The 144,179-nt window shown below is 38.6% G+C and overlaps 2 protein-coding genes across 3 annotated transcripts; both read right to left on the bottom strand.

Moving 5' to 3' along the window:
- Positions 1–45,340: 45,340 nt before the first annotated feature.
- On the bottom strand, positions 45,341–70,160 carry FHL5 (four and a half LIM domains 5). 2 transcript variants are annotated; one of them, XM_034060846.1, is made up of 7 exons: positions 69,952–70,160; positions 69,231–69,351; positions 54,117–54,298; positions 51,704–51,878; positions 49,205–49,374; positions 46,875–47,061; positions 45,341–45,674 (listed from the first exon to the last, which is right to left on the bottom strand). In XM_034060846.1, exons 2-7 carry the CDS (start codon positions 69,247–69,249, stop codon positions 45,523–45,525), a joined length of 885 nt encoding a protein of 294 aa, XP_033916737.1. In that variant the 5' UTR covers positions 69,250–69,351; positions 69,952–70,160; the 3' UTR covers positions 45,341–45,522. The 2 variants fall into 2 exon arrangements, with proteins under 2 accessions (XP_033916737.1, XP_030901311.2); XM_031045451.2 differs by lacking the exon at positions 69,231–69,351.
- A 3,125-nt stretch (positions 70,161–73,285) lies between these two features.
- On the bottom strand, positions 73,286–94,712 carry UFL1 (UFM1 specific ligase 1). The gene is made up of 19 exons (XM_005145100.3): positions 94,599–94,712; positions 93,740–93,885; positions 92,646–92,674; positions 91,817–91,914; positions 90,434–90,548; positions 89,135–89,265; positions 88,438–88,496; positions 85,644–85,790; positions 84,234–84,409; positions 83,384–83,563; positions 82,882–83,002; positions 81,371–81,493; positions 79,420–79,540; positions 78,381–78,544; positions 77,302–77,432; positions 77,089–77,169; positions 76,276–76,361; positions 75,666–75,846; positions 73,286–74,970 (listed from the first exon to the last, which is right to left on the bottom strand). The coding sequence occupies exons 1-19, from the start codon at positions 94,673–94,675 to the stop codon at positions 74,761–74,763; spliced, it is 2,376 nt and encodes a 791-aa protein (XP_005145157.2). The 5' UTR covers positions 94,676–94,712; the 3' UTR covers positions 73,286–74,760.
- Positions 94,713–144,179: the final 49,467 nt, after the last annotated feature.

The raw sequence follows: 144,179 nt of genomic DNA, 5'->3' as shown, positions 1-144,179 counted from the left end.
AAATTCTTTACTGTAAGGGTGGTGAGGTACTGGAATGGGTTGCCCAGGGAGGTTGTGAATGCTTCATCCATGGCAGTGTTCAGCGCCAGATTGGATGAAGCCTTGGGTGATATGGTTTAGTGTGAGGTGTCCCTGCCCATGGCAGGGGGGTTGGAACTAGATGATATTGAGGTCCTTTCCAACCGTAACTGTTCTATGATTCTATGATTAATCTGAAGAGCAGTTATGTGTTAGTTTTTTTCTGTGTTTCGCAGAGACCAGTATTAAAGGTATGAACCTCTCTTTTGTCCAGAATTAACTTTTTTTTAAATGAATTTACTTTTGGGAGAATTTATCTCTTTATCTATAGTATGTATTTATTTGGGAAGGATTTATCATGAATGTGTGTGTATTTAATCATCATCAGTGTCATCATTTGTGTATGCTTACAGACATATCCTCTCAAAGCTCCATGTAATGAATTGTGTAATTTGGAACTGGTCTTCAAAGATAGATATAACCACACCAGAAAAGGGAAATTGCTGCTGCCACACATTTCTTACTGCATTTTGAATATGTAAAAATAGCAACAATGGGATATCTGTAGCCCTTTCTACTGTCCTTCTTTCCTGTTGGAGTGGTAAATGACACAGCTGTCATTCGCAGTGCTGGAAAATGGGTATCTTGCCCAAACAAGGTGGTACCATTTTCAAATGACCTAGTTTGCAATACTCTAATTTTGGGGTGGAGGGTGAAAACTCTTAATCATTATATCATGTTAATAATTATCATAATCATATAATATGATACAGGCAGTGGTCTTTGAACACCTAGAGTCAGTCTTCTGATTGAGGGCTGACTTAGAGGGTGAAACACAAGCATGCTTACAATAGAAACTTGGGTAAGTATTTCAGACGTGGAAGGATATGGTTCTTGTGGAGCACCAAACCCTTGTATCTGCAATACATTGATAACCTATATGTAATTTTTCTTATCCAGAATTCATTATAATTTCTCAGTGAGCAAGTCTTGAGAATTTTGACATTTTTTCCCAACAAATTTATCCAAGCCAGCAGTATTTTATTTTAACTTACCTCCATCCAGGGATATTTAATCACAGTTTTCCATATGAGCTGTGCATCAAGTGATAAGGTGATACTGAGCTTGTAGTGTGATAGAAAACTTTGGTTCACTTGACTCAAAACAAGTGTGTTCATATGTATAGTAAAATCTGATTTTATAATGGCTTTCTGACCGTTTAATTCAGTACTAGTAACACAATCATTCACTGCAAATGCAGAGGAAGTGCAATTATGGCTTAGGCAGTAATGTGCTTAAACCTCTGAAAAAAGAATTTATTTTCTAAACATGCCTGTCAGAACATGCTGTTGTGCAGTTTCATACAATTTCTAATATTCCCCTGTGTCTGAGGGATTACTTTAAAAGTTTGCAAGAAACTGAGATTATTCTTTTTCAAGGGCATATTAAAAATAACAAATGAGTGGCTTTTCTGTACCTGGCTGATCTTTCCTAGGAGCCAGGACTAGTATAGCATAAGAACTGTGGCTGTCTCTTGCTGGCTATTGATTCACTCCTGTCCCACTAAAAGAGCTGCAAGGCTATGTGGACTGAAACCTCTTCCAGCTGGAATAGTCAGAGACATGTATTGCTATGAAGTATCCCCATGTGAAGGTAATATAGAGGATGCTTTATTTGGAGAATAATGGCCTCTTGCTTCCAGTTTCTATGTATTACACTCTGAGACATTTTAGAAAAATGGCATTGTGGCTCCAGTTAGGGATTAGGAGCTGGGAAGCATTCACCACTGTGTGATCCATGGGAGGTATGTCAAGTTCTACCCCACTGAAACATTCGTTTAACAAGGCAGTGAATTGAGCTTAGTTTTTTTGGTTGGGATTTTTATTTTGTTTCTTTTTTTTTTTTTTTTTTCTCCAGTCAATATAGGTGGGTGGGTTTTAAAGGGAACAGGCTGGATGTTTCTTAATGTTCTTCGTGTCAGTGTCATGGATCAGTGTGATTTTGTGTGGGTTTTTTAATGTCTTATAGTGAAATGCACATTGCTTTAACAGGTGTGTATTTGAAAGGTGATAATGGAACCCATTATGATTTCCTGAACATAACTACAGTTCAAGATCACTTTGTGTTTCCTTTCTGTAGCAGCAATGTGAGAAATAAAAGGAACAGTAAAATGGTGCTTTGTTACTGCGCTTACCTGCTTGGTACATGTCTTTTAATGGCATTTGCTTTGAATTCTGTCAAGAATAAGCTGTAACTATTTGTCAGCTTTCAAAAAGCAATGTAAGTCTAGCAGAGCAAGGCAAATTTATGCATCTTCTGTTGTTTTTTTCTGGATTCTGAGAAATCTAAGTTACTGTATTAGAGAGTCATTATACCTAACTTTCAGCACCAAAAAATTAGGCATCTAATCTAAACTACTCTCATGTGCTCTCTAGGTACCTTTAAGTGGTGAATCACCCCTTCTATCCAAGAAACTTATTTTAGGAGGATGAGTCATTCTCCAGAAGTGGACACCTGCTTGCAGTGACTCTCAAGGAGGGTAAATTTCAACTGGGGGGCCAGCTTTTGCATCTCTAAAGTGTGGTAAAAGCAAGCTCAGATTTTCCTTCCCTTTCTAGCTATTTATTACCATGGTCATGTTTGTTTTAAAAAGAGAAGCGCAGAATTACACCATGATTATTACATGGTACTTATTCTATAGTTTTACTGAATCAAATCCTATGTGGGCAGAAAAACGAGGTATCACTGTCATGGTTTGAGCATGTTTTGAGGGTGTTTTTTGTTCAAGGTTATTTCCAGTCAGGTGGAGGAGGGGAGTCCAGGAGGAAGGAGAGACAGGACACCTGACCCAGGCTAGTCAATGAGGTATTCCATACCATAGCACGTGATGCCCAGGATGCATACTGGGAAAGAGAAAGCTGGAGGGAGAGAGCTCTGGAGAAAAATGGAGGAGGGAGCACATGGTGCTCGGCCGGGCAGGGTGGAGTGAGTTATGGGTCGGTGGCTGGTGGGGTGTTGTATTCTCTTCACTTGCTGTTTGCTGTATCATTATTATTTGTAGTAGTAAATGGCAGTAGGGGTTTTGTGTTATGCCTTAGCAATTAAACCGTTCTTATCTCAATCCGTGGGGGCTACATTCTTTGGATTCTTCTTCCTAACTCTCCGGGAGTAGGGAGACTTGATTTAAACTACGACAATCACTTATGGCATTCCCACTGTGTTTTGAAGATGTGCAACAATCCTCACTTCTCAGAGGTATAAAGAGGCAGTAGATTGCTTTAGTTCAAATTTTGACTGGTCTGTGTTGTCTCATCTTGCTTCTTTCTTGCTTTTGGCTTACTGTGTGAGCAGCAGAAATAATGAACACCTTGTTCCTCTCCTGTGTGACATTACTTAAAGCTTGTGAATGACACCCAAGTTTTTAGGTGACAGTTAGACTCTCACCAGTGTGATTCTTATGACAGGCCTTGCAGGCATTCATCCTCACCCTTCCTTCAGGACTCATCACATTTTACTTTCTTCCAGTAACTCACTCCATTAATTTTGCCTGTATCTTGCGTACTCTATTTTTGCATCATTACCATGAGATTTTGACTTTCTGTCGTTAAAACAATAAGCCAAAACTTTTGTAAAGGCAGATATTCCAGCCTAATTATTATTATTAATGTTGCTATCATAAAATTCTGAACCTAGTACTTGTATTGTTAGTGGGATTTAGTTACTATCAGACTGCTTTATACCCCTGCCCATTATGGTGTGGGTATACGATATTGTTCTAGCTGTATTTTTTTTAAATGAATGATTTAAAATACATCACAGAGAAAAGTTTGTCTGAAGGGTTTTCTCTTGGCTCCCAGCTGGGTCCAGCAACATTTCTCTTTCCTCCATCCTCTCAGGACATTTTTAATACCTTCAGCAAATCAGTCTTTCAATTCCACCTACAGAGAATTGTCCTCAGTCTGGAACCTAAATATAGGTACAACAGAGCTTGTAATGTGCTATGGTACATGATTACTGTAATAGTTACTGTAATGTGCTATTGGACTGCAGTACACAATCCAGGTTGCTGTAACCCAGTGCTGTGTTAAATAGGCAGAAGAAATACCATCAAATGTTACAGCATATGGTGGTATTCCCAGCAAATCTGTGGGGTAGGTGAGATGAATTTCTAAGAGCTCTTTCCAAGCTTTAACAAGCTGCCATCAGCACTGGTGCTAATCAGTGTTTGCAGTCTCATCGGAAGGATTTTCTGCAAGGTCTGTCTGGGGCACTGAACTGGTTCTTTGTTGATTACAGGTTGAAATGGGGATTGCTAACAGGGCAGGAATTTCTTCCTTGCTGAGGATGCAAAAGGGCTAACATTTTTTAGCCCTTGCCAGAACTGGTAAATTTATTTGAAAACTGACGGAGCTACAAAAAGGCAATATTTCTGAAAACCCCTCGTGCACAAGGAGGCAGTTTCTGGTCTGTCAAGCTCTAGTGTCTGAGCAGAGGTAAAGATGATAATGGACAGAAATACAGACAACTATTACATTATCCTGTTAGATGCCAGAATCACAATAGGAAGGATTACTGAGTTTCTGTGGACACAATCGTAGTAATGAATGTCAGCCATGGGAACATGTAGATGAAATCGTTAGTTCTCAGCTGTTGTTGCGTAACTCCCACTAAGACTAACAAAGTCACAGCTAAATTTGTATCCCTGCTGCAAGAATTCAGTGAGGAAAGTTTTGCTGAACTCCAAAGGAAGCTGCTACACCTGAATAGAATCAACAGTGACCTCAGCTTTACTCTGGGCAGGTAGCTCACCCCAGAAACAGAAAAACAGCAAGCAAAGGAGAGAGAGTGCTCTCGGCTCTCTTTCAATGCATTCCATTTCTTCCTAAGGCCATCTTTCTCTTTTTTGTAAGGTAGTGCCAATGGTTTTTTGCAGACTCCATCAGCGGGTTTGTTATTCTCGCTAACTTAAATAACCAGTGTTGGAAACATAAGGATAAACGAGAGAGATTTTGCGTGATATTGTTTGATTCTAGATATGAGAAACCAAATCACTTTGTAAACCAATCCTGCTGCCATTTTAAACCTCCCTTATTACACTGGGTTGTGGCATACATTTCCACTAGTTATATTTTCATCAGTAAATGGTGGTTGTGTTTCTGCATGTTTGTAATGCTCAGGTTAAGAGAGCTAATAATTTTTAAATGAATTGCAGATCATATGTTTCATGTTTTCAACATAGATTTCTGAAGTTATCAAATAACAGGTAGTTCTTCAAAACTCAAAATCAATCCAGTATTTATAGTCATTTCATAAAGTGGTTTTATAGTCAAGTAGAGAATACAGCAGTGAACTCATTTACTACAAACACAATAGGTTTAGTTTTAACATTTAAAAATGTTACTGCCTTTGAAAAGTACAGAAGTGAGTCAAAACTCTGATTAAGATTATAGATTGGAACCCTTACTGATAATTTAGATTAGAGGTGTCAAATCCAATATTAGGGGGTCTGCAGCTACCACTAACATTTTCAGAAATTGATAGTAAAATCTTACTCTTATCAGAAAAATCCTCAAATGGAGTTTTCCTAGGGTTTTTCTCAAGACTTGATGTAGGTAACAGAATCAACTCATACTCTTACCACTTATTAACATACTTTTACTAAGTAGTATACTTATCTCAGGCTTTGCCTGGATATTGCCAATGACCACAGATTCTTCAGCCATACCATAAGGTCTCACAATGCTATTGCACTTGTGGTCTCCATTGAGCATGAGGTGCAGGCAGAGCTTTCTATATCCTGCCACTTAGACAGCACATCATCACTTGCCATCTTGTCTTTTGAAATGTAGTGGAATAGTATAAATGAAGGAGGGAAGAGTTTGGACCATTTTTTTTTGTCTTTTACTGTGTTGTAATATCATTCCTTGCCTTTAGTGAACGTCATCTGTTCCAACTGAGAGCAGAGCTGCATGTTACCTCACTGAGAACTCCAGGAAAACTTATCCTAATGCCAACACTTGTTGGCAGCTAGGTGAATCTATGTACTAGCTGCCAGTATGGAGGAATATAGGAAGATCACTCCAGATATTCTCAGAAGATGGGTGAACACAAGTTTTCTGATGCATTTCTTCCTGACAAAATCTATTCTGTAGTGTAAGTCTGATGTGGTGTTTCGTGTGCTCATGAAGCCAGTTGAGACACAAGCCAGGTGGATTGATTTGAAGATAAGAAGAAGGGCTTTTAGAAAATCTGTCAAGGTTTGCACTTCAGGGAATATGTTCAGTTGACTTGCCACAAGGACACTGGGAATACACAGGTTCCTTTACCCCTCTGTAGCTTTGCTGCATGTAGGGTGAAATGATATGTTTGAAGAAAAATCATTCAAAACTTCCTATAATATCACACAGATGTCATATTTTCTAACTCGGGAACCAGATACTGAAAGTTGGTAATTTTTTTCCTGCATACTCAGTAGACTGTGGCATTGTATAATACTTTATAAATCGTAATACCTTAAAGGTGCTTTTCCGGCAGTTAAAAAGTGGACAAACTACTTACAGTTATCTGCCAAAAAACAACTTAAACACTGTTGCAGAAAAGGAGCACTGTTTTTTTTCGGAAGTATTTGGTAAGGCTCTGTGGAGAGTTTTTCACCACAAGTATTAGGTAGGGCTCCAGGGAGATTTTCCAGTCTTTCTGAGAGCTGCCAAACAGGAAACAAATTTTATTCTATATTAAACCTGAAGTGAATACATTACTGTCAAAGTAGTTATTACTGGTTTACTTCTGTGTGCTTCTGAGCAGAAATTGGCACTACAGATTCTGTCTGGGTGGGTGCATGAACAGATGGATGCTTTTTGTCACATTTTATCTTAAGCATTGAATAAAATGGTAATGACGTATTTCACTACGGCAATTTCTGTAACTGGAAGTCTCAGGAACAAAAAATGTTAGATCAGTGCATATCTCTTCCTAACTTAGAAGCTATTCTGGTTTGTCTCCTGGTGACTTTTCTGCTTTACATGCAACTCTAAATTTACTTGTTATTAATATCACCTCCTAGGCTAGACTTGGAAAGGACTTCTTATTCCTCTGCTTGAAACCACAGGCAATGTTTGACATTATGCAAGGGTGATTTATCTCCCTCAGATTAAAACCACGTACTTTGGGTGAACATTGGGTTGTCAGCAGCTTCCCAATGAAGTAAGAAGCAGTCATGATGTCCTGAAAGTTGATGGGGTTTTGTAGTTTTCGTTTTTAATACCAAATGAGAGTGCAGTACTTCCCAATGCAGGAATGAGAAAGACAAATGCTGCTTTGATAGGGAAACACTAAGCAGAATTTGCATGAAGGCTGAGCAACTTTTAAAGTGAATGAATTTTTTCTCTGTTAAGAGAGTTAGCATAGAAGACTTTTTCCATGCCTCATTTGCATATTTTATTAGAGATGTCTTTTAATAAAAGAAATTAATGATAAAATAAAACTGTACAAATTCTCAGTCTGTTATAGTCTTTTCTTTAAAATTGAGTTCATTATTAAGTATGGCTGCCATCAATATTTAATGATGTCTATTAATGTAATCTTTTATGATAATGTTCATGAGATAGCCTTTAATGGGTGATTTCCTGGATTGCAGTCTCTGTATACACTGTGTGTCAAAGTGTCAGACAGATGATATAGATGATGCAAATTGTGTAAAAAAAGGGTGAAGCTACCAAATTAGCTAACCTCTGCTCTTGGTATTTTTATCTTCCATGTGTCACAGTTTTTAAAGAGGTTACTAATCTTGTTAGAATTGGCAATGTCTGAGGGTGATACTATCACTGAAATAGAGGCGGTGAAAAATATTGGCTTATTTTAGCTATCTGACTCTGTGTTTTTTCTCCTGAGGTCCATCTGCTATCACTGGCTCAGAAATCTGATTTAGATGCACCACAATGCCCTTCCATTCCAGAAGCTGCATAAAGGCAGTACTGAATCACAATCTTAAATCTAAGTGGGTGGAAAGTGCGTTTCATTACACTACAGCTCGAATTCTTCAATTTCCTTTCCCTTGTTTCTGGGAAGCTCAAGTGCTTTGCTATTTTAGCAGTGGGAATAGACATAAACCTTAAAAAGCCTTCTTTCATTGAAGGGTGCACTGCAGGTTGCCTGGCTTTCGTTCTGGTCTCCACTTGCTTTAGACACAGCCATTCATCTTTAGCTTGCTTCAGTTGAGTGCAAAACTTGGCAGAAGTATTTCATCTTGCTGTTTTACTGGCTTTTCATATCTCACCAGCGTTCATTTCTCTGCCTACACTTTTTCCCCTGCTTGTCTGCATCACCTCTTCAACACCTGCCTACTCTTGCTGGCAAAGGTTGCAAAATCATCTTTGATACATGGTTCAGGGTGCTGGTACCCAGCTACAAGGCAAAAAGGCTATGGCCGAACTTGTGGTATCCATTCAAATTTCCAGGAGCCTGCCCTCATTGCTGGGGCTAAGCATCTATCCCCTCAGGGTAAGGAAAAGAGTCGTTATCAAGTTTCTGTAGATGGTAAAGGCCACAGATACCAGTATAGACCAGTCTCCTCTGGTGGGTGAGTGCATTAATTATGCAAGCAGAAAGAGCTGCTAGGACAGGGCTGCCACAGGAGCTGGGGAACATCAGATCAGTGCTTTTGAGCACTAGCATCCCTTGAACAAACATGAGAGTCCCATCTTTACAGATTCAGTGCCAGACCAACATCATCTTCCTAGCACATCGGTAAAGGCAGGCTATCAGCTTGTGATGTGGCCAATGCCACATACCTCCTTGTCCTTTTTCCCTAGTTTCCTGTTGTAACAACTGTGACGCCACAGGCTCTCTACCTGGGTATCAGCTCCTCAGTGTGAAACATGCATTTGAATGCTTACCTGCCATTTCGTGGACTTTCCTTAATGTCCTGGTTGACCTGAACATTTACATGGGCTACCACAGGAATGAGTCCATGGACACAAGGCACTCTAAAAGGTCAATATCCCCTGAGGGTCTTTTTTTGTATGTATTGCCCAAGGGCTATATTAATCTCTTGTCCTTGCTCCCATAATCAATACTGGCTATTATCACAGCAGTGCCCCAAGGCAGAGCCAGCCTTTTCACCTTTTTGCTCCCTGCCTTCCACATATGCCCAGAGAAATGTCCTTTCAGGACCTGCAGTCTGGGCTACAGCAGAAGTCTGTGTAGGAGGCAAGGTGAAACAAGTACCTAAATACCTCCTTGCTGGAGCCCTTTTATGAATTTCAGGTCTGGTTGGGAAAGGGAGCTTCGCTGGTGTCCAGAAGGGTGGCAGTGACCAAAATTTGGCTCTCTAGCAAGAGATATAAAGCCATCTTGTAGCTGAGAGAAGTAGATTCTTTGTCATAGACTATTTGTAGGGATTTCAGTGGGAGGGTAGATACAGTGTGGAACCTCAGAATGGGAAATATAAACCTAGCCCCTGAGATAGGAGGTATGGATATTTTACAATTTAAATCTCCTTTGTTGCTCTGTTCTGATGTGTCCTACCTGGAATTGTCCCAGATGTGACCTCATGCTGCTTTCTGGATCCTTTCTGGGCAGAAAAAACTGTATTCTTTGTGGGTTCCTCATTGGCATCTGGTGAAGAACTGGAAAATAAATGAGCATCACTGTGGCTCTCCTCAAATAGCAGAGAGCTGGGACCAAGAACACGTAAACCATGAAGCTAACTGAATCCAGCTCAAGCCATTTGAGTGCTGAAGCCTTCCCTTTGTTTGAAGTGTTGGGTATAAATGCCAGCCAGAATATACCCCGGTTAGGCTAGAGCTGTGCATGAGCTGGGTGGGCAGGTGGCTAAAACCAGCCCTTAAAACATACCACATCTAAACTCTCCTGGCCCTCTTTTCAATGGTGTCTTTTTTTCTGGGTTTCTCTCTAGCATGTCTCAATGCTTTGCTGTATTTTGAAGTTTAATTTAAATGCTTCTTCCTAAAACCCCTTCATATAGTGAATATAACCTGACAGATTGTGTAACATATTTTCCAAAGTAAAACGCTGATGCTGAATAAAGCCAGCCTAATCCTCCCCAGTGCAAATATTATTAACAATGTTTACCCCACACAAGTGATGCTTGCACAGTTCCTCTTTCAATTCGGGTAGCTATCTGGTTTCTTTAGAAACTGAAAGATCACAATAACAAAAGATCAACAACTTAAAGGCTGTATCCTTCAACAAACATTCAAACACACTAAAGCAATGTTTCTGTGACTGGAAAGGAAAGTAAACATGCCTTCTTCATGGAGGAAGTTCACTAAATAAGTGACCTCTCTGAAGGATTAGTCAATTAAAGTTTGAAATAAATTGGGAAAATATTTTAAATATATACATTAGTTCGTCCAGCCTCTTGGTCAAGTGGAAGACAGTTACTGTGGCAAAAGGCCACCAAACTAGTTATCTGTGTTTCCCCTGGCCTCTCCTGAAGTTGGAGGCATGTGCCTGTAGTCTTCTTCACTTTACTTCCAACCCAGTCTTCTGTACTGTTTCCTGCTTCTCATCTTCCTGCAGAATAAGAGCAGGTAAAATTACAGATGCTGTACAGTAAGTCCAAAGATAAATTGTGAATCACCTTTGGCTATAAGTCTAATTCTGGCTGCTTCATCCCCATCCAATCAACAAATGATTGCCTATTTTTCTTTTTAAAGTCTTTTCCATCAGAAATTGGCAGGTAGGGCAGAGCTGGAGCCAAGGTACATTTTTCTGGGAAAGTTTCGGCATAATTGAACAATGTCTATTTTGCAGACAAGAGCCTCTCAGAAAATCTTGGTGCTTCATTTTTTGAAATACCTTGTGATATTTTCTATAAAAATCTTATCCCTGAACCAGCTTGCCCTAGAAATGTCAATATATCGGAGAGCCTTGCTAGTGCAGATTTTAGCAGTCCAGAGTGTCTCAGCAGGCTTTATCAACATCGCCAAGAGACCTGTGGGGAAAATGAATCTCTAGCAGAACCAAGTTACTTCAGAAAATAAACCAAGGTCTTAGATTATTTGCCATCATGAGGCATCTTCAGCAATTATAAATAACCTGCCTTGCTCCCTCTCTCATGCCTTTCTGGCTGTGCACTTGACTCAGAATTATTTCCTATGTCTAGAAAGACATGCCACCATCATGTCTCTTGTATGGTGGCAGGAGGTAGGACCATGAAGATTTCTGGTTAAGACAGGACAGCTTTCACTACAGAAAGGTTACAGAATTGGGCAGGCAGTTTTTATCTTGCTACATTAAAACTGAAAAGAGGAAATCTAGGTTCCATTTGTCATTGCGGAGCTTGGGAAGAAAGGCTGATCAAGTCAGTAGTAAATAAATAGGGTATGTGGCAAGACAACAGGTGGTTGTATCAGCAAGAATGTACATGACCTTCTGATGTCCCTCCAGACTTCTGTTTCACAGAAAGCTCTAATTATTTTGGTTAAATAGGCTTATAAGCTACAGATTGACAAAAAGGCATAAGAAGGAAATTATTCATCAGGCAGAGAAAGCAAGCCTGCTCTCTTCGGCTTTTTTCCATCTGTTGGTCTCCATTGAGAAACTGAAAAGGCAGCTGCTGGGAGTCCTGATCTGCTGGCAATCCAAACTGATGATTTGCCTTTGCACAGTTGCAGTGCTTAATCTCTGTGTTCCAGCAGGTTTATTATCTCAAGGCTTTTTTAGCCATTGGGTTTCTCCTAAGGCTTTAGTTTTCAAAATGTCCTGTAATCTAACATAGTGCAAATCTAAAAATTATCCAAATTTAGATAACTTTAGGCTTCAGTGGGGGCGGAGAATGATACAGCACTTTTCAGTTTGTACTAGTCTTTTGTAGCTTTGAGTTACAGAAATAATAACAGTGTTTAAAGGAGTCAGCAAGAGGATGTATTAGGAACAACACCTTTCAAGGCTATGAGCATGCTGTCCATGCTGTGTTATGTGTGATTCATTCAAATCTACCACGTGAAGCATTTTTTTTCTTGTTATATTTGTCACAGTCTGCAACTGTTTTTTGTGTCAGAGAAATCCACGTTTGCTTCTCCTGAAGCCCTCATTTCTGTGGACCTCTAATACTGAGTTGAAGCAGACCAGGCTGATCTGACTGGTGTTAATTTGAAATTTCTCTGCTCATTTCTTACACTGTAATAGTTACAGCACAACCCCATCACATATGCCAAGCAAAGACCTATTAAAGAGAGTTCCTTAGAAGGAAAATATATCGCCTTCCTTTATGAAGGACATCTTATCTTCTGGATTCACATTCTTAAAAATCAAAATCACAACAGAAGAAAATATTTGCTTTATTTTCACTTATAATACATACAAGTCCCCAGAATTCATACTAGAGGTCACTGATGTCTTGGGAGACCTCGCAGTTGAGCTGACACAGAGCTCTCAAGCCTCATTCTCTTCTGAAGACTTCTCTAGATATATGTGAGTGCTACCTCACCTACATGATCCTGCCTCTGCCTCTCCTTCCAATACCTGGATTCAAAGTCAATATCCATATCGTCCCAGCACGTGGGATCAGCTGTATCACTTTGAACAGATCTTCATGACATTAAGTCAATGACTGACTAAGACAATGCAGGGTAAAAGGCAATGACTGTAATGCTGGACTATTGTTCATATGGATCTTTTGAAGATGAGCAAAGATGAGAATAGAAACTTGAGAAATGGGAGAAAAAATCTAAGGAAATTATCATTGCAAACACATGCAGTAGATTTACAGGCCAGCAGATCATTCCTCTTAGAATCTAGAGACTGCCAAGTAAGCTGTAAAAAAAAGAACAGAGGAGTTGCCCTGACACATGTTTAGCAATTGCAACAGCATGTATAGTAAAAACATTTGAATAGCACAAAATACAGTAGGGATATCAGTTATGGACCAAATATTCTTCTACTTATGTATTTTCCTCATGGTTGTGATACTAAAATGAGTAGGGAAGGAGACTGGTCTGACTGAAAAGAGAACTGTGGTTGGACCTCAGGAAAGAAAGACATTTTCTGACCTTTGGAAGAAGGTATGGGCAGCTCAGGAGGACTACAAGGATGTTGTGAAATTATGCAGGGGGAAAATTAACAGGGTGAAAGCTCAACCTGAAATTAATCTGGCTACTGCTATAAAATACAGTAAAAATGTTTCTATAAATACATTAGAGACAAAAGGAGGGCTAAGAGTCATCTTCATCCTTCATTGGATGTGGGGGGAACATAATGACAAAGCATAAGGTACTTGGGATGAGGTACTTATGCCTTCTTTGCCTCAGTCTTTAGTGGTAAAACTAGCTGTTCTCCAGGTACCCAGCTCTCTGAGCTGGAAGACAGGGATGGGGAGCAAAATTAAGCCCCCATAATCTAAGGGGAAATTGCCAGACACCTACTACTACAGCACATAGATACACACAAGTCTATGGGCCAGAGGGGAAGCTGGCAAAGGGTATAGAGAAGTCTTATGGGAAGCAAATGATGAAACTGGTGTTTAGTCTGGAGAAAAGGAGAGTCTTGGGAGAGCTTATAACTCTCTATAACTAACTAAAAGGAGGATGGAGCGAGGTTGGTGTTGGTCTCTCCTCCCAGATCATGAGCATTAAGACAAGAGGAAACTCTCTCAAGCTGCACCAACGAAGGCTTAGACTGGTTATTAGGAAAAATGCTTCACTGAAGGAATTGTCAAGCATTAGAACAGGCTGCCCAGGGAAGTGGTGGAGTCACCATCCCTGGAGGTATTTAGAGGTGTAGATGTGGCACTCAGGGATATGGTTTAGTGGTGGACTTGGCAGTGCTAGGTAAACAGTTGTACTCAATGTTTCCAACAAAAACAATGATTCTGTGAATCAGTGGTTAAGAAGCAAGGGGTCAGAAATGTTTTTTCATGTTTGACACAGAAAAAGGTTAAAAATTCTCCATCTGTATCTGAACTGTAAAGTTTTGCAATGTGTCCTGTCTTAAACCACAACAGAACATGTAGCAGTCATCTAAGAAATACAGAATGAAAATCCATTATAAATTTCAGAGTTATGAGGAATAAACTGAGAAAAATCTTAAATGTCTCTTCTATTAAGAGCTAGGATAAATGAAGTTAAGAAGAACAGAAAAGAGCTCCTGGAAGTCTGGGTTTTAACATCCTCTTGACTCATAATGACTGAAGTGGAGCCTTGTGTTTCATGGTGGGCTTTGTATATATTCACTCTTCACATATGTAGAGTCTTACTGGCTGGACTCAAGCTGTGCAGAGGAGCTAATCTGGGACTTGGAATATCACAGGCATATGTTTTGAGATGTTTCACTCAAAGTGGCCAAGATCTTCCCATGAAGGAAAGGCAATTCCAAGTTTTGCTGTCCCCTGTCCAAGGACAAAATAGCTTGTCACTTTCTGACTATGTGGCGGAGATTTTTGGTAAGAGAGGAGGTGCTTTTCTTAATGATGTCAGATATGCAGGCAGGTGATGTGGACAGAACCCTGGAGAACAGCCTGTGCCTAAAACCAGCCTAAATTAGAAGCTTAATCACACAGCCAATTTAATAGGTGTAGAAAGACAGACGCCTCCAGAGAACAGTATAAATCTTAGTGCAAGCACATCCTAAAAATAGTTGTGAGAAATCCACACCTGAGCCTGCTCTATGTGCAAGAGGTTTTCCAGAAATGGACAAAGGAAATCTAGTGAAGAACTTAAAAACACATGCCAAGAAATTACTGCATATGCTAGGACAAGGTAAAATCATATTCAGAGCCAGTCCTATCCCATGTTTTTCTGCATACACAGATGCATAATAATTAGGAAATTGAAAACAAATTGTGATTAATAACAACAACACAGAGTAATAAATTCATACAGAATAAGTGCAAGAAAAAATATACAGACCATAAAAGGAATAATAATTTATTTTATTTTGAATTTAAGAAGCAATGAGGCATGTTGGCATAACTAGAAAATGGGTTAACACCAGGAGAAAAACAAGGGTACATATACATCAGTGGTAAGATTGTATGACATAGTGTAGTGTGAGGTATCGCTGCCCATGGCAGGGGGGTTGGAACTAGATGATCTTAAGGTCCTTTCCAACCCTAACTATTCTATGATTCTATGATTCTATGTGTGTGTATGAGTTTGCAACCAGTTTCCCTACTCCCTCACAAGATAACAATGCAATGAGATCACTTTGGATAGGAAAATATACCTAGAGGAAGGGAGAATATTATTGCCCATGTGGCTGAAGAACCTTGTAATCTTATGGTTATATTTCAGATACCATTTGTATGAGAAGTTATTCTTTGCAGTCTTAGGATTTGACTTTCAAGATAAGGTTTGAATGTATTATTTTATATAAAGCACTCAGACTTCAGCACATTTTTCTCCTTTTAAATATATGTATTTTTATGTGCTGGTAGTGGTGGTTGCAGACATGCCAAGGCACATAAAAGAGAATGACAGGAAGATGCAAGGAGCCTCAGGAAATCAGTGGTTTCATGTACACATTTTTTGTGTTCTTGCAGCATTAACATCTCATTTCCACTGTTTCCAGCCTTGGATTTCTTTTGTGTTATGCCAATTAATAAGCTGCTGTCAATCTATTACTTCTGTGCAAACTTCAGAAGTAATGTCTTATATTAGGATAAGGAAGTAGGGAAGGTATAAATGGCAACTGATAGTGTAAATCTGGTGGTGTCAAAGTCCTGCTAGTACAGACTTTCAAGCAAGAGAAGTATATTCCTTCAATGGTTTTAAGTGAGGTTGCCAAGTCTGTGACTGACAATATAGGAAGTTTTGTAATGCTTATGTGGGCTTCATAGTATCCAGGGAGTTAGGAAAGAAGAACTAAGTATTACCATGGCATTAATGATGCATCTGACATTTGTTTATACATTCCTATGTCCAGTTTGCATGTGGCTTAGCTCAGTATTCATTTAATAGCTTTGTCTGATTGTCATTATTTAATTCAAGTGGCAATTTTAATTACATATACATATCTTATACATTTTATTTTATATAAAGAAATTTGGTAAATTTCTCTTACATGTTTTAGAAATATTTAAGATTGTAACACCTGAAGGAACCGAATAAAGCTGGCTGCAGCTGTCCTTGTGCTGTTTGTGTTTTGCTTCTGAACTGCAGTGGGGTTGCAGAAGATCCTTAAATCCCAGTATAACTGAGGAAACTTTATAGAATCAGAAAGAAGGATGCCAGCTTGCCTTTCCCCAGAATTAAGATATTGTAGCTTTCTTTTGTGATACTGGTCTTCAGAATGGAATCTGATGCTAACCAGGAGCTGATTTAGCTGCAGCTAGACTTTATTTCTAAATTGGGAAGATGGGTGAGGCAGATCAAATACCATTGCTCTGGAAAAGCAATTACAGGAGTTATAAAATGAACAGACCCTAAAGCCAGGCAGAGTTCTGGTGAGAGCACAGTGGAGGAAATCCAGCGGTACTAGGGGGATGTGATGAGCCTGACCACCCCTCTTTAACCCCTTGCCCACTGTTGCACAGCCTGGCACCTTCTTTTTGCTCAGTGTCCCTCCTGCAGAAAGTTCAGCCTGCTGTCACAGGCATCGTTGTTGTTACATGGTCCTTACAGGGAGAACTTGCTCAGCAGGTTCCTTGCCCAGGCATGTGTGACCCCAAAGACATGTGAAGCATTTCCTTCACCTCCAGCACAAGGAAGTCACAAGAAAAGGAAGGAACAAAAGTAGGGCCAAGCTTTGATGATCCTGAATGGCATTTCCATTTTCTATTGGCACTCTGTTGGGCTTGTGCCTGTCTTCAGATCCCTGCCTTAAACTTGATAATACTGCTCTTGAAAGCCTTGGAGCTTTCTTGTGCTCTCACATAGGAACCAGCTTTTCCAGTCCACTTGCCTGCCAGCCACTATGGTGGACCACCTCCTTCTCCCCAGACTGAGAAGTCTGCCAGTGGTAAATGAGTTCACTTCAAGAACAGAGATATTGTCTACAATATATGATTTTCTTCACCCATTTTTTTCCATGAAAAATCCATTCTATAGAGCTCTTTTGCTCCTAGGGCAGAAGAGGGGATGAAGAGGTGATGATCTAGGGGATGAAGGATGGAACAGCTGCCACCCTGCCATCAGTGTGAAGGCAAACGTGACACTCAGAAAGCAATCTCAGCTTCTAGAGAGAACATAAGGAGAGTATGGTGTGAGCATAATGACCTTTAGCCTGAAGTTGTTTCAGGCTTACCAGAATAAAAGTCAGTAACACAGGCCTGAAAACACCTCCTGAGGTGCTAAGTCTGGTCCTCTGCTGCCCTGTGTAACCATCTCACATAGTTTTCTTCAGAATGCAAGACTCTGTAGTTGACTTACCTTGAGAAGATAAACCAGAAAATCTTAGGGTTCATGTTCTTACAAAGAAATGACATGGCAAGGTGTGCTGTGCTAATCTGAAAATGAAAAACAACACGACTGCTAAAGTCAGAGAAGAGTTAGCTATGTTGTGTGGAAAATGTGAGAAAAAACAGAAGGTTTTGATGCATGTTATGCAACTCCATCCATTTCATTTATTGTATTAATTTAGCCATAGCTGCGCTGTATGCAGCAGGTGTGTACAGCCTGCAGAGGGATGTATTTTAAATACTTGTGGATGGAAGAATTTAATTTTCACTGAGCTGTCTCAATTAATCCCTTAGTCACATCTCTGAAGCTGTGTGCAGAGATGAAAATGCCACCCTGCAAACCTCCAAAGCCAGCATCAGCTAAAGTCATTACTTCAGGACACAGTGTTTTTTAAAGTAATGCCTTCTGGAGGGATTTCCTTCACTGAAGAGTTCAGGTTAGGAATTATCTGTTAAATTTGACTGACCTTGTGAGCACGAATCCTTTTTGAAGCTATGTAGGTAGCAAGGAGTAGATGAGAGCTCTCTAACCCCAAACTGACAGGATATTCATCATATCTGGATTAGCTCCTCTGTCTACAAAGTACAGAAAATGATATTAATGTTGAATTATATCCAGACTTGATCTTCCAAGCCTGTTTCCCATTTGTGGTAAAGACTATTCCATGTGCCTGATGCCACTGTGTTTGTCATTGCTGGCAGGAGCAATACCACAAATGAAAGACACCTTTTGTTGTTGAAATCTTGGAATACTTAACCTACTTAACCTCCGTTCTGTCAAATCAGCTGTTAAGGTTCTTTGTTTCTGCCCAGAACAGCCTGCTTTTCTCCTTAAGGCCCACACTTTCCAGCTGGGGAGCATTTCTTCACAATAAGTCTGGAGCAGAGATCATGCTTCCTCTTTATATTCTCCCATCTATTGGTACCAGCAATTGAAAGACCACCTGCATCGGAGGCTACATCTGAAATGTGGTCTTCAGTAGCACTAAATGAACCCAATTTAACTACATAATGTGAACAAGCAGGTGGACACCTGCTCCTCCACGGACCAAAATGGGCTGCAGGGGGACAGCCTGCCTCACCATGGTCTGCACCACATGTTGCAAGAGTACTTCTGTTCCAGCACCTGGAGCACCTCCTCCCCTCCTTCACTGACCCTAGTGTCTGCAGAACTGTTTCTCTCATAGTCTCACTCCTCCCTCTGGCTGCAATTGCTCCTGCACTGTAACTTTTCCCCCTTCTTAACTGTGTGATCCCAGAGGTGCTACCACCATCACTGATGGGCTCAGCCTTGGCCAGTAGTGGGTTTGTCTTGGAGCTGGCTGGCATTGACTCTATCAGGCACAGGGAAAGCTTCTACCAGCTTCTCACAGAACCACCCTTGTAGAGCATTTCTCCCACCTCTCCACCCTCTCAGCTTCCCTCAGCCTTGCCAAGAAAACCCAATACAAATGAGTAATCGTTTCTGGTTCACCCATTCTATCTTAAAGGACTGTCATTTATATCCTCTCTCAGTTCTGTCCTTTCAATCAAAGTGTCATGATTTAGTCGCTATTTCCTTGTCAGGAATTTATTCTAGAGCTCTTAGGCAACTATTTCCTATCTTCCATCATCTTTAACATCCTTTCCTGCACCCTTTCCTGTTATTTCAAGATGAATTGATCCCTGGATCTGAAAAAGCAGATGAAAAGAATTTTCAAGCTAACACCTTAAAAGTTAGGCATGAGAGAACACCGGACATTCATATGCCTGCAGTGTCTTTGCCCTTTGTGTAAAAAGCTCACAGAAATTTTACAGCGATATCATGAAGCATGCTATGACCATTTCCTTGATGCAAGCCCCTGGGAGGGATATTGAACTGTCATTATTGCAGGTGCATGAGTGAGCAGATACTAACTCTGCAGTTATCAGTCTGGGATATTAGAATGAGTTTTATAGCTATTTACATAGCAATAGATGCAGACAGGCATCTCCCTTGGTGCTTAGGAGTCAAGACACTTAACACTGTGACTTCAAAAAAAAAGGTATAGCCATCTCTGTAAAGCTCAGTAGGTGCCAGTTGCTACACCTTTGAACCTTTTAATTCTAGCCCTTAATGTGTGTTTTTCTTCCCTGCCTTTGCAATGGGGGTTATAAAACCTCCCCACCTCAGAAGAAGGCTGGCCTTTTCACTCTTTAAGCTGGATAAACAATGGAGCATGACATTGCAATACAGGATCAGCTGTTACGCGTGTCTGACTACAGTAGGACTTTCTCAAGGGCTGTTTCCTTTACTGAGATCTGTGAGCAATCACTGACATTTAGTTGCAACTGAGACTGGGGATTTTATGAAGTTTTTCACAATATAAAATAACATTTTCCTTTGTATTTTATGTAAATATATCCACATGCCTTCTGGCAGCTAAGCACCATTGCCCTTAGGAAAACATTTTTTAGCATGGAAACATGCTGTTTTAGCGTGCTGGTTTTATGCCCCAGAAACATGCACTATTCTTCTCACTAGATGGAGGTCCAGTGCCATGAAAACTGTAGCTTTCTTGATTCTTTCTGTTAGTGGTGAGGTTGAAATGGTTGCCACAGCAATCTAAGCAAAGCTTTACAGTGTCCCTGTGTTTTCTGTAGAGGACGCAGATAAAGGAATGCATATTTATGAATCTGTTAAAGCTTATAATACCCTCTGGTAATAAAACACTTAGAAAAAAGAATGTAAAAAAATGCCATAAAGTTGTAAAGATTTAGATGCAGATGTTCAGATGCAGATGTTTAGAAACAGCATCAATTTTATAAAATCCAGTTGTACTGAACGAATTTCTTTTGACAAAAGCAGAGCTATTTAATAGATCACATCTGCCTGGCTGATGCTGCATTGATCCTGACAGCAAATTGCTGTAACTAATCTGTTTTAATTAGGCACGATAAGGACTGCCATTTATTTTGCTTGTCAATTTTTTTAGTAATCATCTTTCAGTGCCAGTACATTTAACACTCATCAGTCCTGGTACCAGAAATAAAGCAGGTAAGGTGTTTCTTGAGCAGTACTTTCCAACTGCATGAGTGAGACCTGTTTAAGGCTCCTCCAGTCTTCTAGTGCCTTTGCCTCTCACTTCCCAGAAAGTCTGTAACCCCTTTGTCTTCTTTAAACATACTTCTTTAATGTCATGTTATGCTTCTCTGAGCACCACTTCTAGGACAGAAAAATATAAAAACAGAAGAAAGAATCAAGTAAGTAGGGACTTAGTTGAAATTGTTATGTTACTAGTTCGTAAGCTGATGTTCTCTGAGGGTGGTTGGGTCAGTGCTTTAGGTGATGGGAGAAAGAGGTCCAGTTTCTCCATCTCCTCCAGACTTTGTTTATGACAGATCAGATCATTTCAACTCAAGCATACTAAGGATGTTAAGGCCCAAAAAATAATTTAGGTCTGGTATTTAAGCAGCCATATTCAAGATCTAGATCCTGAAGATCAGATGTTTCTTAGCCTTGCAGTGACTGCAAAGTCTTACAAAACTCTTCACGTCTACAACTCTTAGTGTGGGCAGTATCTTCCTGGTGAATGCTGGGTGGAACACATCCCCTTCATGTCCAAACTCTAAAAGAATTCACAAATTTGGCGCCTTTTTAGTGTTTTGTCTAATGCTCTGGCCTATTCTGGACTTGGAGGTTTTTGGTTGGGACTTACATGCATAATACAACATAGGTGCCTAGTGCCATTGGAGATGTCCTTGGTTATCAAGTCATCAATGTAGAGAAGACAGATATGACACAGTACATTTGGAGATCTGTCTCTTCCTGAAGTGGCATCTGGAAGCAAGATGAGATACCCTGGGGCATGTAAACATGCGCTGTCTGCCTATGTTTGGGCACCTAATTTGCTCTTCTTTGCACAATAAAGGCAATTAAGAACCTAATGAAGAATCATGTATTCTGCTTAGGAGCCTGGCATGAAAATTTACTGCAACAGCGCTAAATGCTTTTTTAGTCATCTCCCTTGGTGGAGGTAAGTATAGGAGCTACCTTATGTGTAAACCAGGGCCTCAATACTTCACAGAGATGAAAATAAATAACTTGCAGGTTTTGAGGTGCTGAGCTACCAAGGAAATGCTGGCCAAGTAAATATTGTCATTAAAAAAACCCTAGGTAGGCAACTCCACATCGCTATCTAGGATGTTTCAGTGCCACTGGATTGCATGGGGCTTGCAGCAGACTCAGTGCTCACTGAATTTTGCTGAATGCAGGATGGGTAAAAAAACCCATTTAATAATAAAAAGAAGCATGAATGCTTCAACTTGTAATCCATTCAGACCTGAATTCCTAAAATTGTATAAAATTGTTCTATAATTTTTGCATTGATCCCTTTGCCAAGTCCCTTCCCCCTGTTATTTTTGATGCTAGTCCGAAAAAGGGTAGAATACTGAAAAATGTTTTCCTACTAGTCTAATGGAAATAAATATCAGGATAAAGAAGAAATTTATGACTCCTCTGAGGAAGGCACAGCTCAATCACTGTAATCTTCTTTCACAGCAACCTCCTGGCTAGTAAGTCATGCACATAACATGTTGGCCAATTCACATGGACCCAGCTCCAGATGACTCATAGTAACTGGTTTCTTCTTCCCAGTGGGTACATTATAAGCGCATGTGGACAAGTGGGAGTGAGAAGCAGAACGGTAATAGGAGATACAATATAGATTCATGTTTCTGGGCCTCTTCTATTTCTTTGCTCATGTACCATTTTATTTTGTTATAGATTCAGTAATTACTGTCATGTTTCCTCGTAAATTTTCTCTCACTGAATATACTGTATTTACTTATAAACAGTGAATATTTTTCCATGATTTAAAATATAAGCTTACTCTCAAAAACACAGGTCATGCAGGAGCTACTTGACTGTGAAGGCAGGCTGAGAGTTTCTCTGTGTAATAGCACTGTTATTCTTAGAGTTATATGAATTACCTTTGGTCGGATGTATACCACACATATTCCTATAAAAGAGAAAACTTCTGAAGCTTTTCAGAGATAGTCAAGGTATATTTTCTTTTATGACCCATTTCTAGTTGCTGAGATTATATTTTTCAAAATTGTCCTGAACCCATTATGTCTTTTTCCAGATTTATATTTTAGCCAATGAATATCATTTATAACATTGCCTTTATTAAATAAATTAGTCATACCTTGCCAGTCATTAATCATAAAAGAAACGGAATTTATTAAAATCAAAGTCTTTACTGTTATTTACTTGATTAGCAAATCACTTGAATGGCGGAAAAAACACTGGGATTTTAACATATAGAAATTGCTTTGCAGTGCAATCTCACCTGCCAGAGAAATGTTAAAGAGGGAAAACCAGAAAAATTCAGTGGTCAGGTCTCCCTCATAACTCTTGCAATGCTATAAGAGATACAGTAAAAATCTATGAAACACTTCATTAAAAAACCCATAAATTATACGTTTTACATTCAAGAATGTTTTCATTATTCTGCCATGCTGCTTCCTACTCTTCTTCAGTTCACTTTAGGCCAGAAAAGTTTAATTTTCTCTTTTGACATAGAAAGGAAGCTAATCTGTCAGTGAATGTGCACGATGAATCTCCAGGGAAGGGAATGCAATTATGTTGAGTAAGTTTATTTTTTTTTTGTTTTACTTTATTTGTAATAAATACAAAAGCTTACGGTGCCAAAGGACTGCAGTATAGTTGCGTAAAGATTGATTACGAACGATAAAAGAAATAGAAAATATCACTCTGATATGTACTGAGCCTCTGGTTTTTTCCTAGTTGCTATAGTAATGTTTGGCACCTTGGTTAGCTATTCCAGCAAGCTCTCTCATGCTACATCCCTGGGAGATTTGTCAGTTCAGGAAGACTGAGAACAATGAGTCTGCCTCGGATCTGGAGATAGACCTCATTAGTTTTGAGGATTAGACACAATACTTAGCACAGACACGGGTAATCAGCATACAGGCATGGAGAGGAATACTAGGATACTTTTAATGAGGCCACCCATCCTGGATACTAGATTGTCCTTCTGCACTGCGAAAACAGCTGGTTGTTAGGCTGGTGGGTAACCCTACTGAAACTGCCATCCTAATAGTAGCTGCTCATGTTTAAGCCTAGGCTAAACCAGCTCAGAGGCTTCTACAACTCAGGGGGAGTTGTACTGGTATTCAGAGGACCACAGAAAAAGGTAAGTAACAAAAGGTTGCTTTTTGATACTAAATCAAGTCTATGAACCATTTTTGATCTGAGAAGTGCAAGTTCTAGAGGACTTAAACAGGAGCAGCTCTTTGCAGGTGCTGGTCCTTTTGTTTTGTCTTTTCACTGTCAACTAAATTGTCAGTGTTTCTGCTGTTCTTGGAAGGATGAGAAGAAAGTGTCATGCGGCACTGCCACTATTCTCAGTTTTCCTGCCTGGCTTCTGGAGTAGATATTTTTTCTTAATAACCTAGTCTTTGGCCGATTCAGTGAGAATATCAGGTATTTTACAACAGATAAGGCATGTGCCAGTTTCTCTGTGCCGTAGAGAAGCATCCCCCCCGCTTGAATTAAACTGCTGAAGACTTTGAAAGCTGAATATTAACAAAAACTAAGGTAGTAACGAAAGATATCTTTTAGGTCTTGCTGTTGTTTTCTTGATGTTGTTTTTCATCTCATGACTGAGGTCTTACAGTTTTGGACTCTGCCATTGGCCATACCCTGTAAATTCATATTTTTTGAAGTTCCTTGGCAAGTTGACAGGAAGATCAGTGATGGAAAAGGGATTTTGGAGCTTCTGCTGTCAGAGTCAGCCACAGTTCACTCCTTCCTTAAAAATCTTTCCCTTGCTCTTAATATTTTTTGCATGTGTAGACAAACCTGCCTGGAGTCCTAGTACACCTCTTGAGAGTGCTGTATTTATAATAATTGCATTATAACTCTACATTAATTAACACCATGGATGTGAAAAGTTGAGAATCTGTGAATTTACAAATGACAATTTCCAAATAGGTCTTTTTTGTTCTTGAGAAGCATGTGCTCACTCAGTAGGAAAGTTACAGTTTGGCAAAACTGTTTGGGTTTCTTTATGAAAGGCCTAACCAAAGGTGTAGGGAGGGGTTGAACTGAAACCAGAGATTTCAGGTAGAGCTCACACTCCTTCCCGAGTGTCATTAATGATAACTCTGTGCACAGGGAACTGTTTTTTAGAATCCAAGTTCTAAGAATCTATTATAAACTTTGTCAGGAGTCATGACAACGCCCGTGGTTTCAGGAATGCAAAGCTGACTTTAACTTGGACCTGTCTACTTGGATCTCTCTATTTTGGATCTGGTTTATGTTGTGCTGGCCTTTTTCTCATGCACATTTGCTATAAGGGGTAGTCAGTCAAGGGATTAACACAAGAGCTTATAAAGTCTAATGTAAATTACATCTTTTTCTTGCAATGATTTCAGGTGGATGTGCTCCATGATATAGCTGTCCCATGACCAAAAGGGTGTTAGTATTGGTAGAAAGAAAAAAGGCAGGAAGGTGGGATTGGCCCAGCTGGTGGGGCAGCATAGACTGTTGTCCTGGTTTGAGCTGTAGCAGTCATTTTTTCTCCTTCTTGTAGCTGGTGCAATGCTGTGTTTTGACTTCTGGGCTGGGAATGGTTGCTGATAGCAAGTATGTTTTGAGTTACTGCTCAAATGTTTGGTTTGTCCAAGGCCTTTTTTCTGAGCTCATGCTCTGACAGGGAGGAGGGGAGGTCGGGAGGAAGGAGAGACAGGACACCTGACCCAGGCTAGCCAAAGAGGTATTCCATACCATAGCACGTCATGCCCAGGATGTAACTGGGAGAGACCCAGAAGGGCTGGAGCTCTGGGGGGATGGAGGAGGTATTGGTCGGTGCTTGGTCGGGCAGGGTGGGGTGAGTTATGGGTCGGTGGCTGGTGGGGTGTTGTATTCTCTTCACTTGTTGTTTGCTGTATCATTATTATTTGTAGTAGTAATGGCAGTGGTGATTTGTGTTATACCTTAGCAATTAAACCGTTCTTATCTCAATCCATGGGGGCTACATTCTTTGGATTCTCCTTCCTAACTCTCTGGGAGTCAGGGGAGCGAGGGGGGGGGGAGTGAGTGAACGAATTGTGCGGATTTGGTTTAAACCATGACAACTGTGAAGTCTAGTTTCACAGAACACTGCAAATAAAATGATCAATGAAGACTATTAGGAATTAAACCAAGTAAGAGGTTACATGGAAGAAGCTTTTTTCACTTGGTGAGGATGATAAAGACATTGTATGGGAAATCAGTTATATAAGAGGTTGTAAAATGAACATTATCTTACTAGCTGTGTCAGGGAGGAGAAGGAGTTAGGGCAATGTTTCATAAGATAAAGCACTGAGGAGTGGACTATAATTCTGACTGCTCCAGGTCTGCATTTCTTAACCTGGGAGCTGCTAGAAACAGCCAGTGAGGTACAAAACACCTCCTGTCATCCTAAGCAGTGCTTACAAATTGAGGTGGGAAAGGTTTCTTGGCAGACTGAAAGGAAGCAGTATCTCAGAAGTTGATCAAGTCCCAGTGAGTGCTTCAAAGTAGTGAAGATGCTGAGATGTCCTATCTGAACAGCTTTATTTTGTATGCTACTGGTTTAAGGCTCCCTCTTGCAAAACGAGTACCCATTTGTTTTGATAAGGGAGTACTCCTGCAGAAGGGGATGGTAAAGCAAGTCAACCAAAGTGTTTTGCTGAGGTGGAATGGGCTTACAGTGTTCTAGAAAACTGGGGAACTACCACCAATTTAGGGGGCCTCATCTGAAAATTTTAGGTTGAAAATCCTTGCCAGAGTAAACTTGTACTAGACTGGAAGAGGAAGAATTGTGCTTTTGCATATATTAGATGTCCAATAATTTCTCAAATATCAAATCAATTATGTTATATAGATGTCTAAATTACGGGGTGCTCAGGGCTCCTGCCAGGATCCTCTAACGTTCTTTCTGCTTTATATGGACTGAGAGCAGTTTCAGAGCGTAAAAAACACAGGATGAACAAAGGCAGAAATAAATATCCAATATCTAAAACTCAGAATCATTTGCAGGATTTTCAGATCATTATAAATATAGAAATTTTAAAGTATTTCCTACCTTCACCTCTTCCCTCTGCTCCTCATGCATTTTGTGTTTGTACCTGAATGAGTACCTGTGTTTAAAACTGGCACTGTTTACAGTCTTTAACTTCTTTTTATCTTTAATCTGGATGTAGTAGAAAGCTTTTCCTTTCAGTATTTGCTTTCTGAAGTTACGCAAGTTGAACAGATGTTGTCTTTTTAATTTATTTGAAAACAATTGCCAACTACCTGAGCATCTGCAGTCCATTCTGCCAATTACCAGAGCCTGCTCTCATGCTGGCAATCAATGAAGTGCAATGTAGCCCAAGGCAGAACACTTGCCTGAGAAGAAACCTAGTTTACTTTCGAGAAAGTGCACTAAATGCTAAGACTGTACCTAAGATGCACTTGGAATGCTGCTCAGAAATATTTCTGTTAATAGTTTACTGATTTCAGTAATGAAGATTTTCTGGTTAACTGCCTTCCTTGTGCTGGTGTTATGAAGGAGCGAGTCTGATCACCTGGCTGATCTGGATGGAAATCATATTCATTATTTGGTTTTAACCTCCAAATGGTGTAAAAAATGTCTTACTCTGTGCAGCTCTGTTAACTGTAGCTAGACCTCATAATCTGAAGGGGAAGGAAAAAGAAGAGTTTGGTATGCATTCAAGAAGTGGAAGACTTGCTACAGAAGAGCACTGTGGTAAGAGAGATCTAAAAAGGCATGTCAAGTCTTGACTAAGCAACAGCAGTGTGTCCTGTGTTTCAGGAAGAGACCTAACATGGTACGGGTCGAGTCCCACTGCCTGCACCCAACCTGAATGATGAGTGCGTGCTATCTGACTTGAGTATCTGGATTCCCTTCTGGTGGAGGTGAAAGTACAAGAAGAAAGGGTAAGGGTAAGATGGGAAGAACAATGATGCATATGTCTGGATGTTGCTCTGACATGGGGGTGGGTACAGACATGCTTAAGGGACTCACCCAAACTGAGAAGCTTAGGGTGCTGCTTGAATCTGCTTGTTTAGGTAGAACTGCTCAGGTCCACTGGGTGTTTTGGTGACTGGAGTAAACAGAGCCATCTCAACAGAAATTATTGCAAAAGAGGAGGGAGGGAAGTAGGAGAGGGATATCACCTGCCTAAATTTGGTGCCCAGCTTGTGCCTTCATTTCAGATGCCTAGTGGTGCAGCCCTACTAGGGCACATGCATAAGATCCCCAAGTTACTGGCAAAGAAGAGCTCTTAGAATTTCTCCAGAGGTCAGCTGGGGACCTACAAATAATACTGGTGATTGTAGCCTTAGATTACCAACAAGAACTTGCTGTAAATTGCTGTAAATTACAGTAAATTTTAGACCTGTCCTAATGTATGTGTTTTCCCAAGAACAAAAACAAAGCTGAAGTGTAGGGAGGTAGGACTCCATAATCAGACACATTTACTCAGCATCCAATCATTCACAGCAGTGAACTCTAAAGCCAATGCACCTTTTACAAACTATCTTCCAAAATTTAACTTCTGCTTGTTGCAAAGCCTGTTCAAAAAGTAACCCAGTTTGGTGACTGAATGCTTCACATGGGTTGAAATCAGCTAGCTCTAAAGTTTGTTAACACCAGTTTGGAAGCTGGCTTGGGAGAGTATTATAAGAAGCTACAGGAGAAATTAGAGATTGTCAGCTGTGTAAAGTTTCAGGAAGCTTAAGAACAGCTGGGAGCAATTAAGCTGAGGCTGGAGGAAGATGTAGGAGAAGGGACAGGGAACTATTGGAGGTAATCAGATCTGTCAAGGCTTTAGATTGAACATATTTAGTTGAAAGTATTTAGTGTAGTCTGCAGCATTTGGTATAAGTGAACTGGATTATTCTTCCTGTTGTCTGAACTTTTCAGGAACCCCATAATATGTGGTAGGGTGTGTGTTTGTCCAGCAGACCTGAATAAGGTAGAGAATAGGTTGGTTAACTGAAATGAGATTTTATGTTCTACATAAACTGCCTTTCCTTACAAGGGCAGTGACAGCAAAACCCTCATTTTGTTGCCCAGGCTAATACTGTTTGTGTAGGGTGGAAATGTACAGGAATTATATTATCCCACTCCAGAATTAGAATCCAGTCAAGAAACAGGGAAAACACTTGCTGGCAGGAACAAATGTTCTCATATACTAGAGAACGTGAAGAATTATTTCTCAGTTTAGTTCAAATGTATTTGAATACGTTTTTATTGCATTTTGTAACATCTTTAATTAGAAGCTTTATATTAGAACCCCTGTACTCTAGGAGAAATGTCACTGTGGGTGGAAAGGTTCAACTCTGAATAAGTGGCTTGAAATTGGTTTTGATTAATTTTAATGTGAAGTGAACAGCAATTGTTTCTGTAAGTCTTGCCTGAATCTTGATTATCCGTATCTTATAAGTTTTGTTTTTGAGTATATTAAACTTTCTTTTTTTAATTTTCAGACAATAGTCACCATTTTTCAATATTTGTTATTTTCCTTTTGGTACCATTGCCTTTTTTTTGTTTTATTTCGTGTTGTTTTCCTACATGCCAGAAAAGCTTCAATTACATCAGGCTTTGAGGAGGAAAAAGATGGATCTTGGACTTTAAGATAAATATACTACTTACTGCATTGCATCAGGTTTTTTTCTTCACTTAATCTTTTTTCTTTCCTTCTTGATGAGAATGCCAGATCTCTAGATGCCAAACTGTGAGTTGGTCCTATTCACTTTAAAAAAGGCCATTTCCACTGTGTTAACAATGAACTGACAGATTCCAGTTAGAGCATGTTCCATTGCCTGCTCTAGAGCTTTTCGGCTTTTCTTCCCAGACATCTGGGCTATTGGCTTAGTGAGAGAGACACTGGACTTACTGTCCTAGTAATCACAGGATTAACCACAGAACACTTGAAAAATTATTTTGCTGATGATGTAGCCCAGCTTTTCCTTCAGTGAATACTCATGGCCACTCAGAATCCATTCTTCTCATCCGTTTTTCCAACATATTGCTTTATTTTGGCAAAGTTTATGTAATTCTTACTGTTCCATTGTCCACAAGGCCTCAGATGTTTATTTCTCTGCAGTTTTACATGGGATACAGAGATGGGTCAAAAATGTGATTTAATCAGCATGATCCAATGAGACAATGGGAATTTTCTTTTGCTTTAGTAAATACATGGGTTTGTTTACTGAATACCACATAAACTGCATCCAAGCAAAACTTAATTAGATGCTCTGCCAGGAAAAAGCTATGAGAAGAGAGGAATGGATAACAGCTGGTTCTGTCAGCTGTTGCAGTTTTCAGACGTACAAAGGTAAGAGAAGTGTGACTGCTTTATTTCCACCAAAAGAATAAACAGGTGGACAAGTATGACTTCTTCACTTAGGTTAGCTTATCTAACATGACAGGAAGGAAGACAATCTTATTTGGTGGTAAGTCATGTTGAGGCTTTTGTGCTGGGTCTAAATCGTTTGCAATTTCCTTATATCAACAGATTTGTGACCACAGAATTTTTCCTATGTCAAGGACATTAAATAATAAAAAAAAAAACCAAAATCTTAACACAAATACATTTACTAAATAGGTTTCTATTGTTATTATTGTTTTTGTTGTTGTTCTTCATGCAGTCCTAAAATGCATTTTATTCTGAGGTGCCCAAGTCTTGATTTTTCTATTTTACGTATTTTTACTACACTAAATCTTGATGACTTTGTTTGAAAGAGCTGTTTATGTAGCAAACCTCCCCTTCCTTTCCTCCCCTAATGTTCACAATAGCAGCTGCTACTTTGACTTGCTTTTTCCATAGGTACACATTGTTGCTGCCATCCCCAGCAGGGAAAGCTGTCATTTGGTTCCCAGTATGTGGTAGCTGATGAGATTTGTGATGTTATGCAGCTTGGAATAAGTTGGAGTATCACCAGCTGAACACCAGCTGTGCTTTGTTGCAAAGGCAATTTGTCACCTGTAAAATACCGCAACTTACTGTTGCATTGCAATTTACCATTCTCTTGCACAGGAATGCTCTTTATTTGTCACCTAAAGGAAGACTTTGTATGCTGAGCTTGCTTCAGCCAGTTCTTCTAGCACTGGATGGAAGAATAGAAAGTAAATGCTAAACTGTTTTCTCCTTTATATATTCTATTAAATTGCTCTAGAATTAGCATTAATTTCAAGAGACCAGTAAGTGCCTTTCATCAATGAGAAAGCAAGTGGTTAAAACTGCACCAGCTCTGGTGCAGTAGTGTAAATACAGTATTGACATAACGGGCTGTTGTAGATCAGCCTCTGAGGCTGGCATAGCTGCAAATCAAACTTCTCATATTGACAGACTGGTTATCACTGAGATTACCCTGAGGATGACATCTGAGAACATCCAATGCAAACATGCTGTGGTGGTCAAAAATGGATTTACTTTTTAGCTTGGTCTATTCAGTCAATCCTATTGTACTTCAATCCTGGTTTGACTGTCACAAGCAGCCTCTCATCTGAAGTTTAATCCTTTGGTAATAAATTGTTTTCTCCCATGTGCTTGTGCAGCAGACTCACCCTACAGTGAGGTTTTATGTGGTTCTGCAATGTGACAAATATGTTAATGTATGCAGAGCAATGCTTCCAGTCCTGGCAGATATTTGCTGTGTCCATAACATCAATAATGACAAACTTCTTGCATGCTATAAAGTACTCTGATAAGACTATCTGCTACAGCTCACTGAAAAGTTGATTCTGCCTAATGATCAAAACCCAAAGAACAGCTCTTTCTGCCTCTCTGTAGCAGTAACTTAATAAAGTAAAATACCATTAAATTCAATGAGGTATGATTAACAAATACACAGAAGCGAGAAGTCCATAAATATGTGATCTTGCACTTTGTTGTTATGTCTCCTGGGTATTTAGGTGCTTTGGAGAAAATGATTAGGGAGGTGGAAACTGAACTTTTTTCAGCTTTTCTGCAAAAAAATCTCTAGCTGACATCCCATTTAGGGGCCAAGTACTACATTCACGTATAGCGGCAGCATAACAGTTGCTGAGATTTTTTTATTTATGGCCATATGCATTTTTAATGCCAAGCATCATTTATATCCTTGAATTTTGCATATTTAAGGGAAAATGAAGTTGACAAAGGTTATGAAATAAAACTCAATCAAATTGTGTTTCTATGTTGGTAGAATAGCTCTTGAGGAGACAGAATGTTCCCAGAAGATGCTAAAACAAACATGCAAACAGAACTCTAAATTAGGACCAAGGCAAGAGTTCAAGTGCTTTATTTTCTTTCTGAGACAGGCAGCTTAACTGTTTGCTTCAAAGATACAGATCAAATAAATCCAGAATGTTACATTGCCTTGCTGAATCACTGTCTGAAAGGTTATTTTAACTATGTTGGAATACAAGCTTGAGGTCTGTTCAGGGTAATTCACTGTGCAGATAAAAGACAAGGCTAACCCTTATATATCAGTGGAAATAAAAAATTTAAACATGGAAGAAAGAAATGTCTGTATTAATGTCACCAAATGTCATAACTTCAGCTTTATCAATGGTGTTAATGGCAATTTTTATTATCAGTGGGTTCAAGTATGGTTTTAGATGATGGTGGTTGACTTAGCTTTGCAGGAGCAGCTCTTGAAAACCCAGTACCTCTACACTGCACTTGTGTATATGTGTATGCATACAAGAGACTGTAGCACAGAATCAGTTTGCATGGTCTGGTTTAGACGTTAGAGGTAATTTAACCCCGTGAGTTTAAATGTATGTCTGAACTGAGTTGCACCTGACAAGCCTCACAAACCTGCATAGCAGAAAAACATGAAAAAAAAAATACAATATGGGAAAGTATTGCATCAGCTTGTGAGGTGTAATGCCATTTATAAAAGAGAGTCATGAGACAGCTGCTAGCATGTTCACACTTGCTGCATATGACCAAAGGCATATGTACAATGACGAATCTGGGTCAGAGTCAGGCTGTCTGGCAGAAAACTGATTGCAGCTGGGCTGACCACAGAGAAGCCATTTTCCAAAACCTGGGTTTCGTGCACAGCTTGTTCAGGGTCATGTGCTCCTGCCTTTCTCAATAGGTTCTCATGAGAGTCAGCCCCAAACCGACCTAATTAAATGTCTATAGTAGGAGGCTGCTGCCTCTGAGATGTGTCTGGAATGAGCTACTGGAGGAAGTGATTAATCATGTATGTGAGCGGAATGTTGTTTGACAATCATCACTGGTTTGTCAAAGCTTTCCTACAGTAATGTGAGTTTGGAGCACAGTTCTGGAAAGTTCTGGAGAATGCTGCTGTCTGCGTCTGGAATCAACCTGCATCAGTGTTGGTGCTTCTTCCAGCAAAACTACTTATGCTATCAGATCATGGCAGGGTCTCTTAGAACAAATCTCTCTACTCTGTTCGCCATGATTTCAGTTTAGCTGTGGTAACCACAAGCAGAAAGACAGACATTCAAATGGAAGGGTAATAAATGTTCAGCCCCAAAACCTCATCTGTCAATGCTCTCAAATAGAACTTTTGTGTGAGAAAGATTTGTTGTAGTCTGAGGCAAATTAAAAGCAAACTAAACATTTTCCCCCTCTTTTGAAATGAAAATAAACATTACCAGGATATGACAATTGATTAATCCTGGTTGATGTTTGGATGAACATTCTTTACAGGAAATAAACCTAGTTCTTGCACCGTGTTTTTAGGAAAATACACAGTAACCCTTGTTTATTTTTAAGTAAAGATTTACTAGGAAGTTCTGAAACTTCTCAAGGGTTAGATTAATCAGTGCTGTGGTGGCATGTTTGGCTTGGTCTGGCTGACCTAAAGAGGTAAATTAATTCTTCCATTCCCTTTCACCTATTATTCTGGTAAATCATAAATCAGCAAATAGGGGAGAAGAGCTTAACCAGATATCTAATATAACAGAATTTTTTCTGAATGTCAGTAGCTGTTAAGATTATACAAACTCTGGGATGAAGCAATCCAAGATTTGACCACTTTGATGTTCTTTGCAGTTGTGAGCATATAAAGTCCTTTGTACTTGAACTGTTTTACTACTTATGTGGCTATTGTCACTTCTGAGAGAAGAGAAAGAAAAAGCAAACTTGTCTGATAGGAGGAGAAGGAGGATGAAAAGAGCTACCATTTCACTGGTCTTGAAGTAGGTGCTGATGCAGGTATTCAGTACCACCCCCTGGACAAACTACCCTGGCCTCTCCTCAGAGGAGAAATGCTCCAACCCTTTGGCTTGCTGGCCCTCTGCCTGATGAATTTGGTCCAGCTTAGCAAGGTCTCTCTTGTACTGGGAAGCCCAAAATTGGACATAAGACTCTGAATGCAATATCACCAGTGCTGAAGAGAGGGCAAACATCACATACTTTCACCTGCTAGCAATAGTCTTCCTAATGCAGACCAAGATGTGCTTGGCTTCCTTCCCTGCAGGGGTGTATTTCTGACTCATGTTCAGCTTATTGTCCACCAGGACTCAGGTCTTTTTCTACAAAGGCACAGCCTGGAATCAAGCCTGTACTGGTGTATGGGGTTGTTCTGGCTTATTCTGTACTTCCCACTGTGAATTTAATGAGGTTCCTGTTGGCCCATTTTTCCAGCCCTTTCTTAATGGCAGCTCGGCTTTCTGGCATATGAACTACTCCCTACAATTTAGTATGCTCCCCAGCTTGCTGAGGGTACATTCTCTCTTGTTACCTGCGTTGTTAGCAAGGTTAAGCAACACTAGTTCTAGTAAGTGTTTCAAAATGTGTCTATATGGTTAAGAGAACTGTGCTTTTGTGTTTTGTCTTATTCCCGCTGTGCTTGCTGAGGTTTCTATGAAAGTGAGATTTCTGTTTCACTGCAGAGTAAAGAATGGAAGCTATGTGCCCGTTTCCCCCCTCTTCCCAACTGTCCATGACTATAAATAGCATCTATAAATCAATTTATTTAGCTGCTATTCTGTACCTTTAAAATGTGGTTAATGTTTCCAAGTCACTGTGAACTGCTGTACTGAAAACCTGCCAAATATCATTAAATAGAGATTTGTGCTTCTGGAATTTAAAAATAAAAGTCTAATGTCTCAGATATGAAAGGAAAATCCCAGTTAAACAACTGTGTTTATGAGCATAATTCCAATTCTAAATGTATCATTGTCAGAAGAGCCTCCATCTTTTCTCTTAGGATGGTCCTAAAAAAGCATCTCTCTCCCATCCCAGATATTGAGCCGATTCATGAGCTCTGGATGATCCTCAAAACCAAACCCAGGCCACTAGCCAGTACTGACACACCTAATGCACAAGTTCCCTTGACCTTGAATAGTCCTCATGACATGACCACAAGTCTGCATCTTTTGAGGACAGCCTCAAGCTGTACTGTTTCCATCCCAAGCAGAATGCACAAGCAGAGCCTAGGTGTGCTGATAGACTGTCAGTAAAAGCTCAGTCTCAAAGAGGAGATGTACTCCTGTTGAGTATCAGCAGGACCTTATCTCCATGCACATCAGAAGCATCAGGATGGTTTTATATTTGATTTTGGTATTACAGATAATGAATGTTACTTAGCAAGTAGTATTAGTATCTCTGATGATTTACTGGCTTGCATGACAATTGGTAAGGCAATGAGAAAACTGTTGTAGGTTCTCTCCGTCACACAATTTCACAGTGACATGCAGTAACTGTTCAGGTAACTGGCCATGTCCTGAGATTGTAGGTGGTCTTGGAGTGGTGGACTTTCTCTGACAGCTTTTCTGTCAAGTAATATGAAACAACACTAAGTAACTCTGTTTAAAGAGAGATGATTTCCAATCTCAGAAATGTAGAAATGGCAAAAAGGTCATGCTGAATATTTGTTGTTTCCAATATAGTGGCACATGTTTTGAGACAAATTTAATGATCAACTTAATGAGAGTTAGCTGCAGTTGTCTGCATGTAAATGACGGCCTCTATGAAGAGTCCTTTGTGAGAGGTACCATAGCTGGTATTACTGATACGTGGATGACAAATTCCTGTGTTGGGAAAGAAACTAGTGCGCTGTAGGTGATGTTTAACCAACCCTAATAGAACATCCTTTCAACAGCCTTCTTTAGTGAGTTTTGAGTTTGTAAAGGATAACGGCAAATTACCTTCATTTCTGCTTCTTCATGCTGAAAGGTGATTTTCTGGTCATTCCTGAGGGCTGATGTGAAGAGCGTGAAACCAATTTGCTCTGGTTTTCCATTAAACCTGTCAGAACGACCACCTCTCTTTCGTGATCTGACAAAACAGGTTTTTGAGTTCACTGGAGAATGCACTCTGGAAGGCTTGCTCAGCACCAGCTTGACTTGCAGGACAGTGGGGAGCTGCTGTATGAGCTTTGTATGACCAAGTCAAGATAGGTTTGCTTGTGTCTGAGCCTTCCCATGTGGCTGGCACACATTGTGTCACAGACTACACCTGTAGCTTCAGTGGTAGTTAATTTATCACAGACTCATTTGAACACAGTAGAGGATGGATCGCCACTTGGTGGTTTAAAAGTAGTCCTGCTTAGCTGTTCTGCTTTCACACTTCTCTGTGCAGTGTACAACTGCAGGGAAGCTGTGCAAGCTGCTTACATCCTGATGAGACCTGCTTACTTATAGTGAGGCAAGACAGGCTTGCTGCTCTCTGAGATCTTCTCTATGTGAACAAAGAAGCCAGTTCCTCTAAATTGCGTGGATGGAAAACCAGCTCTCCTGACTTTTTCCATGTCACTGAGGACTGAGTTTGTGACAGTGAGTGTGGCCATAATGTTGGGTGGCCAAAGTTCTTTTAACACATTGTTCTATTTCTGCTGGACATAGGACTAAAAAAAATTCAGAGCATCAGAGAATCATGGAATGGTTTGGGTTGGAAGAGACCTTAAGGTCATCCAGTTCCAACCCCCTGCCATGGGCAGAGACACCACTCACTTGACCAGGTTGCTCAAAGCCCAATCCAGTCGGCCCTTGAACACTTCCGGGGTGGGGCAGCCACAGCTTCTCATGGCAACCTGTGCTGAAAGCAGCTGAAGGGCTTGCTTTTTGTACATCCCTGGAATAAATAACATTCCATTCTTTTATTTATGAAGGCTATAGGGCAAGTGAGAAATAAATGTGCACACACACACGCACCTATCTTCCAGTTAACAAGATAAGGAAATCTGTGTGGTAACACAAAATATTTTCATCAAGTGAAAATAATCATAACTAGTCTGCATTATAATGATAGGCATCTACACCAACTCTACCACATGTGGCCTAAGTGAGGCAAATACTAAGTTTCCTGAAAATATATCAGTGATTTATAGGGAGAAATACATTTAAATTTGTTACAGCACTTTATTGCACTAACTCATCACAAAGGGATTGTTGTGGGAATATGATAGGCAACAAAAAGAGATATAGTGTAATTATAGAGGATAAAGGACTTTGTTTCTTAGATATTTATTTCCTTTTTTTCCTTAAGCAAAGGTTACTCCTTTTAATACCTGACTGATTCATATGGCAACTCTTCAGTTTTAACATCATCTTTCCATGACTCAACATCTACATCATTATAATATAAGGAAGTTTTGCTGTTAATACTGATAGATGCATTACTGTTGTTTTCCTGTATTTCATTTGCTCCCTTTCACTTTTTTTATGCTTGTCACTCTTAGAATGTGCTCTACATGTTTAATATCTGATATTCAGAGGAATTACATATATGCTTTTGGTTCAGTATCAGACAAGGATTGTGTGATAAATAAAGCTGGAGCTAGCTACAGTAGACCTATTCATTTTCTTTCTCATTCTGTTAGGTATTATTGTGTTTGGTTTTCTGTTAATACACCCTTCTTTTGTTACTTACACCATCTTCTTGTATTTGGGAAGTTTTCATCCAGCTGTTACTAGGTATATCAACCTTAGTACCCACCGGAGATATTGGTAAGGATTGTTTATTTCTCTTTTATCCAATGGTGCAACAGAGTAAAAATAATCTTTTATAACCCAGCAATGCCTCCCCAAGCACATCGATTGAGAGTTATTCTTGATTGTTTCCATTCTATGTAATTTTAAAGTTCTCACCTGGCCACATAGACCAAGAAGCAGAAAGTAGATATATCTGAAAAGTTTCCCAGTTGCCTGATAAAATATATGAATCACCACCTCCAGAGTGCCTATGGGAACATGGTGCAAAAGAAGCTGAACAGAAGGTAGTCCGTGAATGCCAGGTTGGATGAAGCCTTGGGTGATATGGTTTAGTCTGAGGTGTCCCTGCCTATGGCAGGGGAGTTGGAACTAGATGATCTTAAGGTCCTTTCCAACCTTAACTATTCTATGATTCTATGAACACAGGTAGACCATGACAAACTTCTGCCCCTATCAAGGGACCCACTGCCCCTTGGGTTCTCATTGTCCCAGCCTCTGGGTATCCAGCAGCATTGCTGCAAACCCAATTCTCTACTGCTCCCCAAGCGAAGATGGGTCCTGTCAGGCCCACTGTTTGAAATCATAATGTTATTGGTGATATCTTTTAATGAGCTAAGTTTCTTGTTTCTCTCGTTACTGCTCTGAGAAAATAAAGTGAATTGCCCAGAATATGACAGCCATATAACTGATTAATAATACTGACTGTGTAACACCATACTGAAACTGGTTCTGTGCTGGTTTTGGAGGTGACCTCTCAGTTCAATCCGTACCATGATATCCATAGTGCAGTCTTGAGAGGAGAGACACTAACAATGCCCTTGCCCTATTGTATGAATGTCCACAGAAGCAACCTTTTGTCTGGAAAAACTTCATCCCAACAAACTGTGTGCTGCAGCCAGCCCTTTGTTCCTTCCTTGGCATGAGCAGAGGGCAAAAAGTCCCGCTCAAGCCCTCTTCTGAAAAGCCTTGTGGGCTTTGGTGGGTTGCCAGAAATGTTAAACGAAAATAAAAGTGACTAATCCTGGCTAATTTGAGTTGGACTTTTCAGAGCTTTTCTCTGATCCTGGTGAGGAAACACTGGAATTAGAGCTGCCTCTGTGGCACCCTTACCTCTGCTGCATAGCACAGGCTTTAAGCAAAACAACCCCAAATGGCTATTTTCCTAGGGCACTCATTCCCCATCCTCCATGAAGAGTGGTTCACACTCTCACAGCGAGCACCATCCTGCTTCTGGGACTCAGCACTGCTCACTATGCAGCTCCATGTTGAAAGCTATTCTGAAGGCAGAACTAGGATCTTAACTCAGAGTCTGGCCTCATCAGATTGGTCACCAGTGGTCTGCTATGACAGTGCTTTACGTGGATCAGTTTTCACAATTATCTGACTTGATTCCTCCAAGATGGGGAGTTATCTCTATTTTATGGCTCAGGAACTGAAACATTTATTCAGCCTAAAATGCTTACAAGTGGTTGTCACCGAGCACATAGTACCTGGACCACAAATTTGCCCTGGGTGAAATATGTCTGCAATTCCTTAATGTGGAAGAGATGTAACTACAATAAGTGGATTTTCGTGGGGATGGTGGGAGACACCAGAAAGTTTTCATTTTTATTGTCAGGTAGGTTCCTGAGCCAAAATTAAGTGAAACACTTGAACTTCTCAAAGAAAAGCTTCAGAATTCTTTAGCATAGGGCAAAAGTTACATTTTTTTCCTTTGTTTGGTTTTGTGAAATTTAAGATGGCTTTGGATGGAATTTTCTGAGGATGAAAAGGAAAAAAGGGAAGTGGAAAGCAGGAATTGTCCTGAGAAAGTTTGGAACAGAGCTCAGCTCAAAGCATTTAGGTTTGACAGCGTTTTATAGGCAAGTCTTAATAAGGATTTTGTAGCAATTATAAAAGAATCAAGCTAAGAAGAAATAGGATTGCTATTGTGAGAAGGCCAGGAAATTCAAGAGTTAAAGGTTAAAGAAGTCCAAATGTTTGGAAACACTGGAATGTGATGTTAGGGTCACCCAACTTGTCATTTCTCCAAGGATTCATGAGAACAGGCTGGCCCTCAACAGGACACTGGTGTCCTGAGCTTTGTCTTCTGTCACGGGCTTACGAAGTACACACTAAGCTACCATTTCTGTTACAGATTTGTTATCATTTTGTTTGTTATTGGAGGTAAGTCCCATTCCTCATATTAGCAGCCTTTTATGGCCATCTGCTTTCAGAGCCAGAATTTTCTACTCAGATTGCTGTCTTTCCAATGAAAATGTTTAACTAAGGACTTGATTTTTTATTTTTTCATAAGAGCTTGTTCTCAAAAAATATTTGCTCCTTTTCGCTTTTTTTTGTTTTCATTTGGGAAACAAGATCAACAAAAATGTAATTCTGCAGAACGGAATAAAATGTTTACATTATTTTGCACTACTTAGCTATGCTGTTGTGGGTTTTTTTTCCTAAATCCAGGAAAGCTGTGCTTGTATTTATTTGGTAATTAGTCTAGCAAAAGCTAATCCAAAGCCTAGGGTGAAGACAGAGATGGTTAAATGAGGATCTTCATCCAGGAACAACGTGGGTATGGCTATCCAGTGTATGCCTTTGCTATAAAAGCTCTCTAAACTGAGCACTGGGGCTCAAATGTGAGTAACTATCTAAAGCTGTTTGAGGGGTTTTTTTACCTCCATCTGGGTGAATCTTCTATTTAGTAAGTCACCCAGGAGAGCCCTAAGGCAAGGCCACTGCACCAGACTGTGGTCCTTTTGCAGTGAACTGCTCTCCTGCTTGCAAGTGGAAATTACAGTAATGCACCTGAAGATGATTAGAACACGAGGTGTTGGGCTGGAGCTAACAAGTGACTTGAGAGCACTGAGGTACTGTGGTGAAGTATCTGACCAATCCCGATTTGCTTGGTTAATTTTGGTAGTCAGTTTTCTGCTTGACTCATTTCTTCAGGTGCCCAAGGCCATGCTCCTTTGTGTAGTCTGTAAGTGGTCTTATCTTAGTATTCTGGTGGTCACCTTCGTATCTGTGCCCAGGCTACAGGCAGGAGCCAAGTGTTTCTTTTTTGTCTTAACATGATTCACTCTCAAAGTCTCACACAGACTACGCATGAAAGGGACTGGTGGCTCCTGTTTTTCAGAGATGTGGTGGTAGTGCCGGTTCCTGCAGGCAGCAGTTTAATAATTCAGTCAGCCCTAAAAGAAGATCTGCAGTGAATCAGGTGAGTGCCTACAGTCTTGAGTATTTTACAGGAGAGGACACTGAAGAACATACAGTAGAGGCACATGTTGATGTTGAATTATATCCAAGACAGAGATAAGGTTTATTAGCTTGGATGTAATGCTGTACAGTGGTTATTCTTCTGACACTGAATTAGTTTTCACTGAGCAAATCCAGGTTCTTATGGGCAGTATTTGCTAACATTGTACATGTCTGTGTGACTGTGCTGTAGAGATGCTTTTGTTTGGCCTCATCTTCAAGGAGTCACAGTAAACACTTGGCTCCTTACATTTTTCACTTGAGTGAAAAACGCAAGATGAAAGTCTACAGAAATGTATAAATGGACACTATTGGGTTAATGTTCTCACTAACAAGCTAAAAAAGATTCATGATTCAGGGCAAAGCAAATATCTCTAGGTCCTCCAGTGCAGCTGTGCACTGCCAGCTGTATAAGATCCCTGTGTTACATCCCTGTCTGCAACCAAATGTATCTGTCCTCCAAAGGTCTTATCTGTCCTCTTTTTGTATCAAAATACTTGTGCTTCAGAATATGAGGAACTGAAACTTGCATTTGGAAACAGTAGTCTATAACCATGATAGGTGTTTTGCACTTTGGTTTAAGTTGCTGCATTTCCTGTGACTGTCTTTAAGTTTTTGCAGTTGGACAGTTAACCAGCATGCACACAAGCACGTTTTCTTTGAGCTATTATTAACAAGAATGTAGCTGATTTACTGCAGCATTCCTGCTAGATTGGTAAACAAGTTTGTCCAGGCTATAGTTTCAAATCCATTCAATATTTTTGCTCACAGAAATGATCCCCCAGCTTACACTTAGTCATTCATTTTATATTACTTTCCTTCAGCTATTGATATCTGTCATTGTATAAACGTCACTGCGTTTTTACTTCTCTTCCTAAAATGCAATGCACTGATCTACATCCATTCTATTAAATAAATGAAATTCATAAAAGCTTTGGCCAGGTGCTGAAATTGCTGGTCAACTGGGGTATAAACATGTACCTCCCTTCTCATGAAGGGCCCATAAAGTGTTTGAAACCCCAGGTCCAGAAGGCCTTGCAAAACCTTACTGTTCCTGTCCTAATGTTCCAGTCATTGCACTGAGCCACTCTTACCGTGAGGAAAGCCTGGGACAATATCCATTGGTAGAATGCAAGAACTAGTTGAACTTCATGTGCTGGGATACTGCAGAAAAGCTACACTGTGATTTGACACCCACTTCACTGATATTGCCAGACTATGCCCTACCTCTTCCCCTGCCTAGATGCACAGATTTTGTTTCCAGAAAACCAAGGACAAGGAGAATGCCTGGGTTTTATCCTAGACATAAGTCATGGAGCATGTGCCTCCACCTGTGAAATGCAGGGAAGTGATCCTAGCTTCCAGCATTATTGCTGCTCTGTGCTGCCTGCTACTACATCTGCTGAAAAAATGCCTGTATCTTACAAGTTGTAGTCCAAGAAAAGGCTGATATCTTGCTTACACTGTATGAACTTGTCTCAGAGTGAAAAATGTGACATACAGAAATACAGGTAGAGGAGTACCACTTGGTAACAATACTGCAGGGCTCATCTTTATATTTTAAGCATGTTATTTCTGGGCTAAAAACCTGAAGTTTAGCCTTAAGCACTGAGGGAGGTAATAGTGCACCTACTTCATTCCTCAGAAGTTAGTTCCAAATGGCAGCTTTCCTCCAGGTTCCCTGGGATTACTATGAGTACAGTAGAGATGTGATCAGGGCATTAGAGACATCATTGCAGCTGTGGATAATTGAGCTTGACCATAACAAAAGCAATGTGATTACCTTAGAGCTGGACAGATAATGCACAGGGAAGAACTAGATATATTTTAAAATAAAACCATACAGTGGCATCCAGGCAGGGTCAACCCAGCACAAGAATATTACTGTATTTGTGTTTTGGCATTGGTAGCTGGTGATACAGACTAAGAAACATTAAACCGATACTTAATATAACTTTTATTCAAACTATTTATAGCAATCACATATATAACTTCTCATTACTGTGAAGTAACAATTCTCAGTTCCAGATTTGAATCTGGTGTATTTACTGCAGGAGAAATAAATAATTCAGTTGGCATTTCTAAAAATATAATTGGTTGATGAGTCAGAGAAGAATTTCATTTCCCTAAATGTTAAGGTTGGAAGATTGGGAATATCATGGTCAGTGTGTCTGACCTGTGACTCCGTCATGTCTTAGGATACTGCCTGGTAATTGCGTCACTTTGTAATTAAGCTGGAAGGTTGTTCAGACAGGACTGAATAAAGGGCCTCAACCATGTTCTTGCAATTCGCTGAATGTTATTTCACACAGCACAAACAAAAGGCACACCCCACAGACAAGCCTGTGTCTGGTAATTCATCATTTTAATTTAAAATTTAAGACAATTAACATTTACTAATGGGTTCATTTCTGATAACTCGGTGCACATTTTTTGAACATCATACATATCTTTGAACCACTGTATATGTGTGTAAATAAGTGTTTAAGGTAATGAAACTTATTTCTATTTATGGGAATCCCAGTCTTACCAAGACCCTGTATCAGCCATGTGAAATCTGAAAATAGAAAATAAAGCAGCAGGGATAAAATGAAAAGGCATAAACTAAAGAAGCTCTAGACTGCAATAAAAGCTGCCATGAAAGAAGAAACTGAAACCCAAAAATGAACACCACGTAGAGCAAAAGATCAATATTTTATTGACTGGAAACCAGACTGCTATGTACTTGCTGGTCAGTCATTACCCACATTGATTTTATGCCACTGCCGTTCAGCTCGGGCTTAGCCAGGCACACACATTATTTTTTTCAGGTATTTTTTTTCACATTTCTACCTAAAGCAGTGTCTGCCTTCAGTATGAATAAAGCCCACTCAAGGCAGCCAAATAACTCTAGGTACTTAAGGTCAGAGTCTAAAGGAGAATGTACACTTTAGAGATGTGTGAGATGAGGATTAAACAAGTGCTGAGTGGTGCAAAATGTGCCATTCTTAATATCACTGCACAGTTCACATCAACCTGGTACGGACACTGTAACATGAATCAAGCCACTGTAATACACAGCATTGATGAAGGAAGAAGAGAAATGCTTGTAACTCAGCTCTGCATGACCTTTAATAACAGACAATTGAGTGCTGAAGCTCAGCAAACAGGTATAACCTTCTCAAAGCCAGCTACCTAGAAACTAATACCTTGTAAAGCAAGGACTGCCTAGCTTTCAATAGCAATGTTACCAGTTCTTGACATAATATTGGCAAATGGATGTGGTGCATGGCAAAATGAGTCAGTATCCATTTTGAAGAGATTATGGTCTAATATAGACAAGCACATATTTAAAAGAAAAGGGGTAGACTCTGCTTCAAAGACCTCACAGTGTGGAAATGGTAAGGCCATTAACTATAATCTGATTGCTGGCAAATGGATCTTGAGTGGAGAAGAAGTACATGGTTGAAGGGATAAGTATGGATTGTGTCTTGTGTCTACTAACAAAAATATACTTTTTGTGTGTGTGTATTTGAAGGTCTAGTGAAGACAATGGAGGCAGAGTCTTAAGGCATATTAGTTATTGGAAAGGATACATCAGCACTAGCCAATCTCAGACAACTTTCACCTCTTGCAGTAGCTCAAAATATGGGTTTATTTAGGTTCTAAAGCAGTTATGCCTGAAAAACTAAGTACAGTCAACCAGTTTTGGGAAAAGACCTGTCAGTCAAGTTCTTTGGATGACTAAAGACAATGTTTCTAAGGAACAATCTCACTAAGCGGAGGAAAATAGCCTTTTTTCTCTTTATCTGGCCCCGGCTCTTGGAAGTCCTCTTTGTAAGAGTACCCCTTCCTCCCAGTTTCTGCCTGCTTTGTTGGCAGCTTTTTTTCCTAAACTATACAGGAAGTTGATATTTACAAGTTTTTCTCATCAGTGTGATGATCCAAAGAAAAATGCACGTGCCCAGGTTTCTACACCAAGGCCTGCAGCTGTGAAGCAGTGCTAATGCCTCATTCTTACTCATATACCACACAGACTTTTCACAATCCTCCTTGGTTTATGTGAGATGAAATGTAAATTTTTGAGCTTCTAACAGCAGAGTGCAGTGTGTTACAAGAAGAAACATACTATAAAACATACTGCAGTTAGATTTTAAATGCACACAAACCTTTTCTGTGTAATTTTTTTAACCAGTACTGCGGCTATTTAATTTTTTGTTTATAAGCAGTTGAGAACTGTGATCGAATTAAAATGCTGTTGGAAAGCTACTTGAATGACTACTTTTGCTGCCCAGAAAGCCAACCGTATCCTGGGGCTGCATCAAAAGGAGTATGACCAGCAGGTCAAAGGAGGTGATCCTGCCCCTCTGCTCTCGTGAGACCTCACCTGGAGTATTGTGTGTAGTTCTGGTGTCCTCAACATAAAAAGCACATGGAACTGTTGGAACAAGTCCAGAGGAGGGCCACGAGGATGATCAGGGGACTGGAGCACCTCCCATATGAAGACAGGCTGAGAAAGCTGGGGCTGTTGAGCCTGGAGAAGAGAAGGCTGCGCGGAGACCTCATAGCAGCCTTCCAGTATCTGAAGGGATTCTACAAGGATGCTGGGGATGAACTATTCATTAGGGACTGTAGTGACAGGACAAGGGGTAATGGGTTGAAACTTAAACAGGGGAAGCTAAGATTGGATATAAAGAAGAAGCTCTTTCCTGTTAGGGTGGTGAGGCACTGGAATGCGTTGCCCAGGGAGGTAGTGAATGCTCCATCCCTGGCAGTGTTCAAGGCCATGTTGGACAGAGCCTTGGGTGATATGCTTTAGTGTGAGGTGTCCCTGCCCATGGCAGGGGCTTGGAACTAGATGATCTTAAGGTCCTTTCCAACCCTAACTATTCTATGATTCTATGACTAAATAACTGTTATACCTCTTATATGGTTTTCTTACTGCAGAGTACATTGTTACAAAATGAGAATAATGCAGCTGTACAGCTCTTCACAGAACTATGAAGCAGAGCCACATTCATGGCAAAGGACATCATCCTGCTGAGTGAGGAATCCCCGGCCCACCAGCGAGACAGAGCATTTCGCACAGTTGAAGCATTCCCCATGCCACTGGCGCTCTTCAAATGAGATAAATTTGGCACTTCCAAGAACTGAAAGAGATCATGAGAGAGAAGATGTGAATCTTCTGGGCATGGTTCAGAAACGCAGCAGAGTGATTTCTGGTGTGTCATCACATTGTCGTTCACATAGCGAGCAGACAAGTGAACAAAAATCAATAGTCTGAAGTATCCTTTGTTGGAATTTAAAAAAGAAAAATCTAAATTAAATACAATGAGTATATTTTAAGCGAAGCCACAAGTTACTTGTTTGTTTTCATATCCCATTATGAACTCTGAACAGAACACGTTTATCATAATGTCCATCCAGGTTTGCTGATCTTCCCAACAACTTCTCACTAAAATGATCTCCAATGTGTTATATATGTAGTTTCTATACAACACTGAATGAAATTTAATTGTTTCTACCTAAATTTCTTCAAGATGGAATCTTTCAGAAATTACAGATCATAGAGCTCCTAGCATGAGTATCTGAAAGAAAATGGGGGGGTGGGGGGGTGGTTGACATGATTTTACAAAAACACCCAAACCAAATCAAAACAAACAGTAGAACAAAAAAACCCTGCATTTGATTGGGGATTCACCATTTTCTTTGCCCACTTACATATGCAGCATGCGCCTGTAACAATTCGGCAGCACCCTTCAACACCTGAGGCCACACATAATAGAATTACAATGCAGAACACCAGCAAATGCTCTCAGAAAACTGCTGTCATATACTAATGACATATATGTCTAATTATAAATCATCTAAGTACACAAGCAGGCATGCAGTAGAGCTTTGTTGCCTTTGGCTAGCTTTCTAATTTGACAGGTGAGTCTTACAAGCAGTCAATTAATTTCTGTCCAGTTTCATGATATTTGCATTAAAAAACAAAGCTGAAGGAATTACAGACATGAGGGACTTATGTGTACTGCCCTGGGAAGAGCCAAAAAATGCCTTTTCTTGTATTCTTAAGGATGAATTTTAGTGCAAAAGGACTAAATCAAACAATGGAGGAACTTCTTTTGGCACATAAAAGAACTGCTGGGCATTTAGGGAACATGTGTGACCCACAAGTCTCAGCAAAATGCAGTATATGTGATGGAGAGTGAATTTCTCTAGTAGTTAACTTCTTCTGTCTTCCCTTATGATGGAACTATTTTTAATGCTGTTTTCTAAAGCAAAAGTCTGCTTTGAGAGGAGACTAATGATTTGCTAGTGTCTAGTTCCCTCTAAAAAATGAGACTCACCTGTAACAGGTTTCTTGCAAGCAGCACACTTCTTAGCATACAGTTTGCTGAAACAGTCTACACAGTATGGATACTCGTCTTTGGAAATAAACCTTTGTCCAGACAGTTGTGTTTTACACCCAGCACATACAAAGCATTCTTTATGCCAAGGCTGGTCATGGTAGGTCACTCCCCCAGAAGTTATTACCTAATGTATTGACAAATAAAGACAGAACAATGAAACAAAGGTGTTAATTGTGAAGTGTTATCCAGTCTTTCATAAATCCTTCCACTGTTTTCCCTCTTCTCATATGCACAAGAGGGAAATGCACATCAACTGCCTTTCATTTGGAACATCAATTTGACTAACTGCAGTTGATATGAACATGCCACTGGTTTGATATTCTCTGTTTCTATCACAGGATAACCTAATGGTTTGTAATAAATAGGCTATCTTCTTACAGAAATTTTGTTATGCATGTGGATAAAGGCATAACATCAGGCATGCTCTCAGAAGAGCAGTTCTTGGTGATGGACAGTGGATGAGAGAACCAGTGATGAGATTATGGCTGATCTCTAACTGGAACTGGCATTTACTGTCTCACAACAGATAGAGTATTTTAAGTAGGAAGAAAAAAAGGAAAGAAGCAGAAGTGAGACAGAAAGGAGATCTACACTGTCAGAAGGAAAAAAAAAAGGTGTTTATCAATGTCATCAAACTTCTCATTCCCTGCAACTCACTCACAGCTCTTCACTGGTTATTTCTGAAGAGGAAAATTTCCACTGCTCTGTGGGTTCTGTATGTGTGGTAAAATGCTACTTTCACATAAGTTGTGGGAGACCGTGTAGAAAAATTTAAGTAAAGATGAGCTGTAAGGGTGTTTCTACTGTAAAGTAACATGCATAGCAATGAATGAATGAATAAGTGAATGAATGAATGAATAAAAAAATGAAAATGAATGAATGAATACAGTTGGAACAAGAAGAGAAAAGTTGGAGAAACTTAAGTAAAAATAGTGGCACAATCAAATTTCCCTGGAGAATACAATTTCAGGGAAATAAAGAATAATACTGGGTGATGCCAGGCAATAAAAAAAGAAAAATCAAATAATTCCCAATTCCCTTAGCATTCCAGTATTGGGCTACTTCTAACTGTCATTTGCTTTTCCACTAAAATCTCAAAATCCCTGACACTAAATTCAAGATTCCAGTTTGGCAATTTAATCTCTTCGGGCTCAATTCTTATTTATTGGAATTGATGCAAGTAGTAAAATATGTTTAGAGAGACTCTGAATTCCTAGAAATATTAAGAATTAAATCCTAATTGTTTCACGTAGGTGCTGCTAACCCCAATGCTCCTAACAAACATAGAGCAGAAATACTGTATTTTCCATGTGATCATCTAGTGCAAATTGAAGGCTTGATATAGAGATATCAGAATGTATAAAAGTACTTTCTAAAGTTTAACTATTGAAGAAATGAACAGGCTGCAAAATTTTCTTAAAAGCTTTTGTTAGGGGTAGAGGTTTACAGATAGATGTTAAATAACTACAGAAATTTTAAGTTACTTGATGAAATGAAAAAGAAAAATCATTTTTGCTTCCTGAGTGATACAGGTGATAAGAACAAGTTAAATTCTGCCATGTAAAGTAGCTTAAGCTCTGTCCCTGGAGAACAGCATCACACTAAGATAGTGTGATACTTTGAGTGTTTTCATCAACCAGAGGAAATTTTAAAACACTAGAAATTTACAGAAAAATGAATTGATTTATTTGTATTTGGGGGAAAAAAAAGAAATCCTCATTAGAAGTCAAGCTTTCTGGCACCTACAGGGGAAGCATTATGTATTTAGCAATGATAATCTTGGCCAGTATTTTCACACCTGAATATTATTTTATCTGATTGTTGTATGATAGATTTCAATTAAAAAGCAGGCAAGACTGTTTTACTCAGTTTAGATGGCTTATTAGGCATATGAATATGTCTGAAAAATGTTGGAAAAGGAAGCAAAATCAGAGAATATCAGGAAAGAAGGCTTTTACATAACTTTCAGTGAAATTTTCAACCTTTCTTAAAAATCATAATCTTAAAAATCATAATCAATAACAAAAGAACCCCAAAATATTGTTCTGGTCAAAAAATTAATTTCAAATATAATGAAGCTTAAGTTTCTATTAACTCAATATGTTACTATTAGCAGCAGGCACTGATACAGTTGGTTTTCGGTGTCCAACGCCAAAAGGAAGGCTCTGCTCTTGCTCTTAGTACACCAGGCATTTTACACTATCCATCCCACTCCCATGAGCAATACTGCCTCATTAGGACAATTTTTCTATTATGTGTTTAATTACCTTTTTGCAAAAGTAGCAGTGGTGAGCAAATTGCTTCTCAAAACAGGGCACACAGTAGTTCTCATTGTCTTTGGTGATCAATGGTTTTGTTCCCAACGGTTGCCGGCAATACTGGCAAACAAAACAGGATTCATGCCAGGAACTTCCCTTAAATTCCATTTTACGGGAACCTGTAAAAACCCAAAGTGAACAATCTCCTCAGATATAGCCTTGTAACATAAGTTTTAAATGATGGAATACTCTTGGTTTTAATCTTCTATCTCAGTACTAGCTTACCCAAGAGAGCACTTATCCTCAATTTAATAGCATTTCTGAATATGTACTTGAAAGTTCAAGAACACTTCTAATGCCATATGATCACCTGGCAAAAGATGTGCTAAATTGCCTAAGCTGTGATTTTTGGAGTCTGTCCTTATATGAATCCTTTAAGGCTACTTCTCTGTGGCATGCTTCAGGTGCTCAGAGTTTCTTTCAGGACAGCCAACTCAGAAATAGTATTCAGGTACACAGCACTCTCGTAAAGATTAATTTGTTGGATGTTCAGTACATCTCTTAGTGATGTATAAAGTCTTTTGTCTTCTTTAAACTAGGGCTCCTTCACTTATGAATTCATTATTTATCTCATTCAGCTTAAGCTTAAGCTTGTAAATTTTTAAAAGTAAAATGTGCTTCGTGTGACAGAGTTCACTACACTGAGAGCTCATCGTTTTTGTCCCAGATCAACAGTTTCTTTTAACGTGTTTAACTAGATGCTTTTGATACAGTAGAAGGACAGAAAGTTTCTCAGTTAAATGTCTGACAGACACAGAGCTGTTAGCTCTGTGTACAGGTGCTCTGTACACCTTAATGTAGGTGTGTAAATCTAAGATATACACATACACCTTAGAAAGATTTTTCTAGTGACTCTCCACCATATCTTCCTCCCCTGCTGGTTGCATCAGACTGTAAAGAGAGGTGTAAGGGGCTTTACCATTCTTTTCACATCAAGAAAAGTATTGCTGATATAACCCATTCATCCCTTAATACCTGTTTCCTGGACTGTGGGGCTAGTAGAGAGAGAAACTACTGGTTGCAGTTAAACATGAAAGGTTTGCAGCTTCCTCCCAGTGATCAGAAGGCTGACCTCATTGTCTTTGCCTCCTGGGTCTTTTCAATACAGAGCTAGCAAGCTGATGGCAAAGAATGTAATGATTTAGAAACTGTTTGGGATTCCCATGCCACTTCAGTTCTCTCTTTGCACTATTACTTCTTCCATCAGCGCTTGCTGCAAGGATTTAGTCTCCTAAACTCTGGAGCAAAATCTGCAAGTTGGATATACACTAGAGGGTAATAATGCAAACCTGAGCATATTCTGGTACTATTTTCATCACATCTAGTGAGATGTGCATATTAGGCAACCTTTCTTTTTTTTAGACTATATCAAATTTAAGCAATATTTTCTTCTTAAATTAAACACAACTATATTGATACATTTATTTCCACTAGTACAGCTTTTACCTGTAATGGAAAGGAAATAAACTGTAAAAACACAAATCAATGTTACAGTTTGAACCATAACATCAGAAACCTAGTATTTATACTAAGACAATAATTCTGCACAGCCCAGACAATACTGTTTGCATTAAGATCTACTGAAAAGTAAAGTTCCTATGTCACTGTCAAATTTACTAATGGCCTTTCCCAAACTAGTAGTCAGCTGCTATTTGGAGTTATACACATGATCTGCAAAAGGGTTCAAGCAACCAGGGTAGTGTATTCTTCCAAAAGTTAAGGACCTCCTTTCCTAAGCAGTTGTTTTCATTTTGCCACATACAGCGCTGTGGCTTTTCTTATATGCTTCTGAAGAGGACACTTTCAGGCAGTGTCTCTGCTATATGAGCTTAAATGTTGTGGTAGCAATGAAAGACCTAGAGAATATCCTGAACAGACACAGTCAAAAGCTAAGAAGCAGTTTAGTGGAAAGTGCAGAATTTTCAAGGTTGCTAATGGCAGGAAGTAAACTGATTGTAAATGCAATATATTATTTTTAGTAAAAATGCTAATAATGATTTGAACACAGAATGTTATGTTTTGACCATTTAAACAGAAAATATTTCTGAATGAAAGAAACTATATAAAGAATGTGAGCTTAAGGTCTGGTCAATGTGACAGACAATAATGCAGATGCCTAATTTGGCACTCCTGCTAACAGTAGCTCTGTCTACCTGCAGCAGGATACACTTCCTAAGATCTGCAACAGAAACAAGGACTCAACATGAACACATTCTAGTCTATCTTGAACTCTAATATTCTTTATAAGGATCCATAAACCCTGTCAGTACTAAAGCAGAGGTATCTGCCTGCTCTCACTTCACTGCCAGGAAGGTACTACACACAAAGAAGCAATCACATGAAAGCTGTTCTGAAAGTCAAGGAACTTGTAGATTGGTTATTCTCAAAGCTGTGGTTATAACTAAAAATGCAGTTCCATTTTCCACTGAAGGGTCCCTGTTGTCTTACCAGGCATAATGGTCTTCTGGCAGTGGAAACACTTAGATGAATACTCATTGGAGTAGCATTCAGTACACAGCAAGACCTCGTCTTTGGCAGCAAATGGTTTCTCCACCAGCGAACGACTGCATTTGACACACTTGAAGCACCGCTCATGCCAGTGGCGGCCTTTGTAGGCCAGATCCTTGGAGAAAATAAGCCCATGTTAGTAAAGACATTTCTTTATCCCTTTATTTTTTTATCCGTCAAATCCTCCCAGAAATAAAATGAAAAGAGTGAGCATTGCAACGACGACTTGAAGAGGTGACACATGCATCAGGCGGGAGGTGTGCTCAAAAGTGTTGCAAGCACTCAGCATCACGGTGTCCATATATTTTGTAGATCTCTTGTGAAGGCCATTAGGAGCTTCTTTGGCACAAGCAGTTGTCCTTCCTCATGTGACATGAGAGGTACATTTTTATTGGAAGAATAGTTTTGCATTTTACAGTTGGCCTTAAGAGAAACCAAGTGATGAACACTTTTAATGTGCACAGGGCACCTGACAAGAAGTGCATTCTCTATAGACTTTGAAATAGACCTCATGTATTTTTTATCATTACTACTTTTTCTTCCAGCTGACAGTGGATATCACTGCAGAAAGATCATATTATTGCAGAAAACAAGCAATCAAAATGCCATTGAGAACATAATGATTCTTAGGAAGATTATTAAGAAATAATTGCTTTTGGTTACACCTAATATAACTCATCCTAAAAACCTGGCAGAAAAAAAAACGTTTATTTAAGACTCAGCAGGCTTAAGGGATGAAAAAGCTGGCAGCGTATGTATGAGACCTCTGCTAAGAATTCAAAAGAAGAACAAAGAGCAGATTTTAGTTTTCCAAGGTTAAAAAAAAAAAAGAGGGAAAAGTGTATGTGCAAAAAAACCCCCACCTTAAAAAATAAACTAGACCCTTCCAGGTATCCTCTATAAGAAGCACAAAAGGGCATAAATCTAATCTCATTTTTCTGTTTTGTCAGATCCCCACCCTGTAAAGTGCTAAAAGATGAAATAAATACCATACTCCATTTCAGAAGGTGCTGAGTGCTTTTCACTTTCATTTGCTTTAGTCAGTACTTGGAACCTTGTGAAAAGTACGATATCGGCCCAGAGCAGCCTGAGACAAAGACTGGGGAAGAAGGAAAGGAAGAGAGCCAAGCTTTAGCACCTTGGCAGAGCTGGGACAACCACCTGTAGATCTCTGTGGGCCACTTTTCTATCTGACTCCGGCCTGTTGTACTCCTTTCTTGTTACTTCTGTTTTTTTTCTCCCAGTTTCTTGTTCCATTCAGTCTGAAGATGTGACTTTTTGTTAACAATCTTTGACATCTGCCACTTAATTAATTGAAATTAGTGAACCCAGGGCATGTGTTCTCCAGGTGACACTAACCGGTGCTATGTGTACAAGTTTGCTTTTGAAAAATGCGCATGAGAGTTTGAGAAGTGTCTTCATCCAAATCTGAGTTTTCCTTGGATGTTTCTTTTACAGTACTGAGCTGTACTCCATGTGCTTTGAAAACCATGAAGTATTTTGGCTGTGGAGGCCTCCCAAGAGGCTTATTTTAATAACTTTCTGACCTTTTATTTCTAAAGGACAAAGGGGAGAAGGTGAGCACTACACACTGAACTTGGCAAAACAAAGGTGTTTTGATCTGGACTTAAAGATGAGTGTACAGGCTTTAAATTGAAGTATGGGCTACTGGAAACCCTATCAAAGACCCTAGAGGAACCCACATTATGAATTAGTATTCTAAAAAAGGGTGAAGTGAAAGGAAACACAAGCTCAGAAACACTGCCACTAACACGCCATCTGTGAGATGAGCAAGGTAAGTGTGGAATTAAGTTAAAATCAAAATATAATTTATTTCCAAAAGACAGTGGGAATAATATACAAATTATAATCATGGCTTCTCTTCAGCTTCGCATTCTTCATGTCAACAACTAGAATGAAAGTAATTTATCCAATACTCAAAATATTTTTTTTGTCAACGGACTTTCAGAATTTCCAAAGTTTCATTCAACCTGAATTACATCAGCACCCTACCATCCCTCAAGTACCATGCAGTCTCTGCAGCCAATGAGTCACTGGAGGTAAAGGATGGAGTCTAGTTGTGGTCCATACATACACCACAGCCTTGCCATGTGTTTGAGGTATAAGTATAATCAGATTTCCTAATCTTTGGTGCCAGAGCTTTCATATTCTAGCAAATAGCACTGTGTCTCCCTGCCGCGTGTGAATGTACAACTGTTATGCTTAGGTCTCTTCCCCAGTAGAGGATTGCACAGAGGGCTGGGTATGGAATGTGCCATTAAAGAATTTGTGGATAATTTAGCAATTAGTGTATAATTTAATAAGGAACAAGAAGTGAAAGCTGAACCTTTACCTTGGAATCACACTCAATAGGTTGCTTGCACTCTTCACAGGGGCTGGCAAACAGGCTGTCATAACATGAAACACAATAAGCGTTTTCTTCTCTTAATGCATACTTCCTTCCACAAAGAGACTGCAGGCAGTAATGACAATCTGTGTGACTGCTGGTCATTCTGGCAGGGTTCTCCACAGGATCTGCAAAGGTGAAAAAATAATGTAATTCAGTGGATGACTGCTTGCTCAAATGAAATGTAATGCTGTTTTACCTGTGAAAATTAGAACAGACTTTTCTTAGTCATTTGCAATGCTGTGGGTTTCTAATGCTCAGCTGTTCCATAATAAAATGGTAGTTTTTGACAGCATGTACCATGTGTTATCTACATAATGGGGACCATGAAAGTTGCTTCAGCTTAATCCTTCAGCTTTTTCACACTGATAGGTCAGATAACTGATTGATAGGTCTTCACATTCTCTACATACAACTACTGGCATTATGAACATCATGTACTGGATTGCAAGGCATGGTTTATCCAGAAATCAGGGAATGGAGATTGAAACAATAGTTCAAACTTTAAAACAGCTGCAGAGTTAAAAGGCCAAAGAGAAATGGCAAGCACAGGAATGCTTTTCTCTTGCAATTCCTGTGTTTCCGCTCATTGCTTCCTTTTCAAAGTACCCCCACCTCTACCTAACTGAGCAGAGGGAAGTCAAGGCACTCCAAGCTATATGGATACTTTTTGCACAACCCCAGCTTTGCTGGTAACATTTAGTGGCATTACAGGTGACACAAATAGCCCTGGATAGCAAAAGAGCAAAATACAAAAAGAAATAAACTAAATCATAACTCAAAGAAAGTTTCCCTTGTTGTTATTGGAAAAGATTGCCTTTTCTTATATATTTCTTTATTATTAGGTTCCATGTTGGCAGTAACAAAATACTGTGAGATAGATAGCTTATATTTCTGTGCCAGACAAGTGCAGGAAATACCACAAATCTATTGAGAGCCAATTGTACAAGTTTCCCATCCTTCAGTTTTTCAGGCTAAGGAGGCTTGTATAAGCATTCAAACTTCAGCTGCTTATAGATCTGTAATGCTGAATGTTTTAAGGATTGTGGACATAAGGAATTATTTCAGTCTTCTTGTTTCTGGTTGGATCATCAGCACTTTGCTAAAATTGGGTCTTGATTCCTGGGAATGAAGGAAGAAGAATCCAGAAAGCTGCCAGTGAGCAAACCCAGAAACATCTGCTGGACTCATTGGTTTGCACTCTTCATTAAACTCGTTGAGTGTAGTTGCAGCCAGTGCCAGCAATCATAAATTTTAGAGGACTTGAGAGCAACCAGGGAAGATCTCCTCAAATATTTACATATCAGTGACTCTGGGCAGCTGAAATCTTTGCACTTTGAATAACAGTGCAAATTAATTTATCCTAAATAGCTGCAAAGCCTGAGAGTGAGGAAAAGGAGGAAGACAAGATCCGAGAGAGTGCTTAACCATCACAGAGCTTACATCTAATCCACTGAGGGTTACTCCCTCATAATTGTTTTTATACACTCACTGTCTTATACCCATGGTTCAGTTCCGAAAAGGCACTTTGTCTTTTTGTGGGTTTCTGCTTTGTGAGGTGTAATCCAAACTGATAGTTTGAACTGTGAGAAAGAACAATTACTGCAGGTCTCTGGTGGCACCAATGCATAAGGTCAGGTATTTATTAATCTATTCCTGGAGGGACAGTAGTAAGACAGTGGAAAAGGAGCAGGGAGAGAGGCTATAATGCTTATTTCCAAAGTAATGACTTGATCATTTGTCACAAGCTACGGAAAACTTGTTCATGTAAATAGAAAACCTTGTGAGTTGATTTACCGCATTTCTGACTGCCCTAGATCCTTGTGCTAGGCAAGACAGGGGTTAGTAAGGATATCAGATAATCTGTAATTCAGATCAGTGGGAAACACACTCACTTTAAAATATTACAAATGTATTTTATGTGATATTCTTGGAATAACAGTATAACAGGGTTTGTATCTGTGCTTCCATTTCCTTCAGATCAGAGATTTGAATGTGAAATGAATGAATTAATGTATATGAGAAAAGGACATCCATCAGCCTAATCATTTACACAACATAACATAGAAACCAGACAGAGAGCAGTGCACTTAGCGCACAATCACTACGTAGTCATCACCAAAATAAAGGTTCAGTTTTGCTCATTTTTGTCTGTATTAGGGAATCAGTAAAAGCTAGTGACTAGGGAGACAGTCAAGGAATGTTTGTGGTTAACTGGGCTCCATATTCAAGGTCATAGGACTTGAAGCTGGGTTTCAGAGGAATTTTCATTCCCCTTTTGTGGGAATTAGAGTTATGCACTGCCTGTAAGGATAACCCTGAGTGAACCACCTTTCTGATCTCCTCCCTGCTGAATCAGTACCCCAGCTTCCTAACATAATTTCATCTCAGGCTAAAAGTGGCAACAGCAAAATCCTAACAGGACACTCATGAAGAACTTGTGTTACTTATAGTGGGTTTTGTTGCACAAAACTGACCAACAAATAGTGTCAGATATCTGCAGATACATCTCTGCTTTTTCATTCTAATGAGTGGCAATAGGTTTTTAAGTTAGCAAAACTGTGCATGTCCAATAATTTTCTTTAAAAGGTGGTTCTCTATTATGATTTTATTATTTCCCCAGGAAGCCAATCCATTCCAGGAAGGAATAGTGACAGGTCTCCACCTAGCAGGTGGTTTGGAACCAGATGATATATAAGGTCCCATCCAACCCAAACCATTCTATGATATCCTATGATAGTCTAACAAGACCCGTTACTGCAATACCTCAGAACTTCAGAAATTGTTATGTAATTATCATCCTAAAAACCTATCCTCCTAAAAACCTCCTAAAAACCCATGGGAGCAAAGTGCTATTACTCCTGTTCTACAGATGACAGTGGTTGCTTGAGAACATTAAAGGAGCACCGCCAAGACCAGAGTCAAAGCTTTGAGGTGACCTCTATTAAAATGCTCCAGTTGCCCTAAACTTTGCTTCAGAGAAAGTCTTCAGGGTTTGACCATGATGATATGAGACCATATTTGGGAATGAAGCAGCAATGGTATGAAAAAGAATGATAATTTTTGCAAATCTCTTGGCAAGGTTCATGGTAACCTTTGTGAACTACTTTAAGCATTAGACAACGCAACAAGAAAAGTTCATCTTATCTCCCCTAACACCACTTACCCTTGCTCCAATAAACAAGTAATGATTCGAGCACCACGTAGTTAAGCAGAATGTTTTGGTGGTGCTTTGATCCTAATCTCAAGAGAAATATGTTTAGGTTAAGTTTGCTGGAAGTTAGACTTCTTGTTTTGAAGGTCAGTAAAGAAATCTCTGGAGGTCTGATGCTATTCATTCTCATGGAATGAAATGCTGACTCCAGCATTCCAGCTGCTAATTTGTGTCCTAGGCACAGGGAAAGGCTGTGATGTCTTCATTCTTTGGGAAAAGAGGATTTTGCTGTTTAAACTGGAGCAAAGCTAAATACTGTTGATTTTAATGCATTTAGTAGATATAGATATGTGATTTCATTTGTAGTGTTAGAATATTCCAAGGGGCCACAGAGAGATATTGCTGAGGACGTGAGGATATTGCAATTGGAGTCCCTGGGGTCAGATTTGAGAATATGGCAGTCTCATGGTAGGAATTATAAAGCAGATGAAAATAAAACAGAGCTGGCTAGTCTGCCTGCTGTTCCAGCAGATTAAGATAACATTTAGCTACAACAAATTAGGAGAGGGACCTTCTGTAGAGTCAAATATTTTTTTCCTATAAAATGCAGAGTACAATAAGACTTCCAGTGAAGAAAGCTATAAGAAAATGGTTGTGAAGTTGTGAAACCTGATAAACATGGAACCGTCAGGAAAAGAACGTTTGTTTCCTCACTGGAGCTGAAAAGCACAGCCACAGTGTTAACATATCTCTTAATAATTTATCTTAATATTTTCTATAAACATATGTTAGTCTCTCTATGTTATACAAGTAGAAAAAGCCTAGGAAAAGAATGCTTGCTTACACACAAAAATACTATATCTTTTCCTTTATGACAATTCTGACAGACTATTTCCCTATCTAAATAAGTCTGCTATTGAACTGCATCATCTCTATCTTTAAAAGCATACAATGATTGGAATAAGGCTCTCTATTAGAGAGGCATAAGGAAAGAAAAATGATGGCAAAATAAATCATTGTAATAACACTGAAGGATAAGTAAAACAAATTGATCTGAGCGGAACACCCCCACAAGCTGTTGCAGGCTGTCCCATTTATTTATTTTCAAGTAAGTACATATTTTTCCTGTCTTGGAGCATGTTTTTGCTTACTTGCAGGAATTTGCTGCCTTGATTTTCTCACTTTCTGGGTTTTTTTTTGTTTGTTTTGTTTTTTTTTTTTTTTTTTTTGTGGTTGCTGCTGAGCAATTCATCACATTTGCAAAATACATCAGTGACTTAAGGTTTCAACTGCATCATAAAGCTGACAACACCATTGGAAGGAAAAGTTTCCAACAGTATCATAATTCTATAAATTAAAGTTTTCAAGTGTTCTGCAAAGAAATCTTTCCTCGTTTCAGAAATCACAGTTTCTTGATTTCTCTGAGTGTCTGTTACCCGCCAGAAATACATTATTTTGTTGTGACTAGAGCTAATAAAAGTCCAGAATCCTCAAAATGCCCACCCCCAAAACCAAAAAACAAACACAAATCCAAAACAACCCACACGTTAAATGTATGATGTATTTCAAAATGCTGTTAATCTCCTTGCTTTGTGTTTTCTAAGAGTAACTCCACGTTTCTCAGTGATACCTCTAAGTTATACTTGAATGTTTAAGGATACTAGAACTTTCACTCTTCCAAAAATGGCCAGAGAAGCAAAAAGAACCAGGGGCATCTATTACAGATCAAGTCAAAACAAATACCTACAGGAAACTGGAGACACAGGTGCTAACTTCAGATGAGCGGTTTCATCTCTGTGGCACAGCACAGGAATACAAAGTCAGGTCCTGGACACATCTGAGTGAGTGCAGAGCTCTCACTGATGAAGTTCTGCTCTCAGCAGCTAGGATGGATGCTGACCAGGATGGTGCTGTAACAATCTGACTATACCTCTTCGAGGTCCACACGTGACATGGGTTTTGTGGGCCATCTAATCAAAGCAGCTAGTTTAAAGATTGATCTGGTAACCACATAGTACTGCATTGTACTGTATTCACAGTGAACACAAGTGAAAACGATAAAAGCTCTGGCTTGACTAGGGGATAAAGCATCTCAGGAATTCTGTCATTTTGTCCTTAATTGGTATTGCTGTCTGCTTTGTCTACACCATGCAAACTCAAATGTTGATGTAGTCATCTAAATTCTTCCTTTAGTCCAGTACAGCATAATTTACTACTTACCTAAACTTCAAACTAGAGCACATTAGAGCAGGGAAAGCAGAGCAAGAGTACCTCAACTAAGGGTTTGAAATGATGCGGACATACAGAAATGCTTGTGTAGGAAAAAACTTGATTAGACTATACCTCTCAAACTCTTTCCTAGCTACAGAGTAGGTTGGGACAGCCTAGCCCCTTTGCCTCTATGGCAGGATAGGTATTCACTTTACCTCATAGAGTCATGGAATAGTTTAGGATGGAAGGGACCTTTAAAAGTCATCTGGTTCCAACCCCCTGCAATGAGCAGGGACATCTTCAACTGGACCAGGCTGTTCAGAGCCCTATTCAAACTGGCCTTGAATGCTTCCAGGGATGGAACATCTCCCACCTCTCTGAGCAGCCTTTGCCAGTATTTCACCATCCTCATCATAAAGATTTAATCCTTATATCTAGTCTGAATCTACTCTCTTTTAGTTTAAAACCGGTACTTCTTATCCTATTGGTACAGGTGTTAACAAAAAGTCCGTTCCAATCTCTCATGAGCACCCTTTAAGTACTAAAAGGCCACAGAAAGGTCTCCTCAGAGCCTTGTCTTCTCCATGCTGAACAACCCCAGCTCTCTCAGCCAAGCTTGCAGCAAAGGACCTGCTACAAGCTCAGGAGTGTTGCATCCCGACTAGAAGGAAGTGCAGCAGGAGGGCCAGGAAACCTCCTTGGATGGATAAGGAGCTGCTGAGAAAAATTCACAGGAAAAAAGAGGCTTATAAAAGGTGGAAGCAAGGACAGGTTACCTGGGATGAATACAGGGATGTTGTCAGGGTAGTTAGGGACCAAGTTAGGAAAGTTAAGGCCCAATTGGAGCTAAACTTGGCAAGGGATGTTAAAGATATCAGGAAGGGATTTTATAGGTATGTAGAGGCTAAAAAACAGATGAGGGACAATGTAGGCCCCCTCGCGAAGCTTTCGGGAGAACTGGCTACACAGGACTTGGAGAAGGCTGAGGTTCTGAATGGCTTCTTTGCCTCGGTCTTCACTGGCAAAGGCTCTGACTGCAGCACCCAAGTCTTGGAAGGCAGACACAGGGACTGTGAAAACCTAGACCTTGGGCCCACTGTAGGAGAGGATCTGGTTCAAGACCATCTTAAGGACCTGAATGTACACAAGTCCATGAGACCTGATGAAATCCATCTGTGGGTCCTGAAGGAGCTGGCGAATGAAGTTGTAAAGCCACTGGCCATCTATATTTGAAAAATCATGGCAGACAGGTGAAGTTCCCCATTTTCAAGAAGGGGAGAATGGATGACCCAGGGAATTACAGAGCAGTCAGTCTCATCCCTGTGCCTGGCAAAATCTTGGAGCAGATTCTCTTGGAAGGCATGCTAGGGCACATGAAAAACAACAAGGTGCTTAGTGACAGCCAGCATGGCTTCACTAGGGGGAAATCCTGCCTGACCAATTTGGTGGCCTTCTATGACAGGGCTACAAAAGTGATGGACAGGGGTGGAGCAGTTGACGTCATCTACCTGGACTTGTGCAAAGCGTTCGACACTGTCCCACATGACATCGTGTCTCTAAATTGGAGAAATATCAATTTGATAGGTGGACCACTCAGTGGATAAAGAACTGGCTGGATGGTCACACTCAAAGAGTTGTGGTCAACGGTTCAATGTCTGGCTGGAGACCAGTAACGAGTGGTGTCCCTCAGGGATTGGTGTTGGGACCGGTCTTATTTAATATCTTTGTCGCTGACATGGACATGGAATTGAGTGTGCCCTCAGCAAGCTTGCCGATGACACCAAGCTGTGTGGTTCTGTTGATACGTTAGAGGGAAGGAATGCCATCCAGAGGGACCTTGACACGCTTGTGAGGTGGGCTGATGCCAACCTCATGAAGTTTAACCATGACAAGTGCAAGGTCCTACACCTGTGTGGGAGCAATCCCAGGCACAGCTACAGGTTGGGCAAAAAGGAAATTCAGAGCAGGCCTGTGGAGAAGGACTTGGGGGTGTTAGTCAATGAGAAAATGAACATGAGCCGGCTTCAGTGTGCGCTCACAGCCCAGAAAGCCAACCGTATCCTGGGCTGCATCAAAAGAAGTGTGACCAGCAGGTCAAAGGTGCTCCTGCCCCTCTACTCTGCTCTCATGAGACCTCACCTGGAGTATTGTGTGCAGTTCTGGTGTCCTCAACATAAAAAGGACATGGAACTGTTAGAACAAGTCCAGAGGAGGGCCACGAGGATGATCAGGGGACTGGAGCACCTCCTGTATGAAGATGGGCTGAGAAAGTTGGGTCTGTTCAGCCTGGAGAAGAGAAGGCTGCGTGGAGACCTCATAGCAGCCTTCCAGTATCTGAAGGGGGCCTACAGGGATGCTGGTGAGGGACTATTCATTAGGGACTGTAGAGATAGGACAAGGGGTAACGGGTTGAAACTTAAACAGCAGAGGTTTAGACTGGATATAAGGAAGAAATTCTTTACTCTAAGGGTGGTGAGGCACTGGAATGGGTTGCCGAGGGAGGTTGTGAATGCTCCACCTCTGGCAGTGTTCAAGACCAGCTTGGATGAAGCCTTGCGTGATATGGTTTAGTGTGGGATGTCCCTGCCCATGGCAGGGGGGTTGGAACGAGATGATCTTGAGGTCCTTTCCAATCCTAACTATTCTATGATTCTATGATTCTATGACCTGAATACATGCTGAATGCATGCTTTAGAGCTTTGCTGCCTATGTCCTTGGAGCACATATTTTGAAAGATATTTTCAAACAGAATAAGAAGTGGGATTTAAAAAGGTATATAAGGATTACCTTCTTCATTCACAATTGATGTCAGTGTTTCCTGATATTTCAGATCTAGTAAACATAGTCTCAGTCTTTCTCAACTGAAATACATTCAGTGGATTTGCATGAATTTGGTTATAGAGGACAGAGCAAAGGAAACCAGTGATTCTAGATGATTTCTGTCAAAGAAGAAAACTGTTTCAGTGTATTCACCATTTCCACAGGGAGAAATCACTTCCAACATTCTCAAGTCCCAGCCATGTGTGAAACTGAGAGACACGTATTATTTTCTGTATTGTCACTGAGTGTGAAGCATGATTAGTGTCTCCTTAGTTAACTGGTCCCACACTTAGGTAGGAGTACTGCCCAAAAGCTGGGCCCTTTATGATTTTGGAAAGGTCTGGCTGTGCTATCTGATCAGCCACAGTAAGATCTTGCTATTTTTGGTGCTGCAGGCTTGTGCAAGTCACAACTCCTTCTCCTCACTGATCATTTCAAAATGAACATGGTGTTAATTGTTACAGATGAGACTACAGAAGAGATGTAAAGATCTGGATGCCTTCATTAATCTTGCTATTTTGATGACTTGGTTCAGAAAGAAATGTAGACACTGTCCTGTACAGAGCAATGAGGAATAAGGGAGAGCGCAGGGCACTGACATCTACACTAAATATACTCCTTAACAAGACTCAGCAGGGAAAGCAGATCTAAAACTTATTTTGCAATGACTTAAAGACTGTGTGACGGGAAATAGCTATAAATGTACATATCTTTTTCTTTTTTTGTCAGTTCATCAGGCAAAACCATCCTAAAGAAGATACAAGAAACCTACAAAAGATGGGTAGGCAAAAAACTTCTCACAAGGAAAGTTTCCTAATCCCTTTTAAAGGATTAAATTCATGCTCTGAAACTGGAGCATTTCTAAGCTTCCAAAACTAATATAAATTAAAAGTTATTGCATCAGGGTATTTCTGGGGGGGGAAAGGAGTTTTGCACTAAGCTTGATCAAAATTCTCTCACATTTTTATTTTTAAAATTTTAATCTATTTTAACAGAAAATATTAATAAATAAAAATATTTAATGGGTCATGTCTGTTTTAGAAATGTAGCATTAAAAAAGGTGACATTTGATGGAAAAATGTTGGTCTAAAAATGGATCTTGAATTCTCAACAGAAAAATTTCTAGTAAAACCTTAAATTTCATTTTTTATATCAAGTTAAAAATTTCTGCCAAAGAAGCAATTGTATAGCTAACTGTGTAATACTCTAGGAAAAAATATGTGAATCTGAATTGGAAAGACCTCATTTTGACATGAGAAACTTGGTAGCAAAATGACGTTTACGCTGGATTACAGTTTCTTCAGTTAAAATAGTGGGAATGTAGAAAAGAACATATTGTACTTGCATGGAAATATAAATGTATTTTTGTTCTATCAACCTACAACCCAGCAAATACTAAATGTCTTGAAAGTGAAAAAGAAACATTAAATATTTGTGGCTGAACTGGTCAAGATGAGAACTGATCACTGAGGACACACCTGATCTCTGTCAATGAGTACTAAGTTTTCCCTACTACCCTTTCTACCTGTTATTCGCAATCTTTCCTGCCTCCACCCACTGCTACAATTTCCTAAACATAGAAAATACTTCAAGAAGTGCTTAAATAAAAAGAAAATTAAAGTTACAAATGAAGGTGTGTGCAAAAGTTCTGATCTGAGACTTTTACCTCGGAGCTCATCCACACTATGCAAATGAGAGCAGCACTTCTGAGTGATCTCCATTTGAACAGCATCTGCCCATCAAACATCTGTCTCCCTATACCCCTCAATACAATGCACTAAAGTCAAAGTATCTGCACAGCTGAGCAGAAGTCCACCAAGGACACAGCAGCATCTTACCAATGCAGTAAGAGCACCAACAGCACCAGGCATGAACACTTCTATCTGAAAACAACACAAGCCTGCCTCTGGGACTGACAGCTTTCCTGGGGAAAACAATAGCAGTAAGAAATGACTTCTGTGATACAGGGGGGAGTGAAGTGATCACAGATTGTGAAATGAAGCAGCTTTGCCAATAACAAGAAGTAACAGCTTCAGCAGGCAATGCTCATGCTAAATGCAGTCTTTGAGATCTTAATGAAAAATAGACATTTTTTTTGTCTTTGCAGATGCATCAACTGCAGAGACTGGGTTTCCTTTGCCCTTACATTTTATTTCAGGGACAGAAAGGCGGATGAGGAGTACCGTGCCTTGTGAGAATGGGTGCATCACATGAATTAAAACCCTCTAAAATATCCCTACAACTGATTATGCAGTGCAACTTTTTAGCTGTGCTCTTTAAAAGCCTGTGACCTACTTTAGAACTGCTTTAAAAGAAATTAAATGAGCAGTAAGAAAAAGATGCTCAGCAGCAGCAGCGCCGTTTGCAGCGAGCTAAAATTGGAAAGGATTTTCATTACCCTATTTAAAAAAGAAAAGACCTCCTTCCCCCAAAAGCAAACATAAAACCCCCAAGTGGTAACAAAGCGCCTGCTGCAGTGGCACAGCCTTTTCCTTTTCTCTTTTCCTTTTCTCTCCCAACAGAACTGTGCCAACCTGACCTGGCTTTCTGAGGAAAAAAACCCACGTGAGCTGCAGTAATAAAAATATGACAAGTCATCAAAATGAACCAAATCTACAGATTTCAGCCCTGTTAAAAGCTTGTCATGAGCTAGGTGGCATTACAGAGTAGGAAAGCAAAGGCTACTGTAAGGAGTATTGGTATATAGATCCCTACGTCAGTTATCATTATTCAGAGGTATTTAGATTTGTAGGCCAAATGAACAGCCAGTTTTGTCTTAGCTGTCACCTTACCAGACTTTTCACTGAAACTAGAGATGATCTGGTTCTGCAGACAAGCCCTGGACTGCTTGTTACACCATTAACCAGAAAGAAATGTTAATTGAAGACCTCTTGAGCCTTCAGTAGTTGATGAGGTAATGTCCTATCAGACAAGATAGAGTATATCATGGCATCAACTCTCTTTTAACTTCAATTCTCACCTCCTGTGAGCAGCAACAGCAACATCTGCCAGTCCTTAGAGAGACTCAGTCCTGGGTTCTCTTTTTATCCTACCAGTGACCTTTGCTATGTACTTGAAATCTTTGTGTTTCTTAGGTTACCTGTTCTGCCTGCTCAGGAGATAAGGTCTGCTGAACAGTAACATGACTGGGTATCCTTACATTTCCCTTAAGCCTTAAAATCTCTATGCCAGACATTAAACATATTTCTTTCCATTTTAGCATAGTCTATCTTCTTTAAAGAGGCTGTGATTTAAAATTAGACTCTGCAAGGAGTAGTCTATGGTATTCTGTCTTTCTTTATTATGATAAGGGGTTACTGACCCTTCAGTTACTGCCCTGCTGCGATTTTTCTTACATCTTGGCATGTGAAAAGGTCATTCTTTTTTTTGTTTTTGGCACCATGACTTTCAGAGTAGATTTCTTTCTATGCTTATAAGTAAATGCTATATAAAAGCTGGTTTCAATCTAGGATTGCCCTTTTCTGATTGAAAGAGGATTAAGGCTAAAGTTTATCTGAACACCCAAGACAGCCAACATTTGACTCCGGCAAATAAAAAACATCAGTAAAATCTTAGAATTCTTGAATAAATTTGGTGGGGATTAAGAAATTCCTTTCTAACATTTAGGAACATTTGATGAACATGCTGTTTAACCTAAGGATCCAGTGGAATGTTAAATCCACGGAGACTGATAAAGTCTATGCAAGGGGCAACATGAAGCTTGGCATGTAGCAAGTATCTTTTCAAACCTAGAATGGAATTGACCATTTCCAGTAAGGGATGATGCTCAGAAGCCATAACTCTGACCAGCTATAGGGGATGAGGTCAATCTGAGGAGGAGGACAGTGGCAAGCAACAGCAGAAACTGCATTAAGGAACAAATACAATTCAAGTCCTTTTTACTAATTTATGTTAAATTTGGTACATGTTTTCAGTTAAAAGTCTAAGCAAATGATTAAACAAACTAAGAATTCTGCTACTGTGTTGAAAAACCCCAAAAGCCAACAAAACCAAACTGAAATGTTTTGAGCTTTTAATTTGAAATGTTTCTCAACATTCTTCAGTTTTCAAGCACCAAACTAAACAAAGATCGACAATCAGAAGATCAGCATGAAACAGTTTTTCCTTTAATCTCTCCCATTTTTTTTCTTCGTGCAAATAGAATCCCAGATTCACAACAGAACTCTAATTATGCCACATTTTTTCATGTTATAATACACAAATGAATCGATGTTGCTGATTTGACACTTGCAGAGCTCGCTTGAGGAAAACAGGGCTCCTGATAAATAGATTTACAGCCTAACACTGTTCTGAGCTTCTAATAAATAGGGTTATAACCTAATACTCTGAAGTATTTTACAGCTTTCCTTTCAAAGGTTTCAGAATGCTTTTCTGACAGCAATAATAGAATAATCCTAAAATACAGTTGTGAGATACTTTGTCTACAGAAAAAGTTAATACTTGTCAAAGCAAAGTAATTGATTTACTCAAGGTCAGAGAGCAGATCCAGAGGAGTGGGAAGAAGCCAGTCACTACACCTTTGCCATTAGATGAGTCTGCTTCTCAGGCTGTGTCCAGCACTAACCCAGGATAGTTAAAAAGCACTGTATGAAGGTGCTGGGTGGTCAACTTGCAATGCTAGAGGTAGAAAACACTACCAAAATTAGCTGAAGCAATAAAGTGTTCGAGTTGTGAATTTTGCTATTGTCTTTAATGATGCTGAGGTTAGGATTGATATTCTTAGGCAAAATGTTCTGAGTGGAATTTTTTCCAGTTTGATGTCAAACCTTTTAGGGCCACAGGAGTTGAGAGTTCCTCATTATGAAGGATTTTCCAGTGAATTTGTTTCCAGACAATCTCAGATAATACTGTTTTGAACTGATTTTGTTTTTCTCCCCAGTGTAACAAAACTGTTTTAAAGACGGGCAACTGAGGCACAGAACAACAGGTCACTCTGGACTGAATTCTGGTCTCCTGTGTGTGTGCTCTGTCAACAGCTACACCACACTCTGTCACTTGGTCATATTTTCCATCAGTTCTGCTATCTATGCATAAAGACATACTACGGGAAGATCAATATTTTTCTGAGTTATAAAGCCTCTAAATACAAAGCCAGCAACCAGCTAGGGCAGCCTGTTCAGATCCATTATCCATAATACATTGAACTGTGAAAGAATTTACCAGCCCTTATGTATGGATCTGAAAAACATCAAATTCAAAGATAGCAATGACTAAGAAAAAAAGTACATACTAGCATGAATGAAGTAGAATCAAAGAGAACTCAGTCCAAGAAAGGCAAATGAGGAGAATACGTATAGCTGATGCATATTGTACAGTATCAGGGAAGAATGGGGATATTCACAAAAGCTAACCTACTGAGGCTAATGAACAAGACACTTTTTATACTTAAAGCAGAGAGATATATTCCTCTCCAGGGTGACTTTTAGCAGAAAATTAATTTAGCCGTCATTATAAAGGCAACCAAGGGATATTAGTTAGCCTTTGTAACAGTCTTGTCCCTTGCTGTATATCTACTACAGAATTTTATGTCATGGGGTTTTATTAACTTCTTTTTAATACACCAGTTCAGTGATTCTGGAGTAATGTTTGCATAGTTCTACAAAACCATCCTAACTTCATTCCTCTTACATTTTACAGGAAAATACAAATGTATGAAACAAGGAGTTCACAACCTCCTTCCTCAGTAGATCTGCATACCCTGTTCCCAGAAGAGAACTGTGCTGCAGGAGCCTGAGTGGGGCATCAGCAGCATTTTGGCATGACAGCTTCTAAACCTGGGGCTCTAGAGATTTTAACAGAACAGTTGAACTGGAAATCATTAATTTTAGGCACATCCTAGAATTAGACATAAGACATCACCTTACCCTTAACTAGAGGGAAGTGTGCAGGAAAACTCAGGTCAGTTTTATTCCCCAGGTGATCTAAAAGCCTGAAGAGCGTCTAGAACTTGTTTAGTCAACATAAATGCTGCTCACTTGAACCGGATCAGAATTTCACGCTCTAAATTTGGGCTCGACATTTGGAAGCATGCTGTTCAGATTTTCACATTTGTTTCTGTCTGTCTGTCCATGGTCAGGCAACACTACAAGTTTCTTTTGTTTGTTTGTTTGGGTTTTTTTTTGTTTGTTTCTTTCTTTCTTTGATTGCTTTTGGTTGTTTTAGAACTGAAACTCAGATATGGAACAAAATGAAGCAAGCCAGGTTTCTTGGTATAGAGCTCACAGAACATATGTCCTACCAAGTCAATCAAAAATACACTTCAGAAAATATGACCACCTGCAAATATCCCAGAGGTACGATAAGTCACTACCGATCAGAATCTCTTGCAGGCAGATTTTGATTCCATTTTGTTCTAAGCCTACAAGAATGTTTGTATGTCTTCTTATGCTTCTACTAATTACATAAATTTGAATCAGTGAGTTTTCTGATGCTGCAATAAAATTACATAGGAAGACAACCAGCAATCTGTTACAATGTTAATATATTAAATCCTTTACAGTCTGTTCTGTTAAAATACTCTAGAATTGTCAATGCATCACACAAACAGATGAAAAATATAGACAAAAATGTTAACCACAAACAGAAAATGCATCTGAAACTTGTCTTCTAAATGTGAGAGATTCTGTGCCCAGCTCTTGATACAGAAACAGCTCTTTAGAAAACAAGGGCAAGTAAAGAAATATAGTTTTTAACATTTCTATTACTGAAATGGAAAGTATATTTGAGAGGTTTTTCAAGTTTAATTGTAATGTCATTATCGAAAAGACTGCCATTATGAAATCAGGTAGCAGTGCAATTAAATACATAGCCTTTGTAAATGTAAATGTAAAGACTATTGCTGCTATTACCCATACTTTTCCAGTTCTGCAACATAGACACGCGTTTCCAGCACAATTTCAGTACAGTGGTATATTCTTTCAACACTTCTCTTTCCCTTCAAATTCCAACCAAACTTGTAATCCTAAAATTTGAGAGCTGAAAGATAAAACCAAGTGTCTTATGGAAGGAGAATTTGGAGAAGATACTTGATCTTTATAACAAGTCAAAACATGGGTATAAACACCAGATCGATAGTTTTACTTAAAAAAGGCAAGAACAATCCACTTCAGGCATTAAAATTAGTTATGCTGGAAAAAAGTGACTTACCTTATTGGAAAAGACACAATCTAGAAAGTTTTTCCTACAATAGCAATTAGCTATGACAGCTTTCTAAGAGATAAAAATGGTGATTCAAATGTCACAGGAAACAGCATACATGTGCTTTTTTAGCTTATTCTTTGGAGAAAAGAAAATTAATCCTCATCTCAAACCCCAAACAATCTGCCTATAAATTAATGAGTCAATTAATAATATTAAAACAATTGCATCCAAAAAAAGTGTGGTATCGATTCTGTTACAGAAAATTAAAAAACCCCAAAACGTGCAGAATTCTGAATCTAATTTAATCAGCAGTTTTGTGTGTGAAGGAAAAAGTTCCTGCTTACTTGCTCAAAATGTTAAAATAGGTACCTTGTATACTACCACATTTAAGCATTATCAGACAAAGGAATAATGAAAAAGAGGCTCAATACTCACATTGGGTTTTGAGCTGCTTCTCTTGGTAACTTGTGCAGCAAAATAAAGGAAGAAATAATTACACGTCTTCACAGAAACAAGCATTCATCAAGTCCAAAAGAAACAGAAGAGTTTGCCAGAGCTATTTGAGGGTCCCATCAGAATTTGGCTGGGTGGAGGAAGGCTGAGGGTCAGTTTGTTTCCCTTAGACCTCATGACATGCAAATAGCTGGCTGCCTCACCACTGAATCAAATCATTCTTTGACATATTGTGTTTACAATTGCAAATACCAAGTAGGAGGTACTTAAAGGAACATATTTCGGACAGCTGTCAAATGGAAAAAAGACATTACTGTTAAAAACCCAAAGGACTCAACCCCCCCAAGCCCCAAACTGTTTAATACATGGAGAAAAAAAAAAAAAAGGTGGATTGTCATTTATCCCAAGATACCTTTGGTCCATGCATGATGAATCCAAAAGACATCATGCAGGCTATTACATCAGAAAACACATAGAAAACTCGTGATTACTGAAGTCTGATTGTTCTACACAGGAAATGGGTGTCAGGGAGAAATTCCAGGCAATTTTGGGGACCCAGCAGAACTCTGACACTGCTGAAACAGTTTCCAGGCTTAATAATTTGCCACTCTTTCAGCAGGTAAGAAGCTGTTCATATGGTGTTACCATCAGAGAGGCAGTGACAGCCTCCTCTAGGTTCTCCCTCAGTGTTTCTCTGTTCTGGCCTTTGAATTACAGTCATCTCTTTTACCTTTTGCTTGGGCTGAACAGGAACCAGCTGACTTTCACAGTCAGTCTACTGCATGCATGGAGTACACAGAAGTCCTTATACTTTGCATAAAACTACTCACCCCTTTAATCAATCACAGCTGAAAGTAAGGATATTGTGTCCATTTAAAAATGCAGGCTGAACTTAAGCAGAGTGAAAAGGATGGCTGCCTGTGGTATGAACGACTGACCTCCAGGGAGATTTTTCCACATCCAAGAACCAATAGATCTGAATCATTTGATCTATAACGTCAAGCGGGTGTAAGCTGTTTTGTATCACAGATAGAAGAAAGAAGGAAATGCTTAATTTTTTTAAAAATGCATTACACTTTCTGAAGACTTTGGTAAAATTGCTAAATCTGGACTTGTTCTGGAAGTTATCTGTTGTCTAGGTAGTATCTTGCAATGAAGACCGCTCCTGTAATTATTATTGCCAGGAGTTGAACATTTCTATTTGTAGTTGTCTGGCTTACTAAACTCTGAAGACAATTATTTTGTCATACACTTAAACTAGACTGAACTAGTTTTTCTTATTTCTATGTGAGCTATAAGCTTTATTTGTACCAAGCACCTTACAAACTTGGGATTTTTGCAGATTGAGGACAAGTTAGATGGCAATTCAAGTCCAGAATGAGAATCATGAATAGCATCCTCTTGCCTTTACTTCCAGAAAGAGAAAACTGAAAGTACAGTTCTTGACCATGTACCTTTTGAAGTTCACAAATCAGAGAAACAAAAAAGCATTATCCACACAGATCTGTCAAAAGAGCTAATGAAACTTCAAAATACTTCTAATGCAATACATTCTTTCCAGAAAGGAAGTGCGGACACCTCCTCCAGCATATCACTTTCCTTAATCTTCAAAGACTATCCTCAAATTTGTCTAACTGTAGAGATCACAACTATGTTAATAGAAGACATCCCCAGAGAAGCATTTAATTGGAGGCTTTGCCAACAGGTGCAAATTGAGTACAACTACAGAGGTCAACAAAAATTCTGCTGCATCTTCAGAGTATCAGTTAGATGATGCCTCCCACAGCTCTCACATCTCTTCCTGAAATAAAAAGAAGCTTATTTTATCTGTCCCCACCAGACATGATGCCTCTTCATATTGAGGATTTGGGAAATCCATCAACCAAATGGTGTTTCTCTTTAAACTACTCAAGTTGCTCTTCCCAATTCAGCTTAAAAGTCATTCCTTAACAATTCCCAAGAAAATAAATAAATAACTTGTTGTTTTCCTGAGAAAACATCTTTGGCATTTACTTAATACGTTCTGTTATTTGGGCTAGCAGAGAAAGGAATTCTGCTCTCAGTATCCTGTTTATCCAAAAGCTGCAGATAACTACCATTTTCTATGTTTAAAATACAATCATCGTTAAAAAAGTTTTAAGTAGCATGTATTTGGAGGCTCAAAAAGCACTCAAGGGAAAATCACTACACGCCTTCTTTTCACATTCCTCCCTAGGCATCCACTTTTGGCTCCTGCTGAGGACACAATACTGGGCTACACAGACGTTCGATCTGAGCCAGTACAGTCACTCTTGCGTCTTGTGCAAGTCTTCTACCCAGTTTTGAGGATATTTCTGTTTTCCCAGCCTAATGAAAGTTTAACTGTTACTCATTGGAAAAAAGAATTCACGGAGCAACCACTGCATGAGTAGCCTACCCATGAGTCTACACAGAGAACAGAAGTACTGTAGTTTTATCTGACCACGCTGCAGGATGGATTAATGCAAACAACAAATCCCAGTGCTATTAATTAGAAACTTCTGCCAATTCCTTGGTTTTTTAAGAAGCTGTGAAACAAGAGAATTGGAAAGAAGGTTGGAAGTCCTAACAGAGCAACAGCTTATTTCCAGCAGACCTGCAAATAACAAAATGACCAGCTATGAAAGTCACATTTTGCCACTTAAAAAAGGGCAAGGAAAGGCCATCGGTGAGAGAGATATTATTCTACCTATGGTTAATGCACTCGTTCCAGTTTGCTGAGAGCAGCACCAAATGAAGCTAGATCAACGGTTAAAAATACATATGCATATATAGAGAAATGCATATATATATAAAAATATATATAGAAATACATATGCATATATAGAAATACATATATACACATCAACTTTTAAAGTCTATAAAAGTACAAAGGTGGTGTTTAAATACCACAGGTGAAGAGCATGAGAGGCTGAGACTAAATACTTGAAATCAAAGTTAAGTGTGTTAAGTTGTATACTTTGTAGTGCCGTCAAAGGGCAGTTTTGTTTTGTGAACATCTGATTTCTAAGACAATTCCTCCCAGGCAGAGGAAAAACCCCACGGATTAGCAAAATATTCAGGAAATTGAGAATATTCCTTTTCTTTCTCTTTCAAAATACTTCTGTATCATAAACTGATTACAGATAAGAGGCAACAAAAGTATCTGCAAAGGTTTTCCAACCCATGTCTCCTTGAATTCTGTTAATAGCCAGAAGATATCTTGGAATTTTAGTGCTTCCTGTGTATCTACTTAAAATAATATTTATCAACCTTTTAAAACTAGCTACAATACAAAAAGTCTAACACACGATGTAGTAAATTTTATAAGACATCCATTATTATTGCAGCATAAACCAGTATCGGGCAAAAATACAGGGATGCTTAGAATGGCATGTTAAATCAAATGGTGCATTTGCTCATTGCTTTTTGAAAGATCCAAATTTCAAGATGATCAACCATTGATTAAATCAATAGAATGCATTTAAAATACTTAATCATTTAATGTTATTAAAATACTTTCATATTTGCATATAGAATACAGTGTGCTATATTACTTACAAAATAGCTTAATGTCATATAAAATTGTTTACATTCAATATAGGGACTTAACAATTATTTTAGGTAAATAACAAGAAATTGAACCTATTCCCTGTATGGAAACTTTATTTCTTAAATGAAGTTAAACAGCCTGAATATTTTTCATCTCTTACTTTTCATTTTCTTCCACTGTCAGCTACGAAAGCCTCCAGCCGAGGAAAAGAAAACAACCACCTTTACTTCTGCCTTACAACTGGCAAACTGTTTTGTCTTACATCTGGTAGAAGATCACCACTGCTGTGAACACTGATAAATGTTACTGCCTTTTATATATACATAAAATTCTTTTTTTTTACCTTACTAAAATTATCTTAACCTTGCTTTACCAGTTACTGAGCTTCCATACTTGGCTTCTTCAACTTTCATTTATTGAGATTTCAGGTTTTGATGTATTTATGATTTAGCTTATAGAACACATGAACTGTTGGAAAACAAGTATTTTAATAGAGTAGGGCTTGCACAGAATTTGCTTTCTTTCAGCATCAGAGAATTTTGGCAAGGATGGGTGAAGGACATTTTTAGTGAAAAGAACTCTATTTCTGTCTTACTACACAAACTTAACTTTATGTAAACCCCTGAAATTACACACATGAAATCAATGGGCATTACTGAAGTAATGCAACTACAATCTCTCCTGTTTGAAAATCACCTTTCCTTAAAAGTAACTTAGCAGTACATTTGACATACAAGAATTGTGTAATTAATAGTGGCAGAACTCTATTTTACACATTTTACCACTTTCCTGAAGACAAAAAGCACCACACATGTAAAAATAAGGCTGGTAAAAAACTCAAGGGAAACACTTTAGCCAGTATTTTGATCTATAAAGCTTATGTAGAAAGATCATAAACTGCAATCTTTTAATGAAACTCAGCATAAACAGAACACCACAAGTTTTCTCAAGGAGTTGACAGAATACAATACTTCCAACTGCTATGGGAACTGGACTAGGAACTCAAGAAGTCTGATGAATGAACAATGTACACAGCTGTACTACAATGTATTACATGTGCTACATGCACACTGTAGTAGTACCTAACAACACTTTATTTCCCATCACCACCCTGCTGTAATTTGCCATTGTTAGAAGCTAAATTTTAAAGTTTGCCAAGCATTTTCTGCTATCCTTTCCTTCAGGATAAGAAAAAAGAAAGTCTGACTGAATTATGGATTTGGATTCACCAAACAGCAATTTTATTCCTCTGTTACAGAAGATTTCCTAGGTCTGAGAACAAGGTCTTTGATAGAGGTAGTGATTTCCTGAAGCTCTTTTCGAATGGCATCTGCTTCTTCCTCTTCCAGGTTATCTGTTGTGTCACTGTCTCCATGTTCAGTTTTCTTAGTCTGGCTGATCAATTGTTTCACTACTAGCCCTTGGTATTTTACTAACAGGGAATGTTGATCCTAGAGGGAAATGAGAGAACAAACCAAAGGAATGTCAATGTTACAGGGAAGGTACCCTGAGCCTTAATTGAAATTATTTTTTTTTAAAAAACATTTTCCCCTTGTTGCCTAAAGAGGGTAAATATACACATAAATATATTTCCATCAAGTTATTTTGCAATCTAAATTCTGAGAGACATTCAAAGGGGCAAAAAAGTTAAAGTGTATCAATGCTGTGAGGACAATTAAACACCAAAGCAGGGAAGCAGTGCAGCTAGTAAACATCACCAGTTTGGGCAGTTCGGAATACAGAATTTCAATATCTTTACTTTTGAAGAGGTATATCTTTCTCTAAAACTGAACTAGAGAAGTTTAAGAAGAAACCATGCTCTAGCTGGAAGGAAACAGAGTGTAAGCATTTTCAGTTGCAAGAATTATATCCTCCAGTAGACAGCTGTCTCTATGGTTAAAGGCAAAAGCTGCAGTACTTGTAACAGGTTGATTTTTAGTTTTATTGAAAAATATTGAAGACAGATCCTTGAAATTATAGGTTTGAAATACAACCCAGATTAGCAAAATTGCATATTCTGTAAATAATGATTAGATACAAAACACAAAGATGTCAGTCTTATGCAGCAGAAACAGTATAAGGCACGACTTCAATGTTCTGTCATAGAAACAAGGTACTTTCCCCTTAAGGAACTAGAAATGAATACCTCTGGGATCTTGCCACTTAGGAAATTAATGATCTGTGGTACTGATCTTCCTGGTGCATGAAGCATACAGTGGGTTGAAAATTGAAATAACAGTACGGATGTCAGGTGCAGAACAAGAGCTGGATCTTCTGTGACTTTAAGCTGCTCAATCAGAGCTTGTCTATGCTGAAACAGGACTTGCCTGAGGAACAGGAATACATTATATAAAAATATTTCTGTCCTACAGCAACTGATAATATACTCTAAAACATCTAACTTCAGTTAATTTTAATTTTCTCTTCTGACCAGTTCTATGTAAAAGTACACATATAAAAGAAAAAAAAACCAATTAAAAACTAGCACTGGTGTAGCTCAAATTTTGAAAGCTCCCTAGGGAATTTATAAACTATGTTATAGTAAAACAAGTAAATTAGCTAAATATGAACTCTCCCCACCTCCTTCTCCCATGGAATTAGGACTGCTTGGCTTTGCATTTTTCAGTTAAACAGTTTGAAAAGAAAGACTGCCTCTTACACATTCTGTGTGACTGCTACCACAGTAACCACCTAACATTTGTCCAGCAATACAGCTACATTTCAGATTGTGCGCAGAATAAATAAAATTAAGGTACCTTTCTTTCTTTTTGTCTCCTTTTTTCACCATAATACCACAAATATCCACTGCAGAATCAAGGCATGAAAGAAAATCTTCTATGCTCTATTAGAAAATGAGACAAATATTTGAACTGTGTTAGCAAATTATAAAAAAGTTAACTACTGTTCACAATCACACAGATGACTGTGAATACATTTGGAATACACTATCAAAGAAAATAGAAAGTAAAAAGTATTTAGTAGAAATTAACGTTATTCCTTTTCCAATAGTTCATATACCTAAATGCTAAACCAAGTTATAATCCACTGATCTTAACAACGTAATTAAAAAAGGAATATATGTTCTACAATTATTTACAGATATGTTTTTTCTTAAGAAACATCAGTCTGGCCTTTTGCATAACATAATATTCTGCTTTGTACTTCCACTACTGATCTGATTTTTTTCCTAAAAATCCAGGGTTTTACTAGTTATGAAATACATGGGACAACAATCATGATCTTCAGGAACAAACAACAAGAAACATCAACCACTTTGAATTACACATTCTCTCTCAGCTTTTACTTTTCTCACCTGCACTTAAGAGATACACTGGATTTCACCTGGAAGCAAAGAGCTAGGTGACTATGTAAATATAAGAACAGCCCTTCAAATCTAAGAATTCACAGGTATGAAAATGTACTTACTCTCACTGACTTACAAAAATTTGAAAGACTATTTTGACTTCTTCCTTCACAGCAGCAGCAGTTACCTACTACATGCTCTATGTTAGCTGTCTATTAGCACTGTATCAGCAGAAAATCTTAACTCAGATTCTGGATCACTTTACCTTGCCATTCAGAGAAGTATGCAGTTTAGTTAAAGGGCCTTTGGTGTCTTCTGGCAATTTACCTATAATCTTTGTCCGGACCTGTATGAGAAATGAATTAAAATAATCTGTAGTATTATCAATTTAGCTGCATTTACACATAAGATAATAAAATATTAAATAAACATTACTGATCTACTTAAGACTGTTAAAAAGGAACAGCTATCTATGTACCTCACTTGTGATTGCAGAGGAATTTTCTGTTGTCATCATTGAATCAGATGCTAGGAAGTTGAAAATAAGATTTGTAATATCTGTACAGACTGTTTTCAACAGATGTTTGGCAAGGTTAGTCTGAGTCTCATCTGTTAAAAGAAGTAAAATATTCAAAGTTAACTTACGTGACTCTTATGAGAGTTAGCACAGCACTTCCTAAAACATGGAGTTTTATCAAGTATGAGTAGTATGAGAAAGTTATCTGGATACATGAAGCTAACATGCCTCACTTGTAATTGTTCATTGAACATTCTTCAGTGAAAAATGTGAGCTTTCAGGTCTCTAAGCATATTTTAATGTGTTGGTACTACTTCAAAAGGTATATTTGTAGAAGCAGTAAGGTAGTCTTTGTACAATCCTCCTGAACCCCTAATGAACAATCACTGCTATTCATCAACGAGGAAAAAAGGAAAAGCCTACAGGACAAGCAGTTGAACAAAAGAGCAGGCACATGACTACAGTACTGAAACAGTTTTTGGAAAAAAGAGGCTACAGAACACATGTACAAGAACAGACGTTAACAAGAAATAATTCCATTTATTCCTAAACATAGGAATATCCGGGGTTTTTATTAGTGTTTCCTTTTGTTATAAGTTTTCCACAGGGAAAGTTCTACATGAAAGCTGAATACAGCAGAGAATCTTGGAAATGTCTGTAATATTTTCCTAATGCTACTTTTCTGTCACAAAATATAGCCAAAGAAGACACCTTAAAAGTATCCCACTTCAAAATGAATCTACACCTTTTTGAAAAGCTGCCCTCAAGGAGCAGCTGTTTTCAGTATCAAACCTAAAGAAGTTTTTAACAGGGGCTTCTTAGAAACATTTGAGTTTTTCATTAGTGGCACAGGCGACAGACTGAAGGAAGCTTACTCATTTTGCACTCCAGCATAAGGTCAGTGTTAAGCAGAGTAACCACATCTCTAAGTTTTTCCTTTTTAAATGGTTGCTCTTCTTTGTCCTTGAATGTAGATTCTAGAATAAATTCAACACCCTTGAAGGAGCATATTCAGTTTTTGGTGTATGTATGTACTGTACCTGTGAAATGCTTTGCTCCCTTTTCGAATAACTTAATGTTGTTGTACAAGTTTGAGAACTCCTCCTGCAAGTCCTTCATAGTCTGTCTTCTGCTGGCTCCAGAAGATGATGTTGAAGATGTAAAAACAGAACGCACAACTTCCTGGTAAGTTTTTGTTAAAGGTCTTAGAACAGGGAAGAAGAAAGGATTAAAAATGAACATTAAGCAAAGCATAAAACTGTAGGTTTTTCCAAATATATCAGCAATAGAGACAGCTATCTCATTGCACAGTAAGTGAATGGAGCATGCTCACAGAATGGTGAGCTTAATAAAAAGTAAATAATGGAAATCAGAAAATAAGCACTAGGAAGTTAAAATGTACTTTTGTAACTGCAGAAGTACTAAAGGTTACAGTATGCACAGTATGTACATGCTTGCCAAGGTTTTAATTCATAACAACTCCGAAATGCAAACAAGATGAAAGACAGAAAATACTTCCAGTCACAATGCTATTCGAAAGCTCTTTCAGGGGCCTGAGGACAAATTTCAGATCAATGATAACTGTAAGAGGGGAAGACTTCTAAGCTGCATTAAAATAGCACAGGCCCTTCTAAAAATGCAGTTACCACTATAATGTCCTTTTTTTGCCCTTAGCACACATATTCACATACTTTCTTTTGTATGGAGAATCTTTTAAAACAAGATATTCAACTTTGCTTGATCTGTTTCCTGACCTAGTTTATTACCCAGTTTGTCAGGTACCAGCGGAGCTACAAAAGACAAGAGAGGTGAACACAGACCAAAGGCTGTACAGAAGATGGTACTTGTTGAACCCCAACATGGATCAGTGTAAGGGGGTGGAAATACAAGCATGAACTAGAAAATACGCTTGCTGACAAAGGGCACAGAACCACCTACCGCCATGACACATGCCACATGGAGCTGTGACACGCTTTGTTTCCATCAGCAAAACTCTTTTTTCTCAGCAAGAAAACAGACTGAAAATTAATCTGAAGGGAATAGTAGAGTTTCCAACTCCAGCTGAATTACTGAAATTACCTTATTAGATGTTCAGCAAGTTCTGCAATAAGTTCTTCAGGACAATCCTGCATGTGGGTCTTTAAAACATCCTGAATTTCATCTGCTGACATGAAAGGGAACTCCGGCTGCTTATTCCTACCTGTAGTTATCACAGCAATGTTCATTGAGAAAACATTACACTTAGTTTTGCTGCATTTCCTCTGTGGCATAAGGCATTGAAATGCCTCCACAGAAGATGAATACACACGATAGTTAAATCTTACGCACTAAAAAGTGACAAAATATCTCTTTTGATTGTTTAGAAGTTATTTTCTGTAACAGACAACTTAAGTAGTAATTGTAGTCACATTTCAAACTGCCTGGCCCATCCACTAATTTAGAAACTATGACGTCACCAAGACCAAATAGTTTTTTTAAATGCCAAAGCTGAATAGAATGTTCCAATTTGAAAGATTTCATAAGGTTTTGCTTAGAGTCCACTTTAGTAAGGTACACAATCAGGTAACAGAGGGTATCCTAAGCTTAACGTTACAGTATAAAATTTGAGACATGAAAAAGCGAAAGTATTAAACTAGACAAGAAGTTCCAGTAATAAAATCAACTTAAATGATGCTCGTTAACACATATGAATTAGTGCCTCTGTATTTTGGTTTTGGACAAAATATGAAGTTTATGTGCATGCTGCAGAATTGTTTTATACATAAGAACAAGAGCAGGATGCTGACAGGGAACCAGAAAAGGACAGGCATTCTATGATGCAGATGCAGCATGTAATGGGCTTATTCTGCACATAAGGAAACTGAATGAATGGAAATCAATTATGTTCTTAGTAGTGCCACATTAGCAGTAAACAGCATACATGGCTATACAAACTGGTGGTAAGGGAGCTTAAATCAGGTTTCGGAAGGGTCTTATTTATATACAACTTAATTTATCATGGGATTTTGGCTCAAGCTACTTATTAAAACACAGCAATACAAGCATCAACAACTGTAAAACACAGGAAAGAGGTGATTTAAAACTTAATTTTGTATGCTCAGTGACTGCACAGCCTTGAAAAATAACTTCATTTATATGAGAATTGCAGTAATCTGAGAGTAGTATCATACAAAATTAAGATGCCATACTTCACAACTTCAAATATGTTTGAAGTATTTCAGTCATTAATGAAAGTCTTGATACTATATATAAAATGGAAGTGCACATTTCTGCATCTCCATTGAATAAAAGAAGTAACATATAATTATGACTGTGCCACTTGCAACCAGTTTGCTGAAAGCCTAACAATGTAGGTGTTTAATTCTGAGGATGCTATCCATGCTCCTTCTCCTAACAGTAAAGGCAGAGAAATGGGCTAGGTGGGGAGCAATTCAATCTCATCCTGTAATACACACCTAAAATGAGCAAGACAGACTAGATCTTCCATGTACCTACCTTTCTCCATTACAAAGCCAACAGATATAAAGGTAACTTGTTCTGACATAGATATCCCAGTTAAAAAAGACAAACACTATTTAAAATATTAAACCTTTATTTTGACTGTATATTTTATCCCTATGAGGAAAAACATCTAAGTACTATTTCTTTGTTATGATTTATTAATTTAAGCCTTGGAACTGAATGTGAACTTCTCCATTTATTGTACACGATCCAGCAGGTATTAAGAAACCAAGTATAATATTAATCCTGAAATCTACACCATTTCCTACATAAAATTAAATAATAAAAAAGGCTCTAATTTCCTTTACTTAAATTTCTTTTTTTAAAGACTAAGTTATACTTCTCAGTGACTATGGTATGTCTATTTAATTTAAACAGCAATATCATATCCATTGATACAATTCTAACTAAAAGTATTCTCATGTTCTTTGGCATTTTACCCGACAGTGGGGAAAACAAGAGGTGTGAAAAATCAAGTGCTAAAAACATGTGAGTATGAATAGATAGTGCCCAAAATAAAAGGACAAACCTGTGCTAATTGCTTGTGACTCGTCATCACTGTCAGCATCTTTTCTTCCTTTCTTCTTGGTTTTCTTAATCTTGATCTCTCTAGCATTACCACCTCCTCCTCCTCTCACGCACCCACTGCCCTCTGGTGGAGAATTATTTGCTTAGTACACAGCAAAGTTGCAGCACTTAAAAAGTTTACAATATTAAAGTAATTTACCTGCATTACTTGTTAATGCTGAATTAAAACCCTACAACCTGATTCTAAACATAACCTGAATCCATATCGCAGAATCTTAGGACTGTAAGATTCAGTCTTGAGAAAAAAGAGCAACTAAGTCACAGCTTTATTTAAGCTAACATCATCAATAAACAAAAGTACTAATCATATTGAATGTACCTATATATTTTATTTTTAAAAGACACAGTATCTTTTTCCAGCTGAAAACAGATGAGATACCACTTTCCAGAATGTAACAGCAGATTTTCTGTTGGCTGAAAATAGCATCTTAGCATTTTTATTCAGTCATGCTGAATATCTGAGCTACTGAAAAATATCCAGATAATGTAACCTTGTTAATCTGCAGACAAAAAATCCTACATAGTAAGCCCTTATCCAAAATATTCTTGAAAACATGCATTCAATTAATTAGAACACTAATTCTTTTTCAGCTATTCCTAGATGACTATAACACAATGAGACGTTCCAGTTCTGACAAATATATCAAACTACTTAGTTCATATGTCCTGTAATCCATGTATTCACACTGCAGACTGGATCTCAATTTGCAATACAGTCCTTCTCCACAAGGTAAGTAGTTCTGCTGTTTGTTTCCCTTTCCACAGCTTGTTCCCTTCTTTTTTCACTTGAAAGAAATTTCAGATTGAGAATAACTGGTTTTACACATGCACTAAGTCTTGAAAAAGTAGTTCTTTTCCATTTAAATATAAGGTCCAAGATTTCAAGTAATTACATTATGTAACAGTGGTATTATTTAAGAAAAGAAAACACCCCCCTGACCCCAAGACCTGATTTCTCTATTTATACAGAATTATTTTGGAATTTATTTCTCAAGACTATTAAGAAATAGTTTCATTTTCATGGGTCCTTGAGAAGAAGATCACAGAGTGTATCTATACTCTGTAATCAAAAACGGCACAGAGGTCTCTGAGCTACTGTTTTGGCCACTCCCCAGTGCACAACTCAATCTTACGTGGTCATACCATATACACTAACAAATGAACAGGGATTCCTTGCTTCTAAGGACAGCTGCCTTGTGTTGGACTAACTCAAGACACCTTTATGATACTTCTAAATCTGAAATTAGTTCTCCTGGACATAGCTCAGATACATCCACATCTACAGGATAATGACAAGTAGTTGGATTATTTCTTAAAATCTCTTCAGCAACAGACTGGAAGGAACTACCAGACTACAAAATATTGTAACTTTATACTTGAGTACTTCCAAGGCTAAACAAACCTTTTTTCTTTTTTTTTTTTTTTTGCTTAAGTTAAATATTGATGCTTTACCTGTTGCCTTCTTTCTTCTTTCATCCTTTTTGTCTTTTTTATTAGCATATGAGTTCTCTAAGCCAGAAGCCTGTTTTAAATCTTCTTCAGTGATTAAATTAACAGGGTTATTTTTAATTTCCTAAAATGGAGAACATGCATTTAACAGCAAAAAGATACAGCAACAAAAGATACATGCAGAAACATTTAACCCTTTGGGCCATATTTTCAGTATACTAAGCTAACACCATGTATTCCAAGTGCAACACATGAAGAGATATTTATTCTTCTCTTCAAAATTCAGCATCTGGTCATACTGTCAGTGGAAGAGTGTTCCCTGAGTGCAACTGAACATACATCAAATTACACTGATTACACATACAAACTTTTTCATCATTTTTGCTCTTCTTCTCAAACTGTATTTCAGATGAGATGCAAAGAGATGGTAACAGCAAACAGACATATAAACTACAGTCCAACATTCAATGTATATTGATTACATATTGACCAAAAAAAACCCTACCTTTTCAGCTTTCTGCTGCATTGTAGCAGAGAACAGATCAGCACAGCTGCTTACAAATTTTTCACTGACCACAATAGTGTCACTGAAGATTAAACCTGAAGAATTTTTGTTTAAAGATCTCATCACTTGCTGAAGCAAAATCCCAGCATCTTCTACTGACAATGAGCTCGGCAGAAGAGTCTATGGTGAAGAAAACAGAAATAATATACATACAATGATCTGTTCTGGAATGGACAGACATACTTGTGTGTGGATAAACAGAATCCACGGACATTTGACATCTATTAACTATTTAGAATACACTGCACTTTTAAAATTAAAATAGCAATTTAAGAGTAAACACTATTTTAAAACTTAGAACACCAGAAATGAACATTGCTCTGTGCAACTGCACGGCAACTTCTTCAAAATGCACCTCAACAGATACAGAGTAACACCAAACAAAACAACAGTAGGTTTCCTTACAAGTGACAAAATAGTGTTGTTATGGCCTAGAATTAGGATTTAGCTAAAACAAAATGGCTAATATCCCTCTGCTTATGAAACAGTCACAGAAATCCGGTTTAAACTTTTTTTCCAACCTCCCCCCAAAATATACTGCTCTCTAGCAGAATACACTAGCACTAATTTTGAAATGAAAGTTAGTCCTAGGTTTCTATCAACTGAATACTGCTGCGTCCTTCCATTGGCTTTGTTCAGGTCAGATTAAAGGCAAATAATGCCTTTTTACTGGTTATTTAATTTGAACTGAATATCCTTCTTTGACAACATGACTTTGACAACATGACTTTTTGGACACAAAAGTAAAACAAAACAAATGAATACAACAACAACTGAAAGGATTGCTTACTGCTACATCTATCCAGTTTCCAGAGCTGATGGCTTCCTCTACAGAGGCTTCAACTTGATCCACAATTTCTTGACCAACACAAGCTGCTCTCAGAAATAAGAGCTGTGTGGACTTGTACCTTTTTTTAATATAGCCTGCTGGGTCAGGGATGCCAAGTCTGTGCAATGCATCAAATTCTATAAAACAGTTAGATGTCTGTCACATTTAAGTACATTCATATACTTACAGGATTTTATGTGGTAATTTTTTTGAAAGCAAGAAATGAAGAATTTTGTTTGGTTTGTATACTATGTATATAGTATAGTTTGTATACTATGTATATTTGTATTACTATGAGTAAATGCAGCCTCAAGCAGATACTGACCTAAAACTTAGCTCGTACAAGCTGCACTACAACTTAGTTAAGAGAAATAGGAAGATAAAATCATGGTCATGAATTTGGGCTGAGTTTTGGGGAAAAAAAATGGTTTGGAGTTTTGGTTTTCTGTTTTTTTTTTTTTTTTTTTCAGATTCCTATACTTTTAACTTTGCAATTGTATCTTTCTAAAGTATTCCAATATAACATGAACAATATTCATAATATATACAATGTCAAAATGCTTTGTTTTCAAAAGTTACCCCAATATGCTCATAGAATTGTGAAATGCCTCACAAGCAAAGCGTTTCAACTATTTGGCAGTTTATACTTAGACTTTCAAAGACTTTGACAGATACTTTATCAGTCAAGCAGTATTACAGAAACACTTAACGCTACTACAGTAAATTATGATGAAGCTTTTAAATTGCAAGACTTAACTGTTTTTAGGAACTGGCCCTTTGGGACCATAAAGATACATTCTTTGTTTATTCAGGTCCATATTTTCCCATAGCTCCTGTATTAAAACACCATTGTCCAGCATCACTCATCTTTAAGTTAGACAGATTTGTTTAAATTCAAATCGGACGCTAGTGCCTCCCAGTCCAGTTCTACAAATCATTTTGCACAGGTTTTTCCTGTGCACTGCATGCTTGGCTGTCTGGACTATTAGCCCAAGTTTGGTTGTAATCTGGATGCCTGGACTGAAACTCCAACCCTATGGGTCAAATATGATCACCTGAAAAGTCTACAGGGAGTAGTCTAAGAAATGTTTTCAGAACATTAGTAAAAGTAGCATTTGTAACTCTGGTTTTGAGAAATAAAGTTACTGTTTAGCATTGTGGTTCTCTCTGTTGAAATGTGGCTCTTTGTGATAAAGTAACACATATCATTATAAGTAAGATAGTTTTTTAACAAAGGAGTATCAATTACTGTATTGATTTTCACTTATTCTTGTGAGGCTTCACTCTAAACTCTGGCTATACTAGGGTAAGATCAATTACGTAAATAAGTTTTAGAAAGCCGTTTTATCTATGGGAATATAGATTAATTACCTAAGTAACCATTCTGCTTGAAAAAAGAATCCACCCAGTTGCTCTGTGTTCTGGCATAAATGTCTGGAATAAACACAGCCTTATCCTGTCTCCCACCAACCACAGCGCCTTTTAGTCGACCAGTGTTAACAAGTTCTTCTAGCACAGCTACAACACAGAAAATAAAAGAAGTGGTATTTTCCACTTTGATACCTCCACTAAACAAAACACAGCAATTACTTTCCCTGTTTGGTTTCCTCTTTGCTGTCCCCCACCCCCATTAGTTGTTTGTGCTTGTTTTAAGAAAAACATTTCTTGGGTCTATCAACTATTTTTCACACTATGCAAGTGTTCTGATAAAAGCTTTGAAAGCATATAATGTTTCAAAAGAGTGAACTTCAATAGCAGAATCAAAACACTTTTTATTGCACATGTAACTGTACAGTTTGAATTTTTACTTTAGAAAATGTAGTCATAAAAGTATCTTTATATACATATATATAATGTATAAGCATTTTAGCCATTATATTATCTTCAAATTCACTGCTTGCATGTTAAACACGACAGAAAAAAGAGATCCAAACACACTAAAATGACATCAAAAATTGTTATCTAAACTGCATAAATGTGAGCACCTCCTAGTCGTGACCATCTTTATGATTTACAATGTTCACACTGTTGCCAATAAACCTCCTAATAATGCACAAATACTGTTGATGAAACATACTGGCAACTGGCGGTACCAAAGTACTAAGCCTTTCTCAATGCTAAATAAGGTATTTTTGGTCAATTAAAGGTGCACAGGAATATCTGATTTGCCTTGTATGTTCTGCATATGCCTTCTCATACATCACTAGATGCAAAGATAAAAAAAAATCAGTGACATCAACTGCCAAGCACCTCTGATTTCCAGAGATGTGCTAGACAGCTTTTTTAATCCCAGTTTGGGACGATTTCTATTTCATTGAAAGACAAATTTTACACTGGAACAGAAAATGAAATAGTATCATATGGTTTGGCTTCTTCCTCATGATATAAATAAACATTACAATATGCTTAGTACAGCACATGAAGGTTCAGCTCACCTACACAGGAAAATTTACCCTAAAACCTGGTTCCAGAATACCACACATTAAATCATGTTTTTTTTATTTGGGCAGATATGACCATGGTGTAAGTCTCTACAAGCTAGAGTAGCAGCTGTTGAACACAAGTACCTCTAACTCAGCTGAACACTACTTAACACTGAGAAAATGTAGAAGAAAGAGAAACTGATTTAAACAAGACACAGCCTTACGTCACCTAAAACAAGAGTCAGAAATCATGTTCTGCCATGATTCAGTTACCTTGTATAAAATGGAGCTTACAGGACAGTCTTAAAAAATAAAATTAGATGTTTGTACTTACTAATAGTGAAGTTATAACAAACATATAAGTAACATCATTAAAGGGTATTTTTTCAAATGTCCAGCATTTGTGAAATTGAAATGGTATCTCAGCAAATAGACAGAATAAAACCAAATGTTCTCTGGCAGTGAGTAAAAAGATAAAAAGCTCTTTGAAACTTGCAGAGGAAGTGAAATACAATAAGAAAAACTAAAGAAAAAGCTGAATAGACTCATTAAAAAAAAAATCCACTCCAAATCCCATGAAAAAGATACAAGAAATAAACTTAGCCACGGTGATGATTACTAGTTATGAGAAAACACTAGAACTTCTATCCACATTAACACTGTCCATGAGCAGAACATGAACATGCACTTGCAGGACCTGTTTGAAAAAGACTGTAAACACATACTGGAATTTATTGGGCACTGCAACAGTATTATAATGCAATTTAATAGATTTTCCTTTTAACCTATGAATGGCTGGATGGCATGTTCCAAAAAAAAAAAGGAGAGGAAACCTTAAATAGATTATGTGAAAGTAGAGTGTTTATATAACTTTATTTAAATGCTAAGATTTTCATTTTCAATGAACAAGTTTGTTGCAAAGAACAAGAAGGTATGCAGAGAGGTATTATAGTGCAGCTAAAGCGTGCAATGCCCAGAAGGCAAAAAGACCCAACCAAACAAAAGAGAAATAGTAACTTTCATGAGAAGAGACAGAAAACTATTAAGGGATTCTAAAGACCAGTACCACTTAGCCAGAATGCAAGACTAATGATGCTTGAAGCAGCATTTTAGACAGATGGGAGGGGATAGTGAAAGAAAAGCTATAACATTAGAAGTAAGAAACAATTAAGTACTGCCTAAAAGTTTCACTAGTAGGGTAGGAAATCTATTTTATTTCTGCATTTCTATTTAAAAAAGGAACTGCAAGAAATAAAAGCAAAATTTAAGGATATGCTTTACCTCTCAGCATATAAACACATTTAACTAAGAGCATAACAAAAGCTCTGCCTCCGATATCACAGAGAAAAGTCAATAAATAGAATCCAGAGCAGTTAATGTTATTTGGCTACATAAAATCTGTTCCCTTTTGTGTGCTTCACAGATAAAACTGCCAGTAGCTAAGGGCAAATAACAAAACAGATGACAAAATGAGTACAGTACTTCTTGCATCATCCTGCTCCAGAGGCATTTCATCAATGTAAGCTTTCATTGCTTTAGATACAGAGAACATCTCTTCAGTTACGGATAGCAGAAAAGATTTAACATTTTTTACACTAAAGAGAAACATATTGCTCTTTCTTCCAGAATTAAGGCCATATACAAAAATGCTTATTTGAAAGCATACTTCTAGTAATGAAGAATCTATTAATTAACTAAAAAACCCCAACAAAACAAACCAACCCAATCCAAATGAAACTCACAGTAAAGCAAATGTTCTTGAAATCCGTACCGAGTGATCAAGTTACTTACAGATGTAGGCCTTGGAAAAAACACAAACAAACCAATATAAGTGAATGACCTGAAACTGATGTGGAGAATCTAGAAATGAGAGAGGTTACTCTAGATGGACAAAACTACAAAGTATCTTAGCCCCAGGGTGCTACACTGATGTTTAACATTACCTAAAACATTTTAATTTTAAATTACTACGAAGTTGTATCTTATAGCAAAGCTACAATAATTACTGTAAGAAAATTTTTGCTGTTCCAAGTTTTTCTCTTCATACAAATTGACACAGAAGGTTATTGACTTAATTATAAAAAATTATCTAGAATCATACACAGTGGGCAGACGTCAATATGTAATTGGCTAGGGAGTGGTAGAACGACAACGAGGATAGATACTCTCCAAACGGAAGAACTACTGATTAACATTTTCTTCAGCCAAACAACTTCTTGTATACTGCATATTGTTATGCCTCCCTTGTTCTTTCAAAAGGAGATCCCCATTTCAAAAAAGTGAGTCTAATATAAGTAAATATTTCACCCCAGGAACTGAACTACACTTAAAGAAATCAATCCGTAGGTCTTTATTTTCTCTTTCAATCATAAGAGAATTTTGTCCATAAGGACCTACATTGAAAATATTTTAATATGTGTCTGCATGTGTTCCATTTACCGAGTAATTGCAGTGAAGAGCCCACGAATGCGTGCTCGATGCCGTGACACAAAGGCTTCTGTAAAAATCACCTCACGGTTTTCCTGGTCTAGTTGTCCATGAATAATTCTACCCAAACGCCTGGATAATGCCTGTAAATAGAAGCTGGGTGAACTGCTAAAACTGTATATTAATGTTATTAAACAAAAATTAATGAAAAAAACCTGTATTAGCAGAGCAGCAAATTAGCTTTGCTAAGACAGACAAAACATTCAGAAACGAGGACTGCAAGTTTAAATTACTACTTATGTATGTTGAGAATTTGTATGTATTTACTACATATAAATTGATGCCATTATGGCCCACACTCCAAACTTAAGGGAATTCAGCCTTCCTAACAATGCCCTCTTCTATCAGATATGTGAGTATCTAATGATGAAAGAAAACTTTTCAAAAGAAGTAAAAATAGCTTGGAAATGCACAATACAATTTTTTTTAATAGACAAGATAAAAATCAGCAACAATAAACACAAAAGCAAACGGGTAGAAACAGTTTACAAATGTGCATCGTTGGAAGTAAACTAAACCCAGGAAATACTGCCCAGAAAACAAACAGAACACACGTAATTTTGTGTGCTAGAAATGTTTTTGTAGAAGCTGATCACACAACAAGTATTAGAAGAAATTTGCTCACAAACTGAGAGTTAACAAGGTTGTCTGTGGTACATAATATGACTGTTCACCTAACACATGCCAAAGGATTACTCTTTGAAAAAAGCATCTTCCATTCAAAATCCAACCTTAACTGAAAGTCAATAATGGGAAGAGAATTCTCCCTAATCCTCTGAAACACTACAATAGTCACTAACAAAAGAAAAGTTTTTTTGTTTCTACTCTGAACATCTGGCTTCAGCTTTTAGAAACATTTATTTTTTCTGAATAAACTGAAAGGTCTCTACCATTGTATTTCTGCTTCCTGGGTAACTAATGAGACTGATGAAATTACCCCAGTATCTTTTGTATCTCACACAAGTAAGTTTTCAGATCGTCCACTAATCTAACCTGTTCCTGACATTAGTAATCCTGGTATGTTCCTACCAGTTACAAAGATTCTGAAGAAATTTTGCCCAGTAGTCAGAAGGCTAACACCAACCTCATTCTGCGAATGGCTGTTACACTGCACCTTCTACGTACTTAGTACTTTTATGCTTAGAATGAAAAACAGTTTATAATAATTGCAGCCATGAGTATTGCAAAGATAAAAAAAAAGAATGTAAATACAATAAATTCTACATTTGCTAGGCTGGTGGCTTGCCTCACCTGTATCAGGAAGTCTCCCGGAAGGTCATATGTCTTGCAGAGTTCTGATATTGTCACCTGGCCAGTTTCCTGTAGTTTATCATTTATTTCTTCGGCTAATTGATCCAGGTAACTCCTTATTTAAAAACAAGAAAAAAACACCCACACATTAAGTATGAATTTCAAACTCAACCTGCTAGCCATATGCTGAATTACTAATTGACCTGGCATTATGATGACCAGAAGGCTGGAGCACCACTCCTATAGAGTCCGGCTGAGAGACGTGGGGTTGTTCAGCCTAGAAAAGAGAAGGCTGGAGAAGGGAGACCTTACAGCAGCCATCCACTACCTAAAGGACACCTACAAGAAATCTGGAGTGAGACTTTTTACAAGGGCATGTAGAGATAGGACAAAGGATAATGCCTTTAAACTGAAATAGGGGAGATATAAATTAGATATTAGGAAGAAGTTCTTTACTGTGAAGGTGGTGAGACACTGGAACAGGTTGCCCAGAGAAGCTGTGGCTGCCCCATTCCTGGCAGTGTTCAAGGCCAGCTTGGATGGGGCTTTGAGCAACCTGTCTAGTGGAAGGTGTCCCTGCCCATGGCAGCATGGTTGGAACTATATAATCTTTAAGGTCCTTTCCAATCCAAACCATTCTACAATTCTATGACTATACCTCTTTCTGCTGAATTTTTGCAAAAATAAAGTTAGTTTAAATTAATAAAGGAGAACAATGTCAGTGAACATGTGGTTGCTTGGTTTTTTTTTTTTAAGCCTGCTAACCAAGTAGCTAGTATTAAAATTGGCTATTTATCTGCTTGTATGAATTTGTCAACTAGCAGGAACAGGAAAACATTATATGTCAATGAGGCTTAGAAAAGGGCTTTAATAAGCAAGATAGTTTTTTATCAAGTGAGCCAGGAACTTCACATTCTTTGCCAAGAATAAATCCTTCAGCACAATCAATAATAGAGACAAGAGTATTACTTCAGTAGCTGTTAGTGTGCTGAAACCCATGAAATAACTTGCTCATACATCTTCAGCTTGTGAGGTAAAGCAAGATGTGGGAAGAAATTAGATTGTCAATAGACGAGGCAAACAGCAAAGCAGAGAGAGATACAGCTGCTGTACACAAAAACACTGAGTAAGAAATGAAGCCTCCTAAGTGCAGGATACTGGGCAGAGACATTTAGTAAGGCCTTTGCTCCATGGATTCATTGGATGCTCTGCTGAGACAGGCCTTGCTTGCCATTTCCAGAAGAAGCGCTAAGGCATCCTTAGCAGCAGGCAAGAAAAATGTGGTTTGCTTCAAAAGCAGCAAAGGCTGGCCAATGCTTGTAGCCTGCATTCTAAAATATGAGAGAGATGTGAATTATACACATTGTTCCTGAAAGTACTCACTCATTTATAAGCTGTCCCAATACAAGCTGAATAGTTTTTTCAGATTTAACGATGTCATTGGCTCTGTTTTCAATATGCAGAAGGTCCACATTTATTACCTAAAGAAAAACGCCAATGAAACCTCTTATCAGAACTTTAATTCTCAAACAGTGAGATACCATACTTACACATTCCTATGTCTTGACAAAAGCTGCTTTTATTTTTTTCTGCTACTGCATACATACATAGTTAAGCTGTGATTTCGAGTAAAGCAGAAATGCTTTCTTTGCAACTGTGACAAGGTTAAAAGAAACCTCCTCAATAAAAAATCCAGAAAACTACGAACAGAAAATACTAAACTGTCTTTCAGAAAGGTTTTCTGATTCCAAGTGACTTTACTCAAGCCAGAAGGGAAAATTAGTCACGGAGGAAGACTACTTCAGGATGAAGATTAGTGGAGACAAGCGAATAAAAAAGGAAGAGTGAAGATCCAAAGAGGCATGCAAAAGTTAATTATGCATGCTCCTGCAGCTTTATATTTAAATGGAAAACATATTTACTTTGTTTGCCGTCCTTAGTTTACAAAGGAAGAGTTCAGAAAGAAAATCTGTATATTTCAGTGGTGATTTCAGAGGTCCTACATTATCATTAAGCACACAGGAGCTTTCTATAAAGCAGTAAATTGTCAGATTAAGTAATCTGCTGTACTCTGACAGCTCATCAGCTTTTCATAAAGTTCATTCTCTTAAAAAAGTAAATTAGCTGGGATATAACTGATGAACTTCACATTCACATTATACATGGTGAAGTAAAGAAAGAAGTATGCAGTATTTTATTACTAAAAAGTTACCTGTTGTAAGTCAACAATGTTTACTCGACCTTCAAAAAAAAAGTACAAATACACTTTTAGTATATAAAACATGTTTGAACAGATTTAGTATATAGCATAGCTCATTGTGTTTTGACATTTCTTCCCTACCTTTCTGTAAACCAATTAAATCAACTTCAGCTTTATATGTTGTCAAATCACAGGCAGTCAAAGCAAGATATCCCTAATGTTCTACCCACTGCCTTGCTGACAATCCAATACAGAAATTCCAGAAGTAAAAATCATTGCTTAAACTCCCTCACAGTTAGTTTTTGCCTTGATCTGGTTTTGACCACTTGGCCATGAGTATCAAAACAGCGATTGCCAGAACTTTTTACCCTTGCATGATGCTGCTAACAAACCCCAGCAACTTTAAATTCAATTCAAGCTATCATACTGCTATGATACAGTGGCCTAACATATTAAGGCATATTTGTGGTGATCATAATAATACTACTAATCTGTACAAACATAAGAAGGAAGTTAATGTTCTAAATATGATAACATGAAATTCATCCTTAAACGTAACTAAAAGTACAGTACACTGTCTTCTTATCAAAACCATTGACAAAGAGCTGTCTGAGGCTATGTGCTTCCTTACATATCTGAGATCTTACAAAGCAGATGGCTCATCATTCTCATAAAATAGAAAATGTCAGTGACAATTTTAAAATATTATCAATGACATGAATAGAGAATGATTTTGAAATTCCGAGTCAAGGCCAAATATCTATGCTAGAGAGTTGACCATACTAAAGTGCCACACTTCTTTCAAAAGGGCTCTTAGACCACTTCTACCTTCAAAATTCTGCATGGGTGAAAATGAACAAATGAACTAAGTAACATATCTTGATATGCTTACCTAAACGCTTAACACAGATCTGAAGTGACAATAAAAAAGCAGTACGTGAACTAATATGTAGATGAAGCAGTAGCAACCAAGTTTTTTTGTTTTTATTTTGTTTGGTTGGGTTTTTTTGCAAGATTAGTGCTACTGAACAAAACCTTCAAATTCCTTCTGTAGTCTTCAGAACTAACTTCCAAATCCAAAGGAAGAAAGTAAATGCCACACTTACCACCACACACATGAAGCTCATCCCGGATCTCCTTACTAATCTGTGCTGGAGTGACATATTCTTTTCCATCGAGTGTGTGCACTACTTCCAACTGCTTCTCTGCAATCAGTTTAGTGACAATTTCTATACAGTTCCGCTCTGATAATCTATCAACAGCATAAATAAAATCAGTCAGTCTAAATAAGCGCTTGCTAAAATTAAATTGATGTTTCAGAACTACTACACACAGGAAGTGCAATGAGGATTACTGTTCTGTGTCAGTATTTTTAAAGACAAAAAACTGAGCTCAGGATCTCTCTTATCACCTCCCAAATCATCCATATGGCTTCACTTACGTGCATCGTATCTCTAAACCAACTTTTACTTTTCCCCTTAACAGCTGTCTGCCTTTTTTGCTGAAAGAACGCACCTGCTTGTGGACTTAAGAATGGCTGTGCTTACAGAATGTGTGTCTATCACTCTTCTGTATTTTTTTTTGCTTTGTTCGCTTGTGATGATTTCGTTTTTCTTTGATAAAAACAGTACACAACAACCTCTACTGCTCAACGACTCATACGGAAGAAACAGAGCACTGGAACCACGACAGCATTCACCAGCCTGAGCTGAGCAGCAATTGCATACCGTGGACCTGCACATACTCTGTGGGAGCCTTCGGGACTTTTGGGGACCGCCTGGCTGAGCCCCCGGCCCCGGCTGTGTGTGAGGGCAGGAGGCTGTGCGAGTGGGCAGTGGAAGGAAGGCTGTGACGGCGGGAGAGGGAAGGGAGGCCGCCGGCGCGGGGAGGGTAGGGAGCGCCGACAGACGGTCCTTAGCGGCGGGCGCCGGGGTCCGCAGCGGGTACCGGCGCCGCGCTGCTCACCTGTGGGCAACCTCGGCAAACTGCGCCCGCTGGAAATCGGCCGCCAGGCGCCGAATCTCCTCCCAGGCGGCCGCCATCGCCGCCTCGACACTACACGTCAGACCCCGCCGGCCCGGCTACGGGAAGCAGGTGCGGACAAAACGCCTCTCCGAGGCAGCTGCCGCAGCGACACCTACCGGCCGGGAGCCGCCGTGGGCCTCGCCGCAGCCGAAACAACGCTAAGAAAGCAAAAACTCAAAAAAGCGAAATATCAAAAAGCAGTTTCCGACTCCCGCGGCGGGGCCCGGTGGATGTAGCCACGAGAGCAGGCAAACCGAGCTGTCAGTGAGGCCCTGAGCGGTGCCATCACGGCTGACCGGGGTGCTGGAGCTGATGGCTGAGCAGCGTGTTCCACCCCGTGTGCTGTGCGCCCTCGGCAGCCGGCTTCTCTGGCACCCTGTCAGGGGCTGAAACTTGGTCTGAAATGTGAACTGAGGGGCTTGGTGGGAAATATGAACAGCACTAGAAACCACTGTTACTGAAAAGTGACGTGAAATTTAGTCTGGAAGTACAGTAAATAGTGTCACCAGTTAATGGCACCGGTATTGCTCAGTGAAGGGTGAGCTTGTTATCTAGCAATGGAGATAAGATTTGGTAAAGAACTATTTGTGTGAAAGCTTGAAAATCTAAAGTTTAGAACTGCACATCGTAAGGAAAAGCAATGTTTCCTTACTAAGCTAGCAGATCTTGAGGAAAAGTAAAACACCTGGATCAGAAGCAAGAGTTAACAACTAAATTTAGAAAGACTAGGAAGAAACCCATGGTCAAAAATACAAAAATATTAAAAATAAATATAAAAAACCCCAAGCAAACAAACATAAAGACCCCCACAAAGTAAACTGGGTTTGACAATATAAAGTACTTTTAGCAGTATATAGAAAATTCATAGAAAGAATGAGTAATGCAAAATAGAGAAGAGCAAAGTTCCTAAGAGGTGTGGTTTCTTAGAAAACTTTTTATTTGGCATAAAAAATTAATTAGAAGAATTTTGATATGTGTATTATATTTTCCTTTCACTCAGAAAGAGCCCTGCCATATGTTCATCTGGAATTGACCTGATATTAACAGGGGAATAAAGCATGAAGTGTGATTATTGGTAAACTGGACTCTGTGCAGACTGGTTTTAAGATGGGATATTTTGTTAAGATACCTGCAAAGACAGGCATTAGCAGTGTGAATGGTGAAAAAGTAGAAATGATGTAACAGTAGAAACGAGAAAAATTTGTCCAACAGCATGTCCAAAAATAGTTTGTATACTGGATAAAATGGAGTATGAATTAGAATTTTATTAAATGGTTCTTTCATTCTGCATGTGTCATGATATTATCTTCATCACTTGCTGGCCATTTTTTCCTACCAAACTGCTGAATTTGTGAATTTAAAAGATGACAACTCTCTGGTTTTGCTCATTAATGTACTTAATTGGATTTTAGGAATCAAAATGGTTACCTCATGTCTCATGTGGTTTTCATTGTGCTGGTATACAAAATCTATGTAATTTTGATGTGGTGATTCAGAGGCATTACTCAGATGAAGGAAGAGGTGCCTAGTAAGCTCTTGCTTTATCAAAGAGCTAGCACATTAAAGCACAAGGTTTAGAAATGATAAGTGGATATTGAATGTATGTTAAAAGGACGATGTTTTCATCCTGGCGGTGTGTGCCACGGTGGCACTGTCTTTTTTCATTTTCACAGTCCCCCTTTAATGAACAGTAATAATGATAAATGAATATTCAATAAATATCATAATGTTTTGCTTTTGAGCATACTCTCTTCCTGTCCTGTTGCACAGTGGCTGTGCTGTATGCTAATGGGAGGGTGCTTAGTTCAACCTCAAGCAGCCTTTCTACATAATTGGTTTTGTTAAGAAACACTATACTTCCAATTAACTAGTGTGATTACTTACCTAACTCTACATAGGAGAAATTTTGTATTCATTTGGTTCTTCCTTTGCAGTGAATATTTTTATCAGTAGTAAAGCATTCCCTGAGTAAAAACATACAGGTGTGCAGGGCATGTAACAGCACATGCATGTGGGAAATCTCACAAGTAACACTAAATGCTAAATGCATCAGCAGCTTCCTTGTTCATACACTATGTGCATGTGTTTCAGATGTGTATTCAGAAAATTATATTCATATAGATGCTGGGGATTTTTTTACTGTTTTAAGAAATCCTTTCCTTTTGTTAGGATACGTAGAGAGCTAATGAAATTTTCTCAGCTTCAGAATAATAAGTCCAGTTTATATGTTTGTTTGGCAAGGTTATTGTCTGTATTTGGATTAGAAGACTAAATGTACTGAAGTATTTAAATGAGCAAATTTCTACACTGTGTTTTACAAAATCCCCTTTGTTCTTTTTTGAGGAATAGTTAAACATAATGTACAGAATTTAGAGTAACTGTTTGTTTCACCTGATCTGAAAACATAATACAGAATATTTAGGGGAAGTGGGAGACATTTCTGCAGGTTTTCAGCCACATGCCCAGTTAAAAATAAAATATAATGCTGTGTTTATAGAACAAATTGATAAGAATAAAGCCAGTGTAAATCTTCATATTTTGCCATTCAACTGAATATTTTGATTAATGCTAAATAGAAGACCAATTTGTCAGTAATAGTGTAGCATGTCATAGTGAGATACTGCGAATGTCAAATATTTTACTCTGATATACTGAGGTGTCACAGAACAGAACACTGAAGTCATAGATAATGTTTTTATTCATAGTAAACTAAAAACACTTGTAAAATGTTGCAAACAATACAAAATATATGCTGTCGCATAAATGAAAAAGTAGTTATGCAATCAAAAGTGACAGAGAAACTTTTAAGGGGTCAGTCAACAGAAATTCCTAAAATTCAATGCCAAGCAGAGACTCAAGTAGCAATTAAGGCCAACAAATAAAATAAAAGTACTTTATTTAAAGATAGAAGGGGAGTACATGTTAATCTTAACTATAATTTCAAAATGCAGTATTAAGAAACATGCAAATAAAAAGAAACTCAGACATTTTTATCCCCAGATTACTTTTTTCACAGTGACGTATTTTCAAATTACTTTTTGTGATGCTCCCTCTGTATGAGTCTCATGTTGCAGTTGAGGTGTCATGGATCACATCCTAAAGCAGCAATGATCTGAGGGTTTGCATAATCTTGACAGGCACTGAAGCACCAGAAGAGGTGCCAGTTCAGGGCACAGTGTGGGTTCAAGTACAAGGTGATGGAAGTCCATTACCATCAAATGAAAGAGTACTTCATACAAGTATAACATTCTGAATTTCACAAGCAGGAAGCAGAATTTTAATGGGAATAAAGGAGACAAGATTCAGCCTGCCTGCCTCTCTGTCACCTCTTGACCTCTTAAATTGCCACTTCGAACCATGTAGTTTCCATCACTTTATGAGGGATCGGGCCTCCCAACTGCAGTTTCACTCCCATCCTCCTTGGGCTGCTTTCAGCTCTGAATGAGAATAGGGCTTTGGATCAATGGTTTGCCTTTTGTCATACCACAGATGACCACATTATGTACAAGTAATAATTGGGTTTTTCCTTCACACTCTCTTCTATCTGGAAAGTTCTATCTAGATGATTAGAAGTCATCTGATTTCCAGACTGAATTAATTAATAAGCATCAGTGTTTGTGTCACTGTAGTGCTTTAGTTGAATTACTTAATCACAGAATCAGCGTGGCCTAAAAATGTGTAATATTTTTGAAAAGGATCAGTATGATGCAAGGGTGCTTGGAATAAGATATTTCTGGTAGGGATGGGAGTGTTAATGCCACAGTGAAAGACACTGGTTATCAGAATCATGTACAATTATAAGTGTCCAAGTTAAAAATGCAAAATACCTTGTAAGATCTGGAGGTACAATTTATGAGGACAGGAGAATGGAGGATCTGTTTTGCAGGAGGGATCTGTCTTGTCCAGTTTAAAAAAAGTTGAAAAATGCTTGAGCCTTAAAGATAGAAGGGGAGTACATGTTAATTTTAACTATAAAAATGCAGTATTAAGAAACATGCAAATAAAAAGAAACTCAGACATTTTTATCCCCAGAATACTCAGAAGGTAAAAAACTGATATGTAGGGAAAAGCTAGAATTATGTTAGAGACAAAATTGGCACAAAACCCCAGAACAATGAGTTTCTGGATGCAAGTTATAAGGCAAACAACTGAACTGGTTTCAGTTGGAATTTTCCACTCGATTGTCTAAAATATCCATGGTCTGGATTCACTGTAGGAGATCGCTCTCTTACTAGAGGTCGTACGTGCAGTAAAGTTGTGTTGTAGGAAAAATGAATCACAAATGATTCAGAGCTCCTATGATTCAGAGATGTGATTGTTTTGTAAATGTGAATAAAGGAAATTGAAGGTGATCGACACATTTCAAGATCTGATCTAATTATTTGAAATGTATTGTGACTCTGAATTCCTTAGTAAATCAGTCTGATTATATTAATAAGGTAGATAGCTTCATGCAATATTTAAATCAGGTTCTCTGAGTTGAGACACAGTAAAAAAGTGTGATAATATCTGTGGATGAATGTGCTCTGACCCTCTCCAACTGAAAGAAACTAAACTCAATGTTGGAACAACTTTATCTATCTTACGTTGCAATTGGCACAAGATGTGAAGCTTGCAGTGGTCAACCGTCACATCTCAGCTGATGTGTGGTAACTTGCCAAGTTGGAGTAGCCTCAATGCTTCTGATTATGTTTCTGCACATCATTTGTTAATCCATTTCCTGACTGCTCTTACCAAAATGTATTTACATTTGTAGGTTAAATAAACAATCCTTCACTTTGGCTTTTCTTCTGAACAATGCGATTATTTGAAAAGTTAATTTTAACATCTTTCTAGAAAACTAATTAAATGAACTCAAAATACTAAAAGTGTTTGTATAGAAAGCATTCAAACGGTTAATGTGAATTTTGTATGCCCTTTTTTTTTTGTTTGTTTCATCTCAGTCCTGTCCCAAGCCTCTGAAATTAATAATGTTCAAGCAGAACAACTGTTTTCTATTTTAGTTCAACATGTTAATCCATTCCATTCTGTGTCATTTTGTTAGAGGGTACCTTCATGTTGCACACACTCCAAATAGCACAGATGTGCTAGGATAAAAAAACTCTACTATATTTCAGATGGATCTTTATGAAATGCCATTGCATGCTGAGAAGCAAATTCATGCTTCTATTAGAAACAAACATGGCAAAAGGGAAATAAAAATAAATCCAAATCATCCTCTGCAAAATTTGCATCTGCAAATATTAGATTTGAGAAAAAAATGTTTTTCTAGGTTCTCAAATGATAGCTATGGGAAATAAAGAGTCAAATATTAAAGCAGGAAAAATAGCCCTTAAATTTCGGTCTTCTGCACAATCTAATTGTTATCATACTGCTTTTTTTCAGGAAAATTTTAAATCTCTGACAATTAGTTTGTAGAGATTTTCCTCGCCATTTTCTACACATATCACATCCTCTCAGTATTTTGGATATCACATGATTAACGCTTTCCTTACAGAGGTCACCATCTTTTAATATAGTGTCAGTCCAATGAAAAAGCACACGGGAAACTGAACCCCTCCCTTCTCTTTTTTCCTCTCCTCCCTCCACCCCCCTCCCTCCCCTTAGAATTAATGAATTCATCTTTATTCTAAAAGTCCCTTTATTCTGAATTCCCTTTATTCTAGAGTGGGAAATCATGTCAAGGTTAGTGGGTTTTCTGGTACAGTCTAGATACAATATACAATTAAAAAAAAATAATAATCTGTTTAACTATGTTTCTGGGATAGGTTTTTAAAAATTTCCTTTAAAGTGAGGAAAAAACTTTTAGATCAGTTTCTCATAGAAATAATACTTTCTTACAGAATTTAACAGATTGCTGGTAGACAGAGAGCACTTGACGTCATTAAGCTGTGTCATGTTTTCGCTGTGTTTCCTGTACTGCAGCCAGCCTCCATCTATCTCCTGTCATGTTATAAGTTCCTAGGGCAGAGGTTTGCCCTTTTGTTGGTTATATATATCACAGAATGAAATGGAGCCTCACTTCTGGAAAAACAGTACTTAATAGCTGTGATGATGCAAAGTAGCAAAACGGTGTTACTCAGTTTTTAGGAATGGAGCAATGCACTGTTGCCTGAGGAAGAGACAGCGATTACACTGGTTTGCAACTGAAACTGGTAGCATTGGCTCCTATGACACAAGTACAAATTTTATTCTTTTCACTAGCAATAACATAGTGTTCTTGAATAATGCCCTCAACTGAAAGTTCCTGAGCATTTCATGCTTTTTTTTTTTTCCTGTTCTAGCAATATTTGAGTTAGTTAATTTTAAGTATTAGATAAGGAACCTTACATGGGATTCAGTCTGATATTAATGTACCTAAATAAGTAATCTCTGTGTAGGTACCTACAGGGTGTACTAGATGTCTAAGGTGCCTCTGTAGTCAATGGAGAGCTAGGGCTTGATACCTAAATAAAGGAAAGAAGAGCCATTTAAGATGAAGTATCTAGAACATATGCATGGATCTAGTAAATATGACAAAAGGACTAAAGGAGGCCTTAGCATTTCTGCAAGTCACATGGAGCACCTTTAGGTGCTTAGTCAACCAAAATGAGCATCTAGTCAACAGTCAGTGGAGCCCAGAACAAGCTTCAGGTAACCAACAATGAGGGGTGTGTTTACACAGATACTTAGTGCTATTTGAGATACCAAAGAGCTACCCTGATGGCCTACAACCATTTCTCCAGAATGACACTTGTCTTCCCCAAGTCCTGTATCATGTTTGGCAGCCATGACTTTTAAATACCTTGTGACATATGAAATAATATGTCTACTGATGGGCAACTACATCAAGATGTCAATATCTGCTCAGCTAGATGATGCTTTCTAGGCTCCTTTGATTATGCTGATTAGGTTTTTGTTGGTTGTAATGAGAGCTTAAGGAAGCAGCATGCTTGTATGAACTTACCTTTTGGAAGGATTCATTACATCTGTGTAGATCCCTAGTGTCATTTAGGCTCTGTGGGATATTTCCTCTGCTCTCTTGTTGCCACTGTAGAAGAAGCCTGTGTCTTCTTCAAGCATTGTGTCATATGTACCAGCCATATGCAGATGTTTTGAATAGCTGAAAGCAGCGTATTTGCACTAAATGTCTTTCTTAACATCAAGCTGAATCCTAGCCACTATCTCCATTTTATACAGCAGGGATAAGAGAAAAATATTTCCCAAGATGGCCCAAAATGTTGCTGTCAGAAATCGAATTTTCAGTTCCTGTCAGGTCTCAGTGAAAAAATGACTGGAGGGGGTTATCAACCTTTTTACAGAAAGGGTAATGTCAGTTAACTTAACATGAGAAGTTATCAACTTATCAGTCCAAGGTATTCATGAGCCAACTCCCTGACTTTTTCCTTAATACCTCTGTGCTCTTGTTTTGTTGCATACTTATTCCCTCTCTCATGGCACATACTTACAGTCAGTACTTTAGGCACTTGCTGTATAAGAACACTGGAGAACTACCTTGTCTTACTTTGTATATGAAGAATTCCAAACTTGATAATACTAAAATAAATAATACATTTAAAATATTAAAACTACAAATAAATTGTGTGCTCTAAGTGTGGAGTTTGTGCTTTGTTTAGGTTTTCTAGCTACTGCAGGCTTGTCAGCAGCTCCTCTCCTTGGAAATTTATGCTTGCTCATTTTGCAGTGTCTAAGACATGATATATAAAGAGGCCATTGGCAGAATTTTGCAAAATTATGCTTTTTTAGTGAAGGCTCGTATGTATTGTATAGCACTATATAATGTCTTCAGATACTATTAACTACTGACCGTGCTTGATTCTGAAAACCTGCACCCAGAACCTGCCTGCTGTTATGGGATTTGCTTTTCTAGGTGTTTCTGGAAATATATTCCCAGTGAAAATGCCTATGTAGATGTCTAATAACAGAGTTCAGATACTAGGTGTTTTATACAATCTCCATCCTGCTGGACTTATAATCTTGGAAGTTGTCTAAGTTTAAACTCTGAGTTTTGTAGTCAGTGAAATGAATCAAGTGTCTGCAGGGAGAGATTCATCTTGTCTAAACCACCAGATTTAAGATGAGATGAATTACCCTCTGGAGATACCTCATTCATTCTCTTGATACATATAGGGCTTAAGTTACTCTTTTTAAAGTAGTCAACTAACTTTCAGGTAACTGAAGTTGATGATATTAATCTTCCCTGTCATAATTGGAATGCTCACAGCTGAGAATGTGCTAACAAGCTCTCGGGCTTTTCATCAAAGCTGCACTGATGCTGCTCAGATTTAGCTTGCAGATGGTAGATGTTTCTACTGGTCTTTTGGTATTTCCTCCAAACCAGTATCACAGGAAATTATTAACGTTTGTCCATTATTCAGCTATGACAATTCATAACAAAGCTGCTTAGAACAGCTTAAATGTATTCTGGAAAGAGAATTGCATTTGATTATTCAGCTCTCACTGAGACTATCACACCACGTTTAATTTGTAACCTTTGTGTTGCTTTGTGTTCCTTTGAAATTCCATATTATTTTACTTGAGTTTGCTGGGAGGTCATCATGGGCAGAAGGAATGTGTGTTGGTAATGCTGTTCGTGAGCTCATTTAGCTGTTGCTGGGAGGCATGTGGGGGACACATTTAGTTTTACCAGAAATAACCTGCTGAGGGAAGACGTTGCATGATGATGGGAGGTGACTGTGCCTGGTTTCTGTTTGCCTTTTAACTGGCATTTCAGGAGTGCAGTGACCTGGACTGCTGCGAACAGGAGGTACAAACACAGACTCAGCATTTGACTTCCTTGGCAATTGGGCAAGCAATAGTGGTCCCTAATATTCAGCAAAACCCAAGCTTAGCCCCAAAATGATGAACTTTAATTTTCTATCTATGTTTTTGTTATGCAGTGGGGCTTTGAGATTGTGCAGTGGGCTTTGAGATTTGTAGTTTGCACAAGAATGCAGGAAGCTGAGGCAATAATCTTTAAGAGGACTAGAAAGCATAGTGCACAGAAATGAAAGGCATGGTTTAGAACCATCCAACTGATAGCAGGTTGGTTTATAAATAAGTTCTACTATTTTACTCCTGGATTTTGCACAGAGGAAAGCTATAACTTAAAAGCTGAAGAATTTGAGTGGCTGAAGTTCAACACTGATAATACAGCTTTTCATTGCCAAACTTTTCAGAAACTCAAACATCTGTATTATGGAAAATGAATTTGCTATAGGGAACACTGCTTAAATTAGAGGCAAATTCGCGCCATTTATAAATTTATGACTTAATTGTGAAATCAAAAGAATTATCCACTTAAACATGTTTGCTTTTCTGCATGAAGTAACATCTGCAAATTAGAGCCAAGCTTGGATTCTCACATTCAGTGAATCTAAATTGCATTGCTTATTTATATAAAATGGAAGATCCCTGAGGTAGTAAACATATTCCCTTCCAGGCTCTTGTTTGCTGTGTTTATTTTTCTTATGTTTTCCATAACCAACCAGTTGCCTTAGAATGGCTTCTAAGGTAACTAATATGACTGCCAAATCCAAATAGATTGTTGTATAAGAGGAACAGAAAGGGAAATCTGAGACCATAGATGTTGGGCAAACTCAGACATTAATATGACGGAAAGATTTGCATCCCCAGAGAATGGATGAAAATTTTCTTAAATCTTTTAAAATGCAAAATCTCTCACAGACTTTCCTTTTGATCAAAAGACAGAATCTGCAATTTCTGCAGAGGTGTATTTTGTCCATGCTTCTCAGTAGGAGTGAATTGATCCAGGTCACACAGTTACCCAAGGTGTATGAGGTGCTCTGCATGTAAGTGCTGTTTGCTTCCTGCATTGTCAGCAGTAGTAAAGCTGTGAGTGTTGAACATGCACAGTTGGCCTAGAGCAGAAAGCTGGTAACTTTTTTAATATATTTCAGTTCCTGACAGAGTGCTTATCAGGAATATAATGCTGATCATCTCAGCTCCCCTTATGGCAAGCCCAAAAGGTACTAACATTGTTCTACTAGTTCACCTAGTTCTCTAGTTCACATTAACCACAGTCTAACAGGTGTGGACTTAGTGGGGAGCTAATGGCTCTGTAAACTCAAAGTAGGATTTGCCTCTGATTCTTTAGCCAGGTGGGCAATGAAGCCCTTTCCTTGAGGGTGGGGACAGAAGTATATGTCCATGAAATGTCCTTGTATAACATATTAAATATCTTTTTGAAGAAAACACAGCTGTTTTCTTTTGTATGCCTGCAATCTCACTGAAATTGCCTTCCAATCCCAGGAAAAATGCTCCCTGCCTCTGCCTGTTAGCTGAAAGTCAGACATCTTTCAGCTTTGTTGAGTCATGAGTAAGTTCCAAAGGCTAACTGCTGAAAAACCCCTGCCATGCATTCAGGCAAAGACACCACAGTGGCCATCGGCTTAGCAGATTTCTGCTGCTGGTGAAAAGTATGAGAACAGCAATCGCTTTTAACCATGCAGGAATTACAGATCAAAACCATTATCTAGAGCAGCACTAAAAATGATGTGCTGAAAGAAATATGGTCTGTCTGAGTTTGTAAAGAACTTCATTATACTGCCACATGGAATGCAGCAACACTGACATTGCTCAGTGGAAGCAGATGAGTTACTGGGGACACAGACCTGGTACTCTCTTCTCTGATCCTGTGCAATGAAGGAAAATTAATATTTCTTCCAGTACGCAATCTTAGAAATACTTTATTTTTCTTTAAACAAACAAGGTCACACAATCTCCCCAAAGACAACCCCCACAAACCCCTCATTTAACACTTGAATGTACTTCGATTTAAAGCATTAAAGCCTGTCTGCATCTTGTGAAAAGAATTTACCACTGCTCATGTCTGCTGGCATTTAATTCTCCCAGGCAGCTACCTTTTGGATTTTAAACGTTAAGCCTATCACTGCATGAATTCCATAATATTTGTGCTTCCCTGTTTCTTAGTTTTAACTCTGGAGAAAAGGATTTAATATGGAGATCTTTTATAAATACTATGCAACAGCATCTGTTATAAATAGTGTTGCAATACAAATTGAAAGCATAGGAAATATGAGTTTGGGATGCTGATGAGAGGAAGAAGAGGAAGGGGAGAGTACGAGCAGTCTCTTTCAAAGCTCTTCCATTTGCTGCCTCTTACCTTTCCCTGGCGTGTCAGTGCTAAATCAAACAGCTTAGCTTAAATTGAATAGAAGCATCATAAAGGCCATTTAAGGCATTCTTTGTCTGCTGGTTGCTTGAGTTGCTCTGAACTTGTTGGCCACACTATATATCAGACACTCAGGTGTTCTTCTGATCTGTGAGTGTTTGACGTCCTTCTCCTGAAGGGTTTCCATGAGTGGTCAGCAGGATGCAGAGGCCTAGAGGCGAGTTAGGAAGTTGGGCAGAATGGAGGATCTGCAGGTCAGGTTTCAATTTTAGACATAAGGAAAGTACCCTCTGAAGGAAACGACTTCAGTGATATTATCTGGTCTAATAACCTTATATTTAACTAAAACTTGTTTTGCTTATGGCCTCTGACAATCACATCTAAAGTACATCATGTGCTTTGTGATCCTGGAAAACAGCATTCAGGTGGGTGCTTTTCAGAAACATGCTTATATCTTTTAAAACGTTTTCCCCTATAACTGGTTTTCAGGATCAATTGATCTCATGTGACTGCAACAATTTTGTCCTCCCATTCTCTCATTTGCTGAAGTAGTCAGAGATGTCTCTGGGATATAGTTAGCTCCTTTCTATTACAGTTAATGATAATTGTTCATGTGAATATGCTGTGAGGCTTTGGAAATATTTCCTGTGTGTCTCACTTTCTCTTGTCCTTCTTTCCATTTCTTTACCCATACTCTAAACTTTTTCTCCAAAGTTTTTCTGTACATTTCAAAGAATGAAATGTACACTCAGACTAGGGACTCCAGCAAATAAAGGATAAGCAAGAGACTAGTGATTAGTCCAGGCTAAGTAGCTACATATTTTTATGCTGTTCTTGTAGCCTGCTCTGTTCCATGATTTGCTAATAGCTATCCAGAAAAGTGGTGCAAAGAGGCACTAGATCTTATCCTACTCTACAGAAAATAAATAAAATAGTGATGAACATACTGTAACTACTTGAATGGAAATATGTGAGTGGAATGAATGGGCAGAATTTGTCATATTTCCTTTTAAATTCATCTGGTCTGGAAAACTGTTTGCTTTCCTTTGCAGAAAAGAAAGCTGGCCTGAATATTATGGCAGATACAACAAAATTGCCAATCCGTTTCCCCATTTGGCAAAAAAATAACTCGTGAGTCATTTCCATGCTGTTTATGCCAGTGTATTGGCAGTATATGCAAACGGAGTTTTCCAGTACAGTGCAAACTGATTCAGGCTAGTTCTGTAGGTTGGAGTAGTCTGAGCATGTGCAATACATCCACTGATTATGCCTTGAAGAGGCCAGATTTCTACAGGATAATAAACATCACAATGATAGATGAGGAAAAAAAAGCCCTCTACCCAAATATGTGCGTTAATCATTGCCCAGTTAAACTTCTTTTTAGTCAGTTTGTCTCCTCTCCATTCTCTGGGGTGCTTATTATGTGGAATAAAGAGTTTGCCAAAGAAGGACTCCTTGACATGTCCTTTAAAGTTCTTTGTGGGCATTTATAGACTTTAAGGAAGCAAATTATACAGCTAGCTCCTTGCCAGCAGGTCGTTAGGAGGAGTGCTTCAGGTAAGTGACATAACTGAGCAGACACATGTTGCATTTCAGGGTTTATATACCCCTCAACGTTGGACGTGGCTCTCTGAAATGGCAGTGGCAATATTGGTTTTATCAGGAGTTTAATTATATATATACAATTTTTTATATCAGCCTGTATGATTTATTACAGCTAGTACTCTTAAGGTGTTTAATTTTTTAAGAGATTGGGAGTAATAGAGTAAGATAAAGGAATAGCTTCTATTTCTGACATCCCATCTTCACCCATTTCCCACAAGGAAAGTATCAGACACTTTACTAACATAAATACTTACCCTACTTGTCACATTAATTGGAGCCACTGGAGAGTATTGTATGGACTGAATGGATTTCCTGACAGCAGGCCTGCAAAGCATATGTTAGAAACTTACTCTTGCCTGCCACAAGTGATTATTATTTGTATCAGTAATAGTTATTTACAAAGCCCCTAGAAGGAAGCAGGCAGAATAAGCTGCTTTGCCTTGTTCGCACCTTCTCCATTGAGCATTCCAATTTTTTTCACAGGAGGAATCAGGATACTTAATGCACAGTTGACAGATATTTGTTACCAAAGGACCAGCATCCTATTCAGAAACAGCTGTATACCTACTTTGACCACTGTCTTAAGTTACTGCTCTCTGAGGACACAAACCTACTCAAAACCAAGGCACAGATCCAAGCAAAGTCCAGCACTGTTAACACTCTTTGTAGTTGTCATGGTTTGAGCAGTAGCAGTCATTTTTCTCCTTCTTGTAGCTGGTGCAGTGCTGTGTTTTGACTTCTGGGCTGGGAACAGTTGCTTGATAGTGAGCATGTTTTGAGGGTGTTTTTGTTCAAGGCCTTTTCTGAGCATATGCTCTGCTGGGAAGGAGGGGAGGCCGGGAGGAAGGAGAGACAGGACACCTGACCCAGGCTAGCCAATGAGGTATTCCATACCATAGCACGTGATGCCCAGGATGCAACTGGGAGAGGGAAAAAAGGGTGGAGCTCTGGAGGAAAATGGAGGAGGGAACACGCGGTGCTCGGCCGGGCAGGGTGGAGTGAGTTATGGGTCGGTGGCTGGTGGGGTGTTGTATTCTTTTTGCTTGTTATTGGCTTTATCATTATTATCTGTAGTAGTAATGGCAGTAGTGATTTGTGTTGTGCCTTAGCAATAAAACCATTCTTATCTCAACCTGTGGGGGCTACATTCTTTGGATTCTCCTTCCTAACTCTCTGGGAGTTGGGGGAGCAAGGGAGGGAGTGAGTGAGAGTACTGTGAGGATTTGGTTTAAACCACGACAGTAGTGTTGTTTGTTTGAAAGAAAATTTAGCTGTATGTTTCAGGTTGTACTTTGGCAAGTCTCTGTGGCAGTAGTCTGTCTCTACTACAGGCAACAGAAGTTTGAGTCCATTCATTACAAGAGACCTGACCACTACTCATGCTGTAAACCCTCAGTTTTACACTAAAGGACCAAACCAGTCCAAGCTCTAGGGCTTCCTGGAGAAGAGAGAATCCTTGTGTGCATGGTTCTGTGAAATTCCTCTTTTAGATGTAATCTGACAGAGGAGATGTAAGTGAGGCTTAATGACCTGTTGAGCAAGAAGTACTGGGAGCTGGCTCATCTTCAGCTGCCACCAGCTGTGAGGATTGTGGGCCTTAGTGAACAGACACTGTCTTCTCAAACCTACTCTCCACCACACAGTATAGACAGAAGCCAAGTTAAGGGAGTGGTTGCTAGTTCAGTCAAGAAATACCCATACCCAACAGCATGGAAACAACTGGATTAGGTCTCCTGGCTCAGCAATCAAATATAGTAAAGATCTATTCACTGTCATTCACTAGTAGGCAGAAGAGTTGCAGATCAGACTATTTCTAGGAGCATGGCCGCATTCAGAGCTCAGTGGAACTAGAAACCATCACTTTGACAAAAGGCCAGGAAAGAATGATAAGGCTAAGTTGGAAAAAAACACTGCATGAATGTGAAGAAGTAGTAACAATGTTGTAGAGGTTAGAAAGAAATGGGAGACTTTTCCGTCATATTCTATTTCTTGCCCCAATTCAGCGTATTATAACATGCATGAAAAACTATTACCTTGCAATGACTGTTGCTAATTGAAATCTGTAATCCCATTACAAATGCATCCGGACACATTTAATCAAACCATATCCTGTTGTGCAAATTGAGATCTGAGTTCATAGCTCATTTCTAAACAAATTACACACAGTGTGACAGTCCAGGCACTGAATTGGGCATCTTGTAGCAAATGCTGCTAGCTCCCTCAGGTTAGCTGAGAAACTGGGTTGCTGCTGTTTGCAATTTCTAAGGCATAGCAGGATAGCTCATTTTCCAGACTGCCTTGGATTTCCAGTCAGACTACCTCATGGGGATATTTTGTCTTCTGTTGTATTCTACTGGTGGAGAGAGAAGCTTAAATATACTTTAAGTCTTTCTTGAAAACTGGCAGGGTTTTTCATTAAAACTGAAGGCAAGGCTGTTCAACTAGAACATCTCCTCGTCTGCTGACCATTATTTTTCAGACCTGAAAACTCAACTGGAAATAAATATGTTTTGAATATATTCTGATAAATGTACAGAATAGCTTCTCCCACTTGCTTTCCTATGCTAAGTTCCACCATTCCACCTTTTGGTATAACATCTGCTTTTGTCCATTATAGATTTTTGTAAGCAAAACATTCTAAATTCAAGATTAAGATTACCTGCTGCCTGCTTATTAGCTCTTTCACCTTTTCATGCCACATACTCACCTGAAACCAACACCTCCACCTTCCTCTACTTTTTAAAATGACCACACAAATACAGTCATTTTGCTTGAAAGCTATTCTGTTTTCATAATGTTATAATGTTGGACTCTAGGTGGCAGCATCTGTGAGTGAATGTTAGATGTTTGTGCTAAACTACTGATTTGAAGCATGTCTCAATCGATAACCATTGTATACAAGTCTTCCTTAAAAGCACTTATTCTTTGCTCTTACTCTTTATTTTTGCCCTGTAAAACCTAGTAATGTACTTAATGTACAAATGTTGGAAGAGCTCCTAGTGGCATGTTAACAGATCTTTCATGACAGTTCAGAGCAGCCTTTTTTACTTGAGTCACAGATGATGGAAAGCAGCACAGGACATTAAGCCATCCTAGTCTGAAACAGAATGGACAATGCTTGGATAGAAATGTGTATTTTTACTGCTGTCACAGAAAATAAGGTTCATCTCTGTGCCTTGGCTCTTCAACAGCTTTTTATGCCTTGTCAGGATTATAAAAGGCTGGGGACATATAGAATCGTAGAACAATTTGGGTTGGAAAGGAGCTTTAAGGATCATCTAGTCCAGCCTCCTACAATGAGCAGGGACATCTTCAAAGATCAGGTTGCCCAGAAGCACATCCAGCCTGGCCCTGAATGTCTCCAGGGATGACACATCCACCACGTCTCTGGGCAACCCGTCCCAATACTTTAGCACCTTCATTGTACAATGCAAGTGTTTTCCAACATGAAACCTAATAATCAGGAGCTTTTCTAGCTGTCTCTGTTTAAGTGTACTGGAAGTGAAGGAGGGTCATGCACAGTCTAAGCTAACAGTCACTTCCTGAAGTCAGGTTGGGCAGGTTATTAATCTTCTGTAAGAGCCTTAGGGAGTGTGTAAAGGTGTAAGCTGATTGGCACCACAGAAACAGATCTCATTCCATACTTATTCTTTCCTCCCAGTATGCAAAGATTTTTTCTGGGATGGGAAGAAAGTCTCCATTTCTTCCCAGCCATCACCGTGCATCTGGCTAATTTGGTGTAGAACCAAGTCTGACTAGTAAAAAGTGTTCTCATGTATCAGCAGCTACAAAAAAAAAAAACAACAAAACCCAAACAGAAACATTTTTAAAGACACATGGTGAAACTAGGACAGTAGTAGTTGATTGTGCTTGTTCTATATGACCTTCCCTTTCAGCCAGCAGCTGAGCCCTTATCCAGTCACTCACTCACTCTTCTCTAGGATCTGGAATAACATCAGAAGGGTGAGCATAAGAGCAGAGAAAAAGGGTCACATACTAGACATGTATTTTACATCTATGACGAAAAACAGTGATGTAGTACAATCAGGAAATAACGAGAAGACAAGTGAGAAACAGATCTACGCCTTCTGACAGAGGCATAGGCCTGAGAAGGGTAGGGATGGTGACAATTAGAAATGCTATTTACAGTCTAGTGATGATCTGAGATATGCAAAGCAGCCAGCCAAAACAAGCCAGGAACAGAAGTGAGCACAAACATACCTACAGCATAATTCAGGCAAGGAGCTTAACTGCAGTTCCTGGACCAATGGGCGTAGGTGGAGGTCAAAGCAATTAAAACCTGTTGATGTACTGAGGGCCATTACAATTAATTTTTTTAATTCAGACTGCTAGACTACTAAAACTTTAACTGGAATAAAAATGCATTCTTAGCTGCATTTATATGATATGTTGCTTTTTGCCCATAACAGAATTTGAGTCTTACAGCATCTCTTTTAATCCAGCAGCTACAGCTTTAGTGATAGCCCTGTTGCCAAAGAGCAAACGTATGGACAAGCCTGTGCTCTGATATAGTATAAATATGACCACTCTCACTACCTGGGTAAATTTCCTTTTAGGCTGTTTCTGGTGATACAGTGTAGTAATTAAATCACTTCTTTAGTGCATTTGTACAGATACTGCCATAGGCCTGCACAACTGGATTCCTGGGTGCAATGAGCACAACCCCCAAATAGTTTTTCTGTTGTAATCTGGTGTTACAGTCTGGTGCTACAGTACTACACAGCACTACTGGCACTCCGGAAAGGAAAAATGAAAAGGAAAAAAAATGTAGACCAAATCCTTATCTACACATATACATGCACACAAACATAGCCACGTGAATCAAAACAGGATTAAATTTACTTGCTTGATGTCCCAGAATGGCATTGAGAAGAGAGTGAGGTTGGTATGTGAACAAAGTCTGTTCAACTTTGATTACCCACAGCTAACACTCCTGTTCTTCTACCTCCACATCTATGTAAAGAGACAGTTACTCTCTGTAACCTATAAAACATGAAATCTATTATCTGATAAAGTTTATATTTATTATTAAAAATTTCATGTCTCAGGGGATAGCTCTGATTCTTCTCAATATCAAACAGGCAAGAACTTGAAAATAGCCAGGATAATTTTTTTTTCCAGCTGTTAACATCTGCTTAGAGTTTCTGTTGTGATACTTTTGCTTCTGTGATTAGCACATAGCTGGGTATGCATAGATTTACAGACTAGGATCCACAGGATTTGTATGCAGGAAGAGCAATGGAATGTACCACATACCTATGTTTGCTCAGTCTTATGTTCCAGGTAATAAACAAACAATCTGAGGAACTTTTCAATATCATGTAGCTGAATGCTGCAGCGTCATGTTTTCTAGTTCTGTAACATCTTCATTGTAATCATTAACGGTATGTCCAGTTAGGCTGTGCACTTTTATATGATTTATTTTGTACATGGAGCACAGCACATACACATTATGCTTCCATTTGAATGTATACAGTATTGAATATAAGGATGTTAAATATTTTGTATACACGTATACATATATTTAAATAATGAAAAAAGGTGAAATGGGCAGGTTAACAACAATAATTTGGGAAGCAACAAGCTCATACACTTTACTCAAAATCAGCTTTGAGGCTGTAAAAATTGTCATCCAGAAGGTGGAAGAGGATTTCAAGTGATGCCTGATGCAGAATGCAAAATAGTGGTCTGAATGGTGACTTGCTAAGTGGATGCTATGCTCAAGGAAGCAGTAGGCAACATAGGCATAAACTGGGTCAGCTTCATGGGAAGTAGTCCAAAGTCAAATATAAGCTCTCAGTGCAATGCTGTCCTATAAGCATTAGTGCTATAACCATTCTTAATATGTCAAAGCCTTTCAGAGAGGCTCCTTATTCTGCTTACACTGCTTTGCTCATACCTAGACAAGAAATCAAGTACAAATGCATTAACCTGTCTGGTCATATTTGTATGTGGGCCTTTGTTGCTGTTAGTGAACTAAACTAAAAACCCCACAATCTGAGTTCCCTCAAGTTATGAAAATTAGATTCTGGTTCTTACTAAGGAGAACCTAAGGCATAAGCCTCTCCTTGAGAAAGGAGGTTTTCTATTACAAAAGACTGCCTAAATAGACATGCTCAGGCTGACATTGCTCAGCCATCCACAGTTTGTTTATGGAAGCTTATCCATGCAGCCAGAAGCAACAAAAAAGTTGTATTTATGTTCTCTGAAATATAAGCTATCTCATATGTGCTACATTTACAGTTCTAAGGTTTTTGGTTTAATGCTTTGCTGTATCATACAGCACATATAAACACATAAATACTGTAACCTGGGATTAAAATATCTGTGATATGCTATGATAAACTAGGATTAAAAATTAATGGTGAGCATGAGTGAAATTACACAATTAAATAATTATGTAGAATAATTATATAGATTTTTTTTATTTCCTTGAAAGTTACTGAACATTCAGTTGCTTCTAACCACTAATAGTGATTCTAAGGCTTTTTAGTTGTTGCAGGTCTCAGTAAAAAATCCGGGAGCAGACTTGTGTGTGTGTGAGAATGTATATAATGCAACAGAGGGTCAAGAAAACAGGATCGTAAAAAACAAGAATGTGTACGTTTTTCACTATCAGAATAATGACATGAAAAGATGAAAGTATTTGCTGCTGTATGATAGAAAACGGGGGGAGAAAAAAATGTCCCTTCCTTTAGAAAGGACCTTGTCACTTTCTCCTCCACACTTTTTGCAGTTAACCTCGGTGAATACATGCCTAGTCTGTGACATTGTGATTAACGCGAAGAATCCTTAATGATGGTATCATGCAAGCACATGAATGCATCATTACTTTACACAAAGCTAGTAAAAATCTACACATGGAAACCTCTTACATGTTCAAACAAATTATTCTGTTTCAACACAAACCCTAATGCAAGGTAAGCCTCAGAAGAAAGCATGCCAGTACAGTCATGACTAGAAGTTCCTCATAGGAGAATTTCAGTTTCTTTCAGCAGTCCGTTTCCAGTTCTCCTGCAAGCACTTCTGAAATGTCTTTCTCTCAGCCCTAGCCTTAGTCTAATCTCTAGGACAGGGCTAGTACTCCAACCAAAACCAATCAATATTCCTAAGAACAGAATTTCAACATTAGTCTTAACTTTAAAAGATGCTCCTGAAGTATCATTCTAAGATTTCTCTTTCTCACAACAGCAACCAAAGCCCTAATTCCAAATCCTACAACTCAGCGGAGTGTCACAAAAGGCCAGATGGACTTTATCCGTACTAAAAATCAGCCACGAATGTATTTCCCAGAACTCCTGGTTTCCTTTGGCAGCCTCTTTGCAGACCTTGTCCCCCTGAATGTCTGTGCCGCTTCTTTTCCTCAACATAAACTTAACTGTGTACCTTAAGCCTAGCCTGGGAGGAAAACCTTCCCATTCAGAAATATGCTTAGATAAATACTATGCAATTCTCCAGCTGTAACATCAGCTCTTAACAGTGAAGGGTGCATTGTAGCCCCACTACAAGTTCATCTCTGTGTGCCCTTTGTTTCAAAACCCCCTCTAGCTCTAACACAAATGCTTGGCTGATGCATGTGCCAAAGATAGTGCTTCATGCAAAGATTCAGTGCTCTTCTGAAGAGAATAGCAAAGTCTGCCCACAGATTTCTTTGTCAGATGCTGCCCATATGTAATCAAACTTAGCTCTGGACATTCAGTCAAAAATAACCCTAACCCAAACCCTAAAATGAACCTTAGAAAAAACATGCTGGTGAAGATGAAAAATTCCTAAAGAAACAACTATTTTTGCACCACTCAGTTCCTTTAACAGCTCTCTAAAGATTGAGAGAAAATGCCTAGAGCTACAGCTTGAGTAGTGCAGGAGAAGTGCTGTCTGAAAAAAAACAACCCTGTAAGCTAGATTTCCCCCTGGAGTAAATCCTTTTCTGGGTAAGACGAAGAGGGCAGTGTCTAGGCTTATTTTATGCTAGGGATTATATTTAGGAATAAAAATGCAGTTAGGAGAAAAAGAGAAACTGTGAGGCAAGTGTGTGTAGGAGTCTGGAAAATCCTCTAAGTAAATGAAGAGCTGGTAATTGAATTTTTTTCTCAGGAATGTGGAGCCTTTCATAGGAACATGAACCATGGCCAGGGTGGTCAGCCTATTCTTATGGTGCAAGAAAACACAACCACAGAAAACCAGTTGGAGTGGAGCTGCAAAGGGACTGCCAAAGAAAGATGTAGGCTGCAGAAGGAATTACCCCTTGGAGAGCTGTTTCATCTGGGCCATGGCTCTGGTTCTTGGGATGGGACTCAGCCAAGACGAAGGCCAAGGTCAACAGTTTTGAAGGGGAGGAATCCATGATTAGAGCTCAGCTGCAAAAGAGATGCCCACAGAAGGCATAGGTGACAAACAGAATTGTCTTCTGGGAATCTGTTAACCTGGACCCTTGCTCAATGTGCTGGGATATGATTCAGGCAAGACCAGTGTCAAGACCTAACCTTAGGAGTGGTTAGGAAAAACAGAAAGCATGGTGCAATGGTTAGAACAGTGCAGAGAAGCTGTGGTTTGGCAAATGCATTGTCCCAGAATGCTCTTTCATCTGGGGCATCTTTGTCAAAGCCTCAGTTGATGCTAGGTAAGAGACAAACCATAAAACTAAACCAGTCCAAGCTAAAATGAACCCTATGCCAAGACCCAGTGCAAAGAATATTTTCCCTTTTCCTGTCCTTCCTCACCTCTTCACTTTAGATTCCTTCAAAGTATAATCTACCTATTTGGAGCATTACAGCAACTGTGAGGTGCCTTCTAAATTAGTTGCCATTTCACCCCTGCCTAACCTTGCATAACTTGTTCAGATGCCTGCATATTTTAATGGATGTTATTCCTCCCAGGTGGTGTTAGCTTCCTGACAGAGGTGATTATTTTGAGCAAGCAGGTGTTTTTTCTGTATTATGTGGGCCCTTGCAAGTAGTATACACTATGTGCAATGTCTCAGCTATGAAGAGATAAAGTTAATTTTTCATTGTTAGCAAGTACAAGAAAATATGGGAAATTATTTTAATGTGTATCTGATGAAAGCTAGTTCAGGGAATACAAGAGAAGCCTGGACTTTTGTCACTGGAAACTGGGACTGATGTCTTTCTTTCTTCCATGTTACTTTTCCAAATCATCTTTAATGATTCTCAAATGAGAATAAAATCTAACTTAACATGAAACACATATATCTGGGTCATTTATTATGTCAAAGATTATTTATAGACTGGATTGAGCACTTGCAACACAAGGACAATCTAAAGTTTTCATCAGAACTTTTGCTGTGGTATTTCTAATATTAGTTGTTATTTCATTGCAAAATAGATATAGCTCAATGAAACCTTGCTTTGTATTAAATAATTGTTCAGGGAAGCAAACTTCAACTGTATATTGTTTCCCTTTATAAAACGTTTCAATATCTTAATTAAAGTTCCGTATCATGTGGAACACTCATTCACTTGATATCAAAGATTTACACCATGAATTTTATGCATCCCTAGAGATGAAAATTTAAGCTTATTTTGGTTAGCAATGATTGCACTCAGGAAAGCTTGCTTCTTTAATTTACTGGGGAAAATTTGTGACATGTTTTTGCACAATTACTATTACAATTTTAAGTAAAGTGGCAAGAAGGGATTTCAGCCTTCTGTACGTTCCATTTTGATCATCAACTTTCCCAGAGATCAGTACAACTTTATATACTTGAATTACCTATATTCTGTCATTTCTGGTAATACAAAAGGGTTAATTATCACAATTTACATAAATTCTTACTTTATAGCATGGGGAATTATTATTGCACAAATTATATCCACATAGCAATATATACAGTGCTATTTATTTCTCATGGCCCGAAATATTAATTAGATTGTATTTGTAAAATTTCAGTTCACACATAAGATGACTCAAATTCTGAAATGATTTGAGATAATAGATGTCCAACAATTTTGAATTATCTTTCTTTTCTATGAACCCCTTCAAGTTTGGCAGCATCTTTTTTAGTAAAATTCTGGGGGATGAACACATGCTATCAAAATCCTGTGCCTTGTTCTTCCATATTGTGCCATATTTGTGAATGTAACCCTAAATTGTATACACTGGTTTTGCAGCCACATCACATTGTCAACCCCTCTCATTCACTTTCAGCTTTCACCCTTGGTACTTCTATATCATTGATCTTACCCATACCTCTCCAATAGACTGAGTATTTTCTTATCTGTTATTAATTGGATTTCACCAGATATATTAGATTGCCCTTTTTTATTATTATTTTTCCAGAAAAAGAAACTCATTTCACTCCTTTTGGCACAGATTTCTAATCTCTCCAGGTCTCTGTGTCATGTCATTTAACTCATTGCTTTCCACAGCTCTGTTCAACAGGGCTGATTTCAGATTCCTGTCTTGTTCGCTTTATCTACCTGGTCATCCTTGAAGAGCTAACTGAAACCAACACTAAATGATCTCCAAAGTCAATCAGTAGACCATTACCTTTCACTCCTGTTTAGGTCCTTTTTACCCATGATAGCCATTTTTATGCTACCCAGTTTGAATGATTCTTTTAAGCATTTCTTTTTTTTTATCAACTTCTTTTACATTTCAAAGTGTGAATGAAGCCACTTCATACCTGTCTGCTGAAATCAGCAGCATGCCTTAGGCCAATCTTCCAACATGGACTGTAGATGGTATAGAGTACATTTCAGTTTCATCACCGAGAGTTTTTTTGTGTGTTCTGGCTTTCATACCTGGTTTGCAAATATGTGTCTGAAAGACAGTAAGATGAGTACAGTAACGAAAACCAGCAATGGAATTTAGCAATTGTGAATTTATTGTCTTCATTTTTAGTCTATGACCTCAAGTGATGACAAAATTGCTGGGTTTTGCAGTACTAAGCGTCTTCTGGGTTTGGAGTATCCATTATGCTGCATGTTTGTAGATATTCCTGGATGATTAAAATATAAATGAGGAGGAAATAATCTGATTTGCATAATAACATATATGACTGATTGTTGTTTCTTGTATATCTGTGAATGGTAATATTTTTATTTATTATTAAAAAAAACTTTTTTTCTTGACATTTAAGTGAGACAAAGGTCGAATGAAAAATGATACTTGTTTGCTTCAGCTGGAATACCTACAATATAAAAAACATATTAGGAGGAAAAAGTGGAAGATTTATTTAATTGAATAATTCAAATCTTTTATCTGATTAATATTAATTGTTAATATTATATTAATTGGATACATAAAAAGTGGTGAATAAAATCAGATTAGATTTGAACTAATAAAAGGTAATTGTCCTGTTAAGTGTGCCTAGCTTTTAATGATAGTATTCTGCAGTTCTGCAGTTGTTAATTCAATCCAGAAGTCAACAGCCTACAGGCTGTTTTTTCACAGATTGCTCCAAATCTGCAACACATCACTTGTTACTAGCAGGCTGTATACTAGCTCAATTCCTGGACTGGAATGAAAGTCACAAACAAATTATCCCATTGTGCTATGCAATAATGTGGAAATGATATCAGATGCTATAAGCAATTCCCTTCTAGCTTTTTTTTTTTTTTTTTTTTTTTTTTTTTTTTTTTTTTAATCGTTAAAGGCATGGTTTGGGTTCTGATCTGCTGCAAGGCTGTGAGATGCCTTGTTGCCATGCAGACAGTGATTATAGACTAGAATCATGGAATAGTTAGGGTTGGAAAGGACCTTAAGATCATCCAGTTGAAATTACATTGAATGAGATCGCCCATATTAACTTTTAGATATTGTCTGCATGTGGAGTGTTTTCATTAACTATGTGCTGGAAATGTCCTGACTGAAATAAGCATCTCCTGCTTTTTGATTTGTGCCTGTGAATGTGTGTATGTGTAATGATTACTGTGGTACTTAGAGGAATGCCAGAATAGCATGTAGTCAAATGTGAAATTCACCTCAGGGAAATTACATGCTGTCAAAGAAATCAGTTTCTACAAAGCCTTTTAATTGCCACGTAGTCAGAAAAAAAAATCAAAACATCCATAGCAACCACTATCAGAGTTGCTGACCAAGTGAAAAAGTCTATTGTGAACTCTGTTACTAGAGATATATATGAAATACAAGCAGGAGTTCCCAGTTTCATTTCTTATGAACTCCAGACCTTTGGCATGTTGCTTATAACAGAGTGAAGAACCGGATCTTTGGTTGTTGCATTTGTCTCATTCATCAGCTGCAAAAGCCAACACATGGAGTAGTTAATTCCTAGGAAGAAAGGAATAACTCATTAGGACACATCACAGAAGTATGGAAGGTAACAGAAAGAAAAGGTAACAGAAAGGTATGTAGTAGGCAGGAGCAGAGTGAGAACTCATAAGAAAGTAAAAAAAAAGGTAACTGTGTGGTGTTGCTGGAGGATTGAGACATTTGTCCCTCTTAGGCACTGTACAGTTGTATTCTTCATACCTGTGTGGTACCATATCTGAGAATACTTCTCAGGTTCATACCATGCATGAAGTAGTAAACTGGTCTGCTTTTGACGGCAGGTGGCTTATGAACACTGAAGAATCTGTTCTTTTGTGAACTGGATTTACTAAGTCCTCCTACAACAAGCTTCCTGCTGCAAATAAGCTTTTATAGGTCTCTCAACTCTATAGGATATGGAGAGTCTCACAATTTTACAATGTGCTGTAGATACATCAGACTTTTGTGGTATGAGGTGGCTGGAAAAGACTGAATGTATTAATGATTTATATTTTCTCATCTCTGAGTTCAATGTGTGAAACATTAATGCATTAGCAATATTTATGAGTGGTAGTAAAGAAGATTAATTCACTTGTAACAATCACTGATGAGCTGTTTTTACTTAATGCTTCCTTTTTTATAAGATTTAAGAACCTAACACTTTTTATTCCATCGAGAAAACACAAGTACTTTATTCCCTGCTTGTATTATTCAATAAGGGCATGAAAGAAAGCTAATGGCATCCTATGCTGCAGAGGGCAGAACATTGCCAGCAGGTGGAAGTGATCCTTCCCCTCTACTCAGCACTGGCGAGGCTACATCTGGAGTACTGCATACAGCTGTGGGTTTCTCATTAGAAGCAGACATGGATATACTGGAGAGACTCCAGGGACAGGCTACAAAGATGATTGTAGGACTGGAGTCTCTCCTATGAGGAAAACCTGAGAGAGCTAGGACTGTTTAGTCTGGAGCAGAGAAGGCTCAAGGGGATGATATCAATGTATAGAAAGGCCTGAAGGGAGGGTGTATATTGGGCAGATCCAGGCTCTTTTCACTGGTGGTCAGTGACAGAAGCAGATAAGCTGACACAAGCTGAAATACAGGATATTGCTCCTGAACATTAGTAAGCTTTCTTTTTTTTTTTTTTTTCCACTGTGAGTATAACCAAGCACTGGCACAGGTTGCCCAGAGAGTTTGTTGTGTTTTCACCCTTAGAGATGCTCTGAACATGGTACTGCGCAGCCTGCGCTAGGTGGCCGTGCTTGAGCAGGAGGGTTGGACAAGATGACCTCTGGATGTCCCTTCCAGCCTCAGCCATTCTGCAATTCTGTGGTTAATCCAAAGTGGTTATTGTAGGGAGGAGATTTCAGAAGAGTTACAACAGACTTCTAGCCAGAAATGATGAATGTCCATGCTGCAATTCCTCTAACAGGACATAGTATGTGGCTTCTGCTCCTCTGAAAAGAAAGTCACAGATAGTTCAAAAAATGTTAGGTTTGGATTTGTATGTTAAATATTTGCAAGAAATGAGGACTTTCTGCTACATGTGAAAAGTCTTGCAGATCCCACTGATATAATGAATTTTACCACAGTTATTTATTTATGCTGTGTCCTCTCATTACCTGAAACTCTTACTTTCTTCAGTTTCACCAGCCAAGGAATGAAAAGTTTAAAATCCCAACAACAAGTCACCTGCATTCAATTAATTATAGATTCAACCACTGACTGCGTCCTGTGGTAGAAGTGGAACTCTTCTAGTAAGATATGCCCTTGTTTCCCTTCCTTCATAATCCTGCACAGAAAATTCATATAGTAGTTAGTAACTAGTCTAAATCAGTTCACAGCAGAATAACTTTATCGCCATTCATATGTTGAAAGTTTTAAGAAGCTGAAAGAATGACCAAGTGTAGAGGTAGCTCACAATCAGGACACACGCAGTGGCCAAACCAGTGGACCATGGCTGGAGTCCTGTTTCTGCTATCCAATATAGTATGAATAAAGAGAAAAATTATTACAGTCTGTTCCTTCTTCATGCCTTCTCTCAGTCAGTAGCTTCAAATTCCAATTCAATGACCTTAACAGCTGCAGTGAATCTGAATCCCTTAAACCCAGTATATTGTAACAGAAACTGGTTTGCTGAGAGCCCTTGCAGAAAATGACTTGTTTTGCTACTAGGGATGATTTGATAAGTTTGCAGATGACACCAAGCTGTGTGGTTCGGTTGATACTCTGGAGAGAAGGAATGCCACCCAGAGGGACCTTGACACACTTGTGAGGTGGGCTGATGCCAACCTCATGAAGTTTAACCATGACAAGTGCAAGGTCCTACACCTGGGTGGGAGCAATCCCAGGCACAGCTACAGGTTGGGCAGAGAAGAGATTCAGAGCAGCCCTGCAGAGAAGGACTTGGGGGTTTTGGTCAATGAGAAAATGAACATGAGCCAACTTCAGTGTGCTCTCGCAACCCAGAAAGCCAACCGTATCCTGGGCTGCACCAAAAGAAGCGTGACCAGCAGGTCAAAGGAGGTAATCCTGTCCCTCTGCTTTCGTCAGACCTCACTTGGAGTATTGTGTGCAGTTCTGGTGTCCTCAACATAAAAAGGACATGGAGCTGCTGGAACAAGTCCAGAGGAGGGCCATGAGGATGATCAGGGGACTGGAGCACCTCTCGTATGAAGACAGGCTGAGAAAGTTGGGCTGTTCAGCCTGGAGAAGAGAAGGCTGCATGGAGACCTCATAGCAGCCTTCCAGTATCTGAAGGGGCCTATAGGGATGCTGGTGAGGGACTCTTCATTAGGGATTGTAGTGGTAGGACAGGGGGTAACAGGTTCAAACTTAAACAGAGGAAATTTAGATAAGGAGGAAGTTCTTTCCTGTGAGGGTGGTGAGGCACTGGAATGGGTTGCCCAGGGAGGTTGTGAATGCTTCATCCCTGGCAGTGTTTAAGGCCCGGTTTGACAGAGCCTTGGGTGACACGGTTTAGTGTGAGGTGTCCCTGCCCATGGCAGGGGGGTTGGAACTCGATGATCTTGAGGTCCTTTCCAACTCTAACTATTCTATGATTCTATGGTAACAAAAATATCGCTGGATTCCTGATCTTCTTTGCATAAGTTGGAGTAATTCTAATCAGGAGCACAAGACCAGTAAATAAAAATTCATACTCTTGTCTTACTTGCATCACAATTATGTTTTACATTTCTAAATGAATGCATGCAAATGTCCACTTAATAAGGGCTCAACATGCTCCACACAGGTGTATGTGATGGTAATGGAAGTGGCTCATGATGGGTTAATGACATTACAGAAAACAGTCAGCTGTCTACTACTACTTGCTAATCTTCCCTTAGAAACCTCAGAAGGCATATAATTTAATAAAGGCTGCCGTATCATGTAAAACTAACTCTAGATCTAAAGGGTGCAACCTATTGTATTTTGGTAAAGAGCCTTCTCAATTCAGACAGAAGGAAGAATCTTCTTGAGAGCTTATGTTTGTAAGGGTATAGATGTGGTTTCGGACAACCTGAATTCCACTTTAGTCTCATTGCACAGTGCTTCCTATTAACCACTGATCTCTTAGGACCTACCAGTGGGGAACAGAAAATGATGGGCAGGATGACTGGAATGTAATTGACACCACCAGAATGTGTGCTCATGCAAAAGTCCTAATGCCTACCATCAGCTTTCAGGAGTCTTTAAGACAAAAAAAACAGTCAACAAAGTGGAAAATCAGTCATGGGAGAGATGTGTGATAGGATAAGACTATCTCAGAATAAATACATACTACATTGTTAAAAGATAATTTCTCTCAGAGAGAGAGTATCATGCAGAAAGTTTACTTCTGAGGGGAAGAAAAGAAGACAGAAATATCATTAGCAATCTATGTTTGTGATTTGTGGGTTGCTGGAGGTAAAAAGCAATATTTCTAAGGAAAGACATATGAAGTGACAATTTTATGATAAAAACGGAGTGAGGAGAAACAGAACAAACAATACATCTTGATTTATTTCTAAAACCTTTATCTCAGCTTCTGTTTCTGTCACCAGTGCTAATGAGTTTGGTAGTCCTTGTTGAATAAAGGTCATTGTTGTTTTCACTTACAGACCAAAAAATGTAATAGTTAAGAAAACCCAAAGAGAACAAAGAGAGAAAAAAGATAGGGCAAAGTCTTGCCAATCTCTTCTCTGCCCACCTTCAAACAGGGAATTGTGTAAAGCTGAGGTATGGGAAAGAAGCCAAATATTTTTGAACTTCTGGACATGAAAGAGTTTCAGGTCTTCCAGCTACTAGTTTGAAAATAGAATCTCATAGAAGGATCAATAGTGGCTTCTCCCAGCTGAGGAGCTGACTTGCTGCATTACTGTTCTCAAAGTTTGGTGAACAGTTTAAAGACATGTATTGCTGTCTCATAGCCATACCCCCAATTGGGCAGTATTAACTTGGGAAAGGATACTGACATGGTGAAGCAGCAATTTGCACATACGACTACTTGTTGCATTCAGTGAAACATCTTTTGACAGTGGGAGCTCCACGTTCCTAACTGTGAGTACAATTTTATGAGCACAAATTAGATCCTACTTTTGAAAAAACAGCACTGTTCCTGGGCAATTCTCAGTATTTTACCTTCTTTCACTCCCCTCTGGTGCTACTGTGTTTTTATGCTGCTCAGCATTTGTGATTACTGTTTTATTTTCTTCAGTTATCTGAGATATGCTTCACTTCATTAGTTTGATACAGGGGCTGAGAAAGTACTTAAGATGCTTTGTGCTTATTTATAGTGGCCGGAGGTACTTTGCAATTATTAGTTAACACTACAAATAGTAAAGATTTGAAGTCTTAGCAGTTTCAAACAGCTGTATGTGTTTCGAACACTGGTACAATAATTAAGTACCTGATACCCAACAACCTCACAAGTGTTTGCTGTAGTCGTATATCATTGTATTGTCATATCTTTTTCTACTTTTGCGATCTAGAATTGTTTGATGAATTGGTCCATATTATTTGTGTCCCAAGTACAGAGATAGCAAGAGAAATTGTAGATCCACTAATGATACTGAGAGTCTGGTTTGTGGTAGACCCTCACACCATAAATTTTTCCTATCAGCTGCTGTTCAGCTGCTGCTGTAGAGGGGAAGTCACGCACTGGTGATCTGCAGGGGATTACTAAATTACTGGTCCACAAGGTGAAGTAAAGCTACTGAACTTTTGCAAGACTGCTGCTTGCATTGCATTAATTAAAAAATCTGGAAAATTGCTAGAGAAAAAGCACTCCAGCTTGCAAAGCAAGCAGTTGAAAAGGAGACTGGGAATCCAACATGTGGCTGGATTGCTAGCTATAGTTGTAGAGTCTCGGTAGATCTTCATAAATAGAAAATGGCCCATAAGAATCTTCTTATACATTACTTAACATGTGATGCAAGAGAAATGGTAACACCATTCAGTTTTGTTATATTACAGAGGAGACTGATTAACAGGTGAACACTACAGTGCTGAGAAAAAAAGAAAAAATCAAACAGCTTCAAGCTGAACCACCAAATATCTATTCATAAAAGCAAAGAGGGCAAGAGTTAAGTCTGTATATAGAGCTCTGGCTGATAAAAGATTTTTAAAAAATTGAGATAATGCCTTTTAAATATTTTTCTGAGTGAAAAAAGAAGGCAAATAAATGGGACACCATTGTTAGAAATGGTGTCTGAACACAGGAGAGAGCAATTTGATGAGTTCTGAGACAAAAACTGCAGATCAAAAGATGTTCCAAAAAACTTGCCCAGTTAAGAATCTTTCCATTCCCATGTGATTTTACAGAAAGGAATCCCTAATCAAAGGCTGAATCTCTTGTGGAGTGTGTGAATTCAGCTTAGGAGGAAGATTTATGAGAAGAGCAGCTTTGTCTCTATAAAGATATCTTCTATTGAATGTCAGGGAGAGCACTAAAGTAAAACAGCCATCATTTTGGAGCAAGTGTATCAAGCTAAAGGAAGGCAATAAATAAGATAAAGATAGAATAATGAAGAAAATAACCTTCATAGGCTGGTGTGCTGCAGAGGGCAACAAAAATTTCAGGAAGAAAAAGGACTACCCTTTTGGCTATCACACTGAGGAGGGAGGGAAACTAATCCAAGTAAAATCCTAAAATTCAGGTAGCTGGAGGATAACATATTTTCTGTGTACACTAATGGAAAATGTGCTTTATAATGCACAGAAGTACACATCTAGCAGATCTATATGTTCTCAGCACACAGACTTAGCTGCCAGCAATTCTACTGACATATTCAAGACCAGTCCAGCCATCAGTTAGATTTTGGCTGGATATTTCAGCCAGCTGTAACATCATCTCAGTAGTAATCATAAGGGGTAATGTTAACTCAGAAAAATGCAGCGAAGTGGTGTTAATGTTTATAAAGCACTGTGTTCTGGACAAATAAAAGTATCAATCAGAATCTCAAGTAATTGAAAAAAATGCTAGACTTTCATCCATATTTCTTTGCAATAGAAATTTGTTCCCCAAAAATTGGCTGTCGGCTGCCTTAAAATATGCTGAAACTTTTCCTTTAGAGATAAAAATAAAAGGGAAATTACAAATAAAAAGAATTATGGTTAATATGCTTTCTATGGAAAAAAGACGGGGGATGATAGAATACATACATGTTTGTGTGCTAGAATCGCCTTTGGGGTTCTACTCTTTCGTGTTAATTTTTTATACAGCTGATGATGACTTGCACTCAGAGTCAAGTCTCCTCAACTGAAGACTGGTAATGTGTTTATCTTTTCACTCCTAGCAAAGAAGTACTCTTAAAGCAGCTGGCTAAATTCCACATGGAGCAAATGCAGATGAATGCCTTTAGAGATCTTGCTGACCATAGTTTAAGCATGAAAGTTACTTGGACTATAAGTGCTTCTAAAAGCCACCAGAAACACCTACTTCTTTCCATTCAGTGATAATTGTGCTAAAGCACTTACACAGCATCATCAGGTACCTAAAACTGAGGTGCAAATGACAGGCTTGAATTTGCTCGACTAGACTGCAGTCTAGTTCTCCATTTTCATGAAAATAGGTGGATAAGTGAAATACTTTGCATATGCAATATCTGAGGCAAGAGCACCTCTGGGAGCTCGCACAGTGGAGCCACTGGGCAATCCATGTAGGAAGGAGGCTGAATTTCCAGCTGGAGTTAGTAGAGATTTTTTATATACCGAAGTCTGCTGCGTTGGTTAAAAGTTCCTGGAAAGCCAGGCTTCCTCAGTGCTGGAGCCTGTGGAACTACATGCTGGTTTGTAGAGCTTTTTTACTTTGTCAAAAGACTGATCCGGAATGTAGTTGACACTGATGATGGAGTATGGCAGAATTACACGTATCAGTAATGGGGAAGTACCTGTCCTGTGGAGCAGCTCGAGGTGTTACATTTATCACTTGGACTGACTGCTGAAGCACATTATATATGTGAGATGTCAGTTCAAAGAACTGAACTTCATCAAACCTGCATTTTATAGACTAATACAGTTCATTTTGCTGGAAATGTTGAAAGCTAATAACTTGTTTTTCACTACATCAGTGGTTCCCAGACTACAGGACTGCAATTCAAGGTGAGATAATGAACACAGAAACAATGTTACCTAATAATTTACAATGTTACCTAATTTTAATGTTACTTTGGAAATTGTTGGATTGAAATGTTTTTTTCTTTTTGAAGGGATCAAGTCTTCACTTGAAGAGAGCGAGGGAAGGTCAATTCACCACATCCCTGACATTTATATTGTTACAAATGTATGACTTTTGATTTTAATGTGTCTGGCTTTTTCTGTTAGATCTGAGAGATCTAGATCTAGTGTTTGGTATCATTCAGAAACACATGCAGCCTGAAATAGTCATCTTCTGTCTGAACAGGGTCTGCATCTACCCTCTACTGCAGTGGTTGGCTTAGTGGGAATCCTAAACCTTGTTCACCTTTGCTGTGTTCACAAAATAGTCCCTTCCTCTGAACTGTATGTGTTGCACCTCCTACATGTTTTAGTGTAGTGCAGCCTGCCTAAATGGACACAGTTTACCGAGCAATTTACCAAGTGCAATGGTGTTTCTTCATCATTATTGAACATCATCTTGCATCATTTGATATGATGTTATCAGCAGTGATTTTATGTTATTTCCATACCACTGAAGAAGATACTGATTAGCATCAGCTGTGTTGTCAGACCCTGCAGATTTTCCATAGAAAATAGGCCTAGGCTGATATTTTTAAAGGTCCTTTTCACTGGACTATACCAATGTATTGTAATTAATAATCCTTCATAGATTGTGCTCATTTTGATGAGAATTTTACAGAGAGATTTCTCAGATTGAGGAATAGCTAATAAAGGTAACAGAATTCCCTTCTAGAAAAATGAGAAATACACCTCCTAAGAATTTGGAATGCTTGATAGCAGATTCCTCTTTCTCTTTATTCAGCTAAGGATTGCATTTCGACCCAAATTACCCATATCCCAAACAAAATCTTTTACCGTACTGTAGTAATTCCTAGGAGGGTTTCTATACTTCTGCTTTATATCTAGAGCTAAATATTCACTGGGTAAGAAGGACAAAGTCCTCCCTGGTGAGAAGTTCTGTCTAATTTTATAACAGTTTCTACCACAAAATGCCAATGCTTTTTTACATTGCTGTTGTCAGAGATGGGAAAACCTTTTCCAGTTTGCGCCAGTAGAACCACTAACTGATGGTGTCCGCTGACTTTTGGGGGTTTGTCAGCTGGATGATTCTTAATTCATTGATCATACAGACAGCTAATTTTTAAATTCAAATTTTAGTCATCAATGCTTAACTATTTAATTATACCTCTGCATTTATCTTCATCAATCAGATCTTCAATCTCAGCCAAAATTAAACCTTAATTGTTTGTTAAAATCTATTTTCCTTCTAGGCAACCCAAGTGACATTAAATGCATTCTTATCCTTTAATTATTTCTTACCTGCATCTTGTTCCAACATTTTCATAACAGAAAAGGCAAGGGGCATGATTAAGAAATGGTGAGTTACTTTATTTGACAAAATAGAAAACGTGATGCAGTAGAAAATGGAATAGCTAAGAGCAAAATACAGTGTAATGAAGGAGACTTAACTCTTTAAGATTCCTCTCCACATTTTCAAAAAAAAAGTAAAAAAAAAAATCCGACAAAACAAAGAAAACCAACCAACCAAAAAGGCCATAAACAAGAAAAATATCCTGTAAAGTATATTTTTTAAATAGCTAGAACATTGCTGAAAGTTTTCCATGAATCACTCCATTTTTGAGAAAGAAGTCTGGTGTTGAAAAAGCAAAATGCACAGGAAATGTATCAAAGAGCATAAAAAGACCTCTCATCTCCAATTTTCGTATTGCCTGATTAGAATATTTAATTTCTTAGCCTTTTTTGTTGAGCGTGGTTTAGACAGCATAAAGCAGCACTTCAGTGACCTTTGGTTATGAACGTGCCCTCAACTGTATTAAGCTTTGATATGTAATAGATCTTTGCTGATGTGATTCAGTATAGCTCAGATAACTTGATTGCTCAGAGGAATTAGCTGCTTTAAATCACTCTAGTAATCTAGCCTGAAATAGATCATTCCAGTTACAGAGTTATCAAGCATCAGAATACTCCAGCCATGTTGCCTTACATCCATCTGACCTTTTTCAATGGTCCAACTATTAAAGCCTATCCTGCCTTTCTGAGGCAGTGCCTCATGTAGAGACTTTACACAATATTTTCCTGCCAGAATCAAAGGGAACAAAATTCACTCTTTATAATTATCTCCCATGCTCCTGCATAGTCTAAAATCAGCAATTTGCACACCAAGAGATGGCCAGGATTTTTTTTTGTTTGTTTCTTTTGTGCAGAGCAGGCCAAATCCTACATAACATAAATTTTCTAGAAAATACTGGGTTTATTTTGGTAGTAATAATAAAAAAATCTATTAAGGGATCTTAAACACTCCCTTTTGCTAAACTTAAAATGTTAGCTTCACTTGAGCATTAACCTGGATCTCCTCCTGTCACTAAAATTTCTTCACATCTGTGTGTTATGTGCTTAGAGTCCTGCCTTTATAGATAGCCTGTAATCTATGTTTCCCAAATGGATTATAAGTCTCATGATGCCATATAATAGTAGCCTTTTGATTGAAACATGTAAGATTCATAAGTGTCAGTACATTGTGAAAGATGAAGTCCTGACACTGAGTACTGCTTATGAAGTAGATTATGAGCTGGTGATGATACAGCTCCTGTGAGACCATGTGGGATGGCAGATTATCCAATTCAGTGTCAAACTGACTCATAACACAATATTTAGCTATTTCTGAATCAGATTTTTGCTGAACCTTCTGATGAGAAAAACCTCACATTTGGACATTGATCTGGAATGAGATGATGTTTTTCCAAAGGATTAGAAATTCAAACTTTTGCCTATATTATTTTTGCAGTATAGTGCAATAATCCAAGGGCTGCAAAATCCTACTGGAAGGGCAACCTAAGTCACAGACTGCCTTGGATCATACTATTCCCTCCTTCTCCATCCTTCCCACTAAATCATTTTTGTTATTATTGTCTTCCTACTACTACTTAAGTGATGCCTTCTGCAGGCACCAAGGATCGTGCTTTACTTCCTTTCCTTAGAACTTACCTTTACAGAAAAACTTTGGTCAGAGAAAGTAACATAGCCACATTTGAAACACTGTTAAGGGAAACTGTCTAGATTGAGAACACAATTTTTTCTCCTATTTGAAAGGTATAACAAACTAAACATAATTCAAAACTACAATTTCCCTTTTACTTCCTAAATAGTAACCCAGTGGGAAATTCTGGGTTTCTGTGGTAATTCAAATTTGAAATGATAAATGAGCTACTGTGAACAGAAAAAATTTGGTACAGCATAATCACACAGAAAAGGTCCAAAAAGGTCTGAAGAGCCTTATTGTGGGATAATGGTTGTCAAATAGTGATAACTCTTGCTGTCAACAAATAGCATTAACAGCTCCTGTTTAATGAATAGTAACATGAACTAGAGTGTGAGGCTTCAGGGATTAAAAAGCTCAATTCTTGTGCAGCCTACAGTTGAGTTTTTGTAACTGGACTGCAATTTGCAGTTTTGATTGCTGGGTCAGGCCTTAAGTCAAAAGAATAAAGGTTTCTAACAACAGTTTGGGTTAAGAAAGGGGAAAAAATCCTCCACCTTTAAAATGAACCTGCCATTGTGGTTTCACTCAAAAGTTTCAGGCATTGAATAAAAGAAATGGTATCTTCATATGGAAATCAGGGAATCTGGATTTTTTTTCTAAAGGTAGTTAAAAGAAAAAAAAGGAAATAATTTAATTCCATCATCTAGGATATGTAAAGCATCAGAATTCCTGAGAGTATTATGTATTTTTTAGATGTTTCTATCCAGATTCCATACAGAAAATGCTTAGTTTTCAGCTGTTCTTGGCCTCTCCCACAAAAAAAATGTAATCTTTGTTGCCATTTTTAGCTAATTTAGATAGATGAAGGTCTGAAAGATATTTGATTCGTATAATTATCATGAAATAAAAGTTAACGAGTAGTTCTCTGCTAAAGGAAAGGGTAAAGCCAGAAACTGACTTTATTAAAGACACTAAAGGATCTACCCATTCCAGCTTCAGGTTGCTCATGACATAGAGAGAGCTGAAAAGGTTTTACTTAGGCTCCTTGGACAGGACTTGGAGATTCACTGTATAAAATTATCCTAATTTGGTTTGAAGTTCTCCAAGGTCGAGGAATGAGGAAGGATGCATCTTCAGTGTGTCCTGATCAATGACCGGATATTACTGTAGGAAGAAGGAAGGAAGGAAGGAGGGAGGGATGGAGGAGTGGGTCTTCATGACAGAAAGAAAAACCACTGCAAGGGTTTCCCATGGTTACTAACAACGTTCTCATGCTTGTCATTTTAAAAGGCTGATTAAACCTGAGACCTTTTGCACCAGCTGCCTGAGAAGATGGCAGTTGCTCAGCAGCTGTGGTTTCAGGTACTGAGAGCTGATTTTCCAAGGCTCATCATAAAAGCATCAACATAAAAGTGAAAAGCCTTCAAGGTGTTTTATTCCATCTATATTATCTATTGTCTTTGCACACTGCACATCTCTATGGCACCAAACTGTGGGTATATCAATTCCTAAATCAAGCACCACAGGTGTAAATAGAGATGAAATGAATGCCCACCCTCCAAAAAAAACCCAGCCAAAAGCAGATGCCTGCACATATCCGTAAGGAGTGGGAACACATATCCTCATTTTGAAGAAATACCCACCCCAAAAAACAAACCACCACATGAATTCTTGTATGTCGTGTTCTTCCAGACCCCTGGCTCTGCTTTTCCATATGGAAAACAAAGTGTGTTAGATTTCCCTCTCTGGTATCTTATGTAAAACAATTGTGACTAGTAAGGTACTAATTTTAGTGGGGGTTGAGAGCACTCACTCACAATGTCAGTGAATCAGGTCTTTGATTCTGCTTCTACCCTTTACTCCCGGGAAGGTGCAACAGGAAAATTAATAGATCATTTTTCCATTTATCTGTGTTAAAATGGAAGTGTTGGAAACTGAAATTATCAAGAAATAGAATATGATTTTTTATTGTTTGCACAAATTCTCACATTTTTCACTTGTGTAAATAAAGTTGGGGTTTGTGACACAATATTTTTCTTATTTCCTTTTTTTTTCCCCTGCACTTCAGCTTTATATCAAGGAAGCAATAGAGCTCAGACTGGACAGGCAATATTTTACCAGTTTCTTCTCCTTGGCATTTTCTGTAAGAGCTGGAAAGCCTGACACATAAAGAACCTTAACTCTACACTTATTTAAGAGTATCAAAATTATCTGCATATGGACAGACAGCATCTGCCCACTCAATTATTTAATATTTTGAGATATATAATGCAGCCTTATGAGTGTTTTTCATATCTAATATTCTTTTATATGCTAATGTTTTGATACGAAATGCAAAGTCCTGCAACTGCAGGCAAATAACCCTATGCCCAAGTACATACTGGAGTGTCGTGGTTTAAAACCCCACCTCAGTCTCCCGCAGTACCACACACTCCTTTGTTCCCCCCCCCCACCACCTTCCCACTCCCGGAGGGATGGGGAGGAGAGCCAGAGGAATACAACTCCCACGGATTGAGGTAAAATCAGTCCAGCAATTAAGGTATAACACAAATCACTACTGCTACCACTAACAAATCAATGTTAGAGGAAATAAACAAGGAGAGAGAATACGATACCACCCGCCGAAAACGAGCCCAGCCCGGAAGAGAGCTCACTCCTCCCCTCCCGGCCAGCTTACAGTTTCCTCCCCGAGCCCAGCCCGGAAGAGTGCTGACCCCTCCCCTTCTGACCAGCTTCCAGTCCCCTCCCCGAGCAGGACATGCTGTGGTATGGAATACCTCCCCGACTAGCCCAGACCAGGTGCCCTATCTCTCCCTCCTCCCTGGCAGAGCATGAGCTACTGCTGAACCCATGACATGGAGGCTGACTGGCTGGCAAGCAACTGTGCACAGAAGGACATGGGCCTTCTTATATGCAACAACTTGAGCGTGAGATAGCAATGTGCTCTTGCAGCAAAGAGGGTGACAGCTCCTGCCTTTCCAGCAGGTTGAAGGAGGCATTCCTTCCCTTCTACTCAGCATTGGTGAAACACATATGGGGTCCTGGGCCCAGATATAGACTCCTCAGTACAAGGGGCAGGCAGGAGAGAATCCAGCAAAGAGCCACAAAGATGATTAAGAGATTGAAGCATCTTCCCAACGCGGAGAGGCTGAGAGAACTGAAGTTGTTCATCCTGAGGAAGGGAGGGAATGCTTGGGGGGTATGATCAATGTGTATAATGAGACTGATAGGACACTGTAAGAAGGCAAAGCCAGACTCTTGTCAGTGGTGCCCAGTGACAGGACCAGAGGCAATGGGCACAAACTGAAACACAGGAGGTTCCATTTAAAAGTAAGAAAAATATTTTTTACTGGACTTCTGAGTGTACAATTTGACTCACAAAGAGTAACAATGTTTTACCCAGACCTTGTAACTATACAGATAGAGCAAAAAGGAACTATTAGCTGTTGCAGGATTTCCTTAGTGAAAGACCTCAGTTGTACAACCAGAAGCATGGCTATGTTAATAACAGGAAAAGAAATTTGGAAAAAACCCTGTGATGGTAAGAAATTATTCTCTGAGCATGATCAATAGACATGTGGACACTGCTTAACATACTTGCTTGTGTCCCTAGTATTGAGCTTGCATGTTGTATATTTTCTTCTTCTGTTGCATTTAGCTGTGTTGGAACATGCCCTCAGGAAGTGCTTGCACCAGACTTTAAACTGGTCATAGTAGAGATGCCAGGGTCCCACCTTCTGCCCACAGTCTTGTAGTTCCAACATTCCCCTCTGGTGCCACTGGTGCTTGGGAAGCTCTGCAGAAAACTGACTTTATAGCTGGTTTGCTCCCACGATAAATACCTATCAAAACACAGACTGAGTTAGATCATCTTACTGATCTGGCTCCTTGGTTTCATGAATGTCAGTGTATGGCTGGGGAGACAGCAAGTTAGGGAATCAGGAGTGCTTCAGCTCCCTGATTGCTGCAACTCAGCTGGAATGGCACTTGACTTCAATGCTCCCATCCTTCACGTCATGTTCAGTTGTCTGTCAGTCTGAACAATAAGATTTTCACATCAATAAAGATTTAGCAGTCAGGGAAAGTGACACATGATGTAAAGCCATAGTCCTTCTTACAAACTGTCACTGCATGCTGGGATGGGGCATGAGCCATGTCTTGTTTTTCTTCAACTGCCTCTGACCTCTCTCTGCTTTTTTGCCAAGGCTTTTCCAGCCTCTAGTCCTCTCACAGGACACCATAGCTAATCCATTGCTTGCATATATAAAAAAATGAACTGTATTGCAATGCCATCTAGAATTTTATTGCTGTTTTCTAAAATACATTACTCATAAATATGTTTTTATCTTTGCATTGTTTGACTAATACTAACCAGAAAATGTTAGCTCTTGAAGGAATAAACGGTGAACTGACTTGCACATCTTCCAGCCACTTCTTTATTTTCCATGTTCTGTATCTTCATAAAAGAAAATCCCGACTAGTGTAAAGCAGGTTGAGCTTGAATTTTACTGTAGGGTCCTTGGTTTTTGCAGAATTCATGCTTTGAGAATCCTGGCAAATATAAACAAAGGTTTTATTACCCTCAAGAGAATGGCTGTAATGTCTCATATCTGTTTTGTTATGTACTCAGTGCTAAATTGTCACAGCCCCTGCTCCACAGTGAAGAAAATGCGTTCTTTTAGCTGGTGACAGAAGCTCCTCTCATGAGAGCGGAGTCATGATTATGGATTTGTTTCTCTTTTTTTGACATTTAGTAAGGGGGAGACTTCATTGCAGAGGAGAAACAAATGGGAGATATCTCCTCTACTTAGCTTGTTGTCAACCCCTCCCCAAAGCACTTCAGAAGTAGATATCTTTGAGCTTTTACCTCTTTGTGAATCTCAATAGAAACTGGCCTCTGATTTCAAATACTTTCAAGGGTAGATATCTAAAGCAACACAAAAAGACAAGATCACATAAGCCTCTTTTCCTCTAAAAATGAAGCTGAAGAAGGCATGAATCCTGTCCCTAATATATTCATCTGAAGTTATATGCCTTCATCTGGATTTTGTTTAGGTTTTCTTGGAAACAGCTTTACAGATGTTTAAATAGATGAGTATCTGTAACTCCAGGGACAAAAAGTCAAATTTTTATAGCATCATAATATGATAGTTTAATATAAACTAGAAAGATGCACTTTTTCCATAGAAGTTTAGCATGCATTGCTCTTCATATGGAATAGTTAGCCCTACTGGGAGACTGTTCCACTCCCTCTCTTGTCTTTTTTCTTACTGTTTCCTTTGGAAGATCATTCCTTCTTGGCATCTAATTCAGCCTCTCTTCTTTCCAGTTCTGACCCAAAACCTATGCTTTATTGCCAGATTATGAGTTTAGTGTGATATTGGCCTTGTATTTGTGGTAAACAGAAAAGAGAGCCAATTCAAGGTGCTGTCTTAGTGAAATCTAAATGTTTCTCAAAAATAGTTATTTCTATTGAAGTTCTAATGAAGCTGTGGGATAGATTTAATGACATCTTCTTTACAGAAAGCCTTCAGCTGGAAATTTGCCAGAGTTTTTGCCAGTTTACTTACCTGATGAATTCCAGCTCTCAGGCTCCTTGGCTCTGAAGCACCTTTCCTCTAAAATAATGGACAACTGTGAAGCTGAGGATATATTCCTGCTAGCAGAAAATTGTGACTTTTCCAAGAGGGAAAAAAAAGCATAATTTGAAATATATCTGTATCTTCTTCTGTGCTATCTTGCTCTGTTGAGTGTATTGTCCTCCTCAGACTAACATTAGCTTGTAACTTTAAATTTAAAAGTCCCTGTTTCTGACATACAATGGATTAACTCAAAGCAGATGTTTATATAAAAAGAAGAAATGCATACATCAACTTCTGTTTTGTCTTGTTGGTGTCAGGGTGCAATGGGGAGTAGATGCTCCCTAAAGAACAGGGAGCTGACTGTGACACTAGATCAGGCAGAGTCCTCACTGATGAGGCTTCATTTCATATGATCTTAGCATGCTGCTAACAGGGTCCATTGAGTGTCCTCAGCACGAAAAGTGAGCCAGGTCCAGGCTCCAGACAGGAAAACCAGTCTGGAACAGGAAATATGGCCAGAGTCAGGGCTGGAAACACAGCTGTGACATACAGTTGAGGAGTCCAATCCAGGAGCAAGTTACCTACAACAGAGGGTCTGGTTTCATCCAGAGGGCTTGTGACAGACACTGGGTAGAGACAGGCACTCCTGTGGCATTGCTAGGGGGTGATGACTGATGACTCCAGGCTGAGCAGGACCTGTGGGCAGAGGATACACCTCCTCTGCATCTATGGTAGGAGACTGTGCAGCCTATTAAATTGTATCTATAGAGGTGGTGCCCAGAAGCCAATGTCCAAACTGCTTATATACCAGGGGATTTCATATCATACAAGATGTAGTCTGGCTGTATGGACTGATTGTGCTTTAGTGTCCTGCACTTATGTAGCTCATCTCCCAGTTTAATGTCATCCAAGAGAAGTTCCTGTGTTTTGAGTCCACTCTGCATTGGGAACCAGAGCATTGTAAGTGGGGACAATCTGGAGATTTGCTTCAAAAATACACTCCTGATCTAAACTAAAATACTAGAGTAGACCACCCAAAATCCCTCTTTAGCTTTCCCTTGCCAGCTGTTATCTCTTAATTTTCTCATGGAGGAGAATAGATAAGGCTTGAGTAGATTCTCTAGCTTCTCTGATCTCCAGATTAGCTCTATTATTTAAATTTCAGAAATACATAGAAAAACTACCCAGAAAACTGGTGCTTAAATCATACTAATGCAATCTCTGAGACATCTTGTGCTGCCCAGAATATGCTAGTCTGAAAAGCAGTTCCCTTCAGTGTAAGTATCTCCAACAGGCAGACCAATTAAGTCCATCCAGGTGGGTTGATTTGCAGGCAGAGTGTCTAACTTATCTTTCCATCCCTATGTAATTTGTCTGAATCAGACCGAACTTTGTGAGTTTGACCCAGAAACAAGGCAAAGGTTTGGGCCAGCTTCTTCTACTCCAGGGTGTGGCTCACCTTTACTCATTGCAGCCCATGAGTTTATTAATGGATCCAAATATAGCCAGTGACCTTCTGTAATAGATGGTGAATCGTGTCTTACTTCCAGTACATAAATTAACATTTTAAAAGACTTTTTAAAACACTGTTGACTTTAGCAAGTGAAACATATTAACAAGGATTTGCTGAAGTATGATGCCAGAAGTTTGGATATGATGAAAATTCATTATCTGAGGAAAAATCTAGTTTTAGTGTGCCATTAACAAGGACACTGCAAGATGCCATTTGTTTTAGAATGATGTATGGTTTATGATGCTGAAATTGCCATCACAGACAAGTCATGATTATTTGCCTTGAAGATGATTTATGAATCATGATTCTAGAGGAAATAATTTCTCTCACATAAGTTGTTGGAAGCCAGTCCCCTTGGCATTAGATTTTATCAGGAAGGGTATGTCATGGCCCTCAAAATTTTTGTCAAGAACTTCCTAAACCTTTCCCTCTGATTAAATTAAAAAAATTTTTTTCTCATTAGTTTGAATGTAAAGGGTTTACTTATCTTTTCTTTTTAGCCCATTTTTTTCTTTCATACCATGTTTAAGCAACATTACCAAAACATGGAAACACACAATGACCTAGATAAGATGCAGATAACTAAAAGAAGATTAAGTTATGTATCTGAGCATGAGTGTGAAGTAGAGGATCCAGTAAAGAAATATAAATGCCTTGCAGTATTTTTCTCTCCCCCTGAAAAAAGTTGCATTAGCACAATAAGAGCAATACCCATGGACTGAGCCCCATGCAACTATTCAAACCACAAGGGCATGAGTGTTTTATATAGCTACTATAGTTTTATTATGTCTTTTCTCCACTTATATAATATGTGGGATAATGCCCATCATTGTCATCTCTCATACTGGAACAGCAGCCTGCTGTTTTTGAATGCCACCGAGAGCAGAGAACAACTAAATGCACATTCTTGCCCTTCCCTCACTGCTCTTCCAGCTGCAGGTGGGAGGATCTTTCTTTTAGACACAGAGATGTTGCTAATGATATTTGGATTCTCTGTCTTTAAATTAACTACTTATTTGTCTGAGTCACTGAGATACTTCCATGAACTGGTGATACATGAAATCTGGATAAAGCACAGGGGATGTTAAGTGTTCTCCTAATTAAATATAAGCAACTCAGGAAAAAAAAAAATGCATTTGGATGGTTGCAAAACTATTCAGCCCCTCTCTTCATCCTACATCCAAAATTAAAAAATTCAAATTCTGACAGTGAGCTTAGAGATTTCACACTGCAGAGCAAGAAAGCCCAGTAGAACCGGAGTACAAAAAGACAAGGAAAAGACATGGTCTTACCTGAGGCAATTTAGTGCTGCCATTAGTAAACATGAAGTAATGATGGAATATGGACCAACTTTTGTGGATTACAGTGTAATTGCACTGAAAAGATCTAAAAGTAATTAACTAGTAACCTGCAGTACTGCTTAGAAGACAGGAAAGTCATATATTCATATCATAATCACATGGATACCACATGAAAATTAAATACCATGTAATTATATGATCAGTATTTACCATATTCAAATAGTATTTGTGCCCCTTTAATTTGAAATGCCACTTAAGTTTGAAGTATTAAATTACAACCCCCCCTGTGACTGCAATCTAAATCTAGAGTAGTAATCACTGTGTGTGGTAAAGCATATAAGAGAAAAAGCCATGAATGCTGAATGACCCAGTTCACTTTCCACATGCACAAGGCAAAAAAAGCATCTGGCTGATGGAATTTCACTGAGTGTCCCTATTCTGGATTGTTTTTTCATGTTCTGTCTAAAATATCTGTGTTTTGACAGACCTGGAGGTTTAATCTAGCCTAGGTCAAGACAGCATTTAAGTGTATGCTCAAAGCTAGCTACTCTGCTTGAAGACAGAAGTGTTAAAATATACTTTAAGGTTGGGGCAGTATTCAGTGCTATGTTGCAGAGGAGTAAGTCATGGCTCTGAGATCATTAAATTTTCTCAGATGTAGCACAGCAATTTTCAGCAATGTTGGCAAAATTTGATATGCTGCTCTAAAAAGGCAGTTCAGGTTTTGATCGACCCTGGGTTACTCCTGCCAGAGGAACAGGAGGAGCAGAAGAAAGGAGACAGAGATGGATGAGGTGCTATGGGAGAAAACCTGGGAAAACCAGCTTGCTGTTTTAGTAGCAGGAAGGATGGCAATGGTAAAGCATGAAGTTTAAAGCTTTTATGGGGGTCAGAGAACCAAGCAGTGGCCTTCACCTTTCAGCCTCTCCTGGGTGGCAGCAGCAAAGCAAGCCAATTTTTCAGGGCAATGAAAGAGTTATGGTGAGCAGTAAGCCATATCCAGCTCATCCTCCTCAGCAGTGTCCTGCCCAGGGCATCTGCTTGCTTTGCCTGTGCTTTGAGTCAGCTCTGTTTTCTTGAAGCCAGAGGTTTTCTTCTTCCTGTTGGTACAGTACAGTTACTTTGTATGTGAGATCCTGGGTGGTGGCCTCTTACCCTGTCTTGGTACGGAAAGCATACATGGCTTATGGGATTGAGAGGAAAAAAAAGTCTGTTTTCAGTTGTCACTGAAATTTAATTGCTGTGGGAACATGTGTATGATAAGAATATCTGCCCTATAACAAACTCTCTGAGACCATCAGCTACCACTGATATTTGCAAGGTGATAATATCCAAGCATTCGTTGGCACCTGGGGTGATAGCATAGAAAGATTTTGCATGTCCTGAAAAAAAATTGCAAATTAATAGAATAGTAGCACATAGCAAGTCATTGACTTGGATCAAATAAAAATTAATGAACTAGAGTGGAAAAGTCTTTAACACAGTCTGAAGCTTTGTAAGAATTCCTCATGCTCCCTGACTTGTTTTGAAAGCCTAGTTACAAGTAATATGTTCCTTCAGTGCTTTGTATAGATGGACAATTACATAATGCTCCATGCAGCTGAGCTTTGGCCTACTGCATGTGAAGGTAGCAGAGAATGAGTAGGATGCATCTCTAGAATGCTGAAGCAGAAATGTAAAGATTTTCATCACCAATTATTCCTCTAAGGCAATATATTGTTACCAACCTCTCTTTGAAATCTACATCATGCAGAGCTGCTGGAGGGTAAGTATCATAGAATCATAGAATCATAGAATAGTTAGGGTTGGAAAGGACCTCAAGATCATCTAGTTCCAAACCCCCTGCCATGGGCAGGGACACCTCACACTAAACCATATCACCCAAGGCTTCATCCAACCTGGTCTTGAACACTGCCAGGGATGGAGCATTCACTACCTCCCTGGACAACCCATCCCAGTGCCTCACCACCCTAACAGGAAATAATTTCTTCCTTATATCCAGTCTAAACCTCTGCTGTTTAAGTTTCAACCCGTTACCCCTTGTCCTATTACTACAGTCCCTAAAGAAGAGTCCATCCCCAGCATCCCTGTAGGCCCCCTTCAGTTATTGGAAGGCTGCTATGAGGTCTCCATGGAGCCTTCTCTTCTCCAGGCTGAACAGCCCCAACTTTCTCAGCCTGTCTTCATATGGGAGGTGCTCCAGTCCCCTGATCATCCTCGTGGCCCTCCTCTGGACTTGTTCTAACAGTTCCATGTCCTTTTTATGTTGAGGACACCAGAACTGCACACAATACTCCAAGTGAGGTCTCATGAGAGCAGAGTAGAGGGGCAGGATCACCTCCTTTGACCTGCTGGTCACGCTCCTCTTGATGCAGCCCAGGATACGGTTGGCTTTCTGGGCTGTAAGTATGAGATGTACAGAAAATCTAACCCAAGATCTTTCTGATATGGCTGGCTACTCCTAAACTCTCTTGATCTTTAAGAATTGAAAGTACAGATCTTGATCTAAAATCTTCTACTTTCAACAACTGCAAAATCAAAGGGCTGTCATTTTTGAGATCCAGCTAGAAGTGATAATATCCGTGATGCTCCACCTTAGTATAGTTCACATTTTGCTGTTTATAACTTGTATGTTTCCTAATTGTCTCTTTTTCTTGGGCACATCTTTTGAGCTTTTTTTTCCAGTTTGGTTGTAGTATATGGAAGTAGCTATGTGAATGGTATTATTCATTATCCTTTGAGTAGGTTATGAAGACATCTATTCAAACACATGAGTAGATCATAATTTTTGTGCTGACAGCATGAAAGGAGGTACAGTACTGGGCAAGAAAGCTAAACTTTGTATGGATATTCATGGTTTCATGTCTTTTTAAAAAACAAAGAATGAAGGACACCCCCTGCCCAGCAATTCTGAATGTATGAATACAGAATATCTTTTACTCCTTCCTTACTTTTTAAAGTCAGAGTCTTGCAATCTCTGCATTCAATGCTACCCTGTCAAATGAGATTTATTTTTTATGCTAGCAACAGCCATGGTGGATAAAATCCTCATATAAAATCAATAACTTTACTCAAGTTAGGCCAAAATGAATTGATTTTACTTACTGATTGTAGTCCCAGACTCTCCTAGCTCTCACTGGGGATTTGTCTCCTTTGCCTTTCACTATTTTAATTATTCTCTGCTCTGAAAATCTAAGTTGTTAAGCCATTAATTTACACTGCCTTTCTATATTGGACTAAAGAATGCTATGTTTAAAAAAACAAAATGCCACTCATTAATCATCAATAGAGTGAGAAAGTGGTTTCCAATTACCTCTAACCATGAACAATGAGTGGGATAGAAAGAATTCTTTGAAATAGCATTGTGAATTTTAAATATAAACACTTGTTTACTCACAAAAAGTACTTCGGGATTCATCAGGATGACAGGTTCTTTAGGAGTCCTTGCACTTGGGAAATTATTTGTTTGCTTTGTACTATTTATCACAAGCTGATCAAGGGGTAGAATTTGCCCACACTTTCCTTTTCTGAGTGAAGTTTTGGAGAACCATTGGAGAACTACCGAGTTAAGATGGCCATATTTGTCCTTTAGTTATACTGATATGGATCCAAAGGGATTGCTGATTGAGGACTTACGGTAGATTTACGCAGGACAAAGAGCAGAACTGAGGGTGAAATGGTGCATCTGTATTTGTATGGCTAAGGGGAGGAATTTATTAAATGGTGTACAGTATGAACTGGCATATTCACACACTGATAATGAGCTACAGATAGGAGCTCTTGCTGCTTTTAATTTTTTTACTGGTTATCACAGAGCAGCTCAGTTGCTTATTTTTGAATACTAGAAAAAATTTTAATTTTGAAGCATATATCACATTTTCAAATTATCAGATAAAAGAGAAATAAGATTAAATGTATAGGTTGGGATGGGTCAAAAATGAAGGCAGACATATTTTTGTCTTCTTGATTGATTAAATCCATACTTTTGAAGGTGAAACAGTCTGATATGATTTGTTGTTCGTACATTAAAATGACCATTCTTATATGAGGTTGATGTGAGGTGCTGAAAACACTTGCTGGAACCCAGCCTTATAAAAAAAGTGAGCAGCAGAAAGTGATGTGCTTTTTTCAAACTCTTAAACAGGCTTTTGTTTGGCAGTAACACACAACACTTTTTTCCTTCAAGTTTTTTTGCCTGGGGCCTCTAATACTCACTAAGGCATATACAGAAACTGGCAGGACTTCCAAGAGGAGCTGGACTTTAAGAACAATTGCTATTACTGAGTATCTTTGAAAACCAAGACACTTAAACAGTTCCATAATTCTCAATGTTAATATTAAAGTTCAAAAACTGGTTACAGGTTTTTTTTATTCTTCAAATCGAGAATGATATGCCCGGTTTTGCTTGGTTTCTATTTTCTCATCTAAGCTTCCTGAACATAGAAATGGCAGGTCATAAAAATACCATCTGCTGGGACAAAGAGACAGCCTACATAATTTCTGGGAAGATGGTGCAGCTACTGCTAATACTGCAACTCTGCCTTACACTGTGTAATGTGTTGCAGTTAAGGGTATGTGCTTGAAAATGCTACATAGCCTTCTGGCGGCTTTTCCAGAGACAGGATAAGATGTAGCATTTACATGAAATTGCAGAAAGTTTTTCACTTAGACTGGTTTTGAAGACTTCTGTTTCTGGAGCTGAAAGATGTTGGAATTACATTAATTATCTGTTTTATGCACCATTGTTTTGACACATCTTAAAAATGTAAACAAAAGCACAGCAACAGAATTAAATCACAGAGGAAGGTGATACTCAAACTAGGGAAAATATGTATACAATGACATTCAGGATGATATTGTTGCCAAAGATTGTGTTTTCATTTGTAGCGGCAGCATCAGACTTTCATTAACCTAATAATAGTATTAAGGACTTTATCGGTAGAGCACTTTGACACTCAAAGCTTTGTCCTTGTTGGGACATACTGCTCCACAGAAAGAAAACGTAAAATGCTTTTATGGCATAGCAGAAGGAGTCAGCATGACACCTTACCTTTGCCTTAAAATACTTCCTAAACAATAACAGACACTGTAAATATCACTACCCCTGTTTCTATAGATGAGGAGAATATAATTTTCTTTCATAGTGTTATGAGTCATTCTGAGCAATTTAAGGACTACTCAATTTCAGTTTCTGTGCTCTTAACAAAAGCAACATAGAGATGAACAGACTACTATTACAGCCTCTCAAACATAATTATTCCAAGCTACAGTCTATTTACATTGAGAAATGTGAGATATGTGCATACAAAAAAACTGTGAAGGCAGGATAACACACCTACTATGTGACATTCATGCGAGAGAATGAATTAGAGGTTTAAATTATTTGTTCTTTATCAGAAGCTTAACATTTCATACTTGTGATGTTAGTTATTCAATCCAGATGTTTAGTCAATTATAATTAAAAATAATGAGTCATA

The sequence above is a fragment of the Melopsittacus undulatus genome, chromosome 3, assembly GCF_012275295.1.
Source record: "Melopsittacus undulatus isolate bMelUnd1 chromosome 3, bMelUnd1.mat.Z, whole genome shotgun sequence".
Classification (NCBI taxonomy): domain Eukaryota; kingdom Metazoa; phylum Chordata; class Aves; order Psittaciformes; family Psittaculidae; genus Melopsittacus; species Melopsittacus undulatus.
Note: the sequence above shows the minus strand (reverse complement) of the source record. Positions and strands in the feature narration are given on the sequence as shown.

Bases quoted from the DNA above. Each gene is read 5' to 3' on its own strand.
- UFL1 (XM_005145100.3), bottom strand. From the start codon at position 94,675: ATGGCGGCCGCCTGGGAGGAGATTCGGCGCCTGGCGGCCGATTTCCAG. The intron at 89,266-90,433 runs GTGAGGCAAGCC...TTCTATTTACAG, and splicing joins CGGGAGACTTCCTGATACAG to GCATTATCCAGGCGTTTGGG. The intron at 78,545-79,419 runs GTAATTTCAGTA...CCCTGTTCTAAG, and splicing joins CTTGCTGAACATCTAATAAG to ACCTTTAACAAAAACTTACC.
- FHL5 (XM_034060846.1), bottom strand. The intron at 49,375-51,703 runs GTAAGACAACAG...GGGTTTTTACAG, and splicing joins CCAGAAGACCATTATGCCTG to GTTCCCGTAAAATGGAATTT. The intron at 47,062-49,204 runs GTAATTAAACAC...TCAATACATTAG, and splicing joins ACTGCTACTTTTGCAAAAAG to GTAATAACTTCTGGGGGAGT.